Source organism: Nelumbo nucifera, chromosome 1 (assembly GCF_055504915.1).
Source record: "Nelumbo nucifera cultivar China Antique chromosome 1, China Antique-T2T, whole genome shotgun sequence".
In the NCBI taxonomy this organism is placed as follows: domain Eukaryota; kingdom Viridiplantae; phylum Streptophyta; class Magnoliopsida; order Proteales; family Nelumbonaceae; genus Nelumbo; species Nelumbo nucifera.
The window spans coordinates 40818333-40962511 of NC_142649.1; the positions used below are offsets into that span (position 1 = coordinate 40818333).

Sequence of the window (144179 nt, forward strand, 5' to 3'; positions counted from 1 at the left end):
TGATGTGTAGATCAATGCTTGGGTCCCACGCCATACAAGGAATCCCAACTGGGCAGCAGTTAGGAAGGATAAGTGAGCACATAAGCTTAATGGGCCTAAAGCCCATTTCGAACTTGGCTATTCATTTAGTTAATTAAAGGGGCGAATTCTGAGATGGATTAGTAGATAGGATAAGGTCTTAATCCTATCCACTCAGAGAGTCCAGATCTGAATCTGATTCAGATCTAGAAACCTCCTAATGAGATTAGTGGAAAGCTAATCTAATCTGCAGATAAGATAAGGGTTTATCCCTATCACCTAAGGAGAAGTCTTATCCAAATATGATTTGGATAAGCTGCTCCTAATTGGATTAGGAGCTGATCTTTTAGGTTAACAAAAGAAGGGGGCGGCAGCCTAAGAGACACGTTAGATTTTTTTTAGTGCTGAAATCAAGAAGAGAGAATTCTGCACCCTACGAATACTCCCTTGCCGCCTTCCTGTTCTTGCCGCCCTGTTTGCCAGTTCGATTTCCAGTTGTGGGAGAAGTCAAGATTGGATCTTGACATCAGTTCTTTAAGAAAGGATTGAAAGGAAGTTGTGCTCACGTACCATCCTGCTGATTCTTGTGAAGGACAGAGTTCTTGGAGAAGAACACTGCTGATTCTGCTCCATCCTTCACTGCGCCGTCTTCAGTGGGAGTAGTTTTTGGATCCTTCCTTGGGCGTGAACACCTCCATTGGGAGATACTACTTCTCCGTATCAGGTATAATTCTCTCCTACTCCTTTTGGTTCAGATCTGATTCAGTTTAAGGTTCAAGAATGATCCTTGAAAATATGATTTTCTAAATAGGGATTGCGATTCCCAGTTGAAGGGAGGGAAAAAATTTTGAAATTCGCCCCTTATTCCGCAATCTTTGGGCATCCATTGGATGGATCTCTCATCCCTTCAAGCATCATGTATGCCACGTTGTGCACACGTCCTGACATTTCTCAAGCAGTGAATGTGGTAAACAGATACCAATCTAACCCAGGGCAAGAGCATTGGACCATTGTGAAAAACATACTAGAATACCTTCAAAGGAAAAAAAAGTTTTTTCTGGTATTCAATGGTAGTTCACTACAGATCCAAGGGTATACTAATGCCGATTTCCACTCACTAGATCTAGTTATATCTTCACGATAGGATCATGTGTTGTTTGCTGGAAAAGCAGGAAACGGGGGTCAACCGCAGATTCCACAACCAAAGCCAAATACATTGCCGCAAGTGAATCTGCCAAAGAAGTCATTTGGATGAAGAAGTTCATTCAGGAATTAGGAGTAGTTCCATCCAGCACATCACCCATTCCATTGTTGTGTGATAACACTAGAGCCATTGCTCAGGCTAAGGAGCCACGAGCCCACTCGAAGTTGAAGCACATCGAGAGGAAGTACCTTGTACTGCGGGAGATAGTTGGAAGAGAGGACGTCTTGATTCAGAAGGTAACATCTGCGGAAAATGTAGTAGACCCATTGACTAAGCCAACACAGAAAGTGTTTGAGAAACACGCGAAAATTATGGGAATCCAGCTTGTACCCGATTGGACCTAAGTGCAAATGGGAGTTGTTAGACAGTTATGCCCTTTAGCTCCAATTAGATTGATGTACCTTATTAACATTTATTGTAAATGAATAAAGTACATAATTGAATCATGTCTTTGTGGTGTGTTTCTGTGTAATACCCTTAAACTGGACACTTAATGAGACTCGTGTTAGTTTAGAATCTTCACAGTCGTTGGATTGATCTAGGGAGATTTATCCTGCCAAGGCTGACACTGATATGCCGCCAAGTTGGTTGGGGTGGCTTGTCTTAGCTGCCAGGGTGAGACCTGACGTACATGCAGTGTGGGTTTTCATAAAACCCTGAACCGGACCAAAATTCCAGTATTGCCCTAGACCTTGGAGATAGATGGGCAAAACTGGAATGTTACACCTAACCCCTAGACTCGATTGTGATACTACACTAGGTGTCAGATTGGGCTGTCTTTGATATGCCAATCAGTGAGATCCTTAAAGGGGGTCAAAACCTGGGTATGTTGGGATAGTTTGAGAATTCATCTGAACCCATGTGGTTGATGTGTAGATCAATGTTTGGGTTCCACGCCATACAAGGATAGCCGACTGGGCAGTAGGATAAGTGGTTAAGTGAGCACATAGACTTAGTGGGCCTAGAGCCCATTCGAACTGGCTTAATAGGATTAATTAAATAAGGGGCGGTTCTAGGATTTGGATCAGCTGATAGGGTAAGGGATTATCCCTATCCACTCAAAGAGTCTAGATCCAAATAAATATTTGGATCAGGAAACTCCTAATTTGATTAGAAAGGTTGATCTTTATCTATAGATAAGATAAGGGATTATCCTTATCTCTTAAAGAGAGTCCAGATCCAAATATAAGAATTGGATTAGGAAACTCCTAATAGGATTAGGAAACTCCTAATAGGATTAGGAGAACCTCTCTTTAAGGCAATAAATAGAAGAGCAGGGAGGACCTCCAAGACATCTCATAGTCTGCTGAATTGAGAGAGAAGACAACATACAGTTCGACTGCTCCTGTCTTCTGCTCTTGCCGCCCTACCCAGTTCGATCTCCACCAGTAGGAATGATCAAGAACGGTTCTTGATATTGCCTTTTTCTAGAAGAGGCAATCTGAAGTCGTGCTCACTAGCCCTCCATCATATTCTTGTTGAAGAATTTGGTTCTTGCTGAAGAACCGTCTTGCTGATTCTGCTTCACCTCACACCGTGTCATCTTCGGTGGAAGCAGTCTTTTGTTTTCTCCTTGGGCGTGAACACCTTCAATGGGAGTTACTATTACTCCGTATCAGGTATATCCCTCTCCTACCCTTTTGGTTTCAGATTTGGTCTGGTTTGTTTCAAGATTGATCCTTGAAAATGCAGTTTTCTAAAATAGGAAATGTGATTCCCACATGGGAGAGAGAGAAATTTTTGAAATTTCGCCCAACCTTCCTACAGGGTTCAGCCATCCATATGATGGATCTCTCATCCCTTCAGTGGGCACAGTCACAGGGTGCCATGTGATACTGGTAGAACATTTCGTCAGGCCCTCGTACGGCTCGCATCAGGACCATCCGAGCCCAACTATCCCCTGGCAGCTCCGGTTATAAATGCAAGGCACCCCCCACAAGGTAAGGGATTCAATTCCACCCGAAATCTTTCTGGTCTCTAGTGCTCTCTCCATTAAGGACATAGCGCTATATGTGGCCTCATCTGGAACCCTCAGCTCCAGATTCAGCACCTATCTTGCGCATGTACTAACTTGATCGTCAGAGTCCTCGCCTCTAGTAACCACCCGAGGCCTCTGACACCCTCTCCCTTGCAGGTTCGTCATTGTGGGAACAACACCTCATCCTCCCTCGGACACCCTTGTCGGTACTAGCCCTCAGCTTCTACAGTACCCAAAGGAGCGATACGCCTCGGCCTCCAGTCCTCGGCCTTGGCTCATCTCCCCGGGACCCCCAAAGCCTTTAGCCTTCCCTCGAAGCTTGGGAGTGAAATTACTTTGTTGTCCTTGGCCAAACCGAGCATCAACAATTGGCGCCGTCTATGAAAAATGTTGCTAAGACGATCCCACAAAACACTATAAACTCGAGATCTCCTAAATCTTTAAACCCCATGGTACGAAGGGCCAGGAACCCCTAGAACCTGGTCACGAGTGAACAGTTCTAGGCCATCCTTAACCGCCTAGAATACCTCACACAATGCATGGAACAAGCCTACCCCCAAGCAGGAGGTCCCTCCCAAGGTGACCGCCCATCGGGGTGTTGGATCACCAAGGCTGACGTGAGCACGTCGAGCCCCCAGCCCTCGGCCAAGCCAACACTCGGAAAGTCGAGCCTTCTAAGTCTGGTAGCAGCTGACTCCTTAGCCCACCACGAAGGAACAAAGAACCTCCCAGTCAAAGGGAGGAAGAGCCGACGTGGTCCGAAGACAGCAGCCAACCTTCTGAGTAGCATCATCATCGCCGGAGGGAGAACCCCTGGGACAAGGGCGGACACCTTGGTCATTGTATCGCCCACTCAAGGGCCGAGGGCTGGCGTCATGCCTCTCCCTCACCAGTCTCAGACCACCGCGATGTCCTGAATGACCGCCACACCAGATGGGAGGCGCAAGATCCTATCTCAGAGAATTCTGGAGTTCGTGCAGATCCCCACCATGCCCGCAAATTTCTAAGTTGCGAGCTGAGCTCGGGGCCATCAAGGATGAGCTTCACCAAGTCTGAGAAAGTTGAGCTGACGCCTTAGCCAACCAAAGCAATCCGATAGGGAGAATGGATGCCTTCACCCCAGATATCATCTCCGAGCCTCTCCCCCAACACTTTAAGGCCCCTACACTAGAAATGTACGATGGGAGCTCAGACCCTGACGACCACCTAGAAAGCTTCAGGGCACTCATGATACATTACGTCTTTTCTGACGCCTTGACATGCCAGACTTTCCAGGCCACCTTCAGATGAGCCACCCGTCGTTGGTTCTCCGGCTCATGGGAGCAGTTTTCTAATCTATTCCTTGCTCGCTTCATCAGCAGCAGGCGATGCTAGAAGAGCGTCGTCTCACTGATGTCTATCAAGCAAAAGTAGGGAGAGAGTCTGGGGTCCTACATCGACCGCTTCAAAAAGGAAGATCTTGAGGTCCGTGACCTCGACCCCATGATCTCTATGCAAGCAACCATTAATGGACTCCATGCCGAATCGGCCTTGAAGTTCTTGATTGCCAAGACCTCGCTAAAGATGAAGCTAGAATTCCTCAAGAAGGCCCAAAAGTATATTGCATCTGAAGAGGTTTCAGTTGGGGACCACCGGGAGAGGGAAGTCGAGCACAACAACGGGCCCCCCTGAGAAGAATAGGAAGGGCGGAGACAACCACCACCACAACAACAACAACAACAAGGACCACAAGAAGCCACCGGCCTCGGCCCTGGCTTACAACCATTACACGCTACTCAATTCCACCCAAATGCAGATACTGATGCAGATTGGGGAAGTGAAGTTCATGAAGTGGCCCGAGAATATGAAGAGGAAAGGGGAAATCCCAAAAAATATTGCAAGTACTACTGTGGCACCTGCCACGACACCGAAGATTGCTACGACTTGAAGAACGAGATAGAGTCCCTCATCCAACGAGAGTACTTTAAACAGTTTGTGGGTAGCGGGCCCGGTGCTACATCCTCCCAACAGCAACAGCAACAACCACAACAACAGCAACACCAGCAGATAGCCAGTGTCATAGACGTCATCGTTGGGGGCACAGCCTCGGGTGGAGCCTCGGTCTCGGCCTGCAAGGCCTATGCCAGGCAGTAAAACATCCATGGGCTTGCCCCCAAAAAGCCCAAACTGTAGGAAACCTTATCCTTTACGAACGAGGACTGGAAGGGGATCGTAGTCCCCCATGATGATGCATTGTTGATCTCGGCCATCATCGCAAACTTCGTAGTCAAGAGCATCCTCGTTGACACAACCTCCTTGGTTGACATCCTCTTCTACCCAATGTGGGTTTTCTTGAAACCCTGAACTGGACCAAAATTCCAATATTGCCCTAGACCTTGGAGATGAAAGGGATGGTAGAATCCATCGTATGGATGCCAAAACAGTTGTAGAGTGGGTGGGCGAATTTCAAAAATTTTCTACCTGCCTTTCAATAGGGAATCGCATTCCCTAATTTTATAATCAAGATTCGAGGATCCTACTTGAACCATAATCGAACCAGATCTAAACCAAAAAGGAAAGGGAGTAATTATACCTGATCCAGAGAAAAAATCTCCCAAAGTTGGTGTTCACGCCCAAAGAAGGAACCAAGATCTTCTCCTGCAGAAGATGACACAACAACTGTGGAATAGAACCAGCAGGGTGTGTCCTACACACTGAATCCTTCACAAGAATCATTTGGATGTTAATGAGCACCAAAACCGAATCAACCTTTCAAGAAAGACTGATATCAAGAACTTTTCTTGATCTTTCTCTGACAGAGAAAACGAACTGTGATAGATGGTGGGAGCTGCAATAGGAGGAAAAAGGAGAAGAAGGTGGTGAACTGCTTTTCTTCTCTAGGTTTTCTAAGATCCTATCTCACAAAACTGCAAGATATCTGTAATGTCTTCCTAGGGTTTGAATTCATGTAATTCGATTAGGGTTTCCTCCAGTTGCTTAATGATTAAGAAAGGATTTCCTGATCATATCAGGAGTTGCCCCTTATCCAAATCAGTATTTGGATTAGGACTCTTCTTAATCCTATCTGCATATTAGATAAGCTTTTTGGGCTCATCCTAATATCAGATCCACCCCCTTAATAATGACTGATCAAATCAGCCCAGTTCGAAATGGGCTTTAGGCCCAATAAGGTTCTATGCTCAAAAGTCTTCCAAACTGCTGCCCAGTTGGGCTTCTTTGTATGGCATGGGACCCAAGCATTGATCTACACACCAGCCACATGGGTTCGGCCCAGCCTTTGTTACAAAGCCTAGCCGAATTCACTAGAGAGCCCAGTGAACCCTTCGAGCCCATCACATGGACCCTATGGGCCCAACACTTACACTAAGTGGTCCCTGGGCCAAGCCATCTTATAAAAACCTAGGGACTGTGGGCAGGTGCAAGATTAGCCCATCAGGTATCATCCCAAATGGCCTTACACTTAACCTCTCAGCCCATAATGATCAAGCACTGCCCGACAAGAGAGGACCTCTCCCTCAGCTACAAGGAACAGTGTTGCACTCTCTACTTACATGGATCCCGGGAATTAAAACCATTTGCAAACATTTTGAAACCATACTTAAATATATATCATATATATAAATTTTGCAAAACAAAATTCCAATGATTGAAATCAACTGCCGGCAATTTGGTTTCCATCAGAGAGAGTGGATCCCCGACCATTACCTCAATCAAGAAAATAAAATAAAATAGAAATCCTATTTCTATTAATTAATTACATCCTTGATTGAATCCTATACATTCAGTCTAGAAAAATAAAATAAAAAAAATAATTATTTTATAGACTGAATTAAAAAGAAGTTACAAAAAGAATGCGCAGACAATCTGCGCCAATTCTGCACTTCGATCTCTAGGTACGAACTATCCATTAAATCAAGAAATAAGTCAAGAACCATTCTAAATAAATTTCAGATTTAAATAAAATTAATTTCAGATCAATCGCCCTCAACAAGAAACAGTTTCTTGAAATAAAACAGCAAACTGCGCAACACCCGGATAGAACAACTTCTACCGAATTGCACAGGTTCAGATCTGAATTCTAGGTTCAAGATTCGAACCTGTGGCTCTGATACCACTGAAAGGGATGGTAGAATCCATCGTATGGACGCCAAAACAGTTGTAGAATGGGTGGGCGAATTTCAAAAATTTTCTACCTGCCTTTCAACTGGGAATCGCATTCCCTAATTTTAGAATCAAGATTCGAGGATCTTATTTGAACCAGAACCAAACCAGATCTGAACCAAAAAGGAAATGGAGTAATTATACCTGATCCAGAGAAAAATTTCTCCCAAAGTTGGTGTTCACGCCCAAAGAAGGAACCAAGATTTGCTCTTGCTGAAGATGACACAGCAACTGTGGAACAGAACCAGCAGGGTGTGTCCTACACACTGAATCCTTCACAAGAATCCTTTCGATGTTAATGAGCACCAAAACTGAATCAGCCTTTAAAGAAAGACTGATCTCAGAACTTTTCTTAATCTTTCTCTGACAGAGAAAACGAACTGTGACAGATGGTGGCGGCTGCAACAGGAGGAAAAAGGAGAAGAAGGTGGCGAACTGCTTTTCTTCTCTAGGGTTTCTGAGATCCTATCTCACAAAACTGCAAGTGTCTATTATGTCTCCCTAGGGTTCGAATTCATGTAATCCGATTAGGATTTCCTCCAGTTGCTTAATGATTAAGAAAGGATTTCCTGATCATATTAGGAGTTGCCCATTATCCAAATCAGTATTTGGATTAGGACTTCTTAATCCTATCTACAGATTAGATAAGCTTTTTGGGCTCATCCTAATCTCAGATCCGCCCCCTTAATAATGACTGATCAAATCAGCCCAGTTCAAAATGGGCTTTAGGCCCAATAAGGTTATGTGCTCAAAAGTCTTCCAAACTGCTGCCCAGTTGGGCTTCTTTGTATGGCGTGAGACCGAAGCATTGATCTACACACCAGCCACATGGGTTCGACCCAGCCTTTGTTACAAAGCCTGTCCGAATTCACTGGAGAGACCAGTGAACCCACTAAACCCATCAAATGGACCCTATGGGCCCAACACTTACACTAAGTGGTCCCTGGGCCAAGCCATCTTATAAAAACCCAGGGACTGTGGGCAGGTGAAAGATTAGCCCATCAGGTATCATCCCAAATGGCCTTACACTTAACCTCTCAGCCCATAATGATCAAGCACTGCCCGACAAGAGAGGACCTCTCCCTCGGCTACAAGGAACAGTGCTGCACTCTCTACTTACATGGATCCCGGGAATTAAAACCATTTGCAAACATTTTGAAACCATACTTAAATATATATCATATATATAAATTTTGCAAAACAAAATTCCAATGATTGAAATCAACTGCCAGCAATTTGGTTTCCATCAGAGAGAGTGGATCCCCGACCATTACCTTTGTCCGACAAAGGGGCTGATCCCGTCACTATGATCACCCACTCAGATGAACTCTCAGACTATCCCAACATACCCAGGTTTTGACCCCCGCTAAGGATCTCACTGATTGGCATATCAAAGACAGCCCAATCCGACACCTAGTGTAGTACCATAATCTGGTCTAGGGGTCAGGTGTAACTTTCTAGTTTTGCCCATCAATCTCCATGGTCCAGGGCAATACTGGAAATCTGGTTCGGTTCAAGGGTTCAAGTGATCCTACACTGCATGTGACTTGGGTCTCACCCTGGTGGCTGAGACAAGCCACCTCAACAGTTGACAACACACCTATGTCTGCCTTGGCAGGATAAATCTCCCCAGACTTACCCAACAACTGTGAACATTTAAAACCAACACAAGTCTCATTAAGTGTCCAGTTTTAGGGTCTTTCACAGAAGTATACCACACAACATGAATCAAACATGTACTTCATTTATTTACATTAAATATCAAAAGTACATCAAAACTAATAGAAGCTAAGGGCATACAAAAACTGTCCAACAGGAAATAGATGGGCAAAACTAGAATGTTACACCTAACCCCTAGACTCGATTATAATACTACACTAGGTGTCACATTGAGCTGTCTTTGATATGCCAATCAGTGAGATCCTTAGAGGGGGTCAAAACCTGGGTATGTTGGGACAGTCCGTGAATTCATCTGAGTGGGTGATCATAGTAATAGGTTCAGCCCCTTTGTCAGACAAAGTGAACGATCGGGGATGCACTCTCTCTGATGGAAACCAAAATTGCCGGCAGTCGATTTCAACCGTTGAAATTTGTTTTGCAAAATATATTTATATAGAGATATACATATATATATTATGGTTTCAAAATGTTTGCAAAAGGTTTTAATTCCTGGGATCCATGTAAGTAGAGAGTGCAGTACTGTACCTTGCAGCCGAGAGAGAGGTCATCTCTTGTTGGGCAGTGTTTGATCATTATGGGCTGAGAGGTTAGTTGTAAGACCATTGAGGGTAATACCTGATGGTCTAATCTTGCATCTGCCCATAGTCCTTGGGTTTTTATAAGGTGGCTTGACTCAAGGACCATTTAGTGTAAATGTTGGGCCCATTAAGAGCCTATGGTGATGGACTAAGGGGTTCACTGTCTCCTACAGTGAATTCGGCCGGGACTTGTAACAGAGGCTGGGCTGAACCCATGTGGCTGATGTGTAGATCAATGTTTGGGTCCCATGCCATACAAGGATATCCAACTGGGCAGCAGTTTGGAGGATAAGTGACCACATGGACTTAATGGGCCTAAAGCCCAATTCGAACTAGCTTAATTAGATTAATTAAAGAGGGGTGGTTCTGGGATTTAGATCAGTAGATAGAATAAGGGATTATCCCTATCCACTCAGAGAGTCCAGATCAAAATAGAGATTTGGATCAGGAAACTCTTAATTGGATTAGGAGGGCTGATCTTTATCTGCAGATAGGATAAGGGATTATCATTATCTCTTAAAGAGAGTCCAGATCCAAATACAAGATTTGGATTAGGAAACTCCTAATGGGATTAGGAGAACCTCTCTTTAAGGCTATAAATAGAGGAGAAGGGCAAACCCCAAATCATTCTTCAGTTTCACTGATACAAGAGAGAAGATAGCATACAGTTGGACTGATGTCATCTTCTGCTCTTGCCTTCTCCTGCTATTGCCGCCATTACCAGTTCGATCTCCATGTGTAGGTGCGGTCAAGAAAGGGTTCTTGATATCACCTTTTGGTAGAAAAGGTGATCTGATGTCGTGCTCACTCGCCCTCCATATTCTTGGTGATAAATCAAGTTCTTGCTGAAGAGCCATCCTGGGGATTCTGCTCCACCCTACGCTGTGTCATCTTCAGTGGGAGCAGTCTTTGGTAATCTCCTTGGGCGTGAACACCTTCGTTTGGGGTTACTACTACTCTGTATCAGGTATATCCCTCTCCTACCATTTGGTTTCAGATTTGGTCTGGTTTAGGTTTAAGATTGATCATTGAAAATGCAGTTTTCTAAAATAGGGAATGTGATTCCCACATAGGAGAGAGAATTTTTTTTTAAATTTCGCCCAACCTACCTACAGGGTTCGGCCATCCATATGATGGATCCCTCATCCCTTTTGTGGTATTAGAGCCAGGTTCAAATCTTGAACTGAAATTGGTCAGATCTGAAATTGCACAAATGGGCAGAAGGCGTTCTACCCGATTTGCACAGATTGTTGATTTTCTGGGAAATTAGTTCCTAGATTTTTGGGGAATTCATCTGAAATTAAATTTTTATAAGTCCGAATTATATTTAGAATAGTTCTTTATATTTTTCTTGATTTATGGGTTGTTCGTACTGTGGAGATCGAAGTCTTGATTGGCGCAAGAAAATTGCGCACCTGTTGTTCTGTTCATTCTTGTCTGTAATTAATTTTTTTAAACTTTTAGACAGAATGTATAGGAATTCTTTTTGATGTAATATTAATAGAAAATTATGGTTTTCTATTTTATTTCATTCAAATTCGAAGCAAATCGTGCAAAAGGAAGGAGTTTTGCAGATTTGGGTTCGACTATCTACGATTTACAGTTTGAGAAACTGCAAACTATGAACTAACCTCTGTTTTGTAGGGTAGCAAATCTACGAACAGCCCTTGTACTGATTCTTGAATGTCTTTTATCATTAATTTAATTTCAGATCATAATCTTGAATTAAAAATCAAACCCTAGACCCATTCAAACCAGATTGGACCAAACTGGTTGGACCGAATCTGTGGTTTGATGGGGGTTGTTCCCAGCCCTAATTTTTCATTCTTGGGTCCAAGAGTTGATGGTTAATTGCAAGATGTAATTTGGCCCACTCCTGTAAAACCCAGTTTTAATGTGTTAAAACTGCTTTAGCCCATGAACTACATAAAAGCTATATGGGTCGAACTGCTCCTTGCAATTCAGCCCATATACCTAGATAATATTAATCACTAATATTATGGATAATTATGGGCTTTAATTATGGGTTTTACAGATATTAATTGATTGGATCAATTTTGTTCCTGCATGTATTGTATGGATGTGTGATGTGTAATGTTCATGGGCCTTAAGTACTTGGCCCATGCTGATACGAAGTGGCTCGTTAGCACACCATGGCTGAATGCACATCATTGCCATGGTGTCCCTAAAGATCATTGGATGATCTCCCTTCATGGTGGGCCCTACACCTCCCCAAGAGGAACCATGTGGATCCCTAACTGTTTTGGGCCCACCTAAATCTGGCTTTATGAAAGTTAGTGGGATCCACTTTGGTTTGACCTAAATTAAACTAGGGCATAATTTTTGTTCCCTCCGCTGAAATATGAGTGCATGTAATAGGGAGATTCATATGATGAACTCTCTAAAGGCCTTCCATCATTAGCATGAAGATGGGTCATTCAGTAATGAGGAAACACACCATAAAATTGGGTTATCCATTTGCTGTTGGATTTGTTGGAATGTTTCATAAGATGATAGGGGCATCATAGACCGGGTATGGGAGGGGCCTATCCTAAAATGGAAGACTCTCTCACGGTACCTTGGCGTTCATGAATATGATGGGTGAGCACTCACTGTATAGAAAGGTTTAACCTAAAATGGCAATGAACCTTGTCTGACAGAGGCCAAAGGGAAAGCTCATAAGATGAGTGGATATGATCCTTCACAGAAAGGTGGAGGGGTTATGCAACTGAAACAGTTGGCTCCATGCACCCTATGTGATTTCCCACATTTCTAGAGACATAATTCGTAGTCTCCATCACTGAGATAGGAGGGAAATCTCAGAGATGAATAAATGGGAATGGAACATAGATTGAAAGCCATATCTATGTAGATAACATGAATCAAATAAGGTTGTGGACTAATATTTGCTTTTTATCAGAAATTGCAAATGGACAATACGCTAAATTGCTGGATGACAACAAACATAAGGGCCCAAACTACGCTGACTGGTACCGAAACCTTATGTTGGTCCTGACATTAGAAAAATTGGACAAAGTAGCTAAAAATGCTACTTCGGAACATCCGGGTGATAGGGCTTCTGAGGCCCTTAGGAGGGACTACCAAGAATGGAAAGAGAAAAATTCCCTTGCCCGCTGCTACATCATTGCATCCTTAGACAATCAGATACAGCGACAGTTCGATCAAATCGAATTGTCCAAGGAGATCTTGGACAATCTGAGGACGATGTACGAAGAGAAGAATCATTCTACTCGATAGAAGGTCTTGAAACAGTTCATGACCGCATAGATGTCCAAGAACCAACAGGTTCATGACCATTGTCTTAAGATGATGGAATATATCAATGAACTTGAGGCTCTTGGATCCGGGCTTGACCATGTCACTAAGGTGGACGCCATCCTAAATTCTGTCTCCTTCCTTCAATCAGTTCATCATGAACTACAACATGAATAAGTTAAATGTTAGCATCCTAGAACTCAGCAATATGTTGCAAAGGGCCGAGGAACTGATTAAGAAGGATGAGTCCATTGGCATGCTTGTTGAAGCCGGCAAATCGGGCAAGAAGAAGAGGAAGGCTAAGAAAAAGCCTCAGAAGAAAGCTACTAAGTCCAAGAGGCAAACGAAAAACAAAGCATCAGATGCTTGTCACTCTGCAAACAGACCGACCATTGGAAGAGAAACTATCCTTAGTACCTGAAATCCAAGAAACAAGGTAATTTCGACTGCCAAGGAGGTTCTTTAAGAAGCCTTTTCCACTGCCATCTCCTCCATGCATATTCGTGTAGTATTGGCTCTTCTTCAAGAGCCTCCCTTCCTTAGACCTCTCTGTTTCTGTTTTTGCAGCCTTCGATCCTCTTGGGTGGGATTTGAACGGGTTAGAAAACAATGTGTTGGCAGAGAGAGAGAGGGAGAGAGAGAGAGAGAGAGAAGGGGAAGAAGGGATGCAGCGGTGGCTTCGTTGTGCAGAGGTGAAGAGAGAGAGAGAATTGTTTTCAAAGGGATTTAACAGAAGGGTAAAATTGAGATTTCAACCCTTCCGTCAATATTTATCGGCAATGCTAATTTTTTAAAACAATAGAGGTAACTTTAGATAATAGTCAAACAGTAAAAATATACTTGGTCAATTAGCTAAACCATAAGAATAGTTTAAGAGATATAATGCGCCACTCAACACAAATGGAAACCAACCCTGCCCAATTATTGTGAAGGGGCAGCGTCAACATGGTAGGGGCAGTGAACTACGGCGATGCAACACCATATACACTCTTGCACGGTTCGAGCAAGCACCCACATCTCAACACTAAGAGTTGCGATCAGGGCCCTAGTAGAGACATTCAAACACCCACATGATCGACGAAGACCAAGCTGCTTGAACATCAAATTTTGTGAAGATGACATGCTTGGCCACTGACTCTTACCACAACCAACCTTTGTACATCGTAGTGAGAATCTCTGGGCATGAGATGCGACGAGCACTAATCAACCTAGGGAGCTCTATCAACCTTCTACACACACGCTAGCTATGACTAATGAAGATCACAGAAGATGATGTTTGTGGATTGCCAGTGGAAGTAACGGCCTTTGACGGAAACATATCGGCGACACGCGGCTCCATCATGCTCATTGTGGTCATAGGACCTTTCTTTGTTCAACGAATTCCATGTAATCTCTGGGTGCACATCATACCATGTCCTACTCGGCAACTGCTAATCCATTACCTCAGCATGGGACGGGTGGTTCGGATACCTGCCACTAGGGTACCATTCGAACGATTCAAGGCACACCTACCAGATGCGATTTGATTTACTACATCGAATTGGCAAACAACGGTGAAGCTGGATCAAGGGGATAGAACCATCAAATGAAGAAAAGACTGAGCCGGCCACGACACCCCAGGAGCAGAATAAAACGATGGCACTACGTCAAGGTAATCAACCCAGATGGCCATGCCTACTACACGATCATGGAAGAAGACGAGAATACCATCACCCTTGTCGCAAAGAATGCTCATTATTCCTATGGCTAGAAACTTACTCATTTGTCTAAGCTTACGGCGTGAAATCACGATTCTTGATGTCATTTCGGGTTGGAGGACACGACTTAGGTGTACAACTGCGATTGTTGAAATTTCCCCAAACTATAGTTGAAGAATTTCGGAGCGAACGAAGGAGCAAAGAACTCCATGGAAGCTAGCGGCGATAGTCTTGCTTATGAACTCGCACTGCCCCAAAACTCTTTTGGCGAAAAGATTTTTTTTTTTTTTTTTTTGAAGTTTTGAGTAAGCCTGTATACGGGTCGGACCGGTTCGGTTTTGCCTATTTTTGTCAACCGAAGCGATGACATCGGATTGATTTAAATACCAATTTAAACTGACCAATGTTAATTTAAAACCGAATTGAAATTGGTTAGGTAGCTATATCCCATAGTTTGATATAAAAGTGGGACGGATTTTATAGATGGTTAGGTAGCTATATCCCATAGTTTCATGAAAACTTGACAAATGAAATGACTAGTAAGGGGCCTACGTCCATAGTAGTACTATATTTATTTCTCTCTCCAAACACATTGGAATATAGGTCCCATCAATAAAATTTAGATTGTATCAAAGACCAATAGATCCTTGGATGGCCAGAATTTTACGTTATGGTGTTGCCGTGGAATATATATATATATATATCAGTTTAAGTCAGGCCATAAAAATGTAAGCCATAATCAAACTGAGTCGTCGATTTCTACTGTTATCAAAGCTGAAATCGACCATCACAGATTGGATTGGTTAAGTTTGGTTAATTTATGATATTTTGTGAACAGCCCTAATTTTGAGTGATACAACAATTCTTTGTACCACAACTTTCTCTAGAGATCAGAGATCCAACCAGAGATCTCAAGTAAGTGCCATGGGTTCCATGATCGTGATGGTCTAGTCTTCGAAGGTCGGAGAGAATGGCCATCAAGAGAGAAGGAGAAAAACAGTTGTAGAAAAACCCTATAGTTAGGGCTGTTAAACAGTGTCTTACGTAGGAGGAGAATTGTCTCTCTCTAAGAAGACTTCTTTCATACTTGTATAGACAAAAGGTCGGGGTCCCAAGAGGAAAGCAAAGAGACAAAAGGAAACTTTGGTTAAAAATTTGTTAGGTAGCTAACAAAATACTTGGGGTTTCACCACATGTCCAAGAGAATCACTTGGGATCAGGAACTCCCGTCTTTAGAGTTCTCATGTGGGTACATTTGTAACTATGATCCCTTAGCATCAAGAATCCTGTCTTTAGAGTTGGCCACATGTCCAAGAAAATCCCTTTTAATAGCTTGCTCATTGTTGCGCACTGTGATCCCTTTTGCAGGAGCATAAGTGTTTTGAGAGTGGCATCACGACTCTCTTACACCGAGGCACTTGCGATGCCGCTCTCAAACACTTAAACGCTCCTGCAAGAGGATCATACGAGACAACGAGCAAGCTTTTAGAAGAGATTATAATTATAGATGTACCCACATGAGAACTCTAAAGAAGGGAGTTCCCAATACTAAGGGATTCTCATCAACACGTGACAAAACCCCAAGTTTCTTACTTGTTTGCTACCTAACAAATCTTTAACCACTTTCCCATAGCGAGAAAGTTTCCTTTTCTCTTTGCTTTCCTCTTGAGACCCCGGCCTTTTGTCTATACAAGTAGAGAGAAGTTTTCCAAGAGAGAATTCTCCTCCCACGTAAGATACTTCTTTCTCCCTCTCCTCTCTTGACGGCCATCATCTCCAAACCTTTGGAGACTAGACCATTACGATCATGGAGCCCATGACACTTACAAAATTAATTAACTTCAAAAATTTACTAATAACTTAACTTTAGTCATTAATTTAACTTAAATCAAATTAATTAAATTGTTAAAAATCAGAGTTTCTCTAAAAATTATTATAATCCATTTTATTTTAAAATTATTTTTAATTTAAAATATATTTAAATTCTATATAATATAATAAAATTTAATAAAATATTACTAAAATTAGTGAAAATATTAAGTTTAACATAATTTTTATTAATTTAAAACATAACTTTGTAAATTAATTAAATTAACCTAACTTAAAAATCATACTTTATTGACTGAAATTATTTACTAAAAATTATTAAAATCGATTTGCTAATTTAAAATTCTTTTAAAATCCATTTAAATTCCATTATAAAATGATACAATGTAATAAAATTTTAATAAAAATACTAATTTTAATGCAAAACCCATATAAAATAATTACATTAATAAAATTTCAAAATTAATTAACCTTGCCTAGCATCCTAGGTCTGGATATGGATGTGCACATAATCTTGGACATCGAATGTGGATCTTTAATCGTAAAAGAAAACAAAAAGGAAAGAAGATGAATGTATAATCAAAGCAAACCAAACCATAAAAAGAGATATTGCATATGGTACAAATGTAGAGCTTGGAAAGTTTTTACATTAAACTCGGGCATGGAATGGATCTTGGATCTTTAATGATTGTCCCCACTTTCCTACAGAATTTACAAGTTACAACAAATCAACCCAAGTCACCTCACATTTGTGAAAGTGGAATCTTTCCTACAAAGCTCATTTTAAAACCACAACTAAACAATAAACATGAAATGGACAGTAAAAGTTCTTGCTTGGCATGGCTAAAGACCTCCATTCAGATATAATAGGCCACACTTATCATGCCTGAATCAATGGATTCTACATCCTCTTCTTGGTGAGTGGGCTCCCAGAAAAAAAAAGAAAAAAAAAAAAAAAGGCAAGGTTCAAATAATGTTAGTGTTATGGAAAAATGATGTAGTGTTATAATCCATGCGAAGTACATAGAAGGAACCACCTCCACCTGTAAGGCTGTAACGAGATATTATCACTAGAAAATCCATAATTTAGGGGGCACTGACAGAAGAGGGAAGCCACTCTGCCATATGCGAGGATGTCATTTGTTTGAACTTTGAACATATCAATGCTGTGTTTGACCTTTTCTCTCTGGACTTGAAGCTTTTGTTGTTAAAGCTTCAAGCATGGACTGAGCTACTACAAACTTTTCCCTCAGCAAGACATTATATTCATACAGATTTTGGAGATACCTCAGGATATCTGACATATCAATTCCAGAACCAGTTCTAAAATCTGCAATAAAAAATGGTAAAAAAGGACATTATATCATGTTATCAATAATGTGAAGTAGCTTAACAAAATCATATCAAATCCCAATACTAAGAATAAATCACTCTCCACCAGATTATCAGTACATGGATATTAAATAAGTGACAAGTGGGATGCATTTATATCATACTAAAGGCCAATTTAGTGACAAAATTCAAGGTAAAAAAGTTTATAGAATTACTTCTAATTAATCAGTTTATCATCATATTTTGATCCCATTGGAAGAACTTCTATTTGCTCTGACGATGCTGTGTGAAAGAACAGACCCTACGTCCATTCAACAGGGCCTACAGCTCCAGCTCTGGATCTAATGTCTTTGCCTGTCAATGGAACTAGGTTCTACAGTTCCATGGGCCTCAGTTCAAGCAATTACATCACTCTGTTCTACTAAGCTTCCTTTGTATAACCTTCTTTTTTTACCTTGAAAAGTTAAATAAATAAATTGTATCATTGGAATCAACCAGTTGTATTATTTTTATTGATCATATTAGCTAGATAATCCCCAAGAATTATCTTATGCACAAAGATTCCAAAACAATATGTCAATGATCTGACTTCCAAGGCATCATAAAAATCACTTTTTTTTATCAATAACCATCATAAAAATCATTTTATACATTGAAGTTTGAAAAATCCTAAACATATATAGATAGGAAAAATAAGACTAACATAGCATTTAACATATTTCAAAATTCAAGTGCAAGAAATGTTGATACCTAGTACGGGAGGTGGTGGAAGCATACTATCATTATGAGGGGATAGCTGAAGATGAGAAACATTTCCTTCATGAGGACCAACCAAAATCTCCCCATTTCCATTATTAGGAAGCAGTTGGTGCTCTAGTACCTTGAGAAGCATAAAGTGAAAGGTGTGAGAATTAACATGCATTTGGGCAGGATGAAATTGTTTTCAATCAAGATAAACAAGTCATAATGAAAAGACCGAAGGATCTTTATACAGTAATACAGGAAAGAACAAATACTAGTCCCCAAAAAATTAAATATATAATAATTTAGAAAGATAATCAAAAGAAGATGCTCAAGGAAACAATGGTAAAGGAAAGCCCCATAGGAAGGGGGAACCCAGAAAAGAAAAACAAGCACAAAAAGAACCCGAGGTTATCAATAACCAATAAAAACAATTAGCATTCCTGGGATGATAACCCCCTCCAATAAGCTACCTCAAGAGCTATCACCACATGTTAAGACAGTTAAAAATCAAAAATATTATAAAAACATTTGTTTAACAGTATTGGCATTCACCATTTACAAATTTTATAATTGAAGACCAATCAAAATTGACCTGACTCTGAAATTGTAAGCCCTGGATTTAGCGTCAACAATATCATCCCAATATCAAGCTAAAAATTTCATATTACTCGATAATGAAATCAAGAATTTATATGGTTTATGCATATTGCTTGGCTTATTTGATATTCAAGTAAACACAATCATATTGCCATTGTCAATTTGCCATATTGCATGAATATTTTATTACTTTGATTCCTTTGCCTATTAATCTATTCTTTCTTTGAGAATTGATATTTTTATTTGCCATATTGCATGAATATGAAGTAATTAAGTAAACTAAATATTTTTGTCATTTTTGCATAATTGAAAATGTCATAGCTATCTGATTTGTGTAATGCCTGAACTTTGTTTGTGCATTTTATTTGTTTTCCTATTTGCACAATGCCTATTGGCTAAAACCTAAGCATGGGTGATATCCATTCATATCATATAGTTAATAATCATCTAATTAGTCTAGTCATGTAGTATAAGGCTATAAGCATAGATGGAAGACTAGTAACCAGACCAATCTGCCTAAAATATTTAGGGGTGCTTAGCTCCAATCTTTTTAATCTTAGCTAACAAAATAGCATCTACTCCTGGATTTATTATTCTCCAATCAAAAAAATCACCAAAGACTTCCAAGAGGCCATTCTTTAGGATTTCCCAACAATCCTAGTAAAAACACACACAAAAAAAAAAAATCCATTGTGAAACCAACCAATCCCAGAGCCTTTGATCTATCCATTGAGAAGTTTCCTTAATTTCATTCAACTCGAAGTTTTTATCTGAGATTTCTCTTAACTCCTCACTCAGACTAGGCGAATCTAAGCCCTCAACCAAAAATATGCAGTTCATGGATCTTCTAGAAATAGATTTGAAATGAACTTTGTGTTACCATCCCCTTCCTTTGTCCACTGGTGCTTTGATTTTGCCTCCATGAAATACTTCTTTGTACAAAACGTCTTCCAATTGTTTCTTCAAATCCCACCTTAATTGCTTCTCTTCCATCCTCAACTCACCTAAAGTCTCTTGCAAAATTACATCCCTTTCCTTCCACCAAACCTTCACTTTTTGGATAAAGTTTGGATGACACAATCACATCTCTAATCACTTCAACAAGGTTGATCAAAACTTTATCAAGGAAAGGGTGACATCTAGAAAAGTTTGTTTATCAAATGTCACTTCAGATATGCAATTTGTAGACATTTTCACTAGTGTGGTAAAATCTAAGTTAGAAGCTGATTTAAACAAGTTAGGTATGATTTTTTTATAGATAATATCAATTTATTAATTAAAAAACAAAGGATACATATAACAAACTTCCCACAAAGAGGTAGGTGCAGCCTCTTAAATTATATCATAAAGCTTACAAATGAGCCCAAAAAAGCTAACTCCTATGTACCCTTTGTTTGGCTAAAAAATCTGCCAGCCCATTTGCCAAGATCTTTCCCATTGAACTATGACTAATATATTTGATGTTAACCATTTGAATCTTCTCAAAGCCCCTGTATAGGACCAAGCTTCAATCTCTGGCTCTTTTAACCACCCAATAACCGGGTTAGAGTCACCTTCAATGATTAAGTGTTCCACTGCCAACTCTTTCGCAATCTCTGCTCCTTGTAGTATGGCTTGGACCATTAACTGAATCTCCCACACCAATATAAACTATGATCTAGCCCTCGACATTTCTGAAAACTCCCCCAATTCCAGACAACCCTGGGTTCTCTTGGAGAATGCATGTACTGACTAACAACACTGACATCATAAGAAATTCCAAGCCAAGTCAAACAAAGATACAAAAATTTCCCAACCAGCCATTGATACATTGTCTTGTCATCAAGAGGTTCACCTTCTGCACTTATCTTATGATTCAATTCAATGGGAGTATCTGTAGGTTTTGTCAACACTCTCGGCTGAATAGAGAATAGAACAAGAATAATTTTAGAGGTGTCAAGAATGAATTGACCCCCACCTCAAAGAGTCTCTTATATATTAAAAGATATGTACAATTACAAGAATGCCCATATAGGGATGAAAGAGTAAAAAAGAATAAGATACATAAGTAATATACAATAGGGACTATACTAATAAGATGCATCAAGTCACAGAGTCTCTACACTCCCCCCTCAAACTGATGCCTAGACATAAGCATCAGTTTGTCTATAAGAAAGAGATGTCGAACTATAGTCATAGCTTTGGTGAAGATATCGGCAATCTACATATCCGAGGCTACATGAGGAGGCGATATAGACCCAGTACTGAAAAGATCTCGGATAAAGTGGTAGTTCACCTCGATGTGATTGGTCCTCTCATGGAAGACAGGGTTAGATGCAATCTTGATAGTACTCGTATTGTTTGCATAGAGAGGAATCGGAGTAGGAAGTTGAATGCCAAGATCCATAAAGAGAGATCGTAACCAAACAATCTCATTGAAAACAGAAGGCATGGCCCTATACTCTGATTTAGTGGAAGACTTAGAGATTGTTTGTTGTTTCTTACACTTCCAAGAGATGAGTGAATCACCCATAAAGACACATCACCCATAAATGGATCTACTAGTGTCAAGACAACCAGCTCAATCTGCATCTGCATATGCTCTCAACTAAATAAGAGAGGAGGAGAAGAACAGTCCCTAAGAAGTGCTTCTAACATATTGAATGATGCAATGAACAACAGTCATATGAGGTTGACGAGGAGCAGAAACAAATTGACTAACAACTTAAATAGCATGAGAAATATCATGCCGAGTCATAGTGAGATAAATGAGGGACCCCACAAGCTGGCGATACAAGGCAGCATCAGGAAGTAATGGACCTTCAGATTTAGATAGCTTAAGATTTAACTCCATAGGTGTATCAATATGCTTCTCATCATTAAGACCAGCAAGTTTAACATGGTCAAAGGCATATTTCTGCTGACAAACAAAACATCACTACGATGAACTTCCAATCCTAGGAAATAGGTGAGAGGGCCCAAGTCCTTCATGCGAAAGGAATTATGAAATAACAATTTCAATTCACGAATACCCTCAACATCATTCCCAGTCAACAACATGTCATCAACATACATTAGGAGAATGGTAAGGCCCTAAGGCCATCGCCTAACAAAGAGAGTGATTAGAAGAACTCTAGTTATATCCAACAACAACTACAACATCTCGAAAGCGTTCAAACCATGCCCAGGGAGCTTGTTTTAGACCACATAGAGATTTTTTGAGCCGACATACTAAAAAATAATCACTGTAAGATCCAGGAGGAGGCTTCATGTAGACCATCTCCTTCAACTGACCATGAAGAAAGGCATTCTTCACATCAAGTTGGCATATGGTCCAAGATTGAGCAGCAGACAATGCTAAAAGAACACTGACTGTGGTGATCTTTGCAATAGGAGCAAAGGTTTCTTCATGGTCGATACCATTCTCCTAACTATATCCCTAGGCAACTAAACGTGCCTTGTATCGATCAAGAGATCCATTAGGTTTCAGATTAGTGTTGTAAACCCAACGACTCCCAACAATGGATGCATCTGGAGGAACAGGCACAAGGTCCCAAGTGTCATTCTCATGTAAAGCATGAATCCCTGCATCCATGGCTTCCTTCCAATGAGGGCTAATACTGGCTTCCTAGTTGGAGCGAAGAATATTTGTGGAAGATAGGACAATAAACAAAGAGCTATGGTTTAAAGGAAAACTATAGTGGTCAGGAGGTCTAGATATACGAGTAGAACAATGATGAGGAACAGAAGTATGAATATTTGAAATAGAGGTATCACTTACATGAGCAGTGGTAAGATGATTTGAACCGAGAGGAAGGAGAGTCGTAGGCGCAGGGACTGGAGCACGTAACCGCTTGCGAGAGAAGATGAGAAGATCCTTCTTAGTTGAAGGAGGTGGAGCATCCTGTAAATCAAAGTTTGGCAAACAGAAACAGACAGTGCAGACAGTCTAGCAATTCCAGCAAAAAAGGAAATGTGCTCAAGGAAAACAATATTACATGATATACGAATGCGACGAACTGAGGGATCATAACAAGAAATCATTTGTGGTCAGGACTGTAACCCACAATGGAACACATGATAGACTGTGCAAACAATTTAGAATGTTCACGAGAGGGAAGATGAACAAAGCACACACATTCAAAAACATGAATCATAGATAAGTCTAGAGAACGACCAAACAACTTCTGAAAGGGAGATATATTACCAAGAACAAAGGAATGAATATAGTTGATAATAAACATAGTTGTATTGGCTGCCTCTACCCAAAAGGAAGATGGAGTATGGGACTCCTACAATAATGTCCTCACAACACTAAGGATATGTCCATTCTTGCGCTCGGCCACACCATTCTGCTGAGGAGTATTTGGAGAACTCCATTGCACTTGTATTCCATGATTCTTCAAATAGGATAAAAAGTCTCCATCAATGTATTCTCCCCCTGAATCCGAACGGAAAATACGCACTTGTGATTGAAACCGAACCCATACCATAGCATGGAACAACTTAAATGTTGGGAACACCTCTGACTTGTGGCGGAGAAAGTATATCCACATATACCTAATACAGACATCAATGAACGACACAAAATATTTGTATCTAAGTCAAGAAGTGACAGATGCAATCCAGGCATCACTATGTATAAGCTCAAAGGGAGAGGTAGCATGCTCAGACATGTGAGGAAAAGGTAAAGTATGGCTCTTACTTAAACAATAGGAAAGTATCAAAGGTCTGCAAGGGAGAAACTCTATTCTTAATAAGACCTGAATCAAACAAAAATTTTAATTTCTCAGCATGTATATGACCCAAACGTTTATGCCATAAGTCCCAAACATTATTTCTATGACTCAGAAAGGAACTAGAAGTGGAAGAACTGAAATAATATGATGATACTGCTGTTTGAGACTTCTCGAACTCCAATGCAAACAGACCGCCCAACCTGCACCCTTTTCCTTTCACCTTCCTAGTGTTCCGATCCTAAATCAAACATCCATAATGAGAAAATATGAGAATGTTATCTTCATCAACTAATTGACCAACAAAAATCAGATTTGTAGTGAGATTAGGAACAAGAAAGGTCTTGGTAAAAGGGAAAGATGCAGTGGGTGAAAGCTTAAGAGATAGATCACTACTACCAATGACGTTTAACTTTTCACCATTGGCAGTAACAATATGTTTGTGATGGGTTTTAGTAAAATTACTTGGTTGGTTAGGGTAGGCTCCTGTCATATGGTTGGTAGCTCCAGAGTCGATGATCCAAACATGAGAAGGAGAAGAACAATAACTGGAGAACTCACTAGGTAAGCAAAATAGTAGAAAAGGCAGAGGAATAGATATGCTACCAGTTGTTGAAAGTTTTCCTCAACCATAGGAGCTAGAGAATCACCTTTAACAAAAGAATCACCACCAGTAGTAGATTTCTTACTTCCATGTGCTACAACAGCAGTGCCAATCACGTAGGCCATTTCAACAAGAAAACAACAATTCAAACACAAGGATATCTGAGAAAAACAAATTCAGCAAGAATTCCCTCTAGTCCAAGAGGAAAGACAAGTATTCCAATGCTAGAGAAGGTCAAGGAACCCCAATAAAATACCATAAACAACTTCAGCAATCAAGGACTCGAGTTGTTAGTCCAAAAAAGGCAAATTTTAGGACTGTCAAATCTAAAATCTCTCAAATATCAATTCTGAAATCTGAAAAAAAAAAATAAATGGAAAGCAAGAAAACCCTAGGACGACACCAGATCTAGAGTTATAGGTTAATCAATTCAGCCGATTGAGAGAAAACTATGGTTTACAAACATATCAGGCATCTTTTCCAAGAACAGAGAAGTATGTTGTGCTGATCGAAACAGCCCTTAGAATAGGTATTGGTGACTCAATACAGGCTGAATCTCTGGCTCTACTTCAAGGTTTAAAGCTGGCTGAGCAGATTGGAACAACAGATTAGAAAGAGGAGACTCGCTACTGGTCATTTCTGGGGCTAAAAACATCACATCAGCACCTTGGAAGCTCAAATTTATCTACAGAGAAATTGACATACTTGCAAGGAGGTTCAACTCTCAGTTTGGTTGGGTCAAAAGGACTGCAAATAGGTTGGTGGATACCCTAGCAAAACAGGGGGCAAATAGATCTACCTTGTACTGGGCAGAACTGTAACTGTTTGTATGTGTTTGTAGATTGGGTTAACGCAGTGCTGCAACCTATAACTATTGTAATTCAATATTTCTCTGTTATTAATAAAAGTCTTATTTGCTGATAAAAAAAAGGGGGGTATCGAAAGTTCTGTTACAGTTCTATATTTAATTGTTTTGTCTGGGCAATACTTTTTTTTTTTCTCTTCCACTCTTTCTCTTCTTCTCTCTTCATCTTACATTTCTCTAGCTAGCTGATACAACATTTTTCCTATTTTTTTATTAAAATAGTAAAGTTATACATTAATCAAACCATTTATCTCATAATATTCATAAAAAAAAACATTTATCTCATAATAGATGAAAATATCACTCACTTTTCTACACCCTGAATGTGACCTCCCTTCCACATTTTCAGTAGTCCCTGCTAGACATGACTTTACCTTATGTGTTTGGGTGCTTTCAGGGAATAGACTCTGCAAAATAAAGAATAAATCCTATTATCTAATCAAAAAATTAATACTAGAGGTGCAACCATCTTTCCTAGATAAAAATGCTACCATGCTGAAAAAAAAAAGAAAAAAATTGCCATAGGCTGCAGATTTTTTTTTCCAGGTAACAAAGACTTACTGTCTGAATGGGTAACTTAGAATTTCTGCTAAGATGAATTGAGTCCAATCTAAATTGCTGCTTTGTTTTGTGTGAAGATCCATTTCCATGAGAAGATTCAATCATCAAGCAGCTACAAATCGGGTTCCTTCTGGTGCTACTGAACTTATCTTCTAATGTGTTACAACCATATGTATACATTACATACTTCCGCAACTTGTTGAAAGATAATGAAATATAAATCAGTTCAAAAAAGAAGAAAAAAGAACAATAAAAGTTCAATACAAGTCCCCTCAGATAAACACTACAATACCTTATCCCAATGTCGTTCAGCTCTCCTCCTACTTCGAATCGCTTGCATTACACCATCTTCATTACGGAGCCTCTTGATCCTGTACTCACACTATAAACCAAGCAAGTGAGACACCAAAGACAATATTTATTATTTTCTCAGGCTTTTCAGGAAAATCTCTCAAATGAAATTTAACAAATAATTAGTACTAAAAATCACACAAAAGTACAAAATCTATCTTTATTTTCTGATTCTGATGTAGAAAACAAAGCACCAGAAATTCCTGAAACATCAAAGACATCAATTTTCAGAAAATTTTTGCCCTAGATGTGTTTTTTCATCTTTGAACAAGATTCTGAAACAAAAAAACAATATTTTGAGGAAATCATCCAAACATGTTTCAGATACAATCAAGGCTGCAGACTCAGACTGGACACAATTGTTTTGGCCACTAACACTGTCCCACAGGTCAAATGATCTGACCATTTCACTTGCTTAAATAAAAAAGCAAAAAAAAAAAAAGAAAAGATATAAAAACTGAAACCAATTAGAGATTATCTTTTAAAGCAATTTTAAACCAAAGCAAGTTCAATGCACCTAATCTTATAGATTATAAAGGTCTCAACATATGTATTTGTGGTAGGTTTGACCATATCAATGTTTCCAAGAACCAGGCGGCTAAATAATGTTTAGGTTGCTATTTCCTGGTTCTGATGGTCCAACCATCCAGTCCATCCTGAAGTCAGACACCACCACATACGATGTCGATGATGAGATTTATGCAGTAACTGTTTAATTTTTAGGATTTTCTTAAAATCTAACATTCTGATATAAAATATTTTTATTAAAAATGAAGAAAAAATGAGATCCCCCCTTCCTCTTCATCCTCCTCCTCTTAAGGAGAATTATGCCTCCTTGTGTTCGGGAGGCTTACGCCTCTTGCATTCTGAACTACGCCTCATGCCTCTAGGTAGTGGAATGCCTCACGTCACGCCTCTGCGTTTTAAAACATTGCTTGGTACAGCGACCAAGAGAGAAGAAAGAAAAAATCAGGGGCTGAAGGTTGCGCCCAGAAGAAGAAACCACGATTTGAGAAAAAACAGATTTCCAGAAAAGGAAAGAAACCACTATCTGAGAAGAGAAGCTTGCGCCCAGATCAGAGATGCTCTGATACCATGTAGTTCGACAGAGAAGAGAGAAGAGAGAAAAGAGAAGAATCTATTTTGTTAATCTAAAGCTGGCGGTGCCTAAGTTAGTATTTATACTTAGGGTGAAAGCTCATAAGAAATACAAGAGGAAAGGGCAGAAATGCCCCTACTAGGCCACAGGCCGCTACACATTACAACACCAACTAGAAAAGAGATTACTTTGAAGTTCAAAAAGTGTAAGAAAGGGGCATTTTGTTTTGTGTGGGACCCATAGAGTTCCCAAATCAAATGACATGATCACCTCACTCAAAACCAATAAGCAACCTTCTACTCGAAGTAGGAGTAGTTGCAGAACTGTACAACAACCCAATTTGTTGTACAGTGGTCTAGACAGTCATACGATTGTCTGCTGAGTCATATTTAGTCAGTCAACTAGTTCTAACTGAAATGAATTGGACCAAGCCACCCACAAGGCTAAATAAAGTTGCCAACTCAATCTGGTGGTATTTAACAGGTATCAAAGGCCAATTAAATACTTCCAATATAATTCTTCCACCCATAATACATGGCACTGCAGCTTTCAGAAACTTATTCCCTTCTAAGAATAGTGTGTATCTTCTATTTAGATGAATCCTAAAACATATTTTGCAAACCATTTAAGAAAACTAATTATATACACATGGTTTTCAACAAAACCATATTGTTAAAACAATTTTTTAATTACCTACCAACAAGAATTTTCATTTTCATTGTAGAAGTGTTCACTCCAGTTAATGGAGAAGTGAATCCCACAACAACAATTATTTATCTTCATTCTGTCTTTGAATACACCAACACACCTAGGTATATCTCTCAATTGAACTTCACTATTTGGTGATGCCAGTTGCAAAAACTAGGGTTTCAAGAGAGAAAGAAAGAAGAGAAGAAAAGAAGAAGAGGAAGAAGAAAGCAATGTGTCGAGAGGTGTGTGAAGTTCACTGTTCACACCCTCAAAAGTTCACTTTATAATTGAAAATTAATAATTACAAGAAAGGCCCCTATCTGGGTGCCCAAATACAGAGAGTATAAGAAAGGAGAAAATGACCGAAACACCCCTGTCTAACCATTCTCAACACTCCCCCTCAAACTGAGCATATATGTCAATCATGCCCAGCTTGGCAAGGTTCTTAGCAAACTTTAGATGGTGAACACCTTTAGTGAGGCAATCAGCTAGTTGGTCTTCTGACCATACAAAAGGAAGGCAAATCTCTCTGCTAGCAATTCTTTCTCTAATAAAGTGTCTATCCACCTCAATATGCTTTGTACGATCATGTTGGATAGGATTGTGAGCAATATTTATGGCTACTTGATTGTCACAATTTAGTCTCCTTGGAACATTTTCTTGGATGCCCATCTCAGTCAATAAGGTCTTCAACCAAAGTAGTTCACACTCCATGAGCCATTGCCCTATACTCTACCTTAGCACTAGAACGAGCAACCACAGATTTTTCTTACTTCCCCACACCACATTGCCTCCAACTAAGGCACAATAACCAGATGTAGATCTTCTATCATCGATGGACCCTGCCCATTCAGCATATGTGTAAGCCTCAATCTTTAGATGGCCATGGTTGGAATACAACATTCCTTTGTCAGGGCATCCTTTCAGGTAGGCTAATTCTGTTAACTGCCCCGCATATGAGATGTTCTGGGTCATGCATATATTGGCTAACCACTCCAACAGCATAGGAAATGTTAGGTCTAGTCAAACAAAGATACAAAAGGCATCCCACCAATCTCTGATATACCCCCCTGTCTGGAAGAACTCCTTCAGTAGAGTTCAACTTGTGGTTGGGACCAATTGGAGTTTCTATAGGCTTACACCCTCATTTTCCAACCTCATGAAGCAAATCAAGTACATATTTCCTTTGTGACAGAAAAATCCCCTTCTTGGATCTTGCAACTTCAATGCCAAGAAAGTATCGGAGATCACCAAAGTCCTTAATCTCAAATTCAAAAGCAAGGAATGACTTTAACTGAGAGATACATGTGATATCATCACCTGTCACAACAATGTCATCAACATATACTATCAACATTGTTACTCTACCATCAACTCTTCTAATAAATAAGGTGTGGTCAGCCTGAGATTGAGAAAAACCAATCTTTAAGATGGCATTCCTGAACCTGTCAAACCATGCTCTTGGAGACTGTTTTAACCCATACAAAGACTTCTTCAAGTGGCACACTTTTCCATCACTGTTAGGGAAACTTACCCTAAGTGGTAAGTCAATATACACTTCCTCTTGTAAGTCCCCATTAAGGAAAGCATTCTTTACATCCATTTGAAATAAAGGCCACGAGTAATGGGCGACAAGAAATATGATCACACAAATAGAGTTCATTTTAGCAACTAGAGCAAAGGTTTCTAGATAATCAATGCCATAAGTCTAAGTGTATCCTTTGGCTACAAGCCGAGCTTTGTATCTTTCAATTGATCCATCTGCCTTGTGCTTAACAGTATCAACCCACTTACACCCAACAGGAATCTTATCTTTAGGGCAAGGAACAACCTCCCAAGTCTGGTTCTTTATTAGGGCCTTCATTTCTTGGTTCATAACTTCCTTCCAATTGGGGCATTGCATTGCCTCTACAACACTACGAGGTATGGAAACAGAAGAGATAGCAGAAATATAGGCACAATAGGAAGGGGAGAGAGCATCATAAGACACATAGTTAGTGATAGGATACTTGCTACATGTCCTCTTCCCTTTTCGAATGGCAATAGGAAGATCAAGGTCAGAATCAATAATAGGATTGTCAGGGGGTTCAAGATTACCTGAATCTGGGAATCAGATTGTGATGGGCATTCTGCTTCAGGAGCCACCCTCTTAATGCTCTTAATGAAAACTGCTGCTAGGATCGAGGTCGATACACAGAAGGAGGAGGAGGAATAGAGGTAGGAAGAGAGGGAGGAATAGTGGTAGGAACAGGAAGGCAGAAGGAAGTCCGATCTTCACTTGCATTCTCCCCCTGAAGAGAAGGACAGGATGACTAGAAAAAGGAAGAGGATTCCAAAAAGTTAACATCCTTAGAGACATGTCTCTTTCCAGAGAGAACATCAAAGCATCTATAGCCTTTCTAGACTGGAGAGTAACCAAGGAATACACACTTAACGGATTTAGGATCAAACTTGCACCAGAAAGGGCTCATATCATGAACAAAACAAATACAACCAAAGACCTTAAGGGTAGATTAAAAGGAGGTTCATCAGGGAAGAGTAGTTGATGAGGAGAATGAAGGTTAAGGACCCTTGATGGGAGTCTGTTAATGAGATATACAGCTGTCTCAATAGCATCACCCCAAAAACAAGTTGGAACATGAGTTTGGAACAATAAGCCTCGAGCAACTTCAACCACATGCTTGTTTTTTCTTTCAGCCACCCCATTTTGTTGTGGAGTATGACTACATGAACTTTGGTGAATAGTGCCCCTATCTTCAAGAAATCTATCCAAGTGATGTTCAAAGTATTCCTTGGCATTGTCAGATCTTATTATCTTAACTCTTCTCAAATTGTGTCTCGACCATATTCATGAAATTTTGAACAATCATAGGAACTTCATCTCTACTTTTCATCAAGTAAACCCATGTATACCAACTGTAGTCATCAACAAAGAGAATGAAATATCAAACATCAGTATCGATCAAATGGAAAGCAACATTACTTCTTTTACTACTTGCAAAATATGTGTTTCTACATTGTTTGGATAAATGGCAAACTTCACATTCAAAATTCGATTTGGACACAGAATCAAACAAGTTTGGAAACAAAAACTTGATAGAATTGACAGACATATGACCAAGGCGACAATGCCATAATTTCAAAAGACTCATTTTCTCATTGGAACAAGACTCACTCCATCCACTTCATGCCCACTTCCAATCGTCTTCCCCGTGCTCTGGTCCTGAAAAACACAATGGGTGGGAAAAAAGGTCACTGAGCAATTGTGGGATTTTGTTAGAGAACTAACAAACAATAAATTTTTTTTGTAGCTGGGGCACATGTAGAACAGAGTCAAGAGAAAGGTTATTAATTATTCTAACTTCACCCTGACCCGAGATTGGGGTCTGAGATCCATTCGCAACAATAATCTTGCTCTTCCCTAGGGTTAACTTATATGAGGTAAAATGTGAAGGCATACCAGTCATATGGGCACTGGCCCTAGAGTGTACAATCCATGGGCTAAAGGAGGTGGAACAAGCAAGTGCACTACCTATCTTGGCATATGAACTAGATAGATTACTAAGTCCAGAACCAGATGATGAGGATGTACCACCCTTCTTTAGTTGCAACGATATATTCCTGAGTTTGTCATCACATCAACAAAGTTAAGCACATCTGAGGGTTGAGCATCATTACCAACTGTAGCCAAGTGAGCATTGCCCTTCTTCCCAGTTTTGTACTTCTCCGGTTTTAGATGAGGATTGAGCTTCCAGCACCTTTCTTTAGTGTGTCTTGGCTTCTTGCAGTACTCACAAATAACATCCTCGACCTTCTCTGCAATGGGATGTTTGCTAGCATTTTGCTTGGGTCGAGATGACATAAAGGCAGAATGATCACTCACAGAGGATTGCATCATGGCCGTTCTTCGGCTTTCTTCCCCTTGTACAAGAGAGTAAGCAGTAGCAAGAGAAACAACGCCTACACTAAGAATGTGTTGTTTGGTGAAATCAAACTCTGGGTTCAAGCTAGCCAAAAAATCAAAGACTCTATTCTCCTCTATGTACTTCCGATACTGCTCACCATCTTCAGGGTCCTTCCAAACTAGAGCTTTCAAGTGATCCATTTCTTCCTAGATAGACTGTAGAGAAGAGAAATACATAGCGACAGATCTCTCCCCTTGATGCATACTGCAATCTTCCCTCTGAAGTTGATACACTCTAGCAGTATCATTAACTTGGGAATAAGTAGCAACTACCCTATCCCAAATATCCTTGGCAGATAGAAGTAACATGTAATTTCGGGCAATATGAGGTTGCATTGAGCAAATCAGCTACGATATAACAAGGGAGTTGTCCTATTCCCACTTTGCAAATTTCGGGTCTTCAAGACTAGGCTTCACTTCCCTTCCTATGATGAATCCCAGTTTACCCCTCCCAGTAATGGTAAGTTTAGCAGACTGAGACCACTCTAAAAAATTAATTCCATCCAGTTTAATAGTAGTTATCATACCACTAGAAATATTTGCAGTTCCCGGAAGCACACCGGGTACCATCTAAAAATCCTTAGATGATTCCATATTCTAACAAGACACCTTTTCACCAACCAAAAAGGACCCCCAACACTTTAACTAAGGTTCTAGACCCAAAAACAAGTTACCCCACGGTTAAGAACCAAAGGGAGACCCAAAAAACTAGATTGGCGGCAAAATAGAGGGAGAAAAAAATCTCCCAAAAATCACATAGTGCTCAAAAAATTACGGGACCACTTCCTGTCAATCCCAAATTGAAAAACAACCTGAATGGTCTAGGTTTTACAGCATAAAAAAAATCATTAAACATGTTGTACATGGCACGACATCAGATCTGGAATTTATGTGATTTTTCCTTGAAAAATCCACCAAAAATCATAGAAGTTTCATACAACAACAAGAATCGTACCAAAATTTTTCTAAAATTAGGGCAAATCAAACTATGTTGGTTTCATAGGCTGCTGCCAGCACCTGTATGGACTGTTGACGTCATCCGACGGCGGTCTGACGTCAGTAGTTCGCCTCTAGGTAGGAGATCATCAAAAAACTAACTCCTAGAAATCATAGAAGTTTCATACAACAGCGAGAGTCATACCAAAATTTTTCTAAAATCAGGACGAATCAAACTATGTTGGTTTCATAGGCTGCTGCCAACACCTGTATGGATTGTTGACGTCATCCGACAGTGGTCTGACGTCAGCAGTTCGCCTCTAGGTAGGAGATAATCAAAAAACTAACTCCTAGATGCTTCTACCCGCTCTGATACCAAGTTACAGAAACTAGGGTTTCAAGAGAGAGAGAAAGAAGAGAAGAAAAGAAGAAGAGGAAGAAGAAAGCAATGTATCGAGAGGTGTGTGAAGTTCACTGTTCACACCCTCAAAAGTTCACTTTATAATTGAAAATTAATAATTACAAGAAGGCCCCTATCTGGGTGCCCAAATACAGAGAGAGTATAAGAAAGGAGAAAATGACAAAAAACACCCCTGTCTAACCATTCTCAACAATGTCAAATGCAAATAAATCCAAAACAAGATGAAATAATATAAACAAATCTAAGGATCATAAGCAACAACTGGAGATCTCATCAATTAAAAAGTCCGTAAGTCATCTAGAGAGGGGTCCTATTCAATATTTGTCCATGCAAACACTTATATATATACTTTGAGTCCATTACTCTAACAATAGAAATATATTGTCCTTTCTCACAAGTTAGCCATTTGTTCACAACAGTTTTAAGTTTATATACTGGTTATGTCATGTCTCTAAGTTATATAGGTGAGAAACCAATATATCCATGACATATGTGATTGTACAAAAGAAGTTCAACGTATCCATAATAAAAGAAAATATACAGCACTATTAGACTTTCGAGGCATTACACTGTCCAACAGATGAAATGCTATTTTCAGAAAATATAAATAATGGACATGAACAATCTATAGTAAATTTCTGACCAAAACTTTATATACTCGTTTGCAGCCATCAACTCCTATGTATAGAAAGGCTCATTTGTTGTTACAAATATAGGAACACCAAAAAAATTTAAAAAAAAATCTTTTAAGCATATTAAAACCTTAAATGCATCTTTAGTAAATAAGTTGATAAGTTTGTGAGTGGCATCGTTATATGTTTTAAGCAGTAGATGAGTTGACAGATTGTCAAGGGAAATAGTCAACAAGAAATAGGTTAATCAAATCGTTCAGTAGCATCTGAAAATGTCATCATATTTAGTTCTTACACAATACAAAAACATAAGTGTACAACATTTTGTAAACTTTGTGAAAAGAAAATAGAGCTTACTTGCACCAAGAAATAGAAAAAGATGGAAATACTAATTGCATAGAGACCACCAAGATCAGCAAGGAAGCTCACTGCATATCTCAAATAATGAAACAATACTTAAGTTATTAATAAAGAGATAATGCTTTAAGATGAGGAAAATTCCCAAACACGGTAAGCAGATAAAGAGGTAAGGATTTCAAACCAACATGCCATGTCAAAGGAAAATTTCAGAAAATATATCCAGAAAGGGTAAGTTTAAACCTAATCACAGTTCAGTACTCATTAATCTCAAGCTCAAGCTCCCCCCTCCCGCTTCCATTAAACATTTTAGTTAACAGTTACCTAGAAATTTCCTAAAGTAAGGAGAAATAGCCCTGGATATTAAATGATGAATAGTATCACAGATACTAAATCACTAAGCTGCAGGTTGTAAGACCAATAGATGCCTGGGGGATAATAGTTATTTAAAAAACAAAAGCAATAAATAAATATAAATAAGTATATATGTATATTTATGTTCTTGGGTTTTGTGTGATCTTGGAGCTTTCTCCTTCACGACTCAAATGTATACAAAAATTACCAACAAGTTGCTGATTAGAACATTTATTTAATGCTAACAATACTGCTTCACAGTCCACAACAGATAAAGTAACTGAAGTACAAGAAATAAATAAGGAAATGAAATTTTTCCAGCATTTGAAAAACGCTAAATTCCTTACCCCATCGCGCATTCAGCCACCACTTGCCTCGACAAACGCCCAAGCACACATTCTCAGAATATCCCCCGGGAGATTAGCCATATGCACTCCAAAGGTTCCATCACTCGTGGCGTGACATCAAGTCCAAACCGTTCATAGATGTACATAAAAAGAAAGGGGTAAACACATAAGAAGTCCTCCATGTGCAGCTTGGATCCATCAACTGATGAATGGTGCCATCCATCTGGCCATACAGATAACCAAGGAATATTGACGCCAAAGGGGACATGTAGCCATGGAAGCTAACACAGCAAGGGGAGCCAGCGTGGTTCAAATCCCATAATCAAGACTCCCGGGGAATAGAAACCACAAAACGACATATAAAATAAATGCAGCCAAATGACATTGGCCATCCTCACCCCTAACCATAATGTCTGTACTGTCCTTCTGCTCGAACCAGTACTTGATCAAGCCATCCATTGGCATCTTTCCTCAGGCCGACATTGTATCAATCTTAACTCATGGGGGATCGGTTTCCCATGCTACAAGTGCATCGGTGACAGCTCCTCTGGAAAAGTCAGCAGAACAACATTCTCTACGGAAATCCCGAACTCACCAACCAACCCAACAAATGTATGGGTCCCACACAACACAAATGCGCAAGCAGGGGCTCCAAAAACTCAACCCCTTCACGACCAGGTAGATGCATGAAGTAGTCTACCAATTTTAACAGACCGGCTGAATGAAGAAGTCTGCAAAACATGAGATTCTCCAAGATATATGTCGCCCAACCTGTAAAATCGGCAACCACTTTACGATCTCCGTCCTAGGTTCAGGGCAACAGTATACAACAGACCATTTCTGGTGTCCATAGAGACAGAGGAGCTCCCAACCTTCAATCAGGTCATATGAATAAGGGTGTCAATGGACCGGTTTTGGATTGGACCCCGTCCAAAACAAGATCAATTTGGACAGACTAACAAGTCATATTGAATTGGACCAGTCCAGACTTAATGGTCCAAAGTGTTTATTGGATTGGATTGGACCTGGTCCATCCATAATGAATTTATATTGAATTGGATTGTATTGAGCCAACATCTGGTCCATTGGTAGAAGATAAGAACCAATCTAAACTAAAAACAAATTTGAACAGATTGGACGGTCCAAATATTAAATTGGACCGGTCCAAAATGGTCCAAAATATTCATTGGATTGGATTGAACATGGCCCATTTGTAATGGAATCACATTGGACTGGATCCTATTAGACCAAATCCAGTCCATATGACACCCTTACATATGAATCACACTCACCCAACATCACCAAGACAAGAGGCCATAATCCCTTTCCATGATCTTGTTAGACAGTGTATGCCCTTAGCTCTAATCAGAATGATGTACATTATGACATTTAATGTAAATGAATAAAGTACATATTTGATTCATATTATTATGGTGTGTTTCTGTGTAACACCCTTAAACTTGACACATATGAGACTTGTGTTAGTTTAGAATCTTCACAGCCGTTGGATAGATCTGGGGAGATTTATCCTACCAAGGCTGACACTGATGTGCCGCCAAGTTGGTTGGGGTGGCTTGTCTCAGCTGTCAGGGTGAGACCTGAGGTACATGCAGTGTTGGTTTTCTTGAAACCCTGAATCGGACCAGAATTCTAGTATTGCCCTGGACCTTGGAGATAGATGGGCAAAACTGGAATGTTACACCTGACCCCTAGACTCGATTATGATACTGCACTAGGTGTCGGATTGGGCTGTCTTTGATATGCCAATCAGTGAGATCCTTAGAGGGGGTCAAAACTTGGGTATGTTGGGACAATCCGAGAATTCATCTGAGTAGGTGATCATAGTGACAGGATCAGCCCCTTTGTCGGACAAAGTGAACGATTGGGGATGCACTCTCTCTGATGAAAACCTAAACTACCGATAGTTGATTTCAACTGTTGAAATTAGTTTTGCAAAATATATTTATATAGAGATATACATATATATATTATGGTTTCAAAATATTTGCAAAAGGTTTTAATTCCCGGGATCCATGTGAGTAGAGAGTGCAGCACTGTACCTTGCAGCCGAGGGAGAGGTCATCTCTTGTCGGGCAGTGTTTGATCAATGGGCTGAGAGGTTAAGTGTAAGACCATTGAGGGTAATACCTTATGGGCTAATCTTGCATCTGCCCACAGTCCTTGTGTTTTTATAAGGTGGCTTGACCCAAGGACCATTTAGTGTAAATGTTGGGCCCATTAAGAGCCCATGGTGATGGACTCAAGGGTTCACTGTCTTCTACAGTGAATTCGGCCAGGCCTTGTAAAAGAGGGTGGGTTGAACCCATGTGGCTGATGTGTAAATCAATGTTTGGGTCTCACGCCATACAAGGATATCCAACTGGGCAGCAGTTTGGAGGGTAAGCGAGCAGATAGACTTAATGGGCCTAAAGCCCAATTTGAACTGGCTTAATAAGATTAATTAATTAGGGGCGGTTCTAGGATTTAGATCAGTAGATAGGATAAGGGATTGTCCCTATCCACTCAAAGAGTCCAAATCCAAATAAAGATTTGGATCAAGAAACTCCTAATTAGATTAGGAGGGCTGATCTTTATCTGTAGATAAGATAAGGGATTATCCTTATCTCTTAAAGAGAGTCCAGATCCAAATACAAGATTTGGATCAGGAAACTCCTAATGGTATTAGGAGATGCTCTCTTTAAAAGCTATAAATAGAGGAGCAGGGAGAACCTCCAACACACAATTCTCAATTCAGAGATTACAAAGAGAGAAGAACTTGCAGTTCGACTGCTCCTGTCTTCTGCTCTTTCCTGCTCTTGTCGCCATACCAGTTCGATCTCCACCTGTGGGAGCGATCAAGAAGTGTTCTTGATATTACCTTTTGGCAGAAAAGGTAATCAGAAGTCGTGCTCACTAGCCCTCCATCAAATTCTTGCTGAAGAATTAGGTTCTTGCTGAAGAGTCATCCTGCTGATTCTGCTTCATCCTGCACCGTGTCATCTTCGGTGGAAGCAGTCTTTGAATCTTTCTTTGGGCATGAACACCTTCATTGGAGGTTATTGTTACTTCGTATTAGGTATAACCCTCCACTTCCTTTTGGTTTCAGATATGGTCTGGTTTAGGTTCAAGATTGATCCTTGAAAATGCAGTTTTCTAAAATAGGAATGTGATTCCCACGTGGGAGAGAGAGAAATTTTTGAAATTTCGCCCAACCTTCTTGTAGGGTTCGGCCATCCATATGATGGATCTCTCATCCCTTCAGATCCTTCGCCTTCACCTCTTCAAATCGAGCCAATACTTTTGTTGTATCAAGCATCTATGCATACGTGATGAAGGGGCATACTACCTAGGTGACTTGTTTCTACTTGCAGGGAGCCATTGATGCCAAAGAGCAAAGGGAATTTTAAATAAGAAACCCTAAAGGACAAAAGGAGAAGAGAAAGATAGAAGGAGAAACTTCTCGCCAAAGCAATCGAAAAAGATACAGAGTGAAGCCTATCATTGCCCTACCCTCGTCCTTTTAACAGGACACAACACATGCCGAGGCATTGCATGGCGACCATACAAGAACCTACATGATGGTTCATTTTTTTCAAAAATCCAAAAAAAAAACAAATCCCAAAGCGTTTTGTTAGAAAATCGAAATAATGCCCCATCGAGGCAATCATGCACATATTTAAATGTATTTAAAGCTATGTTCGCCACCTAACATATTGATTAAACCCAAGTGGCCAAGCTCAACCGGAAATCTTCACACCAACAGTTTTGGCACAAAACACATTGGCACATCGTAACCCCAAACCAATTAACAGCACGAAGACCCCCTTTGCCCACATTAACAACCAACTGCCTCCAACTCAACTTGCTTATTGACAACATCACTTCTATCAATAAGTAGAGGGGCTACTTAGCAAATGGTGCGAAGAATGCCAAGGCGACACGTACTCAGGCACAAAAAAACATCATTTATCTTATCATTCATCATCTAGTATACCTCCACTCATGAAATCAACAGACTATGCAAATTCAACTTTGAAAGCCCACAAGCACAAAGTCACCATGCCTGACTCGCTACTCGATCTCTAAATTTAGACCCAAACATGTCTCCCTTTTCTTCCATACCCAACCACCGGTCCACGATGGAAGCCTAGGACAAACAAGCCATTCTCTCAATTCCAAAATACATGTGCAGAATCACTGGACCCATTTTAAGATATAGAATGATATGGCATGCAAGAAAAAGGAAACCAAGAACTTTGCTTATTGACAGAAATACTTCTATCAATAAGCATGGGGGCTAATTGTAAGTACATAGATTAGCATTGTAAAGATTGCAATGAGGATCACGAATTATGAGTACACGGAGAATTAATCTTGCAATGAGAGTTGTGATGGCACAAAAGGAACTACCAGAACACCTGCAATGAGCTTTGTACTAGTCGATGAATTCGACAATTAAACACAACTGTAGACCTTTGCAATGATTGAGAACCACTCAAAATGACAAACATGATCACTTCCTGTGACCTCCCTATGTGCATCACTCAATCATTTGAAGACTCGACGAATGGAGTTCGTTTCATGGTCAGTTGCAATAGGCAATGATGACTTGCCTTGTCATAGCTAGCCATGTCACCATCCTAAGAGACTTATTCCTAACACGTGACTGCGAGCAAGCTTGAAAAAGGTCGTAGCCAAGATGTACCACATGACAATCTTAAGGGAAAAGGGAATCCTTATCCTAGAAGATCCTCATTGGACACATGGCGAAACCCCAGTAAAGCTTACCCATCAAAGACCAAAGAATTGTGGTCTACCTTCCTAACGAGAAAAGTCCTTATTTGTATGCTTCTCGTTATAGCATTGGTGGCCTCTCTATAGAAGGAGGAGACTCAATGGCCCACGCACAAGACCAGTTTCAACAATCCCAGCCTCCTAGCCTTCCAAGCTCTTCGTCTCCTACTTCCCTACTATTCCCTTCCTCACAAAGCTTTCCTTACATCCCTATTCCCACAAACCCTTGGTCATCCTTTGTCTTTCAAGGAGACCATTCCTTATTGCCTTACCACCCTACTTACACTAGGAAAGCACAAGGACATCAAAGCGTAAAAGACCTATGTTGCAAGGCATAAAGCAAGGCACGCCCTTGAACAAAGCAAGGTGCAATTTTTCAAAAAAAAAAAACAAAAACAAAACAGAACACTTGGCATATAAAAATATGCACAAGTAGATTCTATACCAAATAAAAAGCACATAAACCTCCGTAATGGCATATGCTAATCTAAAACCATATGTCATTAAAAAATTGATAACTCAATATCTACGAAATACCATAGTCCAAACACATAGAAGACAATACAAATCAATGAAAGCTATGAAAGATGTCCAATCGAACTGATAGCAGAGATAGAAAAGAGAAAAGAAGAGAAAAGTGTCGAACTGAGAAGACTGAGAGTCTAACCCAATCGACCATCTATTTAAATTTAACAAAACAGTATACAAAGATAGAAATGCCCCTACATATGTATGAGACATATAACTAACACATTACTTAAATGGAAAAGACTAGAATACCCCTCTTTAGTCAACTTTAGCACTCCCCCTCAAGCTGGAGAGTATATATCATATAATCCCAGCTTGTTACATATATAGTTCACTCTTCCCGAACTCAACCCTTTTGTGAATAGATCTGCCCACTGATCACCTGTTCTCACAAGCTCTGTGCTTATCACACCATCAAGGACTTTTTCCCTTAAAAAATGGCAATCTACCTCTATGTGTTTAGTTCTCTTGTGAAAAAACTGGGTTGGATGAGATGTGAATTGCAGCCTGGTTGTCACAGTATAGCTTCATGGGTTTGCTTATTAAGAACCCGATTTCCTGCAATAGATTCTTCAACCACACTAGTTCACATGTAGTGTGTGCCATGGCCTTGTATTCTGCTTCTGCACTGCTCCTTGCTACCATAGTCTGCTTCTTGCTCTTCCATGTCACTAGATCTCCTCCAAGAAAGGTGCAATAACCGGTAGTGGATCTCCTATCTGATACAGAGCCAGCCCAATCTGTGTCAATGTAACCAACAATTTCAAGACCACCTCCTGGCTTGTACAGTAACCCACGGCCTAAAGCCCCCTTCAAATACCGCACAATCCTAAGAACTGCATCCCAGTAAGGCACTCGAGGACTCTGCATAAACTGGCTTCCCATACTGACAGCAAATGAGATATCAGGCCTAGTGATAGATAATTCAGTTTTCCCACTTGCCTCCTATACCTACCAGGATTATCAAATAATTCACATGTATCACTTCCCAAGTTCACATTCAATTCCATGGGAGTTTCAGCTGGTTTAACACCTAGTAGTCCTCTTTCTTCCAATAGATCAAGAACATATTTTCGCTGACAGAGGCTTATGCCTTGCTTTGATCTAGCAACTTTTATACCCAAGAAATACTTCAACTTTTCAAGATCTTTTGCCTAAAAGTGATCTTGTAGAAATGTCTTCAATCTATCAATCCCAATTCTATCACTTCCAGTTATGACTATGTCGTCCACATAAACTATTAGCAAGATCTTCCCGACCTCAGAGTCATAGCTAAATACCAAGTGGTCAACTTGACATTGTCTCATTCCAAACTCCTTGACTACTTCACAAAATTTTCCAAACCAAGCATAGGGAGACTGTTTGAGCCCATAGATCGCCTTCTTGAGCTTACACACCTTACCATCCTCCCCCTGAGCAACAAACCCTGGTGGTTGCTCCATGTACACTTCCTCTAGAAGATCACCATGGAGAAAGGCATTTTTAATACCAAGCTGAAATAGAGGCCAATCATGCATGAAAACTAAGGAAATCAACACATGTACTAAGCCGATCTTCGCAACACGGGAAAAAGTTTCTACATAGTCTACACCATAAAGTTGAGAGTACCCTTTTGCAACTAAATAGGCTTTCAGGCGTTCCACTCTCCCATCTGGTAGGTACTTAACAGTATACACCCATTTACAACCAACAACATGCTTACCTAGGGAAGATTGGTGACTTTCCATGTATGATTGTGATGAAGAGCAGAGAGTTCCTCTTCCATAGCTTTTCGCCACCCTGGCAAGGTAAGAGCCTCCTGAACATCCTTAGGTGTGGAAGCAAAGAACAACAGAGAAATAAACTCGCGATGGGAAGCAGAAATGTGAGATATAGAAACATAATTGGATATGGGGTGTAAAGTGCAACTACATTTGATGGATGTCATCTGCACACTTAAAAAATCAGAGGAAATCATCACACTTGATTTCTGGTCACCACTTGCTTCACCCATCGATGCCATTTCAATCTACGAAGCTGGCTCTGCCTGTCACAAAATATATATATATATATATATCAGTTCCAAACACTGCAACTACTGTTCTTTAACTACCACACCAAGACACTTATAATCACCACGAACTTGCCCTAGCATACATTCGGCCACTTTGAACACTACTGTACTGCGAACAAGCAGTTTTATAACCACAGAAAATCCCTCTTGAAACTGCTCATTAGAGGGTTCAGACCACCACGACTGCACCTACTCGACCACCATGGCTATCACGCATGGTGACAGCAGTCCACAAAAAAAAAAATGTTTTTTTTTTTCTTTTCACTCGTACTGTTGCACTCGCCCCCTGTCACCAGAAGTCAAGCCACCGAAACCCTAGGGGTTGCCGCAGATATCTGGGTTTCGCCGCAGTCTTCTACTCCAGATTGCGCACACCAGAAAAAACGAAAATAAAAAAAGAGAAGAGGGAGGGAAAAGAGCTGATCAATAGAAGCTGTAATCGTCTCTGATACCATGTGAAAGATGTCCAGTCAAACTAAGAGTAGAGATAGAAAAGAGAGAAGGGAGAGAAGAGGAAGAAGAGAGAAGTGTCGAACTGAGAAGACTAAGAGTCTAACCCAGTCGACCATCTATTTAAATTTAACAAAACAGTATACAAAGACAGAAACGCCCATGTATATGCATGAGACATATAACTAATACATTACTTAGATGGAAAAGACTAAGAATACCCCTCTTTAGTCGACTCTAACAAAGGCATAGACAAAATCAAAGTTTAAAGTTTTACAATAACCATGAAATAAGTAAATCATGAGGAGGAAATGGGTGAAGGAATAGAAACAGAACCCATGTTTCAAGCAAGAAAAGAACAAAGAAAGAAAGAAAGAAAGAAAAGAAGGGAAGAAAAAATTAATATATATTTGTTATAGATATGGATTGTCCCACAGGCTGTGTTTGGCAAGAGTGCAAAAAGTGAATGCTCTGATATGAACACAAATTTGTTTAAATAGAAGAATGAAAACCCGGATCAGTTTTGCACTCATTAATTTACAGTGTCTTGTTTGTTTGTGATGGGAGCAAAAACAAATCTCAAGGCTGGAACCAACCTATTTTACATTGACCAACTTTGAGTATAAAGATTTCTTCCATTTTTCAAAAGCAAACTTTGCTCTATTTGTGTGCAAAAAATAAATCTTCTTTCATTTTCAGTACAAACTACAAAAACATATTTTTCCAAACATCTGCAAAACCCAACGGAGTGCAAATTCACTATGATTCTGCATTTGCAGTCTTGCCAAATACAGCCATAGTGTTTCAACTTTCAAGCACTAAACAATTCAATCCTGTCAAACTCTCAAAATATTTTTCCATCTCCTAGTTGCATTACTTCAAGTAGCTAGTGTGATGTTTGAATTCATGCACTCCTAATCCTAGGACATTGGGGCCTCTAGAAGTTTTGCTCTATTTGAGTGCACTAAACAATTCAATCCTGTCACAATTCATTTTACAAGGAGAATATGTACAGTAAAAATACAGGAACATAGGCTAGCAAATAGTCATGGTGTTGTAGAAAGTGAGCAAGGCCTGGAGATTTAATGGAAGCTTCATAAGCCTTCTAGACAAGTCCAAAGCTTATAGAGGCATCTCTAATGGACCAAAACTCCCTGGAAGATTGTGGAATCTTGTAAAAATTTGTGGATCATCCTAGAGCACACATGGATTAAAATGTCCCTAATTTCCCTAATATTTCCACAGCATATTTCCATTTCCATGGGTAGCAACAAGAAACTTTAACAGTATGTTTATTCCCAAATGAACACTACAGCACTATGTGGAGTACAAGAGAGAGTTTCCATGACATATTTCCATTTCCACTTCCACATGAAACTTTACTGGAATCGACATATTCCCCAGTGAACACTACCGGCACTATGTAGAGTACAAGAGATAGTATTATAACACAAGTTGGTGACAATATTGTGGATATGTGAAGTAACAATGTTATTGGCCACCTAGCTTACATGATTATTTACTTTAAGCTAGCTCAATGTTCATTTCAAACATGAAGTTAAACATTAGTTTTTGTTTATGTAATAGATTATTTGGTTGATCTATTAAAGTCATTTACATTTTCTACAAGTTTAAATTTTGCTTTAACTTATTCTATCATGAAACTCTGAATCTCAAGGTTTACAAGGCAACTTCAAAACATATCCTTTTGTCCATAATTTGTTTAATGATTTGGCACAAGATAATAATTTAAAAAGGTGTACCTATGTTTCTTCTATTATTTCATAAAATATCATTCTATATTTTGCATATTTTGTAATGTTTCCACCATGTATATAATTTTTTACAAATTTCCATATGATATTTCCGACATTTCCAGCATGTTTCTAATATTTGGATGACAGACCCACCAACATTTTAAACCTTGCCTACAGGTGCCAAGAGGGATCTAGACAAGCTCCAAAATATCCTAGTAATAAGTAGAAGGGGGATGGGTCTAGAAGGGGTTCTAGACTATTCTATGGGTGGAAGTTTGTACATAGTTCTAAAGTCTTCTGTATGGAGGTGTAGCGTACTAGCATATACACAGGGGTCACCTCCCTCATGTGTAGCCAATCCGAGTTTTGTAAGCATTCTTTGAGTAGTGTAATCTCTTAGTGAACACAATCTTTCTTCCCTACAATACTTGGTGTGTTGCCGTGCCTTGGTTGGGTGACCTTTGCACTTAAGCAGCCTAGCAAGAGTGACCTTGGGTGTGAGTTTGGCTGACTTGCTTGAAGGGCCAAATGAATTCCACACAACTTAGCCAACAGGAGAGGTCAGGTTGTGACAAAATGCTACCTAACCATTATCCATAGAGAATTTACAACTTTACAAAATAGCACTCCAAAACAAGATTTTCCTATTTACTCCCTGTCAAGCCAACTGGTCAGCTACACTGTTTGCTTCCCTAAGAGTTCATGACCCAACTGCTCCCAATTCTCTTGAAGACATGAAGCCTAAGTATATCTGTGCTGCAAAACTCCTTCTGAGTTTGAAGAATAGTTGGTTAGCCACGAGTGTGGGGTTCCATACCCACACTCAGGCTCTAGTGTGTGTGGTTTCATACCCACACCTAATTGTTTCTAATTTCTTATATTAGTAGTTTCTAATTTCTTTTATTAGTAGTTTCTAATTTCTTTTATTAGAAGTTTCTAATTTCTTTTAAGTTGGGCTGGCTGGCCTTATTATTTCTATTTTTTGTTTATTTCCTATTCTTGTAAGGAACCTAAAGCTATAAATAAAGAAGTGTATGGAGTGGCAGATCATTAACCACCGAACCCTTCTTTCTTTTCTCCTCTCTTCACTCTTCTTCTCTCTCTCTCTCTCTTTTTCCTTCTCTTCGAACAACATGAGAATTGTTTAGGGCTGAAAGTTCAGAAAGATCCTTCGGCTGATTCTTGGAGGTTGCAAGAAGGCTTTGCACAACTCATGATTCAGATCAGTCTCTAGTCTTAAGACTCAATCATCCATTTCCATCGTTCTAGTTTGCGGCGCTGATACCAGTTTTGTTGAATTTTGCACAACTCAAATGCTACTCCGAAGGAGCTCAGCTTCCTAAGAAGAAGAAAAAGATGAGGGAGAGAATGCAAATTAAGCAAAGGTTTTATTATTCTCTTTGATAATTTGATATTTAAAGGCCATACATCCAATGATTAGATCACAATTCTTTCACAATGACTATGTGATTCTCCTAACATTCATAACAAGTAGAGCTGGAAGGTCACACCTGTGAGCTGGTTCGATGCGGTCTGCTGCTCCATGGGCTGGACGACCTGGCCTGGGCTTGTGTGGGTCCTAACAGAGTATTAGGCTGGCTTTTAAAGTTGGAAATAGAGAAAAAAAGAATAGGATAGTAGTTGTTCAAAGAATTCCAACCCCACCACATGTCTTCCCAAAACCCTACCTTCTGGCCACAAGCAGCATCATATCAAATGCAATGAAGGAAATGGGGCAACTGATCCATAATAGCCTTCCAAGGAGAAGAAAGAAAAGCCCTAGCAGTTAATCAAACATCCCACCCATTTCCAGCTAAGCCATGTATGTTTACAATTACTTTATGCCACAAATTATCCAATTCCAAGGGGAAACACCACAGCCACTTCCCAAGCAGAAACATGTTTCTAACCCTCAAATTGCACAGCACCAGACCCCTTGCCCTTTTGCTTTTACACACAAGTTCTCAATTTACTACTTCCTTTTCATCTCCTAGCTCCCACAAAAAGTCCATCACTTTCTCTAATTCATTTGCAATGGAGACTAGGATTCTAGCCCTTGGGTTTACCCCTAGTGGTAAGCCTAAGTATTTAATTGGCTAATCTGAGACAACATAGCCCAAAGTCAGATGCTATTCTCTCAAGCTCCTGCTCAACCATATTAACACCTAGAATGCAACTCTTGCCTAAGTTCACTTTTTGATACTCTCTCAAAACAAGAAATCAACAGCTTCAAATTTAATGCTCCTGCTTCTCCTATATCCTCGCAAATAAGTAGGGCATCATCAGCAAACGACAAAATAATTAACAACAAAATTGTCTCTCCCAACTCTCCACTCCCTAAGGTTGGGAATGAAAAATTAGTTAGATTCTGGTTGCTTGTTTAGTGGAAATTTTGCCTTCTGAGATCCTATCTGCAACATCCAGGGCTTCAAGAAGTATTCAAAAGGTCTTAGATTTTGTTCTTCTAAAAGTTCATAGACCATTTACTAATGCACAAGCAACAATAGAAGGTCACTTAGAAGTTAATAGACCATTACAAAGGTATAAACCACATAGCGGCATGCAAGAAAATAACCAAAAAAAAGCTTACACAAGGAACTTGCCCAGGTTACCTTGCTCCTCAGTAGGGATGTCAGTGGGTCAGGTTGGATTCAGGTTAGTCTTAATCGGGTTTTGTGTTAGGACTGCAACATGTGCCCAATCCATTGGAGATAGAGACATTGAAAAAAGATGTAAGTATAGCCATCACTAATAATAGATGATTTTTCACAGAATGGATAAGGTCAGGTTCACAACCCTACTCCATTTAGTCAATTTAAGTTTGGATTGGTCCAAACTTGTACAGACCCAACCCTTTGATATTCCTGATCCTCAGCTCAGGCAAACACCTTCCGAAAGTAGTGTTGCCTATATTCAAGTGAAACACATTCCTTAAAATGTGCCCTACCTGTGTGCGGCACATCTCAGATGCAAACATCAGTAATGTCTTCTTAATATTTTAAATAATCAATCTTTTATTTCATCACCATCATCCAAGTCTTATCCTAACTATAATGGGTTGGCTACATAACCAGTGTTTTAAAAGGTGTGGGAGGCGTACACCTGGAGGCGCGCCTCTAGGCAAGGTGCTCCCACTGACACCTCTGAGGCGTACGCCTCATACGCCTCATGCACACCTCATATAAAAAGACAGAAAAAAAAAAGAAAAAAAAAAGAAAAAAAGGAAAGGAAAGGAAAGGAAAGGGAAGGGAAGGGAAAGAAAAAGAAAGAAAGAAAGAGAAGAAAAAAAAGAGAGAGAGAAAAGGAGAGGGAAGGGAAGAAAAGATAAGAGAAAAGAAAGTGGTCCCTCAATTAGTGTTATGCATCTTTGTTCTTCTTAATATAAAAGATTTTTATTAAAAATAAAGAAAAATGGGATCCCCCCTTCCTCTTCTTCTTCTTCCTCACTCCCCTCCTCTTAAGGAGGCTTCCGTCTCCTTGTGTTCGGGAGGCTTACGCCTCTTATGTTCTGAACTACGCCTCACGCCTCTATGTAGTGGAATGCCTCCACGTCTTAAAACATTGTACATAACTATTTGGTATACACCTCACAAAAAGGTCATTACCCAGTAATCTAGGGTCTTAGGAGGGATGAATAGGATATGCACCTAACCTTTGGCCTTTTTTTACAGAAAGTGTCCATTCTTAGACTTGAACCCCTGTTCTCATGCTTGTCAGCCCAAGATTTTACCATTACACCAAGCAATGGTCCCTCATCTCAAAAAAAAAAATAACCATAAATGAAAAAACTAATAGTAATAATCATATAGTGTTCATCAATGGAGAAAAGAAATGCAAATCCTACAACAAAGACTCATAGAGGAAGTAATATGACTAAAGCAAGAAAACAAAAATGAAAAAGTTAACTTTGGTTAAATGGAAAAGAATTAAGATCACAGTGAGGAAATTCTCTTACCAGGCCCAAGAATATTTTGATTGTCAATCTCAATGATGTAAGAGGAAAGAAAATTGACATATAGCGTGGTATTGATTAATCCATTTTCAGAACTTTGTAGAGAGGCTTCAAGCTGACTTTTCTCAAAAAAATTTGAACCAGGGAGAAATTCATGAAATAGAGGCTGGAGGAGCTTCAAATCATGTATATTATGATACACTCGGGGAAATAAATGGAACTTCAAGATATTTACATCTGCCCCTCGGAATGTAACTGGCCTATAATCTATGTTGCTTCCATTCTTCAGTATGCCACTGACAAAACTCACATGTTTGTTATCACCATGGCCCTTTGCTGTAAGATTAAATTGAAAACCCACTGCAGTGGCAGGGTCATTTGGAAGATCAACAAACTGCCATGAAATGTATATGTTATCAGGAATGATCTGGCAACTGTTGCACTTGAGATTTATGGTTGGTCCTTGGCTAGTGTTGTGGCATGAATAGTTTGCAAAGATTGACAAAGGAGAAACTTTAAAGTCAATGGAGCCTGGATTCCCTGATATTAGTGTACCAAGGCCACGCAAGTGAGAGCAGCTCATACTAGAAATGGTAGTTATATTAAATTCCATGTCATTATTAATGGAGAGTAAATCGGGTGCATTTGTTGCCTTAACATTATGCACCTCAACAGATCTTTTGGAAATAATCTGGTAAAGCAACCTGTGAAAAGACCGAAAGAACCAAGTCAATATCAACTTAGTTTACATAAACAAAAGACAAAGTGCTGTAAGACATAACTGTCACGTAGAAAAAAAATGGCATCAATCACTTACGCAGCAAATAAGCCAACAAAAAGTATCCAACTTGCTACAGAAAAAGTTCCACCAAGCTCTGTTTGTCGTTTCATCACAACCTTACGGTCATCCTACATCAAAGAAATTTCATTTGCAGATATGAACTAAGCATTATGTTAGAATCCCGTACTATGAAATTAGTGTAAAGAACACTAAATGAACTATGCTCAACCTGCTTGTGATCTTTTTTTTTGATAAACCTACTTGCGATCTTGTTTTTTTTTTCGATCAGCAAAAATTTTCATTAATAACAGAGAATTTCAGTTACAATAGATAAAGATTGCAGAGGGACATCTAAACTGCAATCTCCAGCAATTAGTTACAATTCTGCCCAGTACAATGAAGATCTATTTGCCCCATGTTTACCTACTTCACCTACTTGTGATCTTGTTGATTAAATATGAAAATGTTTTCCACACTTATTTGGTTTTTATTTCATTTAAATTTAAAATTCTGTTGACTTCACCCTTAATTTGAGGTTGCATTGCTTTATACCAACTTATTCCAAACACGTTTTTACAACACGGGCTACACAACTAAACACATTGTAGCACATCTCCTTAGATTAGATGTGTCTTAGAAACTAGACCTTATTGATGTGTAAACAGTTCAGACGGCAATGGCATAGGAGTCTTTTCTTTCTTTCTTTTTATTGGCTAAATATATTGTAACTTTAAGTAGGGGCATAAGGATAATATTTGTTCTGGGTCTTAATCGCATGGGCTTGAGCCTATTATTGTCTATTATGTACTTGTTTTATTGGGTATGTAATGGGCTTGGGCTTATGTTGGTCTTTTATGTTCTGTTCTCATGTATTTTTGCTGCCACCTAAGCAGGGGCATACCTGTCCATGCATGTATTATTGTAAAACCCTCATTTATATATCAATAAGGGGCTGGAAGAGAGTAAGGACGCCCATTCTTTCTTTCAAACTCTCTTCTCTTCTCTAAACTAGGGTTTGAATCTTTGTGGCATCAGAGCAATAATCCTGCCCTAGTTTATACTGTTCGCTCCCCTTATCTTGACTTTCAGGTTGCTTTTTCTTTCTAGTTCTGGTTGCAACTCTCTAGGTTTTTCCTTGGGGTTTGTTGAGGTTTTAGACAAATTGTGTAGTCTATAGTGGTACTTTTTTATTATTTATTGTTTAGATAGGAAGTGAGAACCACAACACTCTTATTGGGTCCTTTTTGAGCAGTTATTTTAATTATTTTATGCTGTTTTATGTGTTAGCCGCCCTATAAGGGCATATTGGTCTTTGTACTCTATTATTTCAGACTATAAATAATAGTGAAAAGGGCGGCCAGTATTATTGCTCTCTTTTCTCTCTCAAATCTCTTTTCTTCCTTTTCTCCTTCTTCTCTTCTTCTTCAAGAAATATTCTTTTCTTTTACAGATTTTTTTATTTCAGCACCTTTCTACTTGGTATCAGAGCAAGTTTAGGGTTTCTTGAAATTTTTTCATGCAGTCCTAGATCAGCCGATTGAATGAGGAGATAAAGAATTGACTGATCTACTTTAGATTGCCCAGTTCTTGGATTTGCTGGTGTGATCTAGTCATTAGGAGGGTGATCTATGTTTTGGCATCAAAACCAGGAAGAACTAGAGTGCAAGGAAGAGTCCTAGTCATGTTGGACTCTTCAATTTTGATCTGATCTTGGGCACTCAGGTATTGTTGGACTTCTCTAGGTATTCTATAGGTGGAGGTTAGGTTTCTAGAATTTTTTGGGCCTTTTGAAATGGCCGATTCAATTTTCTCTCTAGTGGGAGATAGTGGGAGAAAGATTTCTCTTTGTATAGGATTTTCTTCTTCCGGAAAGGTTTGTTACCTTTGTGTGAGAGATCAATTTGACCTTAGAGGCTCTCTACCTAATTTTTTTCTACTTTTGAACTATTTTAAGTAAAATGGAGAGTTGGAGTGCCGAGTAGAAGTCCACCTGTAACATGGGTCTGGGTGTTGGAGGTAGTAGTGATATTTTTTGGTCTGGAATTATTACTACAGTGAAGTTTGATGGTAAAAATTATCTAAAATGGGCACAATCAGCCAACATGGCCATTGGTGCTCATGGAAAACTAGGGTACATCATTGGGGAGTTAAAGAAACCCGATACAGATCCTTCCCGGTGGGTACAGGAGAATTACATGTTGATGACTTGGCTGTGTAACTCTATGTTACCTCACATTGGTAAAAATTTTTTGTGGGCTAATACTGCAAAGGAGATTTGGGATGGAGTGACTGAAACCTATTCCCAGAAACAAATGTAGCTAGAGCCTATCAATTAAGGAATCCTGTGATTAGTACAAAATAGGGAGATAGACTTCTTGCCACCTATTTCTCCATGCTGAAAACTCTTTGGCAGGAGATCGACCACTTAGAAACTGTGCTTTGTGAGAGTATGAAGGATGCAGCAACCTATTAGGGGTTGGTAGAGAAGAATAGGGTTTTTGAGTTCTTGGCTAGGCTGAACCCTGAATTCGACATTGCCAGGCAACTCCTTTCTAGAGAAAGTGTGACTCTTTCTCAAGCTTATGCCTGTCTCTGGGAGGAGAGGAGGAGGAATGTCATGTTGAGACAGCTTGGGAATGATCAGTCAACTATGGTTAGTACAGTTAAATCTAAGCCAAATGGAGACACCTATTGGAAGCTTTACTCTCATCTCGTACCAGCTCGGATCAAGAACAAGAATGGAAATGCAAATGTGGCAATTATAGGAGATCCTTCAGAACCCCTCTCCCAGGCTGATCTGGAGTCCATTGAGTAGCAACAGTGAGGATTGAATTTGAAAAGTATGGACAGCTTATGAGTAAGAAGGATTCAGCCAACTCTAGTTCTTCAGATGGGCAGAACAGTGCAGAAGACAACCATACTACTTCCTTTGCTCATACAAGTAGTGAAGGGATAGAGAGATCCATCATATAGATGGCCGAACCCTACAGGAAGGTAGGGCGAAATTTCAAAAATTTGTCTCTCTCCCATGTGGGAATCACATTCCCTATTTTAGAAAATTGCATTTTCAATGATCAATCTGGAACCCAAACCAGACCAGATCTGAAACCAAAAAAGGAGTGGAGGGTTATACCTGATACGAAGTAACAATAACCTCCAATGAAGGTGTTCACACCCAAGGAAATATCCAAAGACTGCTTCCACCGAAGATGACACGGCGCAGGATGAAGCAGAATCAGCAGGATGGCTCTTTAGCAAGAATCTGATGGAGGGCTAGTGAGCACAACTTCTGATTACCTTTTCTACCAAAAGGTAATATCAAGAACACTTCTTGATCACTCCCACAGGTGGAGATCGAACTGGTATGGCGGCAGGAGAAGGAGAGAGCAAGAACAGAAGACAGAAGCAGTCAAATTGTATGTTGTCCTCTCTCTTAAATCAGTAGATTGATGGATGAACTGGAGGTTCACCCTGCTCCTCTATTTATAGCCTTAAAGAGAGGTTCTCCTAATCCCATTAGGAATTTCCTAATCCAAATCTTGTATTTGAATCTGGACTCTCTTTAAAAGATAAAGATAATCCCTTATCTTATCTATAGATAAAGATCAGCCCTCCTAATCTAATTAAGAGTTATCTGATGGAGGGCTAGTGAGCACAACTTCTGATTACCTTTTCTGCCAAAAGGTAATATCAATAACACTTCTTGATCACTCCCACAGGTGGAGATCGAACTGGTATGGCGGCAGGAGAAGGAGAGAGCAAGAACAGAAGACAGAAGCAGTCAAATTGTATGTTGTCCTCTCTCTTAAATCAGTAGATTGATGGATGAACTGGAGGTTCACCCTGCTCCTCTATTTATAGCCTTAAAGAGAGGTTCTCCTAATCCCATTAGGAGTTTCCTAATCCAAATCTTGTATTTGAATCTGGACTCTCTTTAAGAGATAAAGATAATCCCTTATCTTATCTATAGATAAAGATCAGCCCTCCTAATCTAATTAAGAGTTTCCTTATCCAAATCTCTATTTGGATATGGACTCTCTGAGTGGATAGGAACAATCCCTTATTCTATTTGCTGATCTAAATCCCAGAACCGCCCCTCTTTAATTAATCTCATTAAGCCAGTTCGAATTGGGCTTTAGGCCCATTAAGCCTATGTGCTCACTTACCCTCCAAACTGCTGCCCAGTTGGACATCCTTGTATTGCGTGAGACCCAAACAATGATCTACACATCAGCCAAATGAGTTCAGCCCAACCTCTGTTACAAGGCCTGGCCGAATTCACTGTAGGAGACAGTGAACCCCTGAGTCCATCACCATGGGCTCTTAATGGGCCCAACATTTACACTAAATGGTCCCTTGGTCAAGCCACCTTATAAAAACCTAAGGACTGTGGGCAGATGCAAGATTAGCCCATCAGGTATTACCCTCAATGGTCTTGCATTTAACCTCTCAGCCCATAATGATCAAACACTGCCTGACAAGAGAGGACCTCTCCCTCGGCTGCAAGGTACAGTGTTGCACTCTCTACTCACATGGATCCCGGGAATTAAAACCTTTTTGCAAACATTTTGAAACCATAATATATATATATGTATATCTCTATATAAATATATTTTGCAAACAAATTTCAACGGTTGAAATCGACTGCCGGCAGTTTTGGTTTCCATCAGAGAAAGTGCATCCCCGATCATTCACTTTGTCCGACAAAGGGGCTGATCCTGTCACTATGATCACCCACTCAGATGAATTCTCGGGCTGTCCCAACATACCCAGGTTTTGACCCCCTCTAAGGATCTTACTGATTGGCATATCAAAGACAGTCCAATCTGACACCTAGTGCAGTATCATAATCGAGTCTAGGGGTCAGGTGTAACATTACAGTTTTGCCCATCTATCACCAAGGTCCAGGGCAATACTGGAATTCTGGTCTGGTTCAGGGTTTCAAGAAAACCTACACTGCATGTACCTCAGGTCTCACCCTGGCAGTTGAGACAAGCCACCCCAACCAACTTGGCGGCACATCAGTGTCAGCCTTGGTAGGATAAATCTCCCCAGATCTATCCAATGGCTATGAAGATTCTAAACTAACACGAGTCTCATATGTGTCCAATTTAAGGGTATTACACAGAAACACACCATGATAACATGAATCAAATATGTACTTTATTCATTTACATTAAATGTCATAATGTACATCATTCTGATTGGAGCTAAGGGCATACACTGTCTAACAAGTAATTCATATGCAGTTGCAAATCATGTATCCACCTCAGGTAAGGAGGGACCTCCCTAGATTATAGACTCAGGAGCATCTGAGCACATGACCAATATATCTACCCTCTTTAGTTCTTACCAATTGTGCTCTGGTAGAAATAAGTGTCTCCACAGCAGATGGTTCCCATATTCCCATTGCTGGAAAGGGGCAGTTAGAGTGACTAATGACATTACTTTATCCTCTGTCTTACATGTCCCTAAACTCCATACTAAACTTCTTTCAATAAGCTCTCTAATAAAAATTTTGAACTGCTCAATGACCTTTTTTCCTAGTAATTGTGTTTTACAGGATCTGGAATCAAAGAGAACGATTGGGAGTGGTCATGAGGTGAATGGAGTCTACCTTTTGGATGAGATTCCGAAACATCAGAGCCATCATGTTAGTAGTAGCAATAGTAGTGGATCAAAATCAATGAGTCAAATTATGCTCCGGCATAATCGTTTGGGTCATTTTTCTTTCATTTCATTAAGGTTTTGTTTCCAAAGTTGCTTAAGTCTGTTCAGTTGTCTAGTTTGGAATGTGAAAGCTACCAGTTGGTAAAGCATTGTAGACATTCTTTAAAACCAAGTAATAAAAGAAGCTTCTTTGCTTTTGATATTGTTCATACTGATCACATTTCTTCCATGGGTGTTATTCCATGGGTGTTATTGTTATTTTCTCTTGTTTGTGGATGATTACACACGGTATTCTTGGATATATCTGATGAGATCACGTGATGAAGTACCCATTTTGGTGAGACGGTTCCACCAGATGGTTCTCACACAATTTGGAGTGAGGACTAAAGTCTCCAAATTAGATAATGCTAGAGAGTACTTTGAGAATGACTTGTCCTCAATTCCTCATACTTTTTGGAGCATGGTGTGATTCATCAGAGTAGTTGTGCATACACACCACAATAGAATGGGGTAGCAGAGAGGAAGAACAGACATATTGTGGAGGTGGCAAGGAGCCTTATGGTGTGTGCCTCAGTTACTATTTGTTTTGGGGGGGATGCAGTTCTCACAGTTGTGCATCTGATTAACCGTGTTCCTTCACATACTTTAGGGTTTAAGGTACCTTTCAGTTTGTTTTTTCCAGATGGGTAGATATTTCATATACCTTTGAGAGTTTTTTGGTGTGTCTCCTTTGTTCACATTCTTGGTCCTCATCGCAAGAAATTGGATTCTAAGGCCAAGAAATGTGTTTTCCTTGGGTATGCTCAAAACTAAAAGGGATATTGTTGTTATGATCCAATGTCAGGGAGTAGGTTTGTTACTATGGATGTTACCTTTTTTGAGTCTACTTTCTTTCTCTTGAGTGGTTCTCCTCAAGGGGAGTGTTTTGGGGAGGAGAACTCACAACTTGTCCCTCTTCCGGTGTCATTTGTTCATCTGATCCACATATTTCACCATCAACCTATTTCACCATCAACCTATTTTCTATAATAAAATTATAGAAAATAATATATATAATAAAAATGTTATATATATAATATTTTTATTTTTATATATAATAATAACTAATTATTATAATTCTTAATTTTTTAAATATCAAATAAAAAATATTTTTTATATATAATTTTTTATTTTTATGAAACATTTTTCTCAAGTCGAGCTCGAGCTTACGAGCTTTTGACTTGAGTCGAGCTCAAGCTCAAGGTTCTAGCTCAAATCGAGCTCGAACCTCGTACTACCTTGGCGAGCCAAGCTCAAATAGCTAGCTATTCGGCTTAGCTCGAATCCACCCCTATCAACAACTACAGTCCCATTACCTGATCCACTATGGCCAGCCTCACAAGCCTATCAACACCACTAGAAGAGGGTTGACTCCACACATGCTCAGATAGAAGAACCTGCACCACTCTCCGCCAGTCCATCTGAGATCCCAAGTTCAACTAATACAATTCCAGGTATTTCCCTTGAGCTTGAGCCTAAGCCTGTTATTTCCCCTAATAATGATGTTTTTGTACCTAACATTGTTGTGGCAGTTGATCCCTCTGATCTTGATCTTCCCATTGCATTTCCCACCATCTCTCCTACAATGCTTTCCTTTCTTCCTTGGATTTTGTGTCTATACCCAAGAATGTTAGTGAGGCTCTCTCCAAATCTGAGTGGAAACTAACTATGCAAGAAGAAATGGAAGCCTTGGTTAAAAATCATACATGGGAAATAGTTGATCTTCCTGTAGACAAAGAGACAATCGGATGCAAATTCATATTCACCGTAAAGTATAGGGCTGATGGCAGCATAGAGAGGTACAAGGCAAGGTTGGTTGCATGGTATACATAGACCTATGGTATTGATTACCTAGAGACTTTTGCACCAGTTGCTAAGATGAGATCAATTCAGATTCTCTTATCCCAAGCAGCTACCTATTCATGCCCTCTATTCCAACTTAATGTTAAAAATGCTTTCCTTAATGGTGATTTGCAAAAGGAGGTACATATGGACATTCTAGTTGGTTTTTATGAGAATGTTGGTAAGGGAAAAGTTTGCAGGCTGAAGAAATCACTATATGATTTGAAATAGTCACCTAGAGCGTGGTTTGACTGGTTCAAAGGAGCACTTATCCGTTTTGGGTACACACAGACTCAATCCGATCATACTCTCTTTGTAAAAATGAGAGAGGCACTCTTGTCAGTATTGATTGTATATGTAGATGATAATAGTTGTTACATAAATGATCTAAAGGAGATTGAGATGATACTTGCATACCTGAAGAAGCATTCTAGCAGAGGGATTCTTTTCTCAAACCATGAAAATTTAAAATTGGAGTCCTACATAGATATAGATTGGGCAAGTTGCTTAGATGACAGGAGATCTACATCAGGGGTATGCACCTTTGTGGGAGGAAACTTGGTCTCATGGAAGAGTAAAAAACAATTAGTTGTAGCTAGATCAAGTGCAGAGGTTGCATATAAATCTATGGCTCAGGGTGTTTCAGAACAACTTCGGGTGAGATCTCTACTGAGTGAGATTGGAATTAAAGCTGAGGAGCTCATGATGTTAAATTGTAACAACCAAGTTGCAATCAATATTGCCTACAATCCAATTCAGCATGATAGGACTAAACACATTGAGGTTGATAGGCACTTCATGAGAGAAAGGGTGACAATTGGAGAAGTCTGCTTACCTTATGTCTCCTCTGAACTACAATTAGTTGATGTTTTCACCAAAGGGGTTGCAAAGAACAAGCTTGAATACAATCTACGCAAGTTGGGGATGTGTGACATTTACTACCAACTTGAGGGGGAGTGTTGAGGTTTTAGACAAACTGTGTAGCCCATAGTGGTAGTTTTTGATTATTTATTATTTAGATAGGAAGTGGGGACCACAGCACTCTTGTTGGGTCCTTTTTGAGCAGTTATTTTTATTGTTTTATGCTGTTTTATGTGTTAGCCACCCTATAAGGGCATATTGGTCTTTGTACTCTTTATTATTTTAGACTATAAATAATAGTGAAGAGAGCAGCCAGCATTATTGCTCTCTTTTCTCTCTCAAATCTCCTCTTCCTTTTCTCCTTTCTTCTCTTCTTCTTCAAGATATATTCTTTTCTTTTACAGATTTTTTATTTCAGTACCTTTCTACTGGGTATTTGACCAAGGACGCCCTAAGCTAGTTGTCCATGAGCTAGTGGAGATCATGCTGCTGGGAGTAGTCTACCACGACTACTAGAGAGACCTGTTTGTGCAGGTCTAGAAGCTGGACAGTCAAGTAACAGTCCAGGAAATTTTCTTCTGGGCTGTTGACAGCAGAAAGGTTGCGGTGCAAGGCTCTACAATCACATCTAAACTAGCTCTGGAACTGTTAACAGTTAAGACACTGTCCTTGGACTGTTACGCCCTTGTTGTGAGCTGTTAAGAGTGTTTATTCCTCATCTTCTTTAAGAAGAACTTGTGCTGAGTTGCAATAAGTTCAACATGTCCTCAAGCACCAGTGAAGTGACCTCTAAAGATTCTTTTTTTTTTTTTATGAATGATTAGGCAATTGACCCCATTGATCCAAAAACCCATTCTTGTTTTCTTATGAATGATTAGGCAATTTTATTAAAGAGATAAAAAAGGAAGTACAACCAGTCTTGGAGGAGGCACGAGATGCTACCTCCCCAAAGGTATGAGTAAAGACCCAAACACTATGAAATTATAGATTAGCCCAATACAAAGAAGCCCGAGAAACCCTTTGCTTAGCCAAAGAATCTAACAAAGCATTAACTGATCTACTGACATTGGAAATTGATTGTCATACTTCTTGTGAACCATTTAAATTTACTCAGAAGATCTCCGTAGCCCCAAGTGACAGTGTCTGGATTCTGCAACCAACTAACTATTACCTTGGAATCTCCTTCAACTACCAGATTTTCCACTCCATGTTGGCTTGCAATATGTAAACCTTGTACAATTGCTAGTAATTCAGCTCTTATTGAGTCACCCACTCCTACTGGGCCTGAGAATAAAGTGATGATGTTGTTGTTCCTATCCCTCAAGATTCCACCAATTCCAGAAGGCCCTGGGTTACCTCGACTAGTGCCAGCAAAATTGTAGTCTGGATTTCTTTGACGCTATTAATGCTACCGCTACCCAACTCCTCCGAATGTCATTGAAGGAAAAATCTACAAACAGTTCTGATGTTTTCAGCCATAGGATGGATCTTGTTAGTATGCATTCCTTAACTTCCTCAGGACTCTTTCTTTCTCATGGAAGATCCTCATATTCCTTTCCTCCCATAAGGTCCATACCGTAGTAGCTCTTATGCATTTCCACATAAGCTTCCCTCTCTTCGTTGGCCATCCAAAAATTGACGGGTCAAAGAGCATATTTACATTTGAGATCAGGTCCCACCTGCAGCCAAGTAAAGAAAAAACCCAATTCCACACATCTGTGGCAAAGGAACAAGATATTAGCAAATGGTAACAGTTCTCGTTCTGTATTCTACACATTGTGCGCCAGTTTGCGTTCAAGCATAAAAGAGGTCTCTTCTTCTGCAGATTGTCCACAGTGTTAATCTTACCATGATATACTTCCCAATAAAAGGCAGAAATTATGGGGGGAATGGGCCTAGACCAGATTTCCTTTACCGGGAAACTCCAAGGGGATGGAGAAGAACAAAGGAGCTTGAAGAAGGAAGCACACGTAACGGAGACACTCCTTACCAAAGTCTAGATTCTACTATCCAAAATGTTAGAGTCGGCTGTACAAGGGTAGTATAGTCCTTTTATGTTTAGTTATATATGAGTTGTTCAGCTGATGTGGCTCTCACTTAAGTAAGGGCACAATGGTAATTCTTGTATAGCTTGGAAGAGTATAAATAAAAGAAGGGCCGACTAGAGGAATTTGAATTTTTCTCTCTAGTTCGGCTGTGACCTTTTCTCCTTCTTCTTCTCCTTCTTCTCTTTCTTCTAATCTGAACTTATATGAACATCTAATCTGAGTTTTATCATAGTATCAGAGCCAGGTTAATCAGTTCAGATCAGTTGCCTCCTTTTTTTTCTCTATTCTACGCATTCTTTTCTAGGGTTTTGTAGATTTCTCATTGATAACTAGAGAGTTTTCCAAAAGGAAAGAAAAGGACTAGTCGTTTTCTCCTTCTGGGGGTTTCCATGCCTCCAATGAGTGCAGTCGTTGTGGTTTTGTGTGATTGGTAGAAAACCCTCTACTCGGCAGTTCGAAGAGGGCTGGTTTTGTGATGGTGACAGTGCAGACTTGGTACCCTCTACTCGACAGGTACATGATCTTCGAACTAAGTTGTGGTATGTAGCAAGTTTTTTTTTATATGTTGCAGAACTGAATATCCTATTCGTAAGGTGCATTGTGAGGGTTTCTAGTGCTGATAGTAGACGGCAACAGTGGTGTTGTTGCTAAAAGTGGTGAAGAGTTGTGAGTGTTGTTGCTGAAACTTGGTACTAGGAACCCTAGTGGTGTTCAGTCATTCGTGTGGAGTGTGGGGATTTATTAGGGCAGTAGAGTGACAATCTAGTGGTACAGTTTCCCCTTGTTTTCTTGTGCAGTCATGGGAGACAGCAGTGAATGCAAATCAAGTGTGATGGTGCCTTCTGATTATCTAAATGTGCAAATGACCTCTATAAAACTGATTATCTAAATGCAAATCAAGAAGAACCCGCGGTCCGAACTCCCCACAAAGAGCCCGAGCTCTCCCTTAGACCCCGAGCCTTACGAACACAAAGGGCAACAACCCGAACTGGCCCGCCCCATGGCAGTTCGGGCCACACCTCTATCTGAGCTCAAGACTTCACCTCGCACACCACTCCAGCACTTCGCCTCCAGAACACCGAACTGAACAATCGTACCGTACCTGACACCGAAGGAGTCCGTATCCTAAGGCGGCGCACTTGATTGACTTGGGATTTGACGCTTGACAGCCGCACTTCAACGAACACCTGCCACCGCCATCTCTAGTTACGGAGACGGCTCCGACAAAGAGAGCAGTGGCGGTTCTGCCCCAGCAGAGGTGATGACACCCGAACTGGCAGAAGCGCAGAGGTAATCATACCCGACCTGACAGAAGCTTAGGAGTGAGTGCGCGAAGTGGTTATAAAAGGCTCTCTTCCCCCCAAGAACGAGGTATGTGATAACTTTGCGCCATCTGGTTTTATCTTGCCTTTGAGGAAATACTAACTTGAGCTTCGAAGCATTCTCACCGGGTTCTTCCCCGGAGATTACTCGCTTTCTCCTCCGTTTCAGGCACCTTCTGCTCTAGCCCGAGGCAAGATCGTTGACAGCTAGGACCGGCCGGATTGCGCACCATCAGTATTAATCTGTGCCAGAGGAAATATGTTCTTGATCTACTAGAAGAAACAGGGTTGTTGGGTGCAAGACCAACTGAAACACCCATGGAACTAAATGTTAAATTGGGTAGTGATACAGGTAAGGAGTTTGAGGATCCGGGAAGGTTCAAAAGATTGGTGGGTAAGCTTAATTACCTAACCATCACTCGACCTGATATCTCGTTTGCGATCAGCGTAGTGAGTCAGTTTATGTAGAACTCTCGAGTTCCACATTGGGAGGCAATCCTAAGGATTGTGCGGTATTTGAAGGGAGCTCTAGGTCGTGGTTTGTTATATAAGAGTGGAGGAAGTCTTGAGATAGAGGGATACACGGATGCTGATTGGGCTGGTTCCATATCTAATAGAAGGTCCACTACAAGGTATTGCACTTTTCTTGGTGGTAACTTAGTGACATGGAAGAGTAAGAAGCAGACAATGGTGGCAAGAAGCAGTGCAGAGGCTGAATATAGGGCTATGGCACACACAACATGCGAACTAGTGTGGTTGAAGCATCTCCTAGAGGAGATGGGATACTCGATTGACACTCCTATGAAGCTATATTGTGATAATCAAGCTGCAGTTCATATCTCCTCTAAACTAGTGTTTCATGAAATGACGAAGCATATAGAAGTGGATTGCCACTTTGTACGTGAGAAGGTGCTTAGTGGAGTGATAAGTACAACATATGTGAACACAAGAAATCAATGGGCAAATCTGTTTACCAAAGGGTTGAATCGAGGAAGAGTGGTAACAAGCTGGGACTATATGGCACATACTCACCAGCTTGAGGGGGAGTGTTAGAGTCAGTTGTACAAGGGTAGTATAGTACTTTTATGTTTAGTTATATATGAGTTGTTCAGCTGACGTGGCTCTCAATTAAGTGAGGGTACAATGGTAATTATTGTATACCTTAGAAGAGTATAAATAAAAGAAGGGCCGACTAGAGGAATTTGAATTTTTCTCTCTAGTTCGGCTGTGACCTTTTCTCCTTCTTCTTCTTCTCTTTCTTCTCTTTCTTCTCTCTCTTATTCTTCTCTTTCTTCTGATCTGAACTTATACGAACATCTAATCCGAGTTTTATCATGGTATCAGAGCTAGGTTAATCAGTCGCCTCCTTTTTTTTCTCTGTTCTGCGCATTCTTTTCTAGGGTTTTGCAGAATTCTCATTTATAACTACAGAGTTTTCCAGAAAGAAAGAAAAGGACTGGTTGTTTTCTCCTTGTAGGGGTTTCCATGCCTCCAATGAGTGCAGTCGCTGTGGTTTTGTGTGGTTGGTAGAAAACCCTCTACTCGGCGGTTCGAAGAGGGCTGGTTTTGTGATGGTGACAGTGCAGACTTCTTCTCCTTCTTCTTCTTCTTCTCCTTCTTCTTTGGCTGTGACCTTTTCTCCTTCTTCTCTCTCTTCTTCTTCTCTTTCTTCTGATCTGAACTTATACGAACATCTAATCTGAGTTTTATCACAAAAACCCATTCTTGTGGGTGCTATTTATTACAGAATTAGATTATTAAGTAATTAATAGTACATCAACACTCCATAAATGAATATCCAATTCATCAACCAGTCTTGAATAACCAGGGGAGTGGCACACAAAAATCAAATCATTCTTGGCCTCCTCCGAAGAGGTTGAGCTAATCTATAATTAAAGGAAGCCTAGTTATTCACCAAAGTTTCTTCTAATCAAGTCGTAATCACATCTTTGCTTCTTGGTCATAAGTTCATCCACAACACCAGTGAATGCAAAAGAAAAAGAAAAAGTTCTCCTTTTTCCCCATGTAGGTTCTAAAAGAAGAAATGCAAAAGAAAAAGTAGTACAGAGAAAGATAATTGAGGCAATCTAACCAGCCAATGTCTCGTGGCAAAACAGAAATCCAACCGACTAATCCACCACCTGATCCGAAACCAGATGCTCCTCCCATCACCGAGCTCCGCAAACCTAACAAAGAAGCAAAACAAAAGCCAAGACAAAAGCATCACAAGCGTAGCCTCCAGGAACACCGCCTGCGACTGTGTGAACTTCTTGATCGAATCAAACGAGAAGATCGTCTCCGGGAACGTCAAAGAGTAATCCACCCCTGAACTCATCATCCATGCACCATCCCCGACCTGATACAAGCTGCAGCTGTTGCTCGTAGCACTGAAAACATAACCCGGGTTGCAGGCGCAGAGTGTCGAATTAAAACGAAACGAGTTCGGCGGACACGGCTGTAGAGGCTGCGCCATTGATCTCTGCTTCCCTCTCTGCTCGAATCCCAATAATTCAAGTCGACTTTCGATAAACAATCGGAAAAACTCGATTTCTTACTCTTCAGGTTCCGAAGAAACGGATGGAAGAGCGAGGAAGCATCGAAGAGGAAAGAGAACGTGATGCGGAGAAAGTGTGCCAGCAGTGTCGGCTTATCTGATATAAACTTACTAAAATATCCCTAGACAGTAGAGATAATTACGATTGACGTTGCTGTGATTAAAGTTTGTAAAGGGGACTGAAATGGTAGTCGGGTCTCGAGAGAATATATCCTTGGGAAGTTATCAGAAGTTTGAACTCTTGACGTAATTCTTTGGACTCTTCAGTGTTCAGTCTCCATTCTTCGCCGTTCAAAGCGATCTTCCAAGCTAAGTGGGCCGGTCCCACTACTTCCGAAGGATTCCGATTAAACGCACGTGATTGAACATGGAGGCCGTGGCGGTTTTATGATATTTTCAAGGGCAAATATTTTAAGAAATTGACTAACTCCTGTCTAAAACCTTTTTATGGTTGAAAATGCCTTTTTCAGTTTGGATTCATTGAAGGCTTGACTATTTCTTGCAAGGACACGGGCCAGTTCTGCTTTTGATAGTCATAGGCATCAACACGACAAGGCAATGACCTCCAACTATCGGAGAGCTCTATCAATCGTATCTTTTATATATATATATATATAACGGAATCTTACTGTTCAACACTGTTGTTTGCTTAAGTAATTTGCATGAATAACCACTTGTCCCTCTCTCTATTTTGCATATACGACGCGTGTTTATTTTTCTTCATGTTTCCAGAACTTTTTTTCCCGCTTTCCCCATTTTCCACTTACCACTTCGTCTCACTATTCCTCTCTCTCTTTGACACATTTCTTTCTCTCTCCCAGCTTCTATGTCTATCTTCCCGCTCTCTCTCTCCACTTCCTCTGAAAAACCGGGGACTTCCATCGCTTCTTCTTCAAGGTTTCTCCTCTGCTTGAGAAGAGCTACAGTGCCATGAACGTCCAGGGTTTAAACTGCTTCAGGCGGAGGGGATGCAGAAGAAAACTTCCATGCCTCATAGGCAAGGACTGTTGGGATGCATAGGGTTCAGTTTCAAGAGCTACGGTGCGGTGAACGGATTTGCCAGAAGTCTAAATCTCGTCTCTTTCTTCGTCTACAGTTTCCCAAAGTAGTTCTTCGCCGGCAGCATCACCCTCTTTAAAACATTGGTCGGGCATCAGTCAGCATTGCTTTGTTTTCCCTTTAACAGAAATTGTTCCCCCAGCTGCAGCCATCTATTTCAAACCATAATTTTTGCCGAAGCTCCCCTATTCTCTTGATCTGATCAGGCCAAAATCCCATCTCAGGTAAGTTCTAACTTACTCTGCAACTTTTTTTTTCTTTTTTTTCTTTCCTCTTTAAATTTCATTTTCGTTTTCTTCTCTCTAATGTTGCATCCAGTTGTCAACCAACAGAGGCGGCAATGAGGTTCTGGGAAACCATCCTCCGTAATTGTTTGGTTGACGCCATAGTTGATAATAAACCCCTGTAATTGATTTTGGAGTCGGTAATTCGGAATAGCGACGCGTGTTGTCAACCAAGGAAGACTACAGATGACGTTCTCAATGTTTAGGGAATTGATCGTCATAGCTAAATAAGAAATGAGAAAAAGGACAAAAAATAATAAAAAAATATAATAATTAACAGTGTGAATTACAATCTCATTGAAAATATATATATATATATATGTATATATATATATTTATTTTTGTTGAAAAACAAGTGGCAATACCAAAAACAATTGTCATTGTCAATACTGTTTCCCTCTCTTCGGAGGATAGAAATATTTTTTATTCATCTTCTCTGCCATGACCTGCGAAACAAACCCAGAACCCCTCCTCTGCTCTGTTCCAGCGGGCTGGGCGGTGCAGTATGACGAAACTGAGTCCATCATCACTCTCAAAAAAATGAGGGCTTTCTTCTTTGCCTTTTCTGATTGAGCTTTCATGAACTGCTGGCTTTTCCACTCCCAAGTGACTCCGTTCCATTATTTTCACTCACGCATGGGGTTTACCTTCTCAAACATTCTTCATTACTGGTTTTTAATTTTTAGGATTTAGTTGAGCGATATTTTTTTCTGTTGTAAAAATCTTGGAGTTTAAAACTTTGATTTTCTTGGTTTCATGCTTCGTTTAAGAGGGATAGAAGAACACCGGAAGAGCCCCTTGTGATAAGCAAGGACTGTGTAAGGGACATGCTGGATGAACGAATGGCTATTGGAATCGAGATGCGCGGGCCCCCTCGCCACTGTTCCTCGAGTCGGTGAGAAGGCCTTCTACCTCCCAGACACATTGAGCAGGTTCTGTTTTTTCCTGTATCTCTTTCACTGTTTCATTCCTGTGATCTGAGTATTAAGTGTTGTACAATAATCATTTGTTTTCTTTTCAGTTTCTATTAACCATCTAAATTCTTTGTAGGTTAAGGCCTTCTCAAAGCTTGATAATGATCTGAAAATGCCCATCTACCATATACCTTCCAACATTCTGTGCACAGTTGTAAATGTTGAGTTAAAGGTCTGTCTCACTGTCAGTAATGAGAAAACCTTCCATCATTAGCAAGAGGACGGGTCCTTCAGTAATGAGAAAACGCACCAGAAAATGGGCTATCCATTTGCTGTTGGGCTTGTCTGAGTGTTTCACAAGATGATAGGGGCGTCATAGATCGATGTGGGAGGGGCTTCACCAAAAATGGGAACTCTCTCACGGTACCTTCGTGTTCACGAATATGATGGGTAAACACTCAATGGACAGAAAAGTTTACCTGAAAACGGCTTTGAACCTTGTCTGACAGAGGCCAAAGGGAAAACTCATATGATGAGTGGATATGATCCTTCACAGAAAGGTGGTGGGGTTAGGTAGCTAAAACAGTTGGTTCCATGCACCCTATGTGATTTCCCACATAGAGGCAGTTCGATCAGATCGAACTTGCTAAGGATATATTGTAAAGTCTTAGAACGATGTATGAAGAGCAGAATCGTTCTACTCGACAAAAGGTCTTGAAACAGTTCATGACCGCACAAATGTCCAAGGGCCAGCAAGTTCACGACCATTGTTTTCGGATGATGGGATACATCAACGAACTGGAGGCTCTTGGATCCGGGCTGGACCTTGCGACCCAGATAGATGCTATCCTTAATTCTTTGCCTCTTTCCTTTAATCCGTTCATCATGAACTATAACATAAACAAGCTGAATGTCAGCCTGTAAGAGCTCAGCAATATGTTGCAAAGAGCTGAAGAACTGATTAAAAAGGATGAGTCCGTAGCTATGCTTGTTGAAGCTAGCAAGACAGGCAAGAGAAAGAGGAAGGCAAAGAAGCTTCAAAAGAAAGCTACTAAGGGCAAGAAGCAGAAAAAGACAAAGCATCGGATGCCTGTCACTTCTGCAAGAAGACCAGCCACTGTTGGTAGTTTCTGCGTCCTGGTGTATTGACTCGGGGCTTCAACTCATGCGTGTAACTCACTACAGGGGTTCAAGGTAAGCAGAAGGCTGAGTGAAGAACGGTCTCTATGTTCTACATCATTCTCTAGAAACTAACATAACCGAAACTACGTCGGCTGAAATCCTCAAGAAGAGAGCCTGTGATATAGTTAATCCCACATGTCTGTGGCATTACCGACTTGGCCACATCGGTATTGACCGAATCACAAGGTTGGTAAAGGATGGTCCTTTGGATTTTCTAACTATAGAAGATCTTTCCACCTGTGACCCTTGCCTACAAGGCAAGATGACGAAACGGCCATTTAACGATAAGCCTCAAAGATGTACAAGCACACTTGACCTAATACATACTGATGTATGTGGTCCCCTGAGTGTTAGGACACGGAATCAACACGTGTATTTCATCACCTTCACAGATGATTTTTCACGATATGGTTACGTGTACCTAATGAGACACAAGTCTGAATCCTTTGAAAAGTTCAAAGAGTTTAGACAAGAGGTCGAGAAACAGTTAGGGAGAGAAATTAAAGTCCTTCAATCAGATCGAGGTGGCGTGTATCTCTTTGACGAATTCAGGGACTACTTAAAGGAAAATGGAATAGTATCACAATTAGCTCCTTTTGCTACACCACAACTTAACGGTGTTTCAGAGAGAAGGAATAGGACCTTATTGGATATGGTCCGGTCGCTTCTCATACACTCAGAGTTACCCACATCCTTTTGGGGTTACGCATTAGATATTGCGATTTACGTGCTGAATCGAGTTCCAACCAAATCGGTTCTGAATATTCGATATGAACTTTGGATCGGAAAGAAACCAAGTGTCAGACACTTGAAGATTTGGGTTGTCCAGCACACGTTAAAAGAACGAGTGCAGACAAATTGGAATCTAAGACCAGTCGTTGCCTATTTGTAGGCTACCTAAAAGGCTCTGTAGGTTACCTATTCTATGACCCAAGTGAGCAGAAAGTGTTATGTAGTCGAAATGCACAATTCTTGGAAACCGATTACCTCCTGGACACCTATCGTCAGGAAGTTGTTTTTTATGAGGAGAGCTCAGGAGCAGTGAGAGATGTCCCACAAGTTCCAGGTAGTGACCAACCTAGAAGATCCACTCGGGTATCCAGGCCACCAGTCCGTTATAGTTATGGCCAGGATAGTTACCTGGTGGAAACTATGACTAGTGAGGAGGATCCTGTGACTTACGCGGAAGGTATATTGGACATAGATTCCTAGAAGTGGGTGGAGACCATAAGAGCAGAAATGGACTCAATGGAGACCAATGGAGTCTGGACTCTAGTAGATCTGCCCTCCGGAGTAAAACACTGCTGATTCTGCTCCATCTTACACTGCGTCATCTTCAGTGGGAGCAGTCTTTGGATCCTTCCTTGGGCGTGAACACCTTCGTTGGGAGATATTATTTCTTCGTATCAAGTATAATCATCTCCTACTCCTTTTGGTTCAAATCTGATGCAGTTTATGGTTCAAGAATGATCCTTGAAAATATGATTTTCTAAATAGGGAATGCGATTCCCAGTTCAAGGAAGAGAAAAAAATTTTGAAATTCGCCCCCTTTATTCCGCAAGATTGGGCATCCATACAATGGATCTCACATCCCTTTAATTCCACCCATGTTATCTGGCAAAGTTAGTTATCCAGAAATCAGAGGATATTCCCTCTGATATTACACCTGTAGGCCAGCTATATAAGGCCATCATCATATAATGAAAGTAATGAATGATTCTCCCTTAATTTTCTTCTCCTTGAGTCTAGTTTATTCCTTCCCTTCCTTCTCTCTTTTCTCTCCATCTTGTGTTTCAGAAGGTCAAGCCTCCCTCGAAGAGGTTTCCGAGGTGAGCGAAAACTCACCAAGTTGGTATCAGAGCAAGGTTGTAGACCAGCTATGTCGCAGACAAGATCCTCTACCATGGAAGATAGAGTCGACCAACTAGAGATTGGATTCCACCAAATACTGAACAAACTCAGGGATCTCAAGGTGGTCATCTCTAACCTCGCCTCCCAACAACAATCCAGCGAGACCAGCCATCCAACAGGGGCCGACGCCTCTATTTCTGGTAGCCAGGGAATTGGGGGTTACCCCGCCGGAAAGGTTACTAAAATCAATTTTCCCAATTATTCCGGTGGAGATCCCATTCCTTGGATTTTCAGAGCAGAGATTCTTCGAGTATCAAGAAACCCCTACACACCAACGCGTTGCCATCGCTTCCATTCACCTAGAAGGAGACGCTATTCTCTAGCTCTAGTGGTATCGACAAACCCATCCTCAAGTAACTTGGGCAGAGTTCACGGAAGCCCTGTGCATCCGTTTTGGGCCGACGGCGTTCGTGAATTATGACGAACTCCTCACTCAACTAAAACAAACCGGGACAGTAGCAGACTACCAGCTTGAGTTCGAAAGAATGGCGACCCGGGTACATGGATGGCTGAAGAATGCCTTGGTAGGGTGTTTCATAGGAGGTCTCAGAGAAGACATCCACCTGGAAGTGAGAGCTCTTCGACCAGCGGCAATCATGGTGGCGGTGGGTATGGCTCGCCTACAAGAAGAGAAGATTGATAGCATGCGCAGGACCAACAAGCCAACCTACCCGAATGTGAGGGCTCCCCAACGGGCCGAACAGCAACCCATGAAACAAGTTAAGGATTCTCAGAAGCCCATTTTGCCCAGGCCCATTGTGCCCTTCAAGTGCCCCTCGTGGGCTGAGATGCAGGCCCGACGCGAGAAGAGCCTCTGTTACAATTGTGATGACAAGTTTGGATCGAGCCATAAGTGCAGAGTCCAACGAGTGTTTCTCCTTCAGACAGAGGAAGAACCGAAAGAAAACGTAGAAGACTGTGAACTGATCTCAGTTGAACCAGAACCTGTTGGAGATGAGATCTCCTTATACGCCCTCATGGGCCTCAACCCTCTTCAGTCCATGCGAGTAGAAGGAAGGTTGGTGGGCCGATCTGTGATGATCTTGATTGATAGTGGCTCTACCCTGAATTTCATCACTTGTTGATTAGCAAGGCAACTAGGTATGTCCATACAACCCACTCCACTATTTTCAATATGTGGCTAATGGAAGTCAGATGTCATGTGATGGTGTGTGCAAGAAGGAAAAGATCCTTATACAAGGCCACTATTTCGTGGTAGATCTCCACCCATTGGATTTCTCAGGGGCCGATATTATTCTGGGAATTCATTGGTTACATGGCCTAGGGCCAGCACTGTGTGATTGGGCAAAAATGACAATGGACTTTTATCAGGATGGTCAGACTTGCCATCTACAAGGGGTACAACCTTCGAGTCCCCAAGGTGATACTGTAGCTTCTTTGTTACGGGCCTCCAAGGATACTGGACAGCCCTTATTTATGCATTTAGGCATGCAGCCCACAGTTCCAACTTTAAACAATCAAGGTTGTAACCAACCCACGAAAACCCAACACGAGGCACTACGATCAATACTCGATCAGTTTGGTGATGTGTTCAAGGAACCAAGCCAATTACCTCCACCCCGGGCCCATGACCATCAGATACCCCTCTTACCAAATTCTAAACCGGCCAATGTGAGGCCATATAGATACCCCTATTTCCAGAAGCTAGAAATTGAGAAGGCGGTAAGAGCTAATGAACAAAGGGCATATACAAACCAGCACCAACCCATTTTCATCCCCTGTACTCCTAGTAAAAACGGATTGTAGTTGGCGGTTTTGTGTAGATTACCAGGCCCTGAATCAGATTACAGTGAAGGACAAGTTCCCGATACCCCTCATTGATGAACTGGACGAATTAGGAGAAGCACAGGTGTTCTCCAAACTGGACCTGCGATCCAGGTATCATCAAATCCGGGTTCACCAGGCCGACATCCACAAGACCGCCTTCCGAACCCATGATGGCCATTATGAGTTTCGGGTTATGTCGTTTAGGCTCACAAACGCTCCCTCCACCTTCCAAGCCCTTATGAATGACATTTTCGGGCCTTTCTTAAGGCAATTTGTTTTAGTATTCTTCGATGACATTTTGGTTTACAGCAAGGATTGAGGCACCCATATGGAACATCTGAGACTTACCCTCACCACTCTAAGGGAACATCATGACCAAGTGTTCTTTTGGACAAAAACAGATACAATACTTAAGCCATGTGGTTGCAACAGGGTGGGTCATGGCAGACCCAAAAAAGATAGATACCATCCAAAAATGGCCGAAGCCCACTACTGTAAAGGCTCTTAGGGGTTTCCTTGGGCTTATCGAGTATTATAGGCATTTCATTAAGGGGTATGGGCTCATGGCCACCCCTCTAACGCACTTGTTGAAGAAGGATTCTTTCAGCTGGGCTGATGAGGCCCAATGGGCCTTTGAAGACTTGAAGATAGCAGTTTCGAGCCCTCCAGTCCTTACTCTTCCAGATTTCACCCAACCCTTTGAGATTGAGTGTGATGCCTCAGGTGCAGGGGTGGGGGTCGTCCTGATGCAGAAGGGACAGCCCATTGCTTACTTTAGCAAGGCCTTATCAGCCGCCCACCAGAACCAATCCACTTATGTCAAGGAGATGATGGCAGTGGTAATGGCAGTCCAGAAATGGCGTACATATCTATTGGGACGCCAATTTATCATAAAGTCATACTAACGAAGTCTGAAGTATATAGAAAAACAAAGAGTGCACACCCCGAAGCAGCAAAAGTGGCTTAGTAAACTGATGGGCTTCGACTACCAAATAGAGTATAAACCTGGGCCTGCCAACAGGGTAACTAATGCCTTATCGCGCGGGTAGAGGAGCTAGCCCAACTAACCTACTCTCAGCCCAGTTTTCCCTTGTTTGAAGCCATAAGGCAAGAAGCAAGGATTGATCCGCAACTGCAAGACATTAGGGAAAAATTGAGGCAGAACCCTTCCCAGGTTGCAGGGTACCAAATTGTGGGACCATACCTCTTCTTTAAGAGCCAGTTCGTGATTGCTCCAAATTCCAACCACAAAATTGAACTATTGAAGTTGTTTCATGATTCCTCTTTGGGAGGACATTCAAGAGTGCTAAGGACTCTAAAGAGGCTCAGCAGCCACCACCATTGGGTAGGTATGCGCAAGGACATGTTACACCATGTATCTGAATGACAGACCTGTCAACGGCAAAAATACTCCTCACAGTCTCCCGTGGGCCTCCTACAGCCCCTCAAGATTCCAGAGCAAGTATGGGAAGACCTCTCCATGGACTTCATCACCAGACTTCCCCGTTCTTTAGGGAAGGAAGTTATCATGGTAGTAGTTGACCATCTCACCAAGTATAGCCATTTCTCTACCCTGCCTCACCCTTACACCGCAGCAATGGTGGCTGACATCTTCATATGGGACATCGCAAAATTGCATGGGACACCAAGATCCATTGTCTCGGACCGTGACCCTACCTTCCTGAGTTCATTCTGGAAGGAATACTTCCGATTGCAAGGAACCCAACTGCACCCATCCACAAGTTACCACCCCTAGACGGATGGACAGACTGAAGTTCTTAATCGGTGCTTAGAAGCCTACCTGAGGTGCTTCATAGGGGAGAAGCCCAAACAGTGGGCTAACTGGCTTCTATGGGCAGAATACTAGTACCACACAACTTATCAGTCAACAGCAGGAATGGCAGAGAACCTCCTCCCATATTACCTTATGAATTTGGGTCGGCTAAGATGGCAGAAGTAGAGACTCGCCTACTAGCAAGAGATGAGATCCTTAGACTGCTCAAAGCCAACTTGACTAAAGCCCAGCAAAAGATGAAGGCCTACTATGACTCTCACCACCGCCCACTAGAGTTTCAGGTAGGTGGTTTTATCTACCTTAAGCTCCAACCTTACCGCCAGGTCTTAGTGATGAGACAGGCTTGGCACAAGCTAGCTCCCAGATATTATGGGCCCTATAAGGTGTTGGAGAGAGTGGGCCTTGTTGCTTACAGATTGGACCTCCCTGCTACCTCGAAGCTACACCCGGTGTTTCACATCTCACTTCTCGGGAAAGCTGTGGGGAATCATACCCCTATCTCACCCAACTTACCCCAATTTACAGATGAAGGGAACATTTACACGAAGCCTGTCAAGATTGTGGATTTCCGATGGGTTCGACGAGGAGGGCAGGTTGTGCCAGAAGCCAAGGTTGAATGGGTCGGACTGCCTTCAGAAGAGGCCACATGGGAACCTTATCTAAGGCTGAATGAGAGGTTTCCCAACCTAGACCTTGAGAGCAAGGTCAATGCTAAGGGGGGAGGAACTGTTGAAACCCAAACACCCCCTCCAGAACCCACTAGGGGAGTGGAGCAGGCCACCACCTATCAGCCATTCACAAGAAGACAGAGGAGACAAGCGACAAAGCCCCAAAATTAGTTACACTCAAAGTTGGTTACTCTGCCATGAAGACATTCCACCCATGTTATCTGCCAGAGTTAGTTATCTAGAAATCAGAGGATATTCCCTCTGATATTACACCTGTAGGCCAGCTATATAAGGCCATCATCATATAATGAAAGTAATGAATGATTCTCCCTTAATTTTCTTCTCCCTATGTCTAGTTTATTCCTTCCCTCCCTTCTCTCTTTTCTCTCCATCTTCTGTTTCAGGAGGTCAAGCCTCCCTCGAAGAGGTTTCCGAGGTGAGCGGAAACTCACCAATTTCCAAGGACAAAATAGAAACACCCTAGTCACCTCCTCCAAATCCCAACCATTCCAAACATATTTTTACATTTATAAGATTGTTTGGGCAAAGAGACAAAAGCATGACCAGTTAAACCAAGGCAAGCAGTGACATGTTTGTAGTGCAATTTCATCTAAATCAATATAAATACATGGGTGCAAATTAGAATTGCAAATTTTCATTTATTTGTGCTTCAAAGTTTATTTTTTTCTTCACAATTTAAATCAATATAACCATAAGTGATGATGGTTATGTCATGTGTGTGGGGTCATTGGGAATTGGAGTGGGGGAGACAAAAGAAACAGAGGAATGATAGAAATGGACCTCAGCAGCCATGGGCTTGTGGCGTTTGCACTGCACAAGCACAATTAAGTGTAAGATAAAAAGATTAAAAAAAAAAAGAAGAAATGATAACTGGATAAGTAAAGCAAGAATTGGGAGTTGAGAGTTGCCAAATCTCTCGGTCTTCTAAAATTGCATTAATTTCTTCTCTCAAATGGCCCAGATAGCATTAACTCCCACAGTCCACAACTTATACAAAAAGTAAGAAATTTGTACTGGGGATCATTGTAATACGACAAGAGTAAACATTAGAAATTTGAGGATCAAAGGATGTCTTCAACCAAAATACGAATAGGATTAACAGATCCTGCTTTTTGGAAGTAAAATGTTGCCATGGATTTAAGGAGATGAACATAAAAAATGAGCTAAATGCCCATCGATTTAGATACATTCAGAAGTATCTAAATGTCCAACCACTGTATATCCATAACATGATTGACAAATCGAGTCATTACAGACAATGATTCATCTAATTAAATCCAAAAAGGGATCCCATAATGATTGCTTCTATGCCTGCATTGTGGAAAGAAAAAATATCCATACCTATGAATCCTCTTTACCATTGGCTATGAAAACTCTAGACACAACAGAAGAACCAAACCCTAGGACCATTCAAAATAGAAACCAAAACCATATTGGATGCAACAGTCCTTGCAGCCCAGGTGAAAACCCTACAAAACAAAACCGAAGAGGTAAAGAGAATGTGAAAAGAAAATCCTATCCAGAATAGGAAAATCAAATGCTACAACAAACACTTGAGAAAAAAAAATATAGGAGATTTGAAATAATTGGATGTTAAATCGGTTACCTAGTGGCCAAAGCCAAGAATAGATCAATCAAGGGTAACCAAACATTAACAATGGCTGCTGGTGATTATCACTCATTTATTGGTGCAGAAGCCATCATGGTAGTATCATTTCTGAGACATTGCTTTGCTGACCTGACAGAAATGATGTCGAACACCGATCCTCTGTAGAGAAAAAAAAAAAATAGTTTCAAACGATAAAAAACCAATCCTTTTTTTTGGACACAATGCAATCCGTTAACTAAGAAAGATACAAGTATCCTCATAAATCATATCATGTCAATTTTTCAGCATTTAGTCCCCCTTAGAAGATGGGGGAAAGATCTAAAAAAACAAAGAAACTAGCAACTAGGATACAGTCTTACTGCCCAGCTGTTTCACTCGATTAGATCCCTAAAGTAAAAAGGCTAACCTTAAACTAGGTTGTAATGTGGCTAAAATAACTACACAAACACAATGGGTTACTAGTCATGTACCTACCGTCGCTTCTGCCAAAATGGCAAAAAATGAAATGAGGGGGGAAAGAAGCAAAAAATGAGGCTTATAGAAATCTTACAGAACCTCTTCATAATTCCCACTGATGCAACATTACCCAACCCAGGCACTTGCTATCAAACCACTTGAAGAATCACCATTAACAATGCTTCACTGCCCAATGTATACCTTCTTACTTCCAGTATTTCAAGCAGTAGCAGGCACCCTTGGTGCTACAGTCTTTGCTGTTGCATTAATAGCCAAACCAGCACGGTTCACACGGCCACCATATCCTCCATCACCACGATTTGATAGCTTGCATGGTTGTTACAACACTCATGGATCCACTTAATGACTTGTACTTCTTAAATCGAGACATCATCAACATCTTCTTTGCTTGTGATTGTTGGGGTTGCTTACTCTTTGTTTCACTTGAAATTGAATATTTGGCATTTTTCAGTAGTTTTTCCACTCTGAGGTGCAAGCATACTCTTATATTCATTATATAAGTCATACAAGGCTTCCCTAATTCTTTTTGCAAATTCTTGACCCTTGGCACCTTGATAAGTTTCATTAAGTACAAACTCCACATACTCTAATTTGTGCCGAGGGTCTAACACAACTGCAATATAGATCAACGTATTCATCTTTTCAATGTTTCCCCAATACTTATCATACTTTGCTTTCATCATTTTTGTCATCTCCCTTAAATTTTTGTCCTCACTATTTACCCATTATTGTAAAAGGCATTCAACTACATTAATTTCATGGAAAAAGTTGTTTGATGTGACATACAAGGAGCCTGAAACCTGTACTGTGAAATCATAAAAATGCTGCAAAAATATAGCAATAGCCTCATAACATTCTCCTAATCAAAACAAGTAGGAATCCCATCCTCCATCTCAAGTTCACTTCTAAAATGAGGATCATGATCCTCAAACATCTCAAAGACTCTTTCAAACTTTTGAATTGCATCCAACGTTAGGTATGTCGAATTCCATCTAGTACTAACATTTAAACACAATAAACTCTTACTTTGAATCTTTTCAAGCTCAACAAATTCTTTAAATTTTTGCAATCTAGCTGAAAATTGCCTTATATATCTCACAGCCTCCCGAACATGACTAATAGACTTACCCTTTTCTTTCAAGCCATCATTCACAACTAGATTTATAATGTATGCAATGCACCTCGTATGAAGCAATTTCCCATCTAGAATACAAGTTCCCCAATTAGAAATTTTCCTTTTCAGGTATGTAATTTCAACATCATTTGAATTCACATTGTTAACTATAACAGTAAAGACTTTATCAATCCCCCATTAAATCAAACATTTTTCCATTGCCTTACCAATGGCCTCTCCTCTATGACTAGAAATTGGACAAAAGTTAAGAACCGTTTTATTCAATTTCCAATCATTGTCAATAAAGTGGGTCGTTAAACACATGTAGTTGATTCTTTGCAAAGAAGACCATGTGTCTGTAGTAAGACAAATCCTTTGGCATGAAATTTTTAGGAATTTCTTTGACTCCAATTTCTCATCTAGGTACAATTGGTAACAATCTTTGGCAATAATCCATCTAGATGGAATCTGAAACCTATGACAAGAAAGTGTCATAAACTTTTTAAAGCCCTCACCATCCACAAACTTGAATGGAAGCTCATCAACAATGAACATTTGAGCTAAGCCCTTTTTAATGGCTTTTTTGTCAAATTTCCAACAACTAGGGGAACTCATCTTCTTAGCGTTTACACCCTCCCCCTCCTTTGAGGTTGATTGCATATTTAACTATGACTGTTTTACCTCTAAGCTATAGGGGTTTTTTTTACATATGTTCATGTGGTTCCTTAATGAGCATGTCCCATTTTTCTTAGGGTCACAACAAAATTCTCTACCACAGTAGTTGCACTTATCTTTTACTTCGCCATTATCTAAGATAAATTTTGAAAAGTGGTCTCATACTTCTAACCTTGCCTTCATCGTTTTTCTTTTTCCTTTAGCAATTACATTCATCGAATCCATTTGGTTGAAAGGTCGGGGCTGGGGGTGTGGACTTCCAATTTCAGTAATATTGGTAGGAGTGTCTCCACATGATTAAAAAAAGAAACAAAGAAAATTTTATCTTGCTCCAATAGTTGAAGCTTGAAATACATACTCACACGTCTCTTTGCTTCTCTAAATTGTCATCTTTATCCTATGAAATTTTTTCAGAACTTTATTCAATTGCCTGAATCTCTCTTGAAATGCGTCTCCTCATTTTCCAATTGTGAAATAAAATATCGAATCATCCCTCAAATTGCTCTATCAGTCTTTATGCATTTTCTTAACACTCCCATGCAATGACCTTAACTTTAGCTCTTGAGATTGTGAATCAATCAGGTGCTATACATTTTCTTGTGACATAACTGAACCTTTATTTAAACATTTTCCAGGTTATGGATTATTCTTACAAAAGCATGTGCAGTTGAGCCACCTCCGGTTCCTAAGGTAAGCACAAAAGCATGATCTCAAACTATTAAGGCCATGAGTTCAGTCATCAGGTTAAGGCCAAGATATTTGCATATAGTAAGTAGGCCCCCTTGTAATTTATACTGTTTACACAAACTACTTCAGTATATACTATATTCTTTTGAGTTTATTATATTTATATATAATAATTAACATTAATAATCTAATATCCACTAATTAATAATTTAAGGCTGTGTTTGGTTGCAATGCAATTTTATTTGCATTAGTATAAATGTATGGGACTGCAAATAAAAAAAATGCAAATTCTGGTTTCATTTTATTTTGTGTTTTATCTATACATTAGTATAAATGTATGGGAATGCATTAGTATAAATGTATGCAGTACAATTTACTTCATTTGTACTGCAATCAAACAAAATAAGCTAAAATTTGAAACAAAAATAGCTCAGAATTTACACTTGAATCATTTGCACTGCTATAGTTTTTCTTCCTTATTGCTTTGAGTTGTTTCCTCGGGAAATTTTTGCAGGCTATTGATATTAATGTGACTTTTTCTTAGATCAGATTCCCCCTCCAAACTTTGTTATTTAACTTATTCCTATTTAAGTATGTTGTTCTGTCTGCAGCGTTGTGAAAGTTGGAGTTTGGTTGTTTTAGTTCTTCCACCCGATACGCTATCTCTGTTTTTATTTATTTATTTTTTATTTTTTGGTGGCAGTCTTCGAGATAGCTGAGACTGAACCTTAAGGCTGTATCTCAAGCATCTGCACCTATTAACCGATCTAACAAGGGTTCTGAGAGAGATCTTTGAAGGAGTCCTAGATGGTAGTGATGAAACAGATTTAAATCCTTATTCCAAGTAAATACCTTTAAGGGCTAAGTTGAACATATACGGACATAAATTCTCTTAATAAATTACATACAAAAGGCTGAATAGGAGTTCCAGAAATTAATAGCTTGTAGGAGATTAAGTCAGATTATTCTTTATTTTTTTCACCTTAGTGCTGAAGTTAATGACACAATGACGCATTGATTATAGATAAAGTTTAGTGAATTCATTGCAAAACACATTAGGGAGATGGAAGGTGATGTTGCGCAATCCGGGCACTTCTAATTGGCAGTCGACTGGCTTCTGACTGGCGACGGACGGTACCTGAGAAAAAGACGGTGAAGGATTCCCAGGTGACTTGCCCGGTGGGAATACTCCGATGTTTAAGTTAGAACGCTGGAAAAGGCAGTAAAGAATACAAAGAAGGCTAAGAGTGCAGGTCGCGCTTGATCACTGAGTGTTCGAGATTAGCTTGAGATAAAGATCAGATATATTTTAGATACATTTTCCCCTTTGACCATGGGGCTCTTAAATATGAGCATTTTTGTCAAATTGCGCATAACCGCTATTGAACCTCTATCGCAGCCGTTATTTGCTAGGACTGTGCAGGTAACCGTTGTAGAGTACTACCCAATCGGATGAGCGACACGTCTCGGAAGGACAGACACGCTACCATCCGTCGAGAGAATGGGTGCAGTCTGTCGGAATGGCAGGGACTGTGCCAGCAGTCAGGAGACGTTGTGTAGTCTGATGGGTACGGTCTTGTTAGATAGAAGCTTCCTGAAAGCGTTACGTCGCTTAGTAGCGAGATGCCTTGTAGCGAGCTATCCTCTTGCGAGCTACCTTGTAGCGAGCTATCCTCTTGCGAGCTACCTTGTAGCAAGCTCCTAGGGGTACTTCGAGGTGATTCCTCTTGAGGTTGCCTTTGGGACGGTTTCTCTGCCTGAGTATCGGAGCGAGTTGGTTTTCCTAGCTCGCGAGCTGGGATAGACTTGTCTTGGAGTATTCCCTTTCAGTACGTCGGGGGTCCTCGAGCTCACCCTGTGGCGAGCTGTGACGTAGCGAGCTGCCCTGCGGGCTCATTACTTGGTCGTGATCAAGCCGTTGTGCTGAGCTGTAACTTGTGCTGAGTCATGTTCACGTGTCACCGTCTCAAGGGGTCGGGTCAAATCACCCTCCATCAATTGCCCCCACTCCTCGGGCTAAGGGTGCTTCCTTAGCGTGAGGAGTTCATGAAATGTGACGGGTGGATTTGACCCGAAGTTCAAACTTGATTGACTGATCGCATTAAATACGTGCGCAGAAGTCAGGGGGTCTCTAGACCTTTTGAATGCCAAAAAACGTGCCGAAGCAGCTCTCAGTTCCGGAAGACGTGCAGCCGTCATTACCTTAATCATGGGAGACGTGTAGCCAGTCACGTTTCAGCTTCAGGAGGCGTGCGGTCAGCTTGACTGTGAATCGTCATATCCATTTTTATCTGAGTCATCAATTTGAGGGCACAATGGTTATAAATAGGAGGGCCCCAGGCCTCATTTATTTTATGCTAACTTGCCTTGCCTTCAGATTATGAGGTCGTGTCTTCATCTAGCTGCCCGAGCTCTTCTTTTGTTCACACCATCTTTTCGGTTCATCTCGTCCCTGGTGAGTCTTATCATTTTGTCAGTATGTCTGGGTATCCATACCACGTCTTTTCCTGGGGTGATGACCAAGATGACGCCCCCTCGAGCTCAGGGGGAGCTTGGGGGCAAGCTCCGAAAGCTCGGGAGGCTTCTGGCGAAACTGCTTCTACCTCTCGGGGCAGGGAGCCAGATAGCTTTAGTCTTTCCTCCATGTCAATGGAGAGACTTAGGACCTTGGTTCTCCAATTTAACCTCCCCAGAGACCTTGTCTATAGTCTCCCATCCGGTGACTATGCTTAGGAGCACGGTCCTGATGAGATAGTGATCTTCCAGGAGAAGCTCATCGCTGGCCTCTGTCTTCCTCTGCATCCTTTGATAGTGGAGGTTTTGAATCACTTCAACGTCACTGTTGACCAGCTTCACCCCAACTCCATCCAAAATGTAGTTGGAACTATCTCTTTATTTTATGAGTACTGTCTTCCCCTTAACCTTAACATCCTCTGCACCATTCTTTGCATTAAGAATGCTTCCCCTAGAGCGCCTCCAGAAAGGCATTCCTACTATTTTTCTCCCCGATGCGACTTCAAGCTCTTATACAAGCTGCCGAACAGGATCCCGGCCTAGAAGCGGGACTATTTTGTAGTTCGCAACCCCGAGGGGTGGCCCTTCCCAACTCACTAGAGGGCCGCCATCCAGGATTTGGGGGTCGACTTGGATCCCAAAGTTCGGGAAACGCTGTAGTCCTGGGCAGCAGTTGGCTTTCATTGGTTGGACTACTTGACCGAGGACAAGCTCGTGCAGGCCGGCCTAAGCCCTGGTAGGTTGCCTTTTAGGTCACGTAGTGCCTTGTAAATTTTTTTTTTACTAGACTAGTACCATGTGACTTTTGGCAGCCATCATGTCTGGTGTAGACGCACGCCGCCTTCTGTCCAGCAACCAGAAGCGCAAGGCGAAGACGTCGTCTCTTGACCGAGCTTCCACTTCTGGGGGCGCTGAGTTCGAGGCTGCTGACCCGGCCTTCACTTCTCCACCGCCTGAGGTCCCACTGGTTCCATTCGAAAGAGTTGCCATGGAAGGTGGCGTAGAAGAGCCCGAGCTCCCGGCGCAAGGGCAGTTCCCTTCGTCAGATCCATCACATGGACGCCTAAAAGGTGTGGATTAGGGTGGGCGAATTTCAAAAATTTCTCTCCCTTCAATTGGGAATCATATTCCCTATTTTAGAAAAATCATATTTTTCAAGGATCAATCTTGAACCATAAACTGAACCGGATTTGAAACAGAACAGTGGGAGAGGGATATACCTGATACAGAGAAATAGTATCTCTCAATGGAGGTGTTCACGCCCAAAGAAGATCACCAAAAACTGCTCCCACTGAAGATGACACAGTGGATGGAGAGCAGAATCAGCAGGGTCCGTCCCACGAACTGAATTCTTCAGCAGGAATCCAATGGAGGCAGTGAGCACAACTTCTTATCATCCTTTCAGCAAAGACTGATATCAATATCCAATCTTGACTACTCCTACAATGTTGGAGAACGAACTGGTAGTATGGCGGCGGCAGGAAGGGATCACAGGGAGAAGGCGCAGTCACATTGTGTATTCTTCTCTCTATAATTCGAGATCTAGTATCTCTGCAACTTCTGGGATTGTTTGGATGGTTCACCCTCTCCTGCTTTTATAGGCTTAAAGAGATCAGCTCCTGATCTCATCAGGAGCTTCCTAATTCAGATCATTATCTGAATTTGGACTCTCTTTAAGTGATAAGGATAAGACCCTTATCTTATCTGCAAATTAGATCAGCCTTCTCCTAATCTTATCAGGAGGTTTCCAGATCTGAATTCAGATTTGATCTCTCTGAGTGGATAGGGTAGGACTCTATCCTATCTGCTGATTTAATCCCAGATCCGCCCCATCTATTTAACTAATCAAATTAGGCCAGTTCGAAATGGGCTTCGAGCCCAATAAGTCTATGTTCTCAAAACTACTTCCAAACTACTGCTTAGTTGGGCTTCTTTGTATGGCATGGGACCCAAGCATTAATCTACACATCAGCCACATGGGTTCGACCCAGCCTTTGTTACAAGGCCTGGCCGAATGCACTGTTGTGGATAGTGCACCCCCTGAAACCCATCACATGGGTTTCTATTGGGCCCAACACTTACATTAAGTGGTCCCTGAGCCAAGCCATCTTATAAAACCCAGGGACTGTGGGCAGATGCAAGATTAGCCCATCAGGCATTACCCTCAGTGGCTTTACACTTAACCTCTCAGTCCATAATGATCAAACACTGCCCGACAAGAGAAGACCTCTCCCTCGGTTGCTAGGAACAGTGTTGCACTCTCTGCTTATATGGATCCCGGAAATTAAAACCTTTTGCAAACATTTTAGAAACCGTAACATATATTCTTTTATATCTCATATAAAATATATTTTGCAAAACAAATCTCAACGGCTGAGAACATTCTAAACTAACATGAGTCTTATAAGTGTCTAGTTTAAGGGGTAATTTTATAGAAACATACCAATATCAACATTAAACAATAATGTACTTTTATTCATTTACAATAAATGTATCTGTACATCAATCTGATTGGAGTTAAGGGCATATACTATCTAACAAGGCTCAATGTCCTATACTTGATCACACTTGAACATAGCTCTCTTAAGGACATATGTTTAACATGTAGGGATGAAATAAACAAATAAAATAAGCAATCCAAAAACAAGAGAAAAAACAAAGCACAAAAGAAAAAAATTAAAAGATAGGAAGAACAAAATTAGAGGAGATAGCATATGTATAAATTTTGGGTAGCTAGTTAAATAAAATGTAAGAAAAATAGAAGTAGCATATTTTGTTTTAGGGTAATTAATCAATTTAGGAATAGCTCAATGTTTAAAAGAATGATTAGGGAATAACCTAAATCTAGGAAGGATGGTTTGTAATTAGGTAGCTTGAAGCAAGTAGTTAGCTTAAGTTTAAAACATTGTGTAACTCACTTCATGTTAAAAAAATATATAGGAAATAGAAGGGGGTTAACTTGAATTGGGATGGCTTAAGTTTTGGAATAATTTTATCAATCATTGGTTTTGGGAGATATGATAGGAATTTAGTGTACATTTTTCTCTTTGAGGACAGGTGATGTAAAATGATTGGGTATGAGGGTATCGAGATCATTGAGAAGGCCTTGGGAGCTTAACATGATCAAATTCTTTTAGGCCTTGTTTGCGAGACAAAGTCACATGATATGGGCTGAAATAAATCTTAATTGAACATTAAAAGAGTGTTGACAAAAGGGAAATAATGAGATGACAAGGTAGGGAGTCAAGATAGGAACTTAACTCGGGTGTAAAAGGGAATATGTGCAAATTAATAATAGGCATGGAGTTATATCAAACAGGTTAAAATTTGGCCATGATTAATTCCTTAGGGTTCCCCCAAAAAACAAAAAAAAAAAAAGAGAGAGAGAGAGAAAAAAAAGAAAAGAAATCAATTTAAAAGCAAAATTAGGGGATATAAAGGTTTAAGGGGGTAGAGTTAACCCTAAGCCCAAGCCCATCTCAACCTAGCACCTAACTTACGCGAAAGTCAAATAGGCTTAGGCCCAAGTCCACTAATCTAACACCTAATTAAGGCCCACACTCATTCCATCCCAAGCCCAATCCCTTTTCAACTTTGGGCCTAACCCAAGGCCAAACCCAAAAAAAACCTTAGGCCCAAGTCCATCAACCTAGTACCCAACTAGGGTCCAAGTTTATTCCAACCCAAGCCCAATTTGGCCAAGGCCAAGAAGGATTAGGTCCAAGTCTATTCCAAACTAGAACCCTACTTAAACCAACTAAACAAACTTAGGCCCAACTCTATTCTATCCTAGAGCCCAACCTAGTCCAAACATAAGTAAACTTAGGCCCAATCCCTTCCCTACCTAGAGCCCAACTTAAGCCTAGGCCAAACAAGCTTAGATCCAAGTTCATCTTAGCCTAAGGCCCAACGTAGTCCCAGCCCAAGTAGGCTAAAACCTAAGCCCATCCTAACTTAGAACCCAATCTAATCCAAGATCAAATAAACTTAGGCCCAATCGTATCGTATCCTAGAACCAAATGTGGACTAAGGCCAAGTAAGTTTAAGTTTAAACTTATATCCATTTGGGACCAGGTTTAGACCTAAATCCATGCCTTACCTGACCCACCTAGGCCATTTCAATGCAACCCTTCTACCTTCAATAATAAGCATTGAGTGCTTGATGTGTTGAATTTGTTAACCCTATAGACTCCAATGTAGTAGTTAGTCAAGTCTTTGAAGGTCTGGAGAGAATGGAAATAAAGAAAAAGGTAAACGGCGAGAGGGAGGAAAAGAAGGGGGTTGATCTAGCCAAACTTTCATAGGGAGAAAGTCATATCTCTTTGGGGAATCATGAGCATTTTCTATTTATAAGGAGAAAATGGTATGATTTGAAACAAGGAAAGAGGGAAACTTTACCAATTTGGAAAGGTGGATACTGTTCATTAGATTTCAAAAGGTAAGCAACTCGGGGTCTCGCCATGTGTCCACGTGAATCTCTCACAATTAGTAATTCCCACTTCTTAAAGTCTACATGTAGGCATGTTCGTAGCTATGACCCCTTCTAGAAGCTTGCCCGTAGTTACACAACATAATATCTTGTGGGAATACTTAAGTGTTTGAGGATGGCACTGCAAGTGAACAAATGTCTAGGTGTCACGGGGGGTGTATCTGTTAGACAAGCTCTAATCAAATTGATGTATTGATACATTTATTATAAATGAGTAAAAGTACATAATTGTTTCATGTTATGATTGATGTGTTTCTGTGCAATTACCTCATAAACTAGATACTTATGAGACTCGTGTTAGTTTAGAATGTTTTCAGTCATTGGATAGATTTGGGGAGTTTATCCTACCAAGGCTAATACTAATGTGTTGCCAAGAAGGTAGGGGCAGCCTGTCTTAGTTGCCAGGGTTGGACTCGAAGCACATGTAGTGTGTGTTTGTTGGAAACATTGAACTCGGACCATTTTCTAGTCATGCCCTGGACCTTGGAGACTGGTGGGAAAAATTGAAAAGTTACACATAACCCCTAGACTCGATTATGGTACTACATTGGGTGTCCGATTAGGGTGTCTTTGATACGCCAATCAGTGAGATCCTTTGGGGGTTAAAACCTGGGTATGTTGGGGCAATCTGAGAATTCACTCGAGTGGGTGATCATAGTGACAGGATCAGCCCCTTTGTCGGACAAAGTTAATGATTGAGACTACACTCTATCTGGTGGAAACCAAAACTGTTGGCATTCGATTTCAATCGTGTTTGAGATTTGTTTTGCAAAATATATTTATATGATAATATATATTTTAAGAAAAATGTTTGCAAAAGGTTTTAATTCTCGGGACCCATCTGAGTAGATAGTGTGACACTGCACCTTGCAGCTAGGGGAGAGGTCCTTCCCTATTGGGTAGTGTTTGATCATTAAGGGCTGAGAGGTTAAGTGTAAGAGACCATTAAGGGCTGTTTACCTGATGGGCTATATGACAATTTTCAAACAGGGGCAAACTTGGGAGTATTTTCCAATTTCTAAATGGTTTTGATAATTTTCAAACAATACCAAGTTTTTTTTTGTAGAACTGTTCAGACGCCCAGTTACTAAGTCTAGGGTGTCCATTGACCTTTTATTCCTTTTTTTTTTTTTGCAGAATTGTTCAGGGTAGTCCACTGTCTCTTAACAAATCTCAATTGTTCAAACGCCCGGTTACTAAGTCTAGGGTGTCCATTGACCTTTTATTCCTTTTTTTTTGCAGAACTGTTCAGGGTAGTCCACTGTCTCTGAACAATTTGAAGATTTTTTTGTCTGATTTCTCAATCTTTCTCTTCTTATTTTGATAGGGGCGAACTTGGGAGTATTTTCCAATTTCTAAATGGTTTCGACAATTTTCAAACAAGACCAATTTTTTTTTTTTTTTTTTGCAGAACTGTTCAAACGCCCGGTTACTAATTCTAGGGTGTCCATTGACATTTTATTCCTTTTCTTTTTGTAGAACTGTTCAGGGTAGTCCGTTGTCTCTTAACAATTTGAAGAATTTTTTTGTCTGATTTCTCAATCTTTCTCTTCTTATTTTGACAGGGGCAAACTTGAGAGTATTTTCCAATTTCTAAATGGTTTTGACAATTTTCAAACAAGACCAATTTTTGACTCCTATCACTTGCTACCAATTTCTACAGAATTCAATATCACTTTCCTTAACTTTTTCTATTTGGGAATCTCTTTTAATGAAAAATTTTAAAAATTTTAGTGAAATTTTAATTCTCCATCTTTAAAGGCTTAACTTCACAGTTATTTTTTCAAATTTTCTCTCTCTTTCCTCACCCCCAACTTAAATGCCATTGTCCCTAATGGCATGACTAGAATGATGCAAAGAAGATTTGGGCCAAAGGGAAACAACAAGTTGGGTTTTCCTGAGGGGTTCAAGGTATGCCACCTGGTCTTGAATCAAGAAAATAAAAAAAACTCTAATCCTAAAACTAACTGAAAAAATTACGATCGGTTGCCTACCAACCAGTGTTAAGTTTAACGTCTTTAGCCGGACACATTCACGCACTGTTCCCATCTATACTCCCCAATTCACTTTCATGTTCCGACAAACAGGGTTCAGATTGGGCTAACCACGGGGTAGATAGGGCCTCTAAAAGATCATCAACTATATCTACTTTGCACTCTTCTTCCCCTGGGTTTGGATACTTAGAGGCACTAAAAATGTTTAACTGGACTTTCTGCTCCCCTAATGAAATGTCCATTTTCCCGATTTACAGTTGAGATTTGTATCGACCGTTGCTAGAAACGGACATCTTAAGATTATCGGGATGTGGTTCATTTCCTCGGTTAGGGTCATGTCTAGGATAAAATCCAATGGGAAGTGACAACCCTCTACCCTGACCATGACATTGTCAATAACACTTCGAGGAGTGTTAACTGACCAATCAGCAAGTTGCAGAATTATTGGGGTTGATTTTAACTCGCTGATCCTGAACCTGTCATAAATGGATGGAAGCAGATTTATACTGGCCCTAAGATCCACTAGTACCCAATCGAAGGTGATTTCAGTGATGACATAGCTTATGAGAGGAGCACTAAAGTCTTTTATGTTCTAGGAGAGCTGCACTAAAATTTGCCGAGAGCATCATTTTTTATAGGGCCGATTGTGGCTCTATCATTTGAATACACAGCTCTTTTAAGAACTTGGCATAGGCCGGGATATGTTAGATCGCGTCGAGGAGAGGGAAGTTAATATGAATTTCCTGGCTCTCCTTGTTGCGGGTCTCTTTCTTCTTTTGCAACGGCCTGACTGTGAGTGCAGTTAGAAAGGGGACCACAGGTTGGTTCACTATGGGCTCTTCTTCTAATGTTTCATTTCCTTCTTCTTCTCCCCCCAACTTAGGGTCTTCTTGCTCCTTTTCACTAACTCTGTTTTTCTCACACGAGTTCTCTAAAATCCTCCCACTCTTTAAGGTTGTAATAACCTTGGTATTTTCAGGTTGAGGGTTCTTAGGAAGTGGTTGAACTTGTTGTGGAGGAAAACCCAGTAACTGATTTCTAGGACTCACAACTGGTTGACTTGGTAATTGCCCTACTCCTCTCATTTTCTTGGCTTCGGCTAGCTGTCCTATTTGGCTTTCTAATCTATCGATGGACTGCTGCTGATTTAGGATAAGCTCTTGAAGCTTCATGAATTAGTCATCGACGGTACAGGTTTGAGGAGGTTGTGGGTAAGCCTGATACGGTTGAGTCGGTTGGTTCGTAGGGTACACCTGCTGGAATGAACTCTGTACTTGTGTCCTCTGAAAATTTTGGGCCACTGAGTTAGATGGGTGGTATTGCTGTTGGGACTGTGTATAGGTTTGACATGGTTGATCTGTTTGAGTCCTAGGGTAATCATTGTACTCCCAACGAGTCTGGGCTTCAGACCATTGAGAGTGCATATCTGGCAAGGGCTTTTCTTGGACTTGGGCCCTATAATTGAAGTTGGGCTGATTTTCCCACCTAGGGTTATATGGACTAGAGAATGGGTTAGCATTGGGTTGAAAAAATATATTGGCCGCATGCGCTTGTTTTGGAATAACTGGTTGACATCGGCCCGCCGCAAGGCACTAGCTGACATGATGGGCCGGTTTGAACAGATGGAACATGATGGATAGGATGACAAGGTTGGGTATGGGCCACTTTGCTGACGACGTGCAAGGACTTCGTTAAGTCTTTGGGCCATACCATTAATCTTGTCCAGTTGTCGAAACACTTGATTCCAATCTATTTATGGCTTAGGTTGGAAATAATTTCTCATTCCATAAATTCCAGCCATTGAATTCATTTTCTCTTATTTTGTTTTAACCCCCTTCCTCTTCTTCTTTTTTTTTTTTTGAAATTTGAAATTTCAATTTTGAATTTTAATTTCAAATTTAGATTCTTTAATTTAAACTCAGTTTTAAATTTTAAATTTTTTTATTTTCTTTTTTTGATTTTTTATTTGAAATTTGAAATTTAAATTTTTGAAACTTAAATTCAAATTTAGATTTTGAAATTTAAATTCCTAAAATTTAAATTCAAATTTGAATTTTATTTTCTCTTTTTATTTTATTTATTATTATTTTTTTTAAAGGCAAATAAATCAACCACACGACCTAGGGACTGACCTAGGGTTTCCTAAACTAGTGGTGCAACCAATGTGAATCCTTTTAGGTTCACTTGGAATTACACCACTTCCTTTGGTTAGCCAAGTAAGAGGTGGGGATGTGGGAGGCTCCCCTTGCTCTCGCAAGGACCTAATTAAGTAACCACAAAACCCGCTTAGGCGTACCCGTTTAACCTCTTTCCTTAGACACCAACCGCCGGTTATGGAAAGTAATTTCAAGCTTCCCTAAAATTTAGCACTCCTTTCAACCAAATGTGAGGCTTCCCTAAAGGATCTTTCTATCCAAATTTTAAATTAGGGTTAGGGTGAACCGATTGTAAATGGTGGTGATTTTTGGGCCAAGGAAGGGTGACGAAATCCCCACCTTATCTTATTTAGGTTGGATGCCCTTAAATTAATTAACGGAGAAACAAAATAAACACAACAAAATGTAACTAATTACAATGCATGAACAATTATTTCAAAGATGCAATTCAGCAATTAAACCTTAAAGAATAAAGCAAACAACCAAGCAAAAGGAACAATTAAAATAATAAAAAGAATACCAAATTCATTCACAACTAACAATAATAATTTCAGTAAATAAATAAACCTATATGATGCATGCTCTAGAATATCAAACCCTAAATATTGGAATAAAAATGCAAGAAAAATATTAACCAATTTTTTTTCGATTTTTTTAATTCAAAATTTAAATTCAACTTCAGATTTTGAAATTTAAATTCCTAAAATTTAAATTCAACTTTGAATTTTTAAATTTTTTTCTCTTGAATTTTTTTAAATTCAAAATTTTAAAATTAAATTTCAAAATTTTAAATTCAAATTCAGATTCCAATTAAAATTAAAATTTAAATTCATATTTTAAATGTAAACTCAAATTCGAAAATTTCAACAATTTCCAATTTAGAAATTAATTATTCAATTAAACAACTAAAAGAAAAGAAATGAAATAAGGCAACAAATAATCATTGCAAACAGAAAATAAAACAACAATTAACTGTGCTAAACAGAATTAACAATTACCACAAATAAATTCTTACAAACTAATTGCTAATCTAAAAATTAAACTGAAAATAAAATGATCAAAAAGAAAGTTATGCAAGAAATAGATAAAATAAAAGAAAAAAATATAAATCTAAAAAAAAAATAAACCGAAATTAAAATAAACAAAAGAAAAAATTATGCTGAAATTTTTTTATATTTATATTTTTTTCGCTTTTTTTTAATAAAAGAAAAACACAAATCTAAAAATTAATACGAAAATAAACTTAACAAAAGAAAAATACGCTACAAAAATAAATAAAATAAAATAAGCAAAAAATTTTTTATTTCTTTTATTTTTGTTTTTTTATTGTTTTTTATCTGAAATAAAAGAAAAAAAAACAAATCCAAAATTTAAACCGAAAATAAAATAGAATAAAATAATCAAAAGAAAATTATGATGCAAGAAATAAAATAAACGATTTCTTTTTTTTGTTTTTTTTAATCTGAAATAAAAGAAAAACATAAGCCTAATAAAACCAAAAAATTGAACAAGAAATTAAAATAAAGAAAAAAATAGATCTAGAAACAAAATGGAAGAAATGTAAGAATAAAAAAAAATCGGATCTAGAAAAAAATTAATTATAAAAATTCAAAAATAACTATTCTATCAAAAAAAAGAGTTTGAAAATAAAAATAAAATGGAACGACTACACCTGAAATGTAATCCAATTTTTCTTCTCTTCTCTTCCATCTTGCAGTCTCGCAACGCTCTGGTACCCCACCTTTCGCTATTCCGTCCTACAGAATCAAAGAGAAACAAAAATTAAACTGAGATATTGGATCAAGTAATAGAACGAAAAAGAAAAAATAATGAAACAGATCTGGAAAATGTAAATAAAAATTTTTGTCCGTGCTTCCCTAGCAACGGCGCCAAAAACTTGGTGTGTCTGAAAGCGCGTCGTTAAACACCCCGGAACACCAATTTAAACATTTATAATTTTATCGTTTCTCAAACAACTACTAATGTGGTAAATGGGTGATAACGGGTCGTATCCACAGGGAAGCAAGTGATAAATTAATATATACTTAGATCCAGATAAGGGAATACAATCGAGAATTGCAGAAAATAAGAAAATATAATCTATTATTGCTGAAATTAAATGTTTCAAATTTAAACAAGACAATAAATAAATATCAGAATTTAATAAAGTATGGGAATCAACAAAGGAAATAAAAGAAATAAATAAAAAAAATGATTCAGAATCCGGATCCAGTGGCGGTAGCTGCAAATCGGCTAGGTAGCTTGCAGAAACCCCTCCTAACAAGAACCGGTCATCTGTCATTTCTACAACCCTCGAACCCTTCGAGACACCTTAGCCTTGAACCGAACGTATTCAGATCTGCAAAACAGAGAAACGAACAAGAATTAAATCTAAAAGATTACATAAATAAAAAGAGAACAAGGTAAGAGCAAACTTAAATTACACGATAAGGTAGATGATGCCGTTACTAAAGAATATAGCACACTAAATAAATACTCCAAGAGTCCAACTCCAAATCCCTATCAAGATGAAAACAACAATTTATAGAAATAAAAAATACAATCATTATTTGAATCAATTAATGAGTATTTGAGAAGAGTGAGTTTCAATTAGCACCATTACTAATTTACTATTATGTACCTTCCTCAAGGCAAGTAGTTTGAATGAATTAATGAGTAAGAACTATGCAGATTGCAGCCACAATGTGGCAGAAATAGAAAAAATAAATTTAAAAATGTAACAAAAATAAGAAGCTTTTTTTTTCACTCTCTTTGGTCTCTTTTATTTTATTTTCTTGTGAAAAGGTGCAGAAAGTACTCAAAGTAGATGAAAGCAATATAGAAATCCGAATTGGATTTCCAACAAGGTAGTCATGGCGACAAATAGATGGAATCATAGAATTGAATTCAAATGGGTATAATTCATTAATTCAGAGAAATCCGAATTGGATTTACAACAGATACATAAAACATGGATTCAAATTCCATTTATTGTTTATGTATCCAAATCCAAGTTTATTATTCCATTGATTGTTATGTGATTTAAAACTTAACAAATCTATATAAATCTACACAATTATTATTTGATTTAACTTAGATTCTAGCTAGGTTGATATTGGAATTCAACTTAAACAAATCATGTTCAAATTTGAATCAGATTAAACTCGAATCCAAGTATCCAACCACTCATTTATTTGCTGGTAATGTGCAACATAAATACAATGCAGAAAATATTAATTTATGTACAATTTGGAATCGATTACAAAGAATACAACAAACAGTTTGAATGTTTGACCAAATAAATGAATACAGTATAAAATTTGGCAAATACAAATTCATGTTTACATTCTCACTTAGTCTTATTTTAGAAATCTAAACATTTAAACGATTTTGATAAGAAGATACTTGTAACTGGAGGTGAAGTGGTGAACCGGAGCCTGGACCTGGAGTCTGAAGCCTGGAGCTAGAGGAAGATCCGAAGATGCACTAAGCCACTAATGCAAAACTTGGAGTGCAGACAAGGAAAAGTCAAGGACCCATTGTAGAGTGCAGGCAAGGAAGAGTCAAGGAAGAAAGAAGAAGGGGGCTTTTTTGTTTCCCACCCAAACCAAAATGAATAAATGATATTCTCTTATATCAAATTCAAAGCTTTGATGAGTTGGACCAAGTCTTCTTAGTCAGTCTGTGTTTTATCAAAAACAGAGAAGAAGAAGAAGAAGAAGAAGAAGAAGAAGAAGAAGAAGAAGAATGATGGTAGGCACCAGATAGAGTCAACACAGACTGCCTGAGTGCCTGGGAGGCTAGGACTTTGGACTTTTGGAGAAGAAGAAGAAGAAGAAGAAGAATGATGGTAGGCACCAGATAGAGTTAACACAGACTACCTGAGTGCCTGGGAGGCTGGGACTTTGGACTTTTGGAGAAGAAGAAGAAGAAGAAGAAGAAGAAGAAGAAGAAGAAGAAGAAGAAGAACTGGTGATCTGGTGTGTGGTAGTGTGGTCTCTTCAATGGAGTCTGGAGTCTGTACTCTGTAAGTGCCAAACTGTCGAAGCCGACTCTGTGGAAGATGACGAAGAGTCGAAGTTTCGAAGAGTTTTTTCCTGTTTTGTTTTCCACTTTTCGTGACTAATACAAAATTACTAGTTATAGTTTAGAAATTTAGATTTTAGAAAGCTAGAAACTTTTAGAGTTTTAGTTTTAGTCTTTTATGTTATTGCTTATTATGGAAATTTGGCATGTAGCCAAATTTCACACACAACTTCAGAAATTATTTAAGGAGCATAAATCAGGCATTTCACACACAACTTCAAAATTCATTATCTCTCTCTCTCTCTCTCTCTCAATCTGGTCTGCTACAATCTCACACAAGGTAGGTTCGAAGACTCTTCAACTTTGCCGGTTGCAGATTCTCGCCAAAGGCTCTATGTATCCTAGGAACAGATTTGCCTATAATCTAACAGCAAACTCAGTGAAACTAAGTGGGGGCAAATAACGTTATAAAGATAATGTCTTTAGACGTTCCTCAGAGCTTCTCCTCCAAAGTTTCAGTGGCCCTATTTCCCAGTAGTTCCATCGCTCTCACCGGTGGGGATAATGAACAGAGGACCATTGACCAGAGAAGAAAGTGGAAGGAAAGATGGAGAGGGAAGGGTGAGCAATGCGAAGAAATAGGAGAAACTAGGAGGAGGTTTCGGTTTTGCCGCTACTCTGTGCTTCATTTCAAGGTAAGAGACGATGAACAGTAAACTCCCACCTTATCTGAAACAAAATATTTTCAAATGAAGGGGCAAATGATTGTATTTTTAGCTAAAATTTTATGGGGAGGGGATTTTAAGTCATTTCAATTTGAATGGTGAGGTCAAATTAGCCCAATTGCGCCCTAATTGGGTAGAAAGGATTTAGTCAATCTAGAGCCTTAATAGAATCTTTTTAGATGGAGGGGCAAATGAAGGTGGTTTTGGTTGAAATTTTGTAGAGTAAGGTTTTTAGTTATTTTAGATTCATTAGTTGGGTCAAATTAGCCCAACTAGGCTCAGATTAGACAAATTTGGAAGGAGTGTGATTTGGTCAATTTAGAGTATCAAAATAGAATCTTTGTGTGAGGAAAGGGTAAACAAAGGTAGTTTTGGGTGAAATTTTATAAGTAAGGATTTCAGGATGTCCAAAATTTAACAGTGATGTCTGATTAGCTCTGAAGAGTCCTGATCGTAGGAATTTGGGTCAACAAGAGGATCAAAAAATGAAATATTGGTTTAATGAAAGGGTAAATAGAGGTATCTTAGGTTACGATTTCATAAGTAGATGTTTCGATGTCTCCGGAGTTTAATGGTGCAATCTGATTGGTTCGGGTGTGTTAGGATCAAGAGAATTTGGGTTCTAGGTGTTTAGGCTAATGAAAGGGCTTGACAGGGAATCTTGGTTTGAGGAAAGGGTAAATAGAGGAATTTTGATTGGGTGTTTGGAGTGAATCGGGGGGATCAAGCAGTAGACCGAGCAAAAATTGGGTGTTGACATTGGACAACCCCATACTTTAAAGTGTTTGACACTTGGTTTTTTGCCAGTCCAAAGCCTATATGGAGTCTTTGGAATCGACTTGGTTGGAACCCGGTTCAATACATAGATTGCAGTCTCTAATGCGTGTCCCCAAAAGGATATGGGTAACTTTGAGTGGACGATGAGTGATTAGACCATATCTAATAAAGTCTGAGTCTTCTCTCTAATACATCGTTTAATTATGGTGTAGCAGGAGGAGATAGTTATTATATAATCTTGTTGTCCTTTAGATAGTTCCTAAATTCATTAGAGAAATGTTCACCTCATCAATCTGATTGAAATGATTTGATTTTTTTGCCTAACTGTTTCTCGACGTCATGTTTGAATTCTTTAAACATTTCAAAGGATTCAAACTTATATCTCATTAGGTACATATAGTCATACCGAGAATAATCATTGGTAAAATTATAAAGTAAGAGTGTAGGTTATTTGTCCTAACACTTAAGGACCACATACATTCGTATGTATAAGGTCAAGTGTACATGTACTTCTTTCGGGCTTACCTTTTAATGACCTATCTATCATCTTGCTTTGAAGGCAAGGTTCACAAGTTGGTAAGTCTTCTATTGTGAGAGGGTTTAAAGGACCATTTTTCACCAATCTTGTGATTCATTCTATTTATGTGACCAAGTCGGTAATGCCATAGGCATGGGGGATTAGTATTTTCTTATTTTTTTCAAGGGGATGTGTTCCAAGGTTATTTTGATCATATTTGTTCCTAGAGAAGGGTGGAGTAGATGAAGACCATTCTCAAGTTCTCCATAATGAAGGAATTTGTATTCAACTTAACTATAATCTTATTACTGAATAAAATAAAATAACCATCCTTACATAAATTAGAAACTGAAATCAAATTTCTCCTAAGCTGCGAAACATAAAGACAATCTTTTAGGGTAATTATCCCTTCTCTAAAAACTAAATCTACTAATCCCATAATAATACCTGCAGTGGTTACAAATGTACCCATGTAGAGTACGATCTCTGAAGGGATTGGAGATCCATCATATGGATGGCCGAACCACGCAGGGTGGTTGAGGAAATTTCAAAAATTTATTTCTCCCATCCTACAATCCTATTTCCTAATTTAGAAAAACTGTATTTTTCAAGATTCGTTCTTGAAAAAAACTGGACCAGATTTGAAACCAAAATGAAGCAAATAGAGATATACCTGATATGGAATAGCAGTAACTTCCGACGTAGGTGTTCACGCCCAAAGATGGAGATGACACAACGAATGTTGATGCAGGATTGGCAAGAAGAGTTCTTCAGCAAGAACCTGTGATTGTTCAACAAGAATCGTGTAGGGTTGTGTGATCACGACTTCTGATTGTTTCTTCACCACGAAACAATATCAAGAACAGTTCTTGAGCACTTCAAGAGATGGAGATTGAACTAGGCAAGGCAGCAAGAGCAGAGGGAGAAAAAGATTGTAGATAAGAAGTGATCTCTCTATAGAATTCACCCCCTATTTATAACCTTTTCTGGGTCAGCTTCTTAATCTAATTAGGAATGAGTTTTTTGATCCAAATCTAAGATTTGGATTTGGACTCTCAAGTGGATAAGACTTATCTTGTCCAACTTCTAATCCTGGTCAAATTATAAACACAAATTCGCCCATTTAATCAAATCAGTTAAGCCCAATTTGAGATGGGCCTTAGGCCCATTAAGTCACACTACTCACTTTACCCTTTAAATAATGGCTATTTTGACACTCTTTGTATGGCATGGGACCCTAGCATTGATCTACACATTAGCCACATGGGATCAACCCAGCCTTTGTTACAAGTCCTGGCCGAATTCACTACAAAACACAATGAACCCTTGAGTCCATCAGTATGGGCTCTTAATGGGCCCAACATTTACAATAAATGGCCCTTGGGTCCAACCATCTTGTGAAGGCCCAAGGACTTTGGGCAGATACAAGATTAGCCCATCAGGTATAACCCTCAATGATCTTACACTTAACCTCTCAGCCCATAATGATCAAACACTGCCCGAAAAGAGAGGACCTCTCACTCGGCTGTAAGGTACAGTGTTGCACTCTCTACTCGCATGGATCGCAGGAATTAAAATGTTTTGCAAATATTTTGTAAAACCATAATATATATAAGTATATATTCATATAAATATATTTTGCAAAACAAATTTCAACAAGTTTGAAATCAACTACCGATAGTTTAGGTTTCTATCAGAGAGAGTGCATTCCCCGATCATTCACTTTGTCCGACAAAGGGGTTAATCCTGTCAGTATGATCACCCACTTAGGTGAATTCTTGGACTACCCCAAAATACTCAGGTTTTGACCCCCTCTAAGGATCTCATTGATTGGCATATCAAAGATAGCCCAATCCAACACCTAGTGCAGAACCATAATCGAGTAGGGTTTCAAAAAAACCCACACTACATGTACCTCAGGTCTCACCCTGACAGATGAGACAAGCCACCCCAACCCACTTAGTGACACATCAGTGTTAGCCTTGGCAAGATAAATCTCCCAAGATCTATTCAACGGCTATGAAAATTCTAAACTAACACGAGTTTCATAAGTATCCAGTTTAAGGGTATTACACAGAAACACACCAAAATAACATGAATCAATTATACACTTCATTCATTTATAATAAATGACAATAAGTACATAAATCTGATTGGAGTTAAGGGCATACATTGTCTAACAACTCACATTTGCACTTAGGTCCAATTGGGTACAAGCTGGAGTCTCATAGTTTCCACGTGTTTCTCAAGCACTTTCTGTGTCAGTAGCTTAGTCAATTTGTTTGCCACATTCTCCGCTGATGTTACCTTTTAACATCAATATCCCGTAGAGCCAGTGTTGTCACACAACAGTGGAATGGGTGATGTGCAGAATTCCTAATTCCAAAATGAATAACTTCATTCATTAGGTAGCCTTACTTATGGCAATGTGCTTGGCTTAGGTCGTGGATTATTTTTCTTACTACATAGGACCCTCTCGTGAAGATATAACCAGATGTAGACATTCTATCATTTGGGTTTGACTAGAAGTCAGTATCAGTATACCCGACGATTTGCAGTGAACTATCATCGAATTCTAGACAAAACTCTTTTGTCCTTTGAAGGTATTTTAGTATATGTTTTACAGCTGTTCAGTGCTCCTGACTTGGGTTCGAATGGAACTTACTTACCACACTTACTGCTTAAGCAACGTCAGGCCAAGTAATAACCTCCAATGAAGGTGTTCATGCCCAAGGAGAGATCCAAATACTACTTCCACCGAAGATGACACGGTGCAGGATGAAGCAGAATCAACAAGATGGTTCTTCAGCAAGAACCGAATTTCTTCAGCAAGAATCTGATAGAGGGCTAGTGAGCACGACTTCAGATTACCTTTTCTACCAAAAGGTAATATCAAGAACTCTTCTTGATCGCTCCCACAAGTGGAGATCGAATTGGTATGGCGGCAAGAGCAGGAGAAAAGGAGACAGTGTAGTCAAACTGTGTTGTCTCTCTCTAGAAATTAGTAGTCATTCAGATGATTTCTGTTGAGTACTGAGGGTTCACCATGCTCTCCTATTTATAGCTTTAAAGAGAGGTTCTCCTAATCCCATTAAGAGTTTCCTAATCCAAATATTGTATTTGGATTTGGACTCTCTTTAAGAGATAAAGATAATCCCTTATCTTATCTGTAGATAAAGATCAGCCCTCCTAATCTAATTAGGAGTTTCTTGATCCAAATCTTTATTTGGATCTGGATTCTCTGAGCGAATAGGGATAATCCCTTATCATATCTGCTGATCTAAATCCTAAAATCTCCCTCTTTTAATTAATCTCATTAAGCCAGTTCGAATTGGGCTTTAGGCCCATTAAGTCTATCTGCTCACTTAGCCTACTAACTGCTGCTCAGTTGGTTATCCTTGTATGGCATGTGACCCAAACATTGATCTACACATCAGCCACTTGGGTTCAGCCCAGTCTCTGTTACAAGGCCTGGCCGAATTCACTGTAAGAGATGGTAAACCCCTGAGTCCATCACCATGGGCTCTTAATGAGCCCAACATTTACACTAAATGGTCCTTCGGTCAAGCCACCTTATAAAACCCAAGGACTGTTGGCATGTTCCAGCTCCTAGAAGCTTGCTTAAGTCCATATATGGATCGATTAAGTTTACACACCATGTTTTCCTGACCTACAACAAATAAACATTGCGGTTGCTGCATATAAATATCTTCAGTAAGATCTCCATTCAAGAACGCGGTTTTGACATCTATTTTCCAAATCTCGTAACCATGGTATGTTGCTACAGATAGCAGGATCATAATAGACTTATGCATGACCACTGGCGAAAATGTTTCCTCATAGTCGATTCCCTCTTTTTGAGTGTACCCTTTCGCCACAAGACAAGCTTTATAGGTCCCAACGTTACCATCTGGCCCATATTCCTTTTGTAAATCCACTTGCAATCAATTGCTTTCACCCCAGGGGACGGGTCTACAAGAGTCCAGACCTTGTTGGTCTCCATCGAGTCTATCTCAGCTTTCACGGCATCTACCCACTTTAAGGAATCTATGTCCAACATAGCTTTCGTATAAGTCATGAGATCTTCATCACTGGTCGTGGCTTCCACCAAGTAACTTTCTTGGTCATCGCCATAACGAACTAGAGGCCTGGATACCCGGGTAGACCTTCTAGGTTTGTTATTATCTGGAGTTCGTGGGACATCTCCACTACCCCTGGTCTCTCCTCATCAAGAATAACTTCCTGATGATGATTGTCCAGGATGTAATCTTCTTCTAAAAAGTGGGCATTTCGACTACAAAACACCTTTTGCTCTTTTGGATCATAGAATAAGTACCTACAGAGCCTTTAAGGTAACATACAAATAGACAACGATTGGTCTTAGATTCCAATTTGTCTACAATTGTTCTTTTAACATGTGCTGGACAACCCCAAATCTTCATGTGTCTCACACTTGGTTTCTTGCCGGTCCAAAGCTCATATGGAGTTTTCAGAACAGATTTGGTTGGAACCCAATTCAGCACGTATATCGCAGCCTCTAATGCGAATCTCAAAAGGATGTAGGGAGTTTTAAGTGGACAAGAAGTGAGTGGACCATATCTAATAGAGTCCAGTTTCTCCTCTCCGATACACTATTTAATTGTGTAGCAGGAGGAGCTAATTGTGATATTATCTCATTTTCCTTCAAGTAGTCCCTGATGTTTTCGGAGAGATAATCGCCACCTCAATCTAATTGAAGGGTCATAATTTCTCTTCCTAATTGTTTCTCGACCTATTGTCTGAACTCTTTGAACTTTTCAAAAAATTTAGACTTGTGTCTCATTAGGTACACGTAACCATACCGTGAGAAGTCCCCGATGAATGCTATAAAATAAGCGCATTGCTTACGTGTCCTAACATTCATGGGACCACATATATCAGTATGTATAAGGTCAAGCATGTGTGTAGATCTTTTAGGCTTATCCGTAAATGGCCACTTCGTCATCTTATTAGTCCACAATCTAAAATGATTCATGTTAAATACATAGAAATGGCTTTTAATCTATATTCCATTTCCATTTATTCATCTTTGAGATTTCCCTCCCATCTTAGTGACGGATACTGCGATAATGTCTCTGGAAATGTGGGAAATCACATACTGTGCATGGAGCCAACTGTTTCAGCTGCATAACCCCACCACCTTCTATGAATGATCATATCCACTCATCTTATGAGCTTTTCCTTTGGCCTCAATTAGATAAGGTTTATTGCCATTTTAGGTTAAACCTTTCTGTCCAGTAAGTACTTACCCATCATATTCGTGAACGCCAAGGTACCGTGAGAGAGTTCTTTTTTAGGATAGGCCCCTCCTACATCAGTCTATGACACTCCTATCATCTTATGAAACAATTCAACAGACTCACCAGCAAATAGATAGCCCAATTTTATAATGCATTTACTCGTTATTGATAAGCCTATCTTCATGCTAATGATTGAAGGCCTTTAGAGAGTTAATCATATGAATTTCTTTATTACATGTACTTATATTTTGTTGGAGGGAATGAATAATTATGATTTAGTTCTTATTTAGGTCAAACCAAAGTGGCTCTCACTGACTTTCTTAAAATCAGATTCAGATGGGTCCTCAATGGGCTAGGGTGCCGCACAGTTCCTCTCAAAGAGGAAACTGATGTGGGTCCCATCAAGAAGGAAGATCATCCAATGATCTTAAGGACACTATGGCAATGATGTGCATTCAACCATGGTGTGCAAAAGAGCCACTAATGAATGGACATGAGCCAAGTGCTTATGACCCATGTACGTAGCACATCACACATCACATACATAACATGCATGAAGAAGTCACATAATTGATCTAATCAATTAAATCATCTGTAAAACCCTAAATTAATTAGGTTAAATCGGTATCAGTCCATTGAAGCCTATAACATTATCATATAACATTATCTAGGTACCATATAACATTTATGCTAAATTAGGGCTGATGTAGTTTTAACTTAATAAAACTGGGTTTTTATAGGGTGGGCCGAATTGCATCTTGCAATAGGCCATCAAAGCCCTGAACCATAATCAAAATTTAGGGCTGAGAATAGTCCCTATTGAATCACAGATTCGGTCCAAACAGTTTGGACCAAGCTGTGTCAAATTGGCCTGGGATCCGGTGTCCATCACAAGATCCGATTCAAGATTTTGATATGAAAATAAAAAAACTGAGCAAGACAATCAAGATCAGCAAGAAACGAAATCAGAGGGTTGTCGTGTGATAGCCTTGGATAATTTGCAAACCTGCAAGAAACAAATTAATTGTAGAAAGCAGAATTGATTTCAACAATTCTTCGGATGTAAAAAAAAAATAGAAAAACCTAATTTTTTCTATTATTATATCAGATCAAATCCTATAGAATTTGTCTAAAAATAAAAAAATTATTTACAGACCAAATCGAATAGAATAAAATAAATAGGGTGCGCAATACTTGGCACCAAAAAAAATTGATCTCCACCACACGTGCAACCCAAAATTCAAGAAACATCCACAAAACAATTCCACAGATATAACATAATAATAAAGAATTTATCTTTCAGATCATATGCCCAAAACTGGGAACCAATTCCCAATAAAAACTGTAAAATGTGCAAATCGGGTAGAACACCTTCTGCCCATTTGCGCAAATCCAGATCTGGTCTAAATTTGGTTCAAGATTTGAACCTAGCTCTGATACCACTGAAGGGATGAGAGATCCATCATATGAATGGCCGAACCATGCAGGGTGGCTGGGCGAAATTTCAAAAATTTCTTTCTCCTATTCGGGAATACTATTCCCTAATTTAGAAAAACTGCATTTTTCAAAGTTCGTTTTTGAAACAAACCAAACCAAATCTGAAACCAAAAGGAAGCAAGTAGGGATATACCTGATACAGAATAGCAGTAACTCCCGATGTAGGTTTTCACTCCCAAAGGCGTTACCAAATTCGCCTCCACTGAAGATGGCACATCGAATGTTGAGGCAGGATCAACAAGAACCTGTGATTCTTCAGCAAGAATCATGTAGGGTTGTGTGAGCATGACTTCAGATTGTTTCTTCACCAAGAAACAATATCAAGAACAGTTCTTCATCACTCTAAGAGATGGAGATCGAACTAGGTAGTGCAGTAAGGGAAGAGGGAGAAAAATATTGCAGAAAAGAAGTGATCTCTCTATAATATTTGCCCCCTATTTGTAACCTTCTCTGGATCAGCTTCCTAATCCAATTAGGAATGAGTTTCTTGATCCAAATCTAGTATTTGGATCTGGACTCTCAAGTGGATAGGACTTAGCTTATCCAATTGCTAATCCTGATCAGATTAGCAACCCAAATTTGCCCATTTAATTAAATCACTTAAGCCCATTTTGAAATGGGCCTCAAGTCCATTAAGTCACACTGCTCACTTTACCTTATATCTGCTGGCTAGTGTGGCTCTCTTTGTATGGTGTGGGACCCAAGCATTGGTCTATACATCAGCCACATGGGTTCAGCCTAGCCTTTGTTACAAGTCCTGGCCGAGTTCACTATAGAACATAGTGAACCCATGAGTCCATCAGTATGGACTCTTAATGGGCCCAACATTTACACTAAATGGTCCTTGGGTCCAGGCATCTTGTGAAAGCCCAAGGACAAATGCGAGATTAGCCCATCAAGTATAACCCTCAATGGTCTTACACTTAACCTCTCAGCCCATAATGATCAAACACTGCTCGACAAAAGAGGACCTCTCCCTCGGCTGCAAGGTACAGTGTTTCACTCTCTACTTACATGGATCCCGAGAATTAAAACCTTTTGCAAACATTTTGTTAAACCATAATATATATATATATATATATGTATATATATAAATATATTTTGCAAAACAAATTTCAACAAGTTTGAAATCAACTGCCGACAGTTTGAAATCAACTGCTCCCAGACCTTCAACCAATACACTTCGTCTTCATTCTTTTCACCTTTGTCCTTTAGGTAACACCTCAAACTTTGTCTTATTCCGACTCTGGCCCTGAGTGCTATGAACTTCCAGCTGGTATGGAAGGGAGCTCTCCTCAAACTCCTACCCCCCTTTCTTCCTTAGGTCCGTTGGCTGTCGTCCCCCCTCAGCGAGAGGTGATGGTGCTGAGGGAGAGGGTAGCTTCTAGGGGTGTCGAGGGCTGCCGCCAAGGGGATGACCCTCCTTGTGAGAGTGGTACATCTGTGGCGCCGAGGGAGCCAGAGGGGTCCCCTCAAGCCAAGGGGGAGCGGACCCCGGAGCCCATCCTGGGGACGGTGGCCGAAAGTGCTGCCCAAGGGGTGGCCATGGCTGACCTACCACGTTCGGAGTTTGATAGAACTCTGGACGTGGACCAAGTTAAGTCCTTGGCTAGGAGGTTTCATATACCTCGGTCCTACAAGCTTAGGGTTCTTGATGTCAGTGACCGGCCATGGACCCCTTATGAGGGGGAAATTTGTGTTTACCAACACTTTTTGGAGTTCGGCCTTAGGTTCCCTCTTCATCCCTTGATCTCGGAGCTGCTGGAGTGGTACGGGATCACGATCAGTCAGATTATCCCCAACGCCATTAGGACCATAGTAGCTATGTTGGTGTGGGGTCGGCTTCGGGACATGGAGTTGACCCCGGAGCTATTCTGTGCCATGTTTGTGCCGAGGAAGCACTCTTCCGAGGCCAACATGTATTACCTTCATCAACGAAGGGGGAAACCCGTTGATAACCCCACGTCCGTCCACAACTGGAAGGGAAAATTCTTTTACATCTATCGCCCCGAAGGTTGGTCATTTAGGTTGAGGTGGGGAGAGGCTTGCACGACGGTCGAGAGGTGTCCCCCTTCGCTTTGGGACGAGGAGGCCACTACCGTAGCTCACCTACTTGTGCTGGGGACAGTCCAAGCTAAGCCTTTGGTGGAGAAGGAGTTTCCCTTGGTATTCGCGGGGCTCAGCCCTACCCTCTTTGGTAGGAGAGGTTTTGTAGTCTTTCAACTTGTTCCCTTCGTCCTCGTCTGATGGTACTGACTCATCTTCTTTCGTTTGCAGAGGTGCCGATGGATGCCAAGAAGATGCTGCTGGAGAGTGCCCGTGCCAAGCAGAAGGCCCAAGTGAGCAAGAAGGTAGGAGGGCAGATGCTGAGGAGGCCTGCCGAGGATGTGCTCGCGAGGGATGAGCGGGCGCTTGCCCCCACTAGGGTGGTTGAACAACAACAAGTCCCTGTCGAACAAGGAGACAAGGTAAGGAGGCCAGCCGAGGGAGGCAAGAAGCCGACTAAGGTGGACAAGAGAACCACTGATGTGGCCGAGGCGAGTAGGATGAGGCCCGTTGAGGAGGCCCCTAGTGAGCAGTCGCCGAAGTAGGTGGCCCACAAGGAGCATCCTACTGGGAGCGCCGTAACAAAGAAGCCTCTTGCCCAGGGGTATTCGGAGGGACCTTCGTCTGCCCCTGCTTCTTTATAGGAGTCGGCCGAGGGAGCCGGGTAGCTTGCCAAGATCTTTCGCCCCTAGTGGCAGGTCCATTAGGGGGATTCCATCACTGAGGAGGGGGTCAGCAAGGCCCTTGTGAGCAGGGCGATCCTTTTGAGGGACCGCTTCGAGATGATACAGAGTGACCCCCAGACTGTCCACGACGAGGGTTTCTATCACGTGGCCGAGGTAAGCTTTTGTTCTCATACTTTGTTTTTTCCCCCATAGTTTCCCCTTCTCTCTTTTTTTTTGTTGTGGCTCTTATTGATGATATTTGATACAGGTTTGTCGTCACTTCGTCGATCTGGGAGATTGGATGGGCCTCACCCTAGAGCACTTGGATAGGCTCGAGAAAATGAATGATAAACTCTAGGTGGTGGTTGCCACTACTGAGAGCAAGCGGGATAAGTTCAGGGCAGCCCATAGGGATGAGCAACAACTTTGGAAGACGCTAGAGGAGGACCTGAAGGCAGCACAGGCCCGCCTCTCGAGGCACAAGAGGCGTTGAAAAAGTGTGAGGAGGAGAGGGCTCGCCTCGACAGCATTTCCGTGGAGGCTCAGCGGTGGGCAACACAGAGCGAGGGGCGGGTAATTGAGGCTAAGAAGCAGGTGGTTGAGGTGGCGGTCGAGGCATTGTAGGCCTTCAAGAAGTCGCACGAGTACTAGCAAGCCCTCATAGACTATGCGTCTGCATCATACCTGGATGGCATCGAGGACACTAAGAAGGTCCTCCTACAAGTATTGCCTGACTTCGATGTCGATGAGCTGAAGGTGATCCCAGACTCCCCTGGAGAGACCCGGGCTACTGATGGCGCTGAGGACTCTGCCCTCCCCCCGGATGGCGATGAAGCTTAGTGGGGTTCTTCTCCCTGTTTTTGTTGTTTTTTGCTTTTCTTTCTGATGTAAATGTGCTCGACCGCTAAGGCCACACATTTTTGTACATGCTTTATTCGAGATGAATGAATGAATGATCAAAGTAGTTTTTGTACGGTGTTCTCTCATTCTTCTTTCTCTTCTTCTCTTCCTTTTCTTTTTTTTTATCGAGGGGTCCCTGCCCCTCCCAATGAAGAGATCACGGTTCAAAAAATGGCTCGTAATGGCTCGCTTTGGGTATACGCTCGCTTTAGGTTGTTGAGGGGCCGAGGCCGAGGCAAAGGTGTATGACCTAGGTGCAACTTGCCTGGCTCATTTTTCTCCCAAGTGTTTACTTAGGCCAGGCCGAGGTGGTCTACCAAAGTATGGGGAAGAAGTTGAGGCTGAGGTGTAGCTTGCCTGTCCTATCTCCCAAGTGGTTGCTTCGGCGAGGCCGAGGTGACCCTACCGGAGAGGTTGGGGTCTTGGGTGAGGCGAACCATTGAGTTGGTCAAGGTTATCATCTATTTAGTCGCGCTAAGTATATAAGACCAGGATGTCGTCCGCCGTCGAGGAGGGTAGCAAGGCGCACGATGCCTCGGCTGTCCTGATGTATTTCCGTTTGGTGAGGCGTTAAGTTTGGGTGTTTGCCATTGACTATGTGCCCTGGCGACGGTCCGACACGAGCACATGGTCCTCGGAAGAGGCTATGCGCCTCAACCAGTCGCGAAGCTGAGGTGTCCTACGGGCTTGGTGAGAACACATGCTAAATGTTGTGCCGAAGGGGAACTTTGCATTATCCATTCATCGTTTGGCCATCAAAATATACAACTACTGGTAGTACATTCGGAGATGCTCTAGGTTCCACGTTCGAGGGATGGGTCTTCTGTTTAGGTGTTCCAGGCGATAGGTGTCAAGGCCGAGGACTTGCTTGATCTTGTAGGGACCTTCCCAGTTGGGGCCCAACTTTCGTACCCCGGGCTCGAGGACGATGACTTTCCTGAGGACGAGGTCTCCCTTTCGGTAGTGTCTTTCCTTCACATTCAAGTTGTAGTAGCGGGCCACTTGTTGCTGGTAGGCGGCCACCCTGATTTGTGCCTGCTCTTGGGATTCTTCCAGTAGATGTAGTTTTGCTCTTAGTCCTTCACTGTTCTCAGCCTCATTGTACGCTTCAATCTGGAGTGTCGGCTGGCCAATTTCTGCTGGGATAACTGCTTCTGTACCGTAGGTCAGGCCAAACGGGGTCTCTCCCGTGGCTGCCCGATGTGTGGTTCGGTATGCATAGAGGACACTTCTCAGCTCATCAGCCTATAGGCCTTTGGCTCGGTCTAATATGGTCTTCAGTTCATCCAAGATGGTTCTGTTGGTGGCCTTGGGTAAGCCATTTGTTTGGGGATAGCCTATCGAGGTGTACTGCTGCTTGATGCCAAGGGAGGCGCACCATTCCCGAAACCTGGCATCGTCAAATTGTTTTTTGTTTTTAGTTACCAGCATGTTGGGGAGGCCGAAGTGGCAAATAATGTTCTTCCAAAAGAAGCTCTAAATTGCCCAAGCTGTGATGGTGGCTAAGGGTTTGGCTTCGACCCACTTAGTGAAGTGGTCGACAGTGACGATGAGGTATTTCCTGCCCTCCATTGCTTGAGGAAAGGGGCCGAGGAGGTCTATTCCCCACTTGGTGAAGGGCCAGGGGCTGCTGAGAGCTGAGAGGGTTGTGACCGGCTGGTGGAAAATGTTAGCATGTCTCTGGCATCTGTCGCATCTCCGTACCAACTCGGCTGCGTCCTTTTGGAGTGTCGGCCAAAAATACCCATACTTTAGTGCTTTCTGAATTAGAGCTTGACCAACAAGGTGGTTACCACAGATGCCTTCGTGAATTTCTTGGAGCACGTACTTGCCCTTCTCCTGGCACAGGCATTGGAGGTAAGGCAAGGTGAATGTACCAAGTAAGAATCCCAAGGGAAAGAGAAATCCTAGTTCCAAAAGATTTCACTAGATATGTAGCGAAAGCCTAGTGGAGTCCACATAATAAAGGCCAGAGAATTGTGATTCTCCTTCCTTAAAGGGAAAAGCCCTTATTTGAATGTTTCTCCTTATATCCTCGGGACCTCATCTGTAGAAGGTAGAGAGACAAGAGCTCATACGTGAGACATGTCTTTGGATTCTTGGCTTCCATAACCTCTCGAGTCCTCTTGCTCTCCATCAGGCCATTACTTCAACAATCCCTCTTTCCTACACCTCCCCCTTTTCTTACCTCATCATTAGTGATTTGTGATCATTTTCGTCTTTCAAGAAGACCAACCCTCGCTACCTCACCATCCCGCTTACACCATGAGCTTGCCCGCAGTCACGTGTTGGGAACAAAGTTTTTTGAAGATGTTGACATGTCTAAATGACTTGGTTGTCATGAGAGAGCGAGTTACTGCAACTCATCGTAGAGAATAGGGAGACATACTTCGTTCACTATAGTTTTGACTAGTTTTCGGTGGTGCATTTAGCTCATTGCAGGAACAAATGCTTTGTTCAGCTTCCTTACTTCTCGAGCTCCCTTGCCTCCTACTCCTATTGCAATCCCCTTTCTTACACAACTCCTCGGTGCTGCCTCCACTAATTCTTGGTCATCTTTGTCTTTCGAGGAGACCATTTCTTGTTACCTTACCACCCTCCCTATAAAATGTTCTCAGTTAATGTAGAGTTGGAAAGTTTATCTTAACAAGGCTGACACTGGTGTGCTATTGAATTGGTATAATAGTTTGTCTCAACTTACTAGGGTTAAACCTTAAGTACAGCTAATGGGTGTTTGGAAGAAACACTGAATTCAGATTAATTTCTAGTTATGCCCTAAACCTTAGATATAGATGGGCAAAACAAAAAAATTGCATTTAACCTCAAAATTGATTATGGTGTTACACTTGGTTTTGTGCTAAGTTGTCTCTGATATACCAACCGAAGAGATCCATCAGGGGTCCAATATTTGGATATGTTGGGGCAGTTTAGGAAATTACCTGAGTGGGTGATTATAATGATAGGATCGACCCCTTTGTTAGGCAAAGTGAATATCAGGATTTACACTCAATCTGATGGAAACCTAAACTACTACAATGGATTTCAATTGTATTTGAAATCTGGTTCGCAAAATGTATTTATATCTTATATTACTATTTTATTAAAATTGTTTGCAAAAGATTTTAATCTCAAGATTCATTTGAGCAAAGAGTGTAACACTGCATTTTGTAATCAGAGAAAAGGTCCTTCCTTTTGACTAGTGTTTTAATGATTATAGACTAAGATGTTAGGTGTAATAAACCATTATAGGGTTGATTACTTGATGGACTTCATCTTGCATAAGTCCATTGTCCTTGGGTCTTTATAGGGTGGTTAAATTCAAGCTTTATTTATGAGTAAAGTTAGGCTTAAACTGAGCCCAATCTGATTGAGTCAAGGATTCACTACCCTTGAGTAGTGAATTCCCATAACCTCTTCCAAGAGATGGGGCCAAACTAATATGGACTTATGTAAGACCTTTGTGGGTCTCACATCTTACAATATTTAGGCCTAAAGTGGCCATGCAACCCCTTGGGACGTGAACCATTACAGAAAATGTGCCTAAGACTCATTACTAATATAATTAGTTAAATAATCACATGACAATTTGATTAAGATAAAAAATGGGTATGAATCTAAGTATTGAGCACCCATTTTCTTAAGAAGATAATGCTTATCTAATTAAAAATAGAATTCCTAATCCAAATATGATTTGGATCAACTACTAATAGGAGAGTGCTTTATATAAGGAACAAAGAGGGGAGGAACAATTAACTCAATTTTCTCCATCTTCTTGCTCTTTTCTCTTCTCCCTTGCTTCCCACAAACCCTAGTTCGAACCGGTTGTGTTAGAGGCTCATTCTCATCAGTTATTTATTATGTTTTTGGAAGAAAAACATTAGAAGATACTAGATTCACACAACCAAATTGATCCAAGCAAGTCGGGAATCGATTTTGTTGAAATGGTATTGCTGAATCGCCTTTGCACACACAACTGCACCATCTCCAGTTGGAGGCCGATTTTAGGTCTGATATTGGGCATGGACTACTACTTTGGGAGTTGTACACTATGGTCACCGTATTAGATACAATTAATTTTAATTCGGGTTTCAAGTCTAATCCGGTTCAGTGCAAGATCGATCTTTTGAGAAATGGTTCTGCCACTAGATTGGTTTGGTCATGTCTAGTATGACTTCTAACCCTTCCAACAATAGTCACAATGTTGCAAGTCTTTGACTGAAATTAAATTGCTGCAAATTCTCTGAGGTCTTGTATCCCTAGACCCAATCTTTGGCCCAAGTCGTTTTATACAATAAACAATTAAACTAAAAAAAAAGAATGTATAAGTTGGTAAACTTGAGCCTAACTTATTTATTCAGAAAGTTCAAAAGAATTGGATGTAGAACTTACTAAACAAGTCGGTCACACCATGGGAATAAAAAGAAGGTATCCTTGAGTTTCCTGGAATTACAAACTTTTATTTATCTTGGAACATAAGATGATGCAATCTGAACAAAAGAGAAAATAATGGAACAGGGAGCAACCATACAGTGGACACCTAGGACTGCTACTGGTCCAACAAATGGGCAGGAAAAACAAGGGCTGACAATGAACTCAATGTATTGAGGAATTATACAACAAGAGAGGAAGAGGGGATTTGTATTTGATACTGACTTTCACATAGATGGTTAGTCGAGGCTGGCCATCCCTCCACTTATTTATACATTAACACATTTCTAATTAACAAAATTATTCACCATTACTAATCAAAAAACATCTAGAAGATTTGTGAAGTTTTACCTAGCAAAGATTGGTAGAGAAACCTTACCAAAACATATTTAGATAGTTCTGAAGTCTTCAATGTCAATGGATTAACTGATAAAGAAAATTAAGTGATCATATTTCAGCTGCTATTAAGCGCACCAAAATTTACTTGACTCCAACAATTGACATGAGGAATTGAAGCTTGTCGTTTACTTCCACAAGATCAGAAGACTCCTTGAATGAGGCTGGTGGCTCAACTCCAGTGAACACATAAAGTGCCTTGAGCTCCTCTGTGCAGCTTGGATAGAGTGGCTCTTTGTAACCCACTATTTTTCGGATTGCATAAATCTGTTTCCATATCTTCTCCTCATTGCATAAAACCTGCTGAATGATAGAAAAACAAATAATAGTCAGCTATATGTATAATGTCTTAGCTATTTCTAGTTTTATTTATTTTATCCTTACAATGTGATCTTGGATTCTTTGTATTAATTACTTGAGCTCTATTCCCATCACCATCCCCCCCCCCCCCCAAAAAAAAAAAAAGTTGCTTTATTATGATCCTACAAGTTCAAATTCAGTCTAAGATGAGAATAATTGACTTTCAGGTTCCAACTCATGATGGACACCTCTCATTACACATGCCCTTTTCTTTTTGCATTTTAAATTTTTTGGGGGGTTGGGTCTAGAGGTTTGTATAGTAACATTTTTAAGAAAACGGTGCAGATGAATGGTATTTCATCCTCCCCATAGAACAGAAAAAGAATTAAAATCTTGATACAAACATATTATCCATCAGGGCAGGCCCTATTTCCTGGATACGTAGCATTGAATTGGAAATATGATCATGCACAATATCCACACAAATAATTTTGAATGCAATTTGAACACAAATTCCAGGCCAAAAGATATTTCAGCCTTATTTCCATAGAACTCCCGAGCTTTACAACTTTTATTTCATAAATAGGTATCTATGATGCCAGACTGAGCACTTGCATCACCCTGAGCCAATGAACTAAAGATTCTAAGGTCGTCTCTTTTTACCAATTGTATCTTCAAAATTATAGAGTTCAAAATAACAATAAAACACATGTATAATCACACTATCCTTTAATAAAATTGAGTCTGAGATATTACTGTATGATGTTAGATTACTTAAACCAATCTACTAGATGATCAATTTATTTCAATTAACATATTTTCCAAGATAATTAACAATTTGCTTTATTCAAGGTAACCTTGTTACAAATTAAATCACAATTGAAAAATTGATCACTGCTAAACAATTAGACATTTTAATTATCAAGTGCAAGAGAGGTCATAGTTAGTTTACTAAACTTTGTAATTCAACGTGAGTGTTTTTGCTTGTCCTGTTTCTAAGAAATTCAACATCAGATAAAACAAAAACAAAAGCACATCCATAGATGTGCAACTTTTCAAAATAAAGTAAAAACATTTTTGGTTTGACTCAGAAAAATAACCTTGCTTCTGAAATCAACAAAAAGATACATTCAAAAACAACTTGTTTTCACATTTGTAAGGTAGATATTGGCCACTATTTGGTTTGTGTCGCATGCACTAAATATCTGGATCCAGTAGCAAAGAGCTTCTTATGACTGAATCCATGGTAAATAAATGGGAGCTTCTTATGAATGAATCCAGTAGCAATACTAGTATCTGGATCCTACTATGAGTAGTTCTCGCCGAGGTGAAAAAGCAACTTTTGGCTTTACTCACCAATTGTCCAGAACAGCCTTCATATCTTCTAATCACCTCCATTACCTTGTCCAACACCCTCCTTGTTCTCCGAGTAAACACAATGGTGTCATTGGCATATAGGCTATGAACAATAATTGGACAACCTCTAACAAAAATTCCCTCCAACTATTCAGCACTCAACTTTGCAAGATTTCTACTTAGAACTTCTTCTAGGATGAACAAATAGGGTGACAAGGGATCTCCTTGCCAAAGCCCTTTCGTGGATTTGAAATATCCAGTTGCACGACCATTCCACAACATTGAAAATAAAAAATTGTTTTATAGTTTTTTTTAACCAGGGATATCCACTTGTCACAAAAGCCAAACTTCCTCAAAACTACAAACATGAAACTCCAGTTGAGCCTATCATAGGCTTTCGCCATATCAATCTTTAACACCACATTGCCATCCACCACTTTCCTGTCAATGTCGTTTACAATTTCCTGAACCAAAGGTACATTGTCCATAATGTTTCTTCCTTGGACAAAGGCACCTTGCTCATTTGATATAAGTCTAGGCAGAAGAAAAGCAAGGCTACTTGTGAGAACCTTAGCTATAGTCTTATAACAGAAATTACCCAAACTTATAAGACGAAAATCGATAAATGATTCTGGGACTTTACATTTAGCGATAGGTGTAATAAAGGAGTAAGTGTAACTCACTGGCAGATTACCCCCATTGAAGAAAACCTTACCTCAATATAGAAGTGACCAGTCAAACCATTTGGACCCAAGGCACTGTCACAATCCATTGACCGCACCACCATCTGGATTTTCTTAGCTGACGTTATAGCCACTAGAAGATCATTCTCCTCCTGTCTCACCAAACTACAAATAACATCAAGAAACTCATCATCAGGTTCCACACCTTCTTTTGAAAGCACATTAGCAAAGTAGTCCACTGCATTGGATTTAATCTCTGCCATGTCAGTTAACCGGATGCTAGCCCGATCTTTTATTCTGCTAATTTTGTTGCACACCCTGTTCACCTTGATAGATAAATGAAAGAATATGGAGTTCCGTCCTCCTCCTTTAACCATTTAACTCTGGCTTTCTATCTCTAGAAGATTTCCTCTAACTTGTTCACCTCATGGAATCTTTTCCTTTCATCCCTTAGTTGAGCAAGACTATTTTCAGAATTAAGGTGTAGGTGATTCATTTCAGCATTGTGAACTCTATCCTCCACATCTTTAACAACCTACTGGATATTCCAAAACACATCATGATTCACTGTTTGAGCTTAGTCCTCAGTTTATGCAACTTAAGGAAAAGTTTCATTAGTGGCTTTGCATGAATTTCCTCACTCCAACAGTCTCACACCAAATTTTGAAAGCTATCACGATGTAACCACATCTGCTGAAACCGAAACAGTTTAGGGCCAATCTGAACCTCTTTTTCAACTAAGAAAATAAGTGGGCAGTGATCTGAGCAAGTTCTATTTAGGTGAGTAACAAGCTTTAAAGGAGACTTTTGTGCCCATCTAGTGTTAACCAACACAGGTTAAGTCATGCCCATACACAGTCAGTCCCCTCTCTGTTATTTCACCAAGAGAATCTGCTACCCGTATAACCAGTATCCAACAACACCACCATATTAATCATATCAACAAACTCGACCATTGCATGAACATCCAGATTTTTGCCTCCAATTTTTTCTGAACTATAAGTAATCACATTAAAGTCACCAGAAAACAACCACGGCTCAGAAATCACCGAAGCCAAACTGATAATTCCATCCCATAATTCCCTTTTCTCAAATCTTTCACATTTGGCATAGACCATAGAGTTAAAATGGTCACTAGAGGGAGTGTGGACCCTCACAAATAACACCTGTTCACAGTCTTCAACAAGCTAGATAGAGAAATAGCTATTCCAAAACAAGACAATTTTCCTACTAACATTGACAAAAAAATCTGACATATTCAGTCTTCTAGCTACCATAGATAATTTGTTTTCATCAACCATAAATTCAACCACAGATACTAATCCTATGTTATGCAATTTACAAAGTTTCTTAAAACGAATAACAGAGGGATCATTTGCTATCCCTCGAATGTTCCAGAACAGACCATCATTGTAAATAGAGAGTGTAGAGAACATTAATGTGGTCCCCACTATGTTATTTATGTGGTCCCCACTGTGTTTGTTTATTTATGATGGTAGTTAGTTTCAGTTAGCAGTTATTTCAGTTGGTAGTTATTACTTCTTTTATTATTTCTTTTGCCATGTAAGCAGTAGGGGTAATTCAGCCCTTTTACTCTTTATTTTATTATTAATATAAATAGTTGACACACTCTTTCAGCCCTTTTACTCTTTTGCCATGTAAGCAGTGGGGCGACAATTCTAGTCGACACACTCTTTCTGAATTCTTCTCTTTGTATTCTCCTTCTCTTCTTCTCCTCTTCTTCTCTCCTTCTCAATCTGTTTTCTTTGTTTATTACACATTATACCTAGTACTGATTGTAGTCCTATTCGACTACTTGGTATCAGAGCCAACCTAGGAATTCTCATGCTAGTCTAATTAGGCTGACTACATGAGAACTTGCTAGGGTTGGAAGTTTCAGCAAAGATATATTCATCGGCTGGTTCTTGGAGGTTGCTGGCAGTGTGCAATTGTTGCCCAAGGGTTTGTAGGGCCTTGGAGAGTGTTCAGCGATCAGGAAGAATCAAAAGAAGGGAAGAAATCTCAGTTTTAGGGTTCAGACCTTGGTTTGAAGGTGGAAGCTAGACCTTTCTGAGTAAGTTAATATTTGTTCTTGAGATCAAACCTAAAACAAAATCTTTATTATTAATCTGGGAGGTGCGGCTGAAAGATCTTTAGTTTTCTCCTGAGTTTTTAGGGTTTCTTTCTTGACCTACGATCAGTTCTACGATTGAAACCCTAAAGTTTATGATTGATGCCAATTCTAGGGCAATAATTAGACCAGTTTCAGCATTCAAGATTGAGTTTTCTGCTTTCTGGAAAACTAACAAACCTGATTCAATATTTCTGGGTAGTGACTGAACCTTCTAGGTCAGCTGTTAAGCAAATTCTGGGTGTAACTTCACCTATTTCAGTTCTAAAAGGGGTTTTTTGACCTTGACTTGAGAAGGGCTGACAACAATGGAGTTTAAGAATCAAGGGGAAGGTTTTTTGGGGGTTGGTGATTCTAGTAGCATGCCTGAGAACAATTTTCAGATTACCACTGTTAAGTTTGACGGATCAAACTACTTGGAGTGGGCCCAATCAGCCATGATGGCCATTGGGGGTAGAGGGAAACTGAATTATTTGTTTGGGGATGTGAAGGAACCAACTAAGGAAGACCCAACCTATGCCAAATGGGTTCAGGAGAACTATTTGGTTATGACATGGCTGTGCAACTCTATGCAGCCTCATATCAGCCGAAACTATTTGTGGGCAAAAACAGCTAAGGAAATTTGGGACATCATGAAAGAAATCTACTCCCAATCCCTTAATGTTGGTAGGGCTTATGAGCTGAAATGTGAAGTTATTAACCTTAAGCAAGGAGAGAAACTAGTCTCAGTTTACTTCTCAACCTTGAAATCCTTGTGGCATGAAATTGACCACCTAGAAACAATTGAGTGGGAAAGTCAAAAGGATGCACAGGTTTACAGAAAGCAAGTTGAAACTAATAGGGTGTTTGAATTCCTAGCTGGTCTGAATTCTGAATATGATATTGTGAGACAACAACTTCTCACGAGAGAAAGTGTGACCTTATCACAAGCCTACTCAGTGCCAGTGAAGAGAGTATGAGAAAGGTTATGTTGCAGCATCAGCCTTTTGAATCAGCCTTGGCAACAGTTAAACCAAAGTTTGGGGGTGATAAGGAGAGGGATATGAAGAAGGAAGATAAGAGGAACCTAGTATGTGAACATTGCAAGAAACCTAAACATACTAAAGACATTTGTTGGAAGTTACATCCACATCTAGTTCCAACAAAACTTAGAAACAAAAAGGGAAATGCCAATGTAGCTGTTACTACTAATTGTGCAACCTCATCGGGCATAAGAGCTACATCCCTTGACACCTTAGCTGCTGTCCGGGCTGCTCTGACTCAGTTGGAGAGTGAAGTTGGTAATTCAGCACCATTATCTCAGCCGTCAGTCACAACATCTGCTCCTCCCACTTCAGCTTTTGCTCATTCAGGTACATGGGCCTCAGCTTATCATGCTTCAGCCCCAAGTAACACTTAACCTTGTTGGGTGATAGATTCAGGTGCATCTGATCATATGACTGGCTTGTCCTCGCTGTTTACTACCTATCACTTATCCTTTGGAAGAGACAAAATGTCTATTGTTGATGGCTCTCTTGTTCCCATTTCTGGCAAGGGAGACACCAATATTATGTAAAATTTTCAACTTTTTAATCTATGGGTTATGGGATTGTTTCCCAGTCCTCTTGCATTCCAGAATAAAATATTCATAAATTAAAGAGATGTGAAAGACATACCTAGACCCCCTTGGGATCTAGTAACCTGTTTTTCACCAACCTGGGCATTGTATTATGTATGAGACCACATAATTGCCATAATATGGACGTAAATCATTACAATCAATAGATACACTTGGGGAAGTCTATCCTGATAAGATTGTTATTCTCATACTGGCTAAGGTAGTGGAACAATGGGTCTCAGTTGTTCGGGCTGTAACCTAAGGTGTAAGGGTGAGTGTTTACATGAAACGTTGAACTAGACCAAACCAGGAATGTGCTTGTACTTTATGACAGTTGGAATAACTGGGTGTTACTTTTAATCTCTAAACTTGATATTGATATCAAATTAAGTATTAGACTTGTTTATCTTTGATATGCCAACCAATGAGATCATTATGGGTCAAATATCTAATTCTGTTGGGATATTCAAGGATGATATGTCAACTGATGATTAATGTGATAGGATCTGCTACTATGTTATGACGTAGAGAATATTTTGTACAATTTTCTCTTTGGAGTCCTGAATCAACCAATAGTAGAATTATTTGAATCCTTAAGGAAGAATCCAATGGTGTTGAAAGTTGGTCACCATGTCATAAAGACAATGAGAGAAAAGTAACTTCCATTAATGTGGAGTTAAGTATTATTACCAGAGAGATTAATTACAACTAATTAATTGAGCTATATTGACTTGATTATCACATAATGGTTGAACCAGATGACTTGGGCCATTAGGGTGATAAGGTCCTAAGTAGTTTTAAGTGTTTAGATACTTAGTGTTTTTGGTAACTTAATCCCATAACAGTTAAGGTTGAATTATCCTTGTTAGCTAATTAAATAATTAAGTGGCTGGCCCCACTAGCTTACATAAAGCATTTGACATGTTGGCTCTCCCGTTAAGTTGTAGGTCCCATGCCATACAAGATATGATCTCCCAATTAGACGAGTTTTTGGAATTATTAAAGTTTTAATGGATAATTAAAAATCTGACATGAGAATCCAAGTCAAACTATTCAGTAGATAATCTAGTATGACTAGGATTTGGCTAGTTTGACTAGCTAGTTAGATTCCAATCTAAAAAGATAGATCACAAGATCAAGACTCTCTTTCCAACTTAATCATAAACATGTTAGGAGTCATAGATAGACAAGGAGATGGCTCTTGCATCCCTCCACAGTCTATAAATAGGGAGCAATAGGAGAGGATCAAACCATGCAAGTTCTCTCCATCATTGTTGCAATTGATCTAACCTTGCAAGACCTTTTTAGCTAAGGTTTTGAACCCCATTAGACCAGACCTGCAAGACAATATTTGTAACATTGTTCTAGACTAATTTTGGGTAAATAATATCACCCACACTCGTGTGAAAGATTGGACCTTTCCTATTGTGAATTCGGGAAAAGAAATCCAAGATTGCAAACACATAGTTGCACCATCTTCAACCAGTGGCAGTGATTCGGGAAGATTCAAGCTTGGGTGTGAACACCACTTCAATTTCTCCACACGTGGAAATCATAATTAGGTAGTTTACTCAATCTTGATCCAAAATATTTGATCTTTCTTGATGCAAGAACCCAAATGATCCAAGGAGAAAAACCGGTTTTTGTCTTGTGTGATTTCAGCATTAGAGTTTCTAGAAAATTTTGAAAAAATCTACCTCTCTAGTTGCTAATGTTTTTGCACAATATGATCATTAGATGATCATCTTTAAATTTAGAAAATTAGTTCAATGATAGAAAGAATGTGGGCTTGACTAACATTGAGATATTATACCTATTTAGGGATGATGAACATTAACACCCAATTGATAGATATCACCCAGCAGAGATGCAAAAGACTTACCACAGCTACAATGAAAGGACCCATACTACAAAAGATTAGAAAAATAAGTAGAGCTACTGAGGAGTGGTTTCACACAACTCATCAAGTGATATGGAAAAGTTTTTGTAGCATCTTAATGGCAGAAAGAGGATTCAGATCATTGCTAGTGGATGATATATATTTGCATTGATGGTCTTAGAGGATAATATATGCCATACATTTTTTATGGCTTACCAGATGCAAGAAAACAAAATATCCATGGGATGTTAAAACTTTTGAGGCCATGGTACTATTATAATATGATTAAACATCCGTGAAAGGCTAATCATGACAAAGTCGTATCCTAATCCTGATAAGAAATGTTGATGAGTTCATACGGGATTACTGTTATAAAAGTTGAAAATTTAGTCTTTACCCTGCAGTTGACACTACAATATGAACTCATGTTAATTGAAATATAAGGTGAAATGTTGCTCATGAAGGTCAAATCAGAGAATAGAGCTTACTACTAAAGGTTTCCAATAAAATGTGATTATTGAAGCTAAATGCTACCAAGCAAAGAAAAAAAAAAACTTAGTAGATTTTCTTCCTTACGTTGAAGAGGTCCATAATTAGCTTTAGTATTTTCTAGCATGTATTATAATGCAGAGGTAGGCTGTTTCTTGCCATCCATCACAATAAGAACCTATTTTATCTAATTTACATATTTTAGAAAAGAGCATGTTATAAATGTACATGTTAACTGTAAAGCTTCATAAATCACAAATAGGAATACGGTGAAGAAGATATATATAAGGTTCAGTCTCTATTTGAATACAGACCTATATTATCATGGTATAAGGAACCTGGGTACCCTACTGTTACCAGTTCCAAGATGAACTTCAACCTAGATGATCTAAAACCAACCAGGCAGTAGTCACTTAGATTGGATATTCACTATATCCAGATCCTAGCAAGTTGCCCATGAATTGAACAAATCTAAGCATGCACACTACATAGAACACAAGTGGTCAATTTAGTAGTAAGGTACCAGTCTAGCACATAGCAGAAAGGTTCATGTAAGAAACACATGGATTTAACCCTAACCTCATTTGAAGGAACCTTCTTGGAGAATGAATCATCTCCATCAAGAACATCAAATCCACGTTCATCAGCAACCTCTCTTGCATATTCTTCATCTGAAGGAGACTTCTCTTTCATCTTCTTCACATGGACTCTATCTTCTATATCTACATTTTCCTCAGAATTCTTCTCTTGCATCAACACCTTCGTCTCTGTTGTAGGTTTTTTCTCCTTGTCTACCATGCCATCCGCAATTGCCTCATCTCTTCTTTCTTTTTCCATTTCTCCCACATATTTTACTGCTTTGACCTTCTCTTCTTGGACATAATGCACATTTTTCTCATCTTTTCTTCTCCCCATCATTCCTATCAATTCTTCTGCAGATAATTCCTGGTTTTCTTGGTCAATTTCCTTCACTATACCATTAATCTCTTCAGTTGGCATCTCCTCTTGCACATTCTCATCAACATTCTCATTTCTATGTTCTTCCTCAATTACCTTTACTCCTGTTAGCAGTTTCTCCTCTTTTTCTATGGAAACAAAGACAGCCCTAGTTCCCTTTTTTACTCCAATTGTGTCCATTTCAGGACTGTCCTCTTCTTCAGCCTTTTCCTCATCCCTGAGTTCAACTGATCCCTTAATCTCAGTTGATGATTTCTCAATTCCTACTCCAAGCCTATCCAAGTTTTCCTCAACACCTTTTTTCACTCCCTTGTTCACAAGTAGTGGTATTCCTTCTTTCTCTGCAAGGTTTCCCTCATTTTCCTCATCTCCCCTTGTTCCAATTGTTCCCTTAATCTCAATTAAAGCTTCATTTCCCATAACAATATTACTAATAGTATAATCCTCACCATATTTTGCCCCTATTGTTCTCTCTATCCCTTGCAATGGAGTTATCTCCTCTTCAATAGTATCACCAGCATTTTCCTCATCTTTGCTAGCTTCTTGTGCCACCCTTAATGTTATCTCCTCATCTCCCCCCTCACCCACAATGGTTCTTATCTCTTGCAATGGAATATCCTCCTCTTCAATGATTTCATCCACAATTTCCCCATCCTTACATTCTTTTTGTGTTGTCCTTACCATTATTTCCTCATTTTCCTTAACTCTACTTTCTTTTTGTGTTACACTTACCATTATTTCCGCATTTTCCTCAACCCTATTTTCTTTTTGTGCTATCCTTACTATTATTTCCTCATTTTCCTCAATGTGTTGTTTTCCTCTCCCATTCACATCAAATGGTATCTCCTCCACCAATACAAGGTTTCCCTCATTTTCTTCACTTCCCCTTATTTCAATTGTACTCTTTGTCTCTATTAAGGGTTCATTTTCCATAACAAGATCACCATTAGTATAATCCCCATCCTTCCCAATTTCCCCGATTCTTCTCCATATCTCTTGTGCTGTACCCTCCTCTTGGATAACAAATCTGGTATTTTCCTCATTTGTGACTTCTCCTTGTTGAACCCATACCGGTGTCTCTTCAGCTTCTCTTCCACCACCATTTTCCTCAACAACTTGTTTCGTTCCTTCATTCACATCCAATGGAAACTCTTCTCCCTCCACAAGGTTTCCCTGATTTTCTTTTTCTTCCCTTATTTCAATTGTAACCTTAGTCTCTACTATTCTAGCAGTATAATTCTCATCTATCATCGCCCCAATTGTTATCCCTGTCGCTTGCAATTGAGTGCCATCCTCTTTAATAATATCACCAGAATTTTCATTACCTTTACTTTCCTCTTGCATTGATTCTTCTTCTTCCCCTTTTACATGCCCATCCATGTCTTGTGGTGATTCTTCTTCTTCTCCCCCTCTGAAACCTCCTCGAGATTTCTTATTTTCATTTTCTGCAAACCCAATTGATTCATCGCGCACTCCATTCTTATCTTCATCTAAGTTAATCCTCATTTCCACCTTTGTCTTTGTGCCTTCCATAATCTCTTCTTCTTCCTCCATATTCACTCGTTGTCTACAATCACCACCTTCATCAGCAGGGAATGCATGGCATTCCAACAGTGGATGAGGAGAAACAGGGCTAGAGAGCAACTTACTCATGGCCTTTTCTGTGCAAGCATAGCTGGCGAGGAGGAGCCCGAAAGGAACTGAACAGACAATCCCCAACGCCGAGAACACCACCAGAGGAGGCAGAACAAACGGTACAGATGACACCGCCACTCCTGTAATCGCAATTTTCTTCCCGAGCCGCCATCCTTTCTTCAAGATTTGACTCACTTTGCTACTTTTGAATGGTACTTCTTGAACTGCCTTTTCCTCGCGCTGATCTTCCATCCTATCATGCAACACAACCAAGGAAACAGAGAAGAAGCTAGTTCTCTTGATTCGTTCTCATCGTCTAACTCTGCATTTGCAAGAGAGAGAGATGGTGAGGGTATGAGCAAGGTTTGATCGGAGGATCTGTGGATTGTGAATGTAGCCCTTGATAGTTGCTGAGGAGAACCTTAAGCGGTGACTGAATGACGGCATCATGCATGCAGAGAGAGAGAGAGACAGTGAACTTCAACGTGGCTGCTAACAAGGAGGCCAGCTTCAGAGGTTGACGAATGCCCTGCTCTTTCTGCATCATTTCTCGTGACACGTTTGCCTGCCTTTAGAGAAAAGGAAAGATAGTCTCACCACGTGTCGTTCAGTTATGATCCAACGTCACCAAATAATAGCCACGTGGAGAATCGTTACGATTGACATTCATCAAGCCCATACATTCCAATCCTTAATTTTCAGAAGAATCCAAACCTCCAGTTAGTCACGATTTCTGCAACAATTTCTGTCCAAACTTAAGCCCCGTTTCCTGTCTTAAGGTTACTATCCGTTTGGGAGGGCTAGGTGAAGCATTAGTTGAGTTGAGTTGAGCTGCTTTGTAGAAATCGCTAAAAGTCTGAAACAAGTTTAAGACCCTGTTTAAAAGGGCTAAACTGTAGATTCTGATAATTTGATTTTGTATTTCCTTTTGGACAAACAGAAGAAGACTTCACCGAAAAAAGAAATAACAGAGTTCAAGCTACAATGCTAGATAGAACAAGTGATAGAGGCTCAGTTGGAAAAATCTCTGGCTGGTTGTAGCAAGACTTGGAAAAAATCCTGGTGTCATCAGGGTTGTGAATTATGGGTTTTGGGAACCAGTTGCCCCCATTGTACGTGTGGGCCCTTTCATGCTAGAAATGATCAACTTAATGAAAAGACTTTCAAATTTAAACAATCTTCCCAAGACCAATTAACACCTAAGCCAATTTTAGGTTGTATTAGGCTTAGGTTAAGTCGGTTTTGAGTTGGCAAACTAGGCCTTTGACCTTCGTATGTGGCAGGTCCCAATGTCCATGGATGGACTTGGGTTGGACCTTAATTTTACCAATCCATCCAATTTATACCTCTCCTTCATAGAGTAAGGTTCTGATTGGCACAGCTTAAAAAAAATAAGTACTTTTAGTGCTTATTGTGTTTTAGAAGTCAAAAGAACTCCCTTAAATCAAGGTTCAAAGTATCAATACGTATCATGCCAGTAGATTTCCGATACGCTTTTACAGGGATTGTATTGGTTTAGAGGGCAGTCGGGATTTAAATCGATCCCTCTGAATTGATTTTGAAAAAAATAAAAGCACCGACATAGGCCGATACGTTAGACAGTGTATGTCCTTAGCTCCAATCAACATGATGTACATTGTGATATTTATTATAAATGAATAAAGTACATATTTGATTCATGTTATTATGGTGTTTTTCTTCGTAATACCCTTAAACTAGACACATATGAGACTCATGTTAGTTTAGAATCTTTACAGCCGTTGGATAGATCTAAGGAGATTTATCCTACCAGGTTTAAACTGTTTAAATAACACCTATTTATATCAAAATATCTCTAGGTTTAAACTATATATTTATGAATCCATTATTCAGGCCAAGTAGGTCGATGGTTTAACCACCTACTAGGTCACCGATCCCTAACCAAGTGACACTGATGTACCGTCAAGTTGGTTGGGGTGGCTTGTTTCAACTGTCAGGGTGAGACCTGAGGTACATGTAGTGTGGGTTTTCTTGAAACCTTGAACCGGACCAAAAATCCAGTATTGCTCTGGACATTGGAAATAGATGGGCAAAACTGGAATGTTACACCTGACCCTTAGACTCGATTATGATATTGCACTAAGTGTCGGATTGAGCTGTCTTTGATGTGCCAATCAATGAGATCATTAGAGGGGGTCAAAACCTGGGTATGTTGGGATAGTTCGAGAATTCATCTGAATGAGTGATCATAGTGACAGGATAAGCCCCTTTGTCGGACAAAGTGAATGATCGGCGATGCACTCTCTAATGGAAACCTAAACTGCCGACAATTGATTTCAACCATTGAAATTTGTTTTTGCAAAATATATTTATATAGAGATACACACACACACGCATATATTTATATAGAGACACACATACACACACACACACACACACATACACACACACACACACACATACACATATATTTATATAGAGACACACAATATAGAGACACACACACACACACACACACACACACACACACATACACATATATTTATATAGAGATACACATACACACACACACACACACACACACATATATATATATATATGTATATATATATTATGGTTTCAAAATGTTTGCAAAATGTTTTAATTCCCGAGATCCATGTGAGTAGAGAGTGCATCACTGCACCTTGCAACCGAGGGAGATGTCCTCTTTTGTCGAGCAGTGTTTGATCATTATGGGCTGAGAGGTTGAGTGTAAGACCATTGAGAGTTATACCTGATAGGCTAATCTTGCATCTGCCCATAGTCCTTAGGCCTTCATAAGATGACTAGACTCAAGGACCATTTAGTGTAAATGTTGGGTTCATTAAGAGCCCATAGTGATGGACTCAGGGTTCACTGTATTTAGCAGTGAATTCGGACAGGCCTTGTAACAAAGGCTAGTCTGAACCCATGTGGCTGATGTGTAGATCAATGATAGGGCCCTATGCCATACAAAGAGAGCCAATCTAGCCAGCATTAAATAAGAAGTGGGCCTGAAAACTTAATGGGCCTAAAAGCCCATTTCGAACTGGGTTAATTAGATTAATCAAATAGGGGCGGGTTTGGGATTTGGATCAACAAATAATATAAAGGATTATCCTTATCCACTTAAAAGAATCCAGATCCAAATAAAGATTTGGATCAAGGAACTCCTAATTTGATTAGGAAAGCTGATCATTATCTGTAGATAAGATAAGGGATTATCCTTATCACTTAAAGAGTCTAGATCTAAATAAAGATTTGGATCAGGAAACTCCTAATGAGATTAGGAAGTTGTCTCTTTAAGGCTATAAATAAGAGAGCAGGGCGAACCTTGAAGACACACTCACTCAATACAGAGAGAAGATAACTCAATTAGACTGATCTTGCCTTCAGCTCTTTTTCTTCCTGCTCTTGCCGCTCTACGCTGTTCGATCTCCAGTTCTTAGATTTGATCAAGATTCGATCTTGATATTGTTTCTTGTCAGAAGAAACAATTTAGAAGTTGTGCTCCCTATCCCATTTGATTCTTGCTGAAGAATTAGTAGTTCTTTGTGAAGAACTACCTGCTGATCCTGCCTTATCTCAAGTTGTGTCATCTTTAGTGGAGGGAGGATTTGGTACACTCTTTTGGCATGAATACCTACGTTGGGAGGAGCATTTTTGCGTGGATTCCGTATCAGGTATATCCCTTCCTAATTTTGGTTTTAGATTTGGTCCGATTTGGTTACAAGACCAAACCTTGAAAATGCAGTTTTCTAAATTAGGAATAGGATTCCCGGATGGAAATAAAGAAATTTTTGAAATTTTGCCCAATCTTCCTACATGGTTCGGCCATCCATATGATGGATCTCCCATCCATTCAAATATGCCATGCCAACATATAGACTTTTGTTGATATTTAGAACCTTGCCTCAAATATTGCTTGGTGAAAAAGTAGTAGTGGAAAAAGCCCATTTGAAAAAGCAATTGACGGGTAGTTTGTGATTCCAAGAAGTGATTTTTCATTTTCTCATCCTAATTTTTCCCATTTAAATATTTTAAATACCTAAAATGCCCCCATCTACTCTAAAGCCCTCGCCCTATCTTCTTCCTCTCTTTTTCCTTTCCATTCTCACTACTTGGAGTGACGGAAGGCTACAACAAAGTTCCATTTCTGGCCATTTTTTCTTGTTTTTGTTCTTAAAAAATTAAATGAATATTGATTCTCACCACTCCATCTCACCCCTTCTTTATTTTTTTTTTCTTTTATGCTTATCTGTTTCGAATCAAACACCTATAACAGTGGGTTTTGCGACGAACAAGGTATGATTCATACATTTTCTCCTTTTGTCACACAATGAGCATGGATTGATTGATTGATTGTCATTAGAAAGGTTGGTTTGTTTTTCAAATTATATTCAGTAACGTGGTTTGGAGTCAATTAGACTATATAGAACATGTATGAAAACCTCGATGGACTTGGCAATTTTTTGGCATCAAAGAAAATCGCGTTTAATAGGCGTAAAATGTTGTTTAACCAAGCAATGTTGATAAATATGTGCTTTTTTCCATTAGAAAAAGCACCTTGGATTTTAAGTGCTTCCTAAAAGTGTAAAGAAAGAACAACGAGCACGGTTGACATGTTCCCCTTTGTTAGGGGTGTTAATTGGACTAGATTTGGTCCAATCTGATCCAGTCCAATGTCAATTCATTATAAATGGATCTGGCCCAACCCATTCCAATGAATGTTTTGGATTAATTTGAACCAGTCCAATTTAATGTCTGGACTGTCTAATCTGTTCAAATTCATTTTAATTTAGATTGATTTTAATCCAAACCTGATCCATTAACACATATATTCTTATCTTATGTCAATGGATCAGATATTGACTTACTACGGATGGATCAGGTCCAATCCGATTTAATAAATATTTTGAACCGAATTGGTTAAATCCAATATATATTGTTGGCCTGTCCAATCCATCCAAAGTGCAGCATATTGGCACTTTGCATTAGTAGTTTAAGCACTCGTATCAGGAGAGCTATGTTGTGGACAAGAGGCAGCGTACAAATAGAGGCCCCGGGCACGGGTCTTACTCCCGACAAGACAAGAGAGACGATGGACCACCACCACCCCATCTCAACCTTTTGGATGCAACAACCAACAAGGGATAGGTAATTTTAATAATGAATAAGTGGGTAGAAGATAGGGTAATTCGGCTATCTCCCCCTGCACCCCACATCGACTTAGAGAGAGATAAACATCACAAGCATTGGTGCAAATTCTACCAAAACACCACGTGTGACCTGATGGAGTACTTTACAAGAAATCTTCGTAGCAAAGGTGAAGTTGGATGAATTCCTAGGAAGATAATAATCTGCACATGTAGATAGCAACCCCCTCCCTAACCATATGCAAGGAGATCACATTAATGTAGTTGGCATTGTTAACTACATTTCCGCCTCCCTAGAAACACAGGCCTTACGATTTCAGCAAAGCAACGAGCTAAACTTCTTTTGCAAAAACAGGAATGACAAAACAGTTATAAGCACAAAAGTATGAGTGGTAAGTTTGGTATCAATGTATGCATTTCAATTGATGGGCTTTCCAAATTGAGAAACTGCAGGAGTGTACTTGTTAGATAATTGCCCTTAATTCCGATTAACTTGATGTACATTATAATATTTATTATAAATGAATAAAGTATATATTTGATTCATGTTAATATGGTGTGTTTTTGTGTAATACCCTTAAATTGGACATTAATGAAACTCGTGTTAGTTTAGAATCTTCACAGTTATTGGATAGATCTGGGGAGATTTATCCTGTCAAGGCTGACACTGATGTGCCGCCAAGTTGGTTGGGGTGGATTGTCTCAGCTGCCAGGGTGAGACCTGAGGTGCATGCAGTGTGGGTTTTCTTAAAACCCTGAACCAGACCAAATTCCAGTGTTGCCCTGGACCTTTGAGATAAATGGACAAAACTGGAATGTTACACTTGACCCCTAAACTCGATTATAGTACTGCACTAGGTGTTGGATTGGCCTGTCTTTGATATGCCAATCAGTGAGATCCTTAGTGGGGGCCAAAGCTTGGGTATTTTGGGGCAGTCTGAGAATTCACCTGAGTGGGTGATCATAGTGACAGGATCAACCCTTTTGTCAAACAAAGTGAATGATTGGGGAATGCCCTCTCTCTGATGGAAACCTAAACTGGCGGCAGTGGATTTCAAATGTGTTTGAAATTTGATTTTGCAAAATATATTTATATAGATATATACTTATATATTATAGTTTCAAATTGGTTTGCAAAAGGTTTTAAATCCCGGAATCCATGTGAGTAGAGAGTGCAACATTGTACCTTGCAGCCGAGGGAGAGGTCCTCTCTTGTCGGGTAGTGTATGATCATTAATGGTTGAGAGGTTAAGTGTAAGACCATTGAGAGTTATACCTGATGGGCTAATTTTGCATCTACCCACAGTTCTTGGGCCTTCATAAGATGGTTGGACCCAAGGACCACTTAGTATAAATGTTGGGCCCATTAAGAGCCCATAGTGATGGACTCAGGGGTTCACTGTATTCAGCAGTGAATTCGGCCAGGCTTTGTAACAAAGGCTAAGCTGAACCCATGTGGCTGATGTATAGATCAATGATAGGGTCCCACGCCATACAAAGAGAGCCAAGCTAGCCAGTATTAAAAGGAAGTAAGCCTGAGAGTTTAATGGGCCTAAACCCCATTTCGAATTGGGTTAATTGGATTAATTAATTAGGGGCGAATCTAGGTATGGATCAGTAGATGATGATAATAGGATGACCCTTATCCACTTAAAGAGTCCAAATCCAAATAGAGGTTTGGATTAGGAAACTTCTAATTTGATTAGGAGTAGCTGATCTTGATCTACAAATAAGATAAGGGATTATCCTTATCACTTAAAGAGTTCAGATCCAAATAATGATTTGGATCATGAAACTCCTAATCGGATTAGGAGATCATCTCTTTAAGGCTATATATAAAGAGTAGGGTAGACCTAAAAAATAACATATAGTTTGACTGTTTCTACCTTAAGTTTTCTCTCCCTGCTCTTACCGCCCTACCCTGTTCGATCTCCATTTCTTGGAACTGATCAAGATTTGATTTTGATATTGTTTCTTACTAGAAGAAACAATTATGAAGCTGTGCTCACTACCCCATTCGATTCTTGCTAAAGAATCAAAGGTTCTTGGTGAAGAACTACCTACTGATCCTACCTCATCCTAAGTTGTGTCATCTTCAGTGGAGGGATGATTTGGTACACTCTTCGGGAGTGAACACCTACGTTGGGAGGAGCTTTTTGCGTGGATTCCGTATCAGGTATACTTCTCCCTAATCTTGGTTTCATATTTGGTCCAGTTTAGTTACAAGAATGAACATTGAAAATGTAGTTAATTGGGAATATGATTCTCGGATGGGAGTAAAGAAATTTTTGAAATTTTGCCCAACCTTCCTATAGGGTTCGGCCATCCATATGATGGATATCCCATCCCTTCAGTAGTGTTGCAGAACTGTGAAACCGAGAACTTGTAGAGAGAAGGAGGGCTAAGTCGTGCCACTTGGTTACTTTCCTTAAAACCGCATTCACCCCTAAGGTGTAGCCGGATTATTGCAAATTGGTCGCCAAGATAAAACAGCCCAAAGGCCACTGGTAGGCGTGCATCACTTACCAGACCTCTGCGAACCAAAAATAATGATGCTCAGATTGACAGAGAAGAGACGATTGTCGGATGTACTATTGTGAGAAACTGGGTCGACCAACATTCATTTTATAGTGTTTTCAGTCACTTGAATGGACATAGAAGTGTCTTTTCAGACAGAGGCATCTTCAGAACAGTGCACATGTTCGAAGAGACACAAAGAGGAAGAGATATAAATGGACAAGAAAACGTTTAAAAAAAATAAATTTAAAATTTAAAAGTTTAATCTAGTCAAAAACAAAATCATCCAGTGTAGCATACACACACCCACACCCTAACCCGGGTTGGCTCGATGGACGTACGTGAAAAGCACCCCCACCCCCCCTCACATGCATGAGAATATCTATAGTGCTTTCCCCTTATGGGTCCCTACCCATAGAGAAAGCAAAACTATAGATATACTCCACCTCTATTCCTTTTCAAAGCAATGTGGGACAAGGAGTCTTCCCATGCATTCAAGAGAGGGAAGAGGAAAAGACAAAGCTCAAAAATATAAGGGAGGAAATTTTGAATCTCCCTCCAACATTTAGAACTCAAATGGTGATTAACTCATAACGGAGTATACTTTCATCTAGTGGTGGCAATTTGGCGGGTTGGGTAACTCAACCCATTTAACCTGCCAACCCGTTAATGACCCATTTCTATAAAATTAAATGGGTTGGGTTCAACCTAAACCTGCTTTAACTCAATCCAACCCACCCAAACCCATTAATCTTATATTTATGTACTTCAAACAAAAAACTAACTCCTTAACAAGTAAGTTGGTCATAGCTTAGTGGTAATAGTGGTTGCTATTTATATAAGTGGTGAAGGTTCAAATCACATTACATGCATGTTATTTTTACACAAGCAACAAAGCCATTTAACTATGTTCGGGTTTCGGATTTGATGAACCACTTAGGTTCAAACTGGTTAGACCAACTAAAACTATTTAATTGGATTGTCTTCAATCTAATCACATCAAGAGTGGTTGAACCATTTAGATCCGGATCAGTTTGGTCGGGCCAGACCCCAACCGAATCGGTTCAGACCGGTCGAATCAAACCCTGACCAGGCCGGTTCAATTCAATCAGACCAAACTAGACCGGTTCAGTCAATGGCGGATTGGCTTGGGTCGACTCATATCAGGTTTGTGCATGGGTTTGGGGCCAAACTGACTGGCCCGAAGCGGGTCAAAAGAAGTAAATCGGACCAGGCCGGATTCGAGGTCAAATTGTACAGTTACGGATCGAACCGGATGATCCAAACTGGGCAAAGCAAGCGGAGTGGTTTAGGGTTCAGACCCCACCCAGCCCGAGCCGTTTTGGATTCGGGTCAACAGGATCAGCTTGTGTTGGGTTGAGTTGGGTTGTGTGAATAATGGTTGGACCGGATGACCCAAACTGGGGCAAAGCAAGCAGTATCGAGCCATCCCGTCTAAGGTCTATTTCGGATTCGGGTCGACCCGGATCTGTATATGCTGGATCGGGTCAGACCGCATTGAATTGGTCCGAACTTGGGTCAAATTGATTTGGATTTATGTTGGGTAAAGTGTGTTGATTCAAGACAAAAACTAATTTTAGTCAATAATTAATAGAAAATTAACGCATTAATTATAGATTATTTAATTCAAATGAAGAAAATAAAAAAAAAGGCTAAGGAATTAATACTTACGTTTGTAATGGTTAACCCAACGGTTATCCACAACCCAACCCAACCCAACCCATTTAAGTGGGCGGGTTGGGTGATGGGTTGATTACACAACCCACCAAGTAAATGGGCGGGTTAGATACTAGGTGGGTTGGGTGGGCTCAGCAGGTTGGGTAAAAAATTGCCACCCCTACCTTCATCTACAATCACGGTACACCGATGAAAAACTTTGATGCTCGTTTGCTTAAAGCCGAATACACAGAAGAGGAGAATGACAGTGGAAGTATGTGGGGGATTGGATTTCAATGACAACCATGAAGACGGTAGCTCCAATTACGAATTCAAATCAGCCCCCCACAATGTCCCACAGCACATCCCCGCTGTGTATTGAAAACTGTTGGGGACATGGTTGAGCTGGCCTAGAGGCCCCTAGCCATCTGTTACGGCTCGGCCACGTCGGCACAGTCCGACCGAGCTGTGGCATTGTCATGATCCTGCCGACCATGACAATTACGCCCCTCACGGATAAGCCCGCCTAGCGGATAGGGATGGGAAGACAACTCCACCGAGGAGTAGGACTCTACCCCCTGTAACCTCGGCGGGGAACTTTGCCCCAGTTTCCCTGAAAACCTACTCCGATCAGGATACAGACCCTTTGGCTATAAAAATGTACTCCATGCTCGAGGTAAGGGACTTCCCCCGACTTCTAACACCCACACTACTAATTAGCCCAGGCCAGCATCCCTATAGCTCAACTCGGCCATTCACCACCTCCTACTGACTTGAGCATCGGAGTACTTACCCGGGGATAATTCTTCAGGCCTCTGACTTCTTCCTTGACCACAGGTCTTGAAGCACGGCCTTGTCCTTGAAGCTCGGCCCCGACCTGCCAGCAAGGACAATCTGATTGCCATCCTCGGTTCGTGCACTACCTCAGATTGAGCAGCATAAAAAACATCTCCTAATAATGACATCATCATTTTTGATATTATCATCAGAAGATAATTCCCAATACACGGTGAAGATGTACTGTGGGACACTGTGAGGGGTTGATTTGATCTCTCCAATTACGATCAATGTGCGCCAACGATTCCAAATCACAGAATGGGGTCCGGTGGGGAAGACGACAAAGAGGAAGAATGAGACCCACACAGTAAGTTCGTTGTAAAATTGGGTCCTTTATGAAGGACATTTTTGAGAATAATTGGAATATGGGGAGTGAGGTGGAGGGGTCGAAGTGTGCCATTGGATCAAAAAATTATTTGGACGAAATGTTGGATGCATAATTTCGTTAATAATTTTTTTAAATCTCACATAAATCTAAAAAAAATATGGTATCTTGATGAAAGCAAAATTTTATTGACCAATTTTTCCCTTTCTCAAAATCCGGAAAACCAGCAAAACCCTAAAATAATAAACTTTTAAATGGATAAGTATCACACAAGTATTTCAATTTTTCTTTTTATTCCTCAAACATGATCACAGAACAGTTTAGTTATGCTTATGCATAGGGGTGAATATTCGATTTATTTAGTTAAAAACCGAATCAAATAAACCAAAATTTTAAAAATCAAACTAAAAAAATAAAAATCAAACTAAAACCGAATTTTAGCAAAACTGAAACTTTTAGTTTGGTTTTTGGTTAAAACCAAATTTTAATATTATATTCTATATTATATTATAACATATATTATATTATATATTATAAAATATATATTATGAAATCAAATTTTATTGTATTAATATATAAATATATAATATATTATATATTACATACTATATACCAAAGTTCAATTTATTCGGTTAACGGAAGTTTGTAGTTGAAAACCGAAATATTGAAAAACCAAATTAACCAAATTGAATTAATCAAAAACTGAACAAACTGAACCAAACAAACCAAAACCAAAATTTTCGGTTCCGTTTTTCGATTTTAACCACTCACCCCTACTTATGCGATTATCCTTTTTAATGTCAACCGTGTATAAAATATATCTCAATGTCTAACAAGCTCTGGAATGTCTCTGAATCTTTGATGTTTACACATGCGCTAACCATCTCAATTCTTAAGTATTCTACTCAGCCTTGATGCAGCTGTAACTGTAAACTTATAAATCTAGGGAACCGATATGAAGTCTCCCACGCAAGATTGAAAAGAAAAGGATAATACAGAGTTCTCAATCCCCAAAACCGTGGGTAGAAGGGCAAATTGACCACTTATTATATCATCTCTCATGCCCCAAAATTTTTGAATGGAAAAGAAATGAGTTTTTTCTTTTTTTTTTTTTTTTTTTGAAGGGGTGGGGGTGGGGGAAAGGAAAAAGATTGATCTTATTACATATCTAAAAGCAACAGAAGTGGCTTCAAATGATGATTCCACTTGGTATCAAAGCATCTTTAATTACTGTGACGATTCCACTCTTGATGAAGTACCCATCTGTTTCTCTCGCTGCTTCTTGCACATTGTCACTGTTAATGATCTGCCACAGCAATACTCAACATTAAGAAACCATACGACCTAAGATGCAATCATATTGGACTATATTCTTGTACAAATGATTCTATCTGAGATCATAATAAATTATTATCCTAAAAGAGTCGTCACATTTTATTCTTTTTTCACTTTGCTTTTCCATCGCACCTGATTGCCCAAGAAAACTACTTTTGTAAACCCAGAAAAGGGGAATCAATTCAAAATGATTTAAAATTAGATACTGAGTGCACCAACCTTCACATCGTCTCCAATGCGAGCATTCTTGTCAATAATTGCTCTCTTGATGTGGGTATTCTTGCCAATGCCAATTGGTACACTACCTTTTGCAGCCAGTAACTTCCTATCGGCACCCGTCTAGTGCATGAAAAGAACACCCCCATTATACATCATTTGTAATTCAATTTACAAAGAGAACTAAGGTGTTTGCTATCCTGGAATCAATTCAATCCCTATAGTTTGTTCATCTCCAAGCATAGAAATATTTTGTACGGTATTCATGAGAGTATGGATCACTGTCTCTGTCCCCAGAGAATTACCTCATAATAGTCTGCACCCATCAACAATGTGTCTTCTATAATCGCACCCTCTGAGATGCAAGACCGAAGCCCAACAACAGAATGGTGAATCTTGCAATTCTGCACCATATAATAGAATGAGAAATAATGTGAAGGATCTTCCCAGTTAATCTTGACTAAAAGAAAATGTAACTCAAACATCACAAGACATTTAAGGTAACAACTTGAAGCAATGAGATGAAACTAATTGCAACTTCAGAACATGAACAAGTGGTGCCTGGCCTGTAGATAACATATATACCTTAATCATGCAACCCTCACCAATAACACTATCTGTAACATCAGCATCGAGCATCTTGGAAGGCGGTAAATATCGAGGTTGTGTATAGATTGGAGAAGAACGATCATAAAAGCTGCACTTTGAGTTCAAGATTGTCAATGCCATGAAATTGGAGATCAATCTGCAAGCACAACAGTATGCCAAGTAAATGATGTTAGAACAGTCTTACCTGAAATCTGGGAGTGGCTTTTTTGTGATTCCCAAATTAGCATTGTAGAAAGCTTCTATGGTACCAATGTCTTCCCAATAACCATCATACAAGTAGGCTTGCACCTGCAAAAAGTTCATGTACCAACAAGAATTAGAAAATGAGGAATTTTAAGACTGTCTATGCAAGTGAGCAAATAAATTGAAGTTGGGATCTGCAATAATGAAGTCCCATCAATTTATTACATTGCAATTTGAAGGTTTGGGTGCCACTGACTTTTGGGTCTACCTTGGGTATTACTTAATGATTCTTAGGCAAACTGGTCTAATTGACCTGACAGCTGGTCTCCCTTGTGGTGCAATTTCATGGTGAACAAGTTTCAAGGGGGTATACAATTCAACAATTCCCACTAGGAGATCATAGAAGCTAAAACAATCATGTAATTTGTTTTATTATAAGAGGAAATTTTCATTAACAAAAAGAAGAATGATAAAATAACAAGGGACACAGAATTCGAATGAAATGAGAAATGACCACTTTAATTAAAAGAAACAACAGACCCATCGCCTAAAACTTCTATAAAAACCACTACAATGAGAGAAAAGAAAAGAGAAAAACCCATCAACTTAAATCCTCATATAACATCAGTAACAAAATCTACACTTGTATATCATATTACAAATAAAAGAGGCTAATAAAGAAACTAAAACAACTTGCTACAAACAGAGATTAACATCATCTTTAACATGAACTTCCCTTGTTCATCTTCTCAAGAAACAAGCACCTTAAGCCTCTAAAACAATCACGTCTAATGATCATAACTATTTGACTTGTGTTCCTCCTGATAGTCAGGACAAAAATGATGCAAGCAGTTCATTGAAAAACAAATAGCCATAAAACAACATGTTGGGATCATGCAATTGGGTAAGTTTTCCCTCTCACCCCTTGGATGGTCCTCCATATAGCCAACACATAAAGAGATGCCTGTCCATATGCAAAATATCCTTAGGAAGAAAAGTTATGCCTATGTAGACTCACCACATGGCAGTGACAGTAAAACACATGATGCGTGACAATTAAGAGAATGAATTAGAATTAGACATACCCTCATTCCGATGGATGTTGCACCTGGAATAACTTCACTTCCAAAATCATTGGCTCCAGGGAACTTCTCACGAAGTAGCTTCAGCATCACATCTTTGCTGACAACATATATTCCCATGCTTGCAATATAAGGCATCTCTTTAGCTTTATCATCATCAAGTCCTAAGATGGTAGTATCAACCTGGAGTAATTGAAAAAAGAACATAGAAGTTCATGCATTTGTCAATTTACGATATGATAGACATAGATCATAAGAAACATATTCTATTGATGTATTAATCCTTTTGAGAGAGTACCTTCATTGCTTTCAACTGCTCTCCTTTTGGCTTCTCTGCAAATTCAATTATGCGACCTTCTTCATTAATCTTCATTAGGCCAAATGCAGTAGCACGTGCTTCATCCATTGGAAGTGCTGCTACAGTGATATCAGCATCAGTTTCTCTGTGTGCTTGAATAAAGCTCTCATAGTCCATACGGTACAAATGGTCTCCAGCAAGAACCAGGAATTCCATAACATTGTGTTCCTCAAAAAGCCACAAATACTGCCTTACAGCATCAGCAGTACCCTGTGGAGTATAAAATCAAATTTAATTAGGTGCAATCACAAACAGGAAAAGTGTTTTTTTTTTTTTTTTTAATTTCTTTCAATTTATTTTCTTTTTTCCCTCTTGTGTAACAATTTCATCAAGTTAAGGTAAAAAGCAGAAGAAAGGACACTCAGCAATTATCTTTTATATTGGATTCTTCAATCATATATGTATATAAAAACAATCAATCAAATCAATATTGGTAATTCCCATTTTGAAGATGATAAGATGTAGCTGAAGCCATTATGAACTTATATGAAGACTTTTTTTCTGCCAAGGATGTGGTTAGCCCAAAGCTAGATGGTCTCTCTTTCTCTCATATCTTGGGTCAGGAGAGTGAGGCCTTGGAGAAGCCATTTGAAGGGGAGGTACTTTTATTGCTATCAATGACCTAATAGGAGATAAATCTTCAGGGGCAGATGGCTTCCCATCAATTTCTATAAAGAATGCTGGTCTTTAATAAAGCAATTTGATGGCTGTATTTCTTGACTTCTTTATGAATGCCTCTATAACTGATGCAACAAACGCTATTTTTATAACTCTTACTCCAAAGAAAAGGGGTGCCTCTGATATCAGGGACTTCATCAGACCTATCAGTCGGATTGGAAGTATCTACAAAGTAATCTCCAAGGTGCTAGCAAATCGGCTGGGGGGTTGTTTTGGTTCTATCATTTCCCTTCTCGAGGAAGAATTCAAACAACATATGTGCTAAGACTGAAAGGGATGTGCATTGTAAATCACCGCTTCTTGTGTGGAAAGGCTGAGGAAAATGTGAAGCACTTGTTGATCAACTGTGATTTTTCCCTTGCAATTTGTTTACTCTAAAGTTGTTTGGGGTTAGTCGGGTGGAACCTCCTGATTTCATTGGTCTCCTTCGGCGGGATTCATACTTTCAGCAAATAAGGCATTCTCCTATGGAAAATGATCCCTCATGAAGTTTGCTGGTGTATTTAGAAGGAAAGGATTGAAGGACCTTTGAAAATCAGTCCTCTTCTGCAGAAAAAGGTTTGTGCAAAAGTCGAGAGAGACATATAGTGAAGTGGGACTTCATTAATAGCTTATTTCTGGGATTTAAATTCAATCGCTTTTGTAGTTATTGGGGGAGAGTTCTGTGGGATGATGACTTTGCTTTGCAGTTTGCTTTGTTTGTTCTGTTTATGTGCTTTCTTATTTCGTTGGTGAGGGAACCTTTACCTTGGCAGCCGCTTGTTTTTCCTGATATTTAATGAAATTCACTCCATCTTTCAAAATAAATAAATACTTGTAGTTGAAACCTGATTTAACATGACGGTAAGATCCATTGCCAAGTAAAAATATTGGTCAAAGTAGCCAAACAAATTATCATCCAATACAATACAATAAGGTAGTTATGAAATAATAAGATGAGGTCATTAAATGTTTTTGTTGAAATTTTGAAACAGAAAATAACAAAATTGATAAACAAAAACAAGTACAGAAATTATAAACAAATAATAGACATTGTCTCTACAACAAGAACTATGCGACATAATACATTTTTCAAGTAAGAGAGAAAGTCAACGATTGAAGAATAAGTTTATCAAGGGAAAAGGGTAGCTTATAACAAGAGCTCAAGTTAGAGTAATGGAATAAGGCACCATCCCCCCGGGCATCCAGGTAGAATTATTTCATACGCCGCATTGACCCAAAACATACAATCCTAACCAACTGATCTCTCACATTCTTTAAGAAAATCAACCAACCAGTAATATTTTTGACAGAGGTCGGAACCTTCAAATTCTCATTACTCTGCATGTGTAAAGCACAAGAAGGGAAAAAAAGGGTTCTTCCAATTGTCAATTTGAACAATTTAAAAACACTACCCTTCTATCAATTAAATAGCTTCTTAACATCTCAACAACCGGTATTAGAAGATTGGAGTTAATATCAGATAAATGTGTTGCTTCCAAACCATCAAGTCAACTTCTCAAATCCATCAACTGATAGAGAATATTTTTATTCTTTAAATTGATAAAAAGTAATAACAAAATAATTTTCAATTAAATTATCTTCTCAGGAAAACTTAAGACCAAAAGAAATAGAACGAAAAAGAAGAGAGAGAGAGAGAGAGAGAGAGAGAGCTTAGGTTATATAATTACCTGGAACCAATTCGGGTTCTCTGCGCTCTGCTGTGCAGCAAGAACTTCAACAAACCCTTCATTCTTGTGTCCTCCCTTGTTAGTGGCATATGCCCGTGAAAGGTGGCGATTAAGAGATGCAGAATTGAACTGTGTGAGAACATATATCTTTGAGATATTACTGTTTAAGCAATTGCTCACAGGAATATCGATCAGCCTGTAATTTGCTCCCAAAGGAACAGCAGGCTTTGCCCTCTTCTTGGTTAGAGGGTATAAACGGGTGCCTGCTCCACCTCCAAGTATAATTCCCAGGACACTCTGCAGTCGAGAATGTATGCCGGATTAAATTCTGTATCCACCGTAAATAAAGAAATAGTGTCGTCTGAATGAAAATAAGAAAGTGTATTTGAAACTGGAAAAGGAAACATGAAATTAAAAGACCATCAATGGAATAAGTGAGGCATCCATATATTCCAACCTATCATATTAAACAGCTCGCAGACTCTAACATCCAGATCCCACAGTTCATAATATTCCAGTTGTGTTTCTTTAGGCAACAAATATTTCAAATTTTATGGCACGGGAGGGGGAGAATTGTCACAGCCATTAATTGTCCTATCTTGGAAGTTATTAAACGATGTCTCAAATTCCATGCCAATTGAGGATAATGTCAGTTTGTTTGTTCCCGCAACATGCGTGCTACTTACGAGCTATCCGGTTTTAGATCACCGTCTAGAGTGCAGTGGGAATCACTCCTGATCACACTGCCTCTGAGAGCTCTGAACCCCAAACAGACAGAACCTATTGCAGACACGGTAGCTCCATAGTAGTATTCGATTATAAATATGACTATATATAACCATCTAATCATAAACATACTTTATCAACAAAGTGAGACAGATTAACTACTCCTTGAAATCGACACTGTATAAAAATTACAGAGACTACATCTCGAAACACCATTGAAAGTTCAGGATTCCAATTCTTGTAACAGCTCCAACCTTACTGTCAAAAGCATTTCCATCGACACGGTAAACTTTAGAGCCAGTAGCCTATCCAAACCAAATCATGAAGGTAATCCAAAAATTATCAAAAGATTCAACCAGGAAAGGAAATATTCAACCCCCCCTCCCCCCCTAAAAAAAACCCGACAAACCGACTAAACTCTAACAAGTGAGTAAAGCTAAAGCATATGGAAGAGACTCACAAGGCTTGCATTGGGTTCGAGACACGTTTGTGAGTTCTTTGAGTCGGAGACTGCTTTAGGAGAAACCAAGATGGGAATTCTGCCATTGTAAGCAGTTTTCGGGCGAAGGGAAACCGCTTTTAACGGAATCTTATCGGCAGTAATGTGAGATGAAGAGGAGAGGTTTGGATTGGTGAATTTAATGGAAGGTGTGGGTGAGGTAGTGTTGGTTCTCTGATTGAGAGGTAGTGTTGGAACTCTCGACACTCCTCCTATCGCTGCCATCGCCATTGAAGAGGTAGTGTTGGTTCTTTTCACTTTGTTGTTGTTTTATTTCCCGTTTTTAGCCTCTTTGTTCCTAGAGAGAGAGAGTGAGAGCAATGAAGAAGGCAAAACGCAGAGAGAACATTTTAATAAGAAAATTAGATCGTCAGAGATGTTCAAAAAGAATATGACACTAAATGTAACTAAAATTACGAAATGAACCACCTAGAGTGCAAAAACCATTTTGTGAATCGGTAGAGAATATAGCACTTTATTGGAGGGAAAGTAGGAAAGAGTGGTTTTGTAAATCGGTAGAGAGAGAGGGGCATTTTGTGAAAGAAGACTGCTTAAAAGTTGTTTGAAAACAAATCGGAGGGACTCTCGCGCATCAGTGGTTAGTGATTGCACTTGCAGTTGCAGTCCTGCAAGGTGACGGTGGTACGTTTAATAACTAATCTCAGACTCAGAAGTCAGACCCACGAAATTCCAATCAAACCATTTCCATTTTCTATTTTAAGTCCCTTGCTCGGTTTTCACGAGTTCAAATCTGCGCCCAACACGATTTTAATGCGCCACATGTCCAGGCGCATGATTTCATTCTTCCCGCGTGCGGGGCTAACGGCATGGCCGTAATTCATCCCGTTAGCCCTAAAATCCATTTTTTAGCAAATTTTTTAAATTATCACTAAGGTTTAGTTAATTGACTAACTCTATTCTTATTGTTTGAGATTGTCTTAAAATAACCTTTTTGCTCCCGAGAATTAATTAGCTCTATCCTTATCATTAACCTCTGTTAATATTCCCTTCAAATCCATACATACTGACACCACGTGATGTATAAATATTTTTAAAATTCAATACTACCCTCCATCCCTCTTCTCTTCACTTCCCATGTTCTTTCTCTTCAACCTTCTCTTCTTTGATAGCAACACCACCAACACAAAAATGTAACTGAAGCATCATTCCACATTCCCAATGATGGTCATGAACCCCTTCCTTTGCATATTTCTGGTTAATAAAATCCTCCATGGCATCCAAAATTAAATGTGTAGGGTCAACATATTCAGCAACTGCCAAGAGATATTTCCGTCCTTAGTAACACTGGAGACTCCTTCCGTTTTGCCACCAGAAACCTCAACAAGCCGGGGGAATCCATCTTCCGGCAATAAGACCTGAGAGCTTCCGCTAGATCCAGATTCATAGTTCTTATTTTCTCAAATTCCGCAAGGGTAGCTTCCTTCTGCTCCTGAACATGGGCAATGTCGGATGATTCACGCTTCAGAATCAATTTCTCCTGCTGTTCCAAGGCTTTTAGCAATAAAATCGATTTCTACAAACGTTGGTTGGCTTGAGGGAACGCTTAGCAATAGAATCCCCATCTCTAGCCGACTTCATTCATCTTTGAGAGAACGATGGGTACTCGATTGAGATCGAAACAAAAAACAAAACCCCTCCCCAAGCCCAAATGGATGAAAGAATCGATACTGAGCGAGTTGAAGTACACCAAGATCAAGAAAAAGCTCGGGTAATTAAAGCTCCACACTTTATGCGAAGAAGCTCATTGTCCTAATTTGGGTGAGTGTTGGTCCGGTGAAGAGATAGGAATGGCCACTGCCATTATCATGATCCTTGGAGACACTTGCATTCAGGGTTGCAGGTGAGTTCATTAATTCCACCTGGTTTTCACTACCCTTCTCAAATTTGAGAAGCAATGGAGGACAAATTTGACATTTTATTTTTTCCGCTACGAGTTAACGATGACAATTGTCAGAAATAGTAGGGGTACTTTAAGACTACTGAAACAGCGGGGGTATAGTTAGTCAATTTCTTAAACCTTAAGGATAGTTTAAGAAATTTTCTCTTTTACTATTCTCGCTCCTACTCTCGACCTCAAAACGGTGAATTCGTATCTGAGACCCGTTCCACCCGAGCTCAAATCTTATGCCCTCTCTAGCAACGGTAATCTTTCCGGCCATCTCACCATCATGAAGTACTATTCCTCCAACTCTCTCATATCTTTTACACTCTGTTTTTTTAGAGTTTGATTTTGTCTAATATTTTCTTTTTTTTTGCTTTTCGTTTCAACAGATGAGGGGAGTTTATTCATCAACCACTGCCCATCTCCGGTGACCACCACCAACAATAAATTGGTGGTGCGTTTTTTTATTTTTCTCTCTTCCATCTTTTTTTTTTTTTTTTTTTTTTCATTTGCATAGAACGGATCTTGACGAACATATAAACTATACGTCTGTGTCTGTTGTGGATCTTGAGGAGGCCGTTGATGAGCTTGATGGTCTATCGGTGGTTCAAACTAGAGCTCCTGTACACGAGATGTGGTTCCCCATCAAATGGAAGCATGAAGGGATCATATGGGACTTGTAGAACTTTATGCCCATATTCTCATAAGATCATCGACCAGATGACAAGAAACAAAAAGGGGAGCTATTGTAATAGAGGAAAAACACAAACCTTAAGAAAAACTCAAAAGAGTACTAAACATACAAGAAGTTTTAATTGTATATGTACTAAACACACATATACAATTGCTCAAAGCAATTGTATATGTGTGTAGAAGTGTGTTAGAATTAGGAATGGACAATTAATTATATTCAAGAAACCCAGATGCCAGATGGTGGGTTGCGACTTGGGAAAGACAAAGAAGAATGCCAGATGAGAGAAATAAGGCAAAAGGAAAGATAGTCACAGGAGTCCATATAGAAAATGAGAGGTTTTCATTTCAGTTGAGACTAGTAGGAGAGAAAGATGGATTTGTAGTAGGCAAGGTTAGTGTGTGGGTTTTCCCTTTCTATGTGAGCTAGGACTAGGAGGGATGCGGCTTGAGGTTGCTGGTTGACCACCACCCAAAGGGCATACTCCAGAGGTAGATGACGTGCCATCACATACATGCACCGTCCAATAAAATTGTGGCACGCCATCTTTAGTTTAAAAAATGAGATTAAATGGCCCTTAAATTGCATGTATCAGAGCAACATTCGTATCGACGGGGTGGGTGTGAACGTCGGAGAAATCCTGGCAGTCCACTTTATGGCCAATCAGATAGAACCGCGACCTATCAGAATAGATAACCAGGAGTGATGGGTCTTCCAAAATTGCATTTTTCAAAATTCATTGAACGCTAGTGATTCCATACTCTTCGGCCTAGACAATGCTAGTCTGAGTAAGTTGAGAGAGAGAGAGAAGGGGTTATGCACCCCTCTCTCCGGTTAGTGTGAATGCCAAATCCCTTTTCTGAAAACATTTTAGCATCAGAAAACTATGGATCTAGATTGAGAATCTGCATTCCCTCTGGAACTCTAACTCTGCGAAGAGCCCGTTTCTTCTATTCGAAAAACCCTCTTTCCTTTTTTCTCACCTCTTTCAAGAGAACGAAAGACTCTCAAGGATCCTCCTCATTAGTTCAATTTGGGCCCTTCCTCCCATTCTCTACCGACCTCTTTCCTTGGGAATGGAGCCTCCTATTTATAATAGGAGGGAGGGGGAGGTTCTACCAACTCTCAAGATAGAAGAGGGGTTTTAGCAAGTTAGGGTTTAAAGAGATAGGAGGGTTCAGTTATTTGGGGTAAAAAGGATAATTTCATAATTTTTGGGAATAATTTGGTCATTTAGGATAAAAGGATAATTTAGTGGTTTGGGTTCAGAGGGCAAATTGGTAATTTGGGGTTCGAAGGGGTAAACTTAGAAGGGCATTTAGGTAATTTGTGGAATGAAGGGTATTTTGGTAATTTTAGGTTTGAAGGTATTTTGGTAATTTTGTGAATGGATATTTTTGGGAATGAAGGGTATTTTGGTCATTTGACATGATAGGTATTTTTGGGAGTTTGGAAAGAGGGGTGTTTTGGTAATTTGGTTAAGGGTATTTTGGGAATTTGGAAGAAGGGGTATCAGGTGAGATCAATTGTTGATCTAGGGACTATTGGGCTGAAATTCGGGTTTCAAGGGTTTTTCGATGTTTCAAAGAGGTTATAATGGTTTGATTAGGTACTTGGGGTAAATTAGGGGTTTATGCGGCAAATCGAGCATAAATCGGGTGCTAAACAGTGGGGTTTTTGAGCATTTTGGTTTGATTGGTAAGGTCAAATTGGCTCAATTGGACCAAGATCAGGTAGATTTGGAAATGGATTGATTTAATCAATTTGAAGCCTCGATATGAAATCTTTATGTGATAGAGGGGAAAACAAAGGTATTTTGGGTTAAAATTTGGTAGGTAGGCACTTTGAGATGTTTGAGATCTAATGGTAAGGTCTAATTGATTTAGGGGGGTCAAGATCGTGGGAATTTGGGTGAACGAGAGGATCCAAAATGGAATCTTGGTTTGATGAAGGGGTAACTGGGGGGATTTTGAATTGAAAATTTACGAGTAGATGTTTTGGTGTGTCTAAAGTTCAATCGTATGGTCTAATTGGTTCAGAGGTGTTAAGATCAAGGATATTTTAGGTTATGGGTGTTTTAGGCTAATGAACTCGAAAGGAAATCTTGATTCAATCAAAGGGTAAATAGAGGAATCACGAGTTGAAATTTTAGGGGTAAATGTTTTAGGAGGTATTGGGTCTAGTGGTGGTGTTTGATCCAAGGGTTGAGGTCAAAATGGGGATTAATTGGGGCCATCGGATTGGTATCAGGTAGATTTAACGGTGGATCTAGAGGCTTTTAGGCTGAAATTCAGGCTATCTGGGTTTTTAGGTGTTTCAGAGGGATTAGAAAGGTTTGATTGGGTGCTTAGGGTGAATTGGGGTTTTAGGTGATGGACTGAGAAAAATTTGGATGTTAACACCAGTCAACTTGGGTCGTGTCATATGGATGATAATTTACAAGATAAAGGAGGAAATGAGG

The 144179-nt window shown here is 39.9% G+C and overlaps 3 protein-coding genes and 2 long non-coding RNA genes across 12 annotated transcripts; 1 reads left to right on the plus strand and 4 right to left on the minus strand.

The window, feature by feature from the left end:
- Window positions 1-17035: 17035 nt before the first annotated feature.
- On the minus strand, window positions 17036-63799 carry LOC104590676 (uncharacterized). Of its 7 annotated transcripts, XR_016081306.1 has the most exons (11): window positions 63178-63777; window positions 49340-49431; window positions 48526-49226; window positions 34288-34358; window positions 26130-26219; window positions 25838-26032; window positions 25585-25683; window positions 22853-22975; window positions 18502-18631; window positions 17967-18205; window positions 17612-17749 (listed from the first exon to the last, which is right to left on the minus strand). XR_016081306.1 is itself a non-coding variant. In XM_019196559.2 (10 exons), exons 1-10 carry the CDS (start codon window positions 63556-63558, stop codon window positions 17580-17582), a joined length of 2052 nt encoding a protein of 683 aa, XP_019052104.1. In that variant the 5' UTR covers window positions 63559-63736; the 3' UTR covers window positions 17036-17579. The 7 variants fall into 7 exon arrangements, 5 of the variants coding, with proteins under 5 accessions (XP_019052104.1, XP_010247700.1, XP_088752665.1 ...); XM_019196559.2 differs by lacking the exon at window positions 17967-18205 and having other exon boundaries at window positions 17036-17749; window positions 63178-63736; XR_016081305.1 differs by lacking the exons at window positions 17612-17749; window positions 17967-18205; window positions 18502-18631 and adding exons at window positions 23279-23631; window positions 23777-24048 and having other exon boundaries at window positions 22866-22975; window positions 63178-63799.
- Window positions 63800-64397: 598 nt separating this feature from the next.
- LOC148803173 (uncharacterized) lies at window positions 64398-71675 on the plus strand. Its single transcript, XR_016081307.1, has 3 exons — window positions 64398-64922; window positions 65753-65914; window positions 66033-71675. It is a non-coding gene; the product is annotated as an uncharacterized LOC148803173 (long non-coding RNA).
- A 419-nt stretch (window positions 71676-72094) lies between these two features.
- On the minus strand, window positions 72095-75775 carry LOC148803174 (uncharacterized). Its single transcript, XR_016081308.1, has 3 exons — window positions 74868-75775; window positions 74603-74730; window positions 72095-74071 (listed from the first exon to the last, which is right to left on the minus strand). It is a non-coding gene; the product is annotated as an uncharacterized LOC148803174 (long non-coding RNA).
- A 34242-nt stretch (window positions 75776-110017) lies between these two features.
- LOC104590675 (uncharacterized) lies at window positions 110018-121696 on the minus strand. Of its 2 annotated transcripts, none has more exons than XM_019196557.2 (2): window positions 119247-121696; window positions 110018-110532 (listed from the first exon to the last, which is right to left on the minus strand). In XM_019196557.2, exons 1-2 carry the CDS (start codon window positions 121509-121511, stop codon window positions 110317-110319), a joined length of 2481 nt encoding a protein of 826 aa, XP_019052102.1. In that variant the 5' UTR covers window positions 121512-121696; the 3' UTR covers window positions 110018-110316. The 2 variants fall into 2 exon arrangements, with proteins under 2 accessions (XP_019052102.1, XP_010247699.1); XM_010249397.3 differs by having other exon boundaries at window positions 110018-110535; window positions 119247-121691.
- An 11081-nt stretch (window positions 121697-132777) lies between these two features.
- LOC104590674 (glucose-1-phosphate adenylyltransferase small subunit, chloroplastic/amyloplastic-like) lies at window positions 132778-139441 on the minus strand. The gene is made up of 9 exons (XM_010249396.3): window positions 139086-139441; window positions 137900-138196; window positions 135492-135761; window positions 135197-135376; window positions 134113-134216; window positions 133905-134016; window positions 133625-133723; window positions 133323-133442; window positions 132778-133074 (listed from the first exon to the last, which is right to left on the minus strand). The coding sequence occupies exons 1-9, from the start codon at window positions 139353-139355 to the stop codon at window positions 132958-132960; spliced, it is 1569 nt and encodes a 522-aa protein (XP_010247698.1). The 5' UTR covers window positions 139356-139441; the 3' UTR covers window positions 132778-132957.
- Window positions 139442-144179: the final 4738 nt, after the last annotated feature.

Coding starts and splice junctions, on each gene's coding strand:
- LOC104590676 (XM_088896537.1), bottom strand. CDS start 63,558: ATGGCGCAGCCTCTACAGCCGTGTCCGCCGAACTCGTTTCGTTTTAAT. Junction 49,227..49,339: donor TTTGTTGGCTTATTTGCTGC/GTAAGTGATTGA, acceptor GTCTTTTCACAG/GTTGCTTTACCAGATTATTT. Junction 26,033..26,129: donor CTGAACGACATTGGGATAAG/GTATTGTAGTGT, acceptor TCTTTCAACAAG/TTGCGGAAGTATGTAATGTA.
- LOC104590675 (XM_010249397.3), bottom strand. CDS start 121,511: ATGGAAGATCAGCGCGAGGAAAAGGCAGTTCAAGAAGTACCATTCAAA. Junction 110,536..119,246: donor AGAAGGTTCCTTCAAATGAG/GTTAGGGTTAAA, acceptor TCTATCATTCAG/CAGGTTTTATGCAATGAGGA.
- LOC104590674 (XM_010249396.3), bottom strand. CDS start 139,355: ATGGCGATGGCAGCGATAGGAGGAGTGTCGAGAGTTCCAACACTACCT. Junction 135,762..137,899: donor AGAACCCGAATTGGTTCCAG/GTAATTATATAA, acceptor TATACTCCACAG/GGTACTGCTGATGCTGTAAG. Junction 133,724..133,904: donor GTGAGGGTTGCATGATTAAG/GTATATATGTTA, acceptor TATATGGTGCAG/AATTGCAAGATTCACCATTC.